At 38.8% G+C, this 144,179-nt stretch overlaps 10 protein-coding genes and 3 pseudogenes across 10 annotated transcripts; 2 read left to right on the forward strand and 11 right to left on the reverse strand.

Moving 5' to 3' along the window:
* Positions 1 to 1,307: 1,307 nt before the first annotated feature.
* Positions 1,308 to 2,339, reverse strand: LOC139184847 (trace amine-associated receptor 7a-like). Its single transcript, XM_070795640.1, has one exon. The coding sequence runs from the start codon at positions 2,337 to 2,339 to the stop codon at positions 1,308 to 1,310; it is 1,032 nt and encodes a 343-aa protein (XP_070651741.1).
* An 8,872-nt stretch (positions 2,340 to 11,211) lies between these two features.
* On the reverse strand, positions 11,212 to 12,237 carry LOC139184836 (trace amine-associated receptor 8-like). Its single transcript, XM_070795630.1, has one exon. The coding sequence runs from the start codon at positions 12,235 to 12,237 to the stop codon at positions 11,212 to 11,214; it is 1,026 nt and encodes a 341-aa protein (XP_070651731.1).
* A 21,267-nt stretch (positions 12,238 to 33,504) lies between these two features.
* LOC139184837 (trace amine-associated receptor 8-like) lies at positions 33,505 to 34,440 on the forward strand (annotated as a pseudogene).
* Positions 34,441 to 40,957: 6,517 nt separating this feature from the next.
* Positions 40,958 to 55,302, forward strand: LOC139184848 (trace amine-associated receptor 7a-like). Its single transcript, XM_070795641.1, has 5 exons — positions 40,958 to 41,997; positions 48,891 to 48,984; positions 52,148 to 52,274; positions 52,742 to 52,851; positions 55,231 to 55,302. Exons 1-5 carry the CDS (start codon positions 40,970 to 40,972, stop codon positions 55,300 to 55,302), a joined length of 1,431 nt encoding a protein of 476 aa, XP_070651742.1. The 5' UTR covers positions 40,958 to 40,969.
* A 1,156-nt stretch (positions 55,303 to 56,458) lies between these two features.
* On the reverse strand, positions 56,459 to 57,493 carry LOC139184838 (trace amine-associated receptor 6-like). The gene has a single exon (XM_070795631.1). The coding sequence runs from the start codon at positions 57,485 to 57,487 to the stop codon at positions 56,459 to 56,461; it is 1,029 nt and encodes a 342-aa protein (XP_070651732.1). The 5' UTR covers positions 57,488 to 57,493.
* Positions 57,494 to 69,786: 12,293 nt separating this feature from the next.
* On the reverse strand, positions 69,787 to 70,818 carry LOC109563548 (trace amine-associated receptor 7a-like). The gene has a single exon (XM_070795642.1). It carries the CDS (start codon positions 70,816 to 70,818, stop codon positions 69,787 to 69,789), a length of 1,032 nt encoding a protein of 343 aa, XP_070651743.1.
* Positions 70,819 to 78,243: 7,425 nt separating this feature from the next.
* On the reverse strand, positions 78,244 to 79,281 carry LOC109563657 (trace amine-associated receptor 6-like). The gene has a single exon (XM_019966992.2). It carries the CDS (start codon positions 79,279 to 79,281, stop codon positions 78,244 to 78,246), a length of 1,038 nt encoding a protein of 345 aa, XP_019822551.2.
* Positions 79,282 to 84,501: 5,220 nt separating this feature from the next.
* On the reverse strand, positions 84,502 to 85,532 carry LOC109563658 (trace amine-associated receptor 7a-like; annotated as a pseudogene).
* Positions 85,533 to 89,873: 4,341 nt separating this feature from the next.
* Positions 89,874 to 91,198, reverse strand: LOC109563549 (trace amine-associated receptor 6-like; annotated as a pseudogene).
* Positions 91,199 to 99,850: 8,652 nt separating this feature from the next.
* On the reverse strand, positions 99,851 to 100,864 carry TAAR5 (trace amine associated receptor 5). The gene has a single exon (XM_019966993.2). The coding sequence runs from the start codon at positions 100,862 to 100,864 to the stop codon at positions 99,851 to 99,853; it is 1,014 nt and encodes a 337-aa protein (XP_019822552.2).
* Positions 100,865 to 110,141: 9,277 nt separating this feature from the next.
* LOC109563550 (trace amine-associated receptor 4) lies at positions 110,142 to 111,185 on the reverse strand. Its single transcript, XM_019966930.2, has one exon. The coding sequence runs from the start codon at positions 111,183 to 111,185 to the stop codon at positions 110,142 to 110,144; it is 1,044 nt and encodes a 347-aa protein (XP_019822489.2).
* A 9,003-nt stretch (positions 111,186 to 120,188) lies between these two features.
* On the reverse strand, positions 120,189 to 121,214 carry LOC109563660 (trace amine-associated receptor 3). Its single transcript, XM_019966994.2, has one exon. The coding sequence runs from the start codon at positions 121,212 to 121,214 to the stop codon at positions 120,189 to 120,191; it is 1,026 nt and encodes a 341-aa protein (XP_019822553.2).
* Positions 121,215 to 131,836: 10,622 nt separating this feature from the next.
* On the reverse strand, positions 131,837 to 132,757 carry LOC109563661 (trace amine-associated receptor 2). The gene has a single exon (XM_019966995.2). The coding sequence runs from the start codon at positions 132,755 to 132,757 to the stop codon at positions 131,837 to 131,839; it is 921 nt and encodes a 306-aa protein (XP_019822554.2).
* Positions 132,758 to 144,179: the final 11,422 nt, after the last annotated feature.

Consider the following 144,179-nt stretch of genomic DNA (forward strand, 5'->3'; position numbering starts at 1 on the left):
TATAATCAGAAATAATTCACTATCTCAGGAAAAGTTTACCAATCTGAAGCATTTGTTTAACAATAGAAATGATGTGCTAATATAAGACTGATTTACAGGAAGCAAGAAATTACAGAAAAATAACAAGAATATATTGATGTGTATTTACTCCTGCTACAAAGATGTGACACTGACTTTTTAAATCTTGACGTCTGATGACAACAAAGCAAACTTAGAATAGAATTAAGCAATTTATTTAAAAATTTAAAAAATTTATTTAAAAAAAAGATATACAACATCCTCCAATCTCAGTACCAAGAACAAGTCTGCATGTCTGAAAAGCTGGCTAAGTTGTATCCAACGTGAGTTGCTTAACTTATTCAGTTTCAAATCTGTGGATCACATAGAATGCATTTATCGGCCTCTGTCTGCCATCCTTTACACTCTTCACTTCAGTTTTCTATTCTTTTGGACACATTTTTAATTTGAGCTTTTGTTTGAATCCTTGAAAACTCTTATAAGTAATTTTTGGAATAATGCAAAAGTGAGGAAATAGTAAGTTAATTTAAGATAAAGTACAATAATGAATGACAATCTTAGAAACCAATGCATGCAATAAACATAAGTTAACTGGTAAAATTTCTAAACACAGCTGAAATGTTATGAGCAGATAATCACCAAGTAGAAGCTCATTCAACAAATGAAAGTTATTTATGACACCAATTACCTTTCCCATAGTAAATAATTCAACTGATAGGGTAGTAAAGAACTCTGTCTCTGGATTGATTTTACCTGACTCTGATCATCATATCCCTGACTCAGAAATCTGAAAACCTGACAGTGCAGATTCAATACTTTGCCCTCCCTAGACCAGGACCTCTGGATCTTCCAGCTCCTTTGCATTTTAATAGAAAAATATTACAAAGGAATAAAGAAAACTCTTAACCAGGGATTGAACTATCATAAAGTAGTAAAAGGGAGGATTTAGAATAACAAAAATATACTAGATCCTTGTCATGCATTCTTCTAAATTTTTTAAAGGATGCTACAAAGGGGAGATTATTAACTAGAGAAACACAGTGAAGTTCAGAGAGAAGTAGCAGCCCCAGATAGGTGTTAAAGGTTTCTGGCTCCAAGGTCATGCTGTTTCCATAACAACCAGGTTTTTATGTTATATTGACCAAAGAATGGTGAAACTGAATTTAAGTGTTTAGGTCATATCAGAAGCATTCTGCATTAGAAGATCTTGCACATATATGATTAAATTTTCTACCCAATGCTGTGTTCACTGTGAATCTATTTTCAATTCCTCCATCTTAACAGTGAACTTACCCAGAAAATAAATTTACTGTCGAGGAATTCACTCTCAAGACTTTGCCAGTGACAATGAGTTTGATGGCTTTTCGAAACCAAGGATAAAAGAAAGCATAAATCAAGGGGTTCATAGCTGAGTTATAATAAGCAATCCAAACCAGTATTTCATAAACATATGTGGGAGTGATGAAACCTAGGAAGGCATCAGTGATGGCATCCAGGAAGTAAGGCAGCCAGGAGACCAGAAATGCTAGCACTGTGATGCCCAGTGTTCTTGCTGCCTTTCTCTCCCTCTTGGCCACTCTGTCTTGGTAGCTTTCTGAGCATCTCCCAGTCTTAATGTTCAGATTCTCAATCTTTCTAGCCTGTTGTTCAGCAATGAGGAAAATCTTGGAGTAAAGAACTATCATCACAAGGGTGGGGATGAAAAATAATAGAAAATTCACCAATACCCAACTTTGATTTATTGCAATTTGACAGCCTCCCACACAGGTGAGAGCACTTACTAGATCCTCCAGTCCAACTGCATTTGCTCCTGTGCCAAGAAGGGAAAAAGAATAAATAATTGAAAAGAGCCAGGAGAAAGCAATACACATGCCAGAAACAGACACAGTGAACCTGATTGGATAGACCAGGGGGTCAGAGACGGCAATGTACCTGTCCAGAGAGATAAAGCACAAGTGGTAGATGGAGGCGTAACAGAATGACAAGTCAAAACAGGAATGAAATTGACAGTAACTCTCCCCAAAATACCAGCAGCTCTCCACAGACCTCACTATGCTGAAGGGCATCACAGTCACTCCCACCATGAAGTCCGCACAAGCCAGGGAAGCAATCAAAAAATTGGTTGGAGAATGCAGCTGCTTGAAGTGGAGAATGGAAATCATTACCAAGAGATTTCCAAATACAGTCAGCACAGCTCCAAAACCAAACACTGTGTACAGGATCAGGCGGGGACCTAGTGAGTAGGGGGTTTTCACACAGGATCTGCTCAGGTGCTCGTAGCAGAGCTGCACAGCTGCAACGCTGGGTGAGCTGCTGTTCATGCTGCTGCTGTCAGTAGCTTGTAAACATTTGGAGAAGTTCTGTCCCTTTTCAGTCACACAAAATAGAGCAGTTTTCTATTTCCTGGTGGGAAAGACAAGATCTCATTGCACTGATTACCTTTGTTATAGTTACCAAACATTATCCCCATCACCCGTCATATATCCATATCAATCTGTGAATGTATGAAATAATAATATATTCCATTCAAATGTCCATAAATCTTAGCTATTATTTTTCTTATAATTTAGAATTTAATTTAAAACAATATTCTAAATCAAATTAGAATTTAACAGAAAATAAATATTTCAAATAGTCTTTGCCACAAAAGATTTCTTGCTTTACAATTAATCAGCATTCGTTTATTACCTGATCTATATATGGGGAATATTCCTCTTTGCCAAAGGTAGTAAATGTGTATGATTTGTTACTCATTGGTTACCTTTTACTACTCAACCACCCTCCCCAGACTGACTAAAAAGTTAATGACAAAACCCCCAGGAAGCACAGTCAAATCCCATGTCCAAAATTATCCACAGTGGAGTCCCTATACTGCAAGGTGTGAAAAAGAAGAAACTTACACTTAATAATCTCTGGTTAAAATGTATTGTTTCATGCATGGATACAAGAAAAACTCAAGAAAAACAAAGGAACACTCTCACGCAAAAACAAAGATGCAAACTAAACAAACTGAAGTCAAATACATATTAAAAGATGATACATCTTGATTAGAGTGTATTCAGAGAATGGAAGTTTGCTTTAACAATTCTATAATTCACCATTTTAACAGATTAGAATTCTATGACCATCCAATGAAATGCAAAAATGCATTTGATAAATTTTAACTTTTATTAACTGCTAAAAGAAAAAATTCTTAGCCAACTAAAAATACAAGAGATCTTTTGTATCTGAAGAGGTCTGTACTAAAAGGATCTATCGCATATGATATACCCAGCAGTGGAATTTGAGAGAATTCTCTTTAATATGAGTCAAAAAGCAAAGATGCTTCAGTGGGAGAAGATTTATAGGGTGTAAGTCCTTGCAAGACATCCATGAATTCACCTGCATTCCATTCATTCATGTAGGCAACATTTATATATGTTTATCTATTTAGAATTTATTTGGGCCAAGAGTCTTAAAGATAGGAGAGTACACAAGAAACATCTCCTGCCCTTTAAGGGTATCTTCATGTAACATGAGAGACAGACAGAAAATAGCAAGAATAATGTGCTTCAAGCTAAAATTAACACATATGAAAGATGTGAAGTGATGAGAAAAAGAACAAAGCTGGAAGTATCATGTTCCTTGACTTCAAATGATACTATGAAGCTAAAGTGACACAAAAACAGATGCACAGATCGATTGCCTCTGAATACAGAGCCCCAAGATAAGCTCACACTTATGGTCAGCTCATCTGTGACAGAACAGGCAATCTGTGACACAAATGGGGAAAGGACAGTCTCTTCAGTAAGTGGTGTTGGGAAAACTTTCACTTCTCAGAGAAATGGATTCTTAAGCTATGCTTGTACATATGGGGCCATGGGACACTTGGGGATTTCTAGGACCTGTCATGACTGCGTGCTACTCTCAGCAGCTCAGGAATCTTTTACTGTCCCTGTGCTGTGGCAGAGTGGTGAGATGATCTGTCAGGCTACATCTGTAGACAGCCTAGGTGACCATTTCCGCCCCATGGTCTCCATTCTTATTGACTTCTGTCCAGAAAATGGAGAATGAGCTCCCCCTACGCTTGGATCTTCTCCCTTCAAACATACTTGACTCTTATCAGTTTTCTGTCACTGCTTCAAGAAATCACCACAAACTTGATAGCTTGAAACAACAGAAAGGTATTCCCTGATAGTTCTAGAGGCCAAAATTATAGAATCCCAAATCAAGGTGTTACCAGGACCAAGCTTCTTCTGGAGGGTCTAGGAAAGAATCCATCCCCAGCCTCCTTTAGTTTCTGCTGACTTCCAGCCTTCTTTGGCTTGTGGCCTCATCACTCTAATCTCTGCTCCTGTTATCACATCACCTTTTTCTCTCTGTGGGTAATCTCCTAGTGCCTCTTCCTTAGATGAACATGCAGGGTAATGCCTTTAGTACTCACTCAAATAATCCAGGATAATTTTTCCATTTAAAAGTTCTTAATCACATCTTCAAGAGCTTTCTTTTTTCAAATAAGATTAGCATTGATGGGTTCTAGGGTTTAACATGTGGATCTCCATATAGGGCTTCTATAACCAATTACACGAGCTTATCATTTATTATCACTCAACTCAGACCATATTCAGAGAGATGGGTTACCCTTCCCAATAGACCTTCACTATTTTCTTACTAATTTCTGGTCTCTGATTATCCTTCCTACTCTTACTCCTGGATGCAAGGAAGTTTTGCTATTGTCCAGAACTACCTCAAATCTGTTGAACACCATTTCCTCCTGTCCCAACAGACTCTGGCCTTGCAAGTCTGAAGTGTTAGGAAAATAATCCTACTTATTCCTCATTTCAACCAAAGCAATCAAAATAGAATAGATGTTCTAAAGAGGTATTTCAAGTTTCTCTTATTCACAACTTGATTTTTTATTATATGGAAATTTTAAATTTTGAAACATGATGTTAAGAGAAAAATAGGAAGAAGAAAATGAGCATTGAAAATAATAGGGAGGTGAGCATGAAGGGTGAAAATACAAAAAAATGTATTTACCAGAAGACTGGGAAATGGAAAAGTTAAAAATCTTAGCAGTAAGGAAAGATGACCAATGTGCTTTTGGAAACACATTTCTAGGAGATGGTTGAAGAAACTCAATTTAAACAATGTTTGTTTCATTGAGTTTGAGGAACAGCTTTTCTCAAATTTGAAATTATACCCAACACTATATAGTATGCCATTAAAAATGGAAATTTTTTTTTCTAATTTTATTTTATTTTTAAACTTTACATAATTGTATTAGTTTTGCCAAATATCAAAATGAATCCGCCACAGGTATACATGTGTTCCCCATCCCGAACCCTCCTCCCTCCTCCCTCCCCATACCATCCCTCTGGGCCGTCCCAGTGCACCAGCCCCAAGCATCCAGTATCATGCATCGAACCTGGACTGGCAACTCGTTTCCTACATGATATTTTACATGTTTCATTGCGATTCTCCCAAATCTTCCCACCCTCTCCCTCTCCCACAGAGTCCATAAGATTGTTCTATACATCAGTGTCTCTTTTGCTGTCTCGTACACCAGGTTATTGTTACCATCTTTCTAAATTCCATATATATGCGTTAGTATACTGTATTTATGTTTTTCCTTCTGGCTTACTTCACTCTGTATAATAGGCTCCAGTTTCATCCACCTCATTAGAACTGATTCAAATGTATTCTTTTTAATGGCTGAGTACTACTCCATTGTGTATATGTACCACTGCTTTCTTATCCATTCATCTGCTGATGGACATCTAGGTTGCTTCCATGTCTTGGCTATTATAAACAGTGCTGCGATGAACATTGGGGTACACGTGTCTCTTTCCCTTCTGGTTTCCTCAGTGTGTATGCCCAGCAGTGGGATTGCTGGATCATAAGGCAGTTCTATTTCCAGTTTTTTAAGGAATCTCCACACTGTTCTCCATAGTGGCTGTACTAGTTTGCATTCCCACCAACAGTGTAAGAGGGTTCCCTTTTCTCCACACCCTCTCCAGCATTTATTATTCGTAGACTTTTGGATCGCAGCCATTCTGACTGATGTGAAATGGTACCTCATAGTGGTTTTGATTTGCATTTCTCTGATAATGAGTGATGTTGAGCATCTTTTCATGTGTTTGTTAGCCATCTGTATGTCTTCTTTGGAGAAATGTCTATTTAGTTCTTTGGCCCATTTTTTGATTGGTTCATTTATTTTTCTGGAGTTGAGCTGTAGGAGTTGCTTGTATATTTTTGAGATTAGTTGTTTGTCAGTTGCTTCATTTGCTATTATTTTCTCCCATTCTGAAGGCTGTCTTTTCACCTTGCTAATAGTTTCCTTTGATGTACAGAAGCTTTTAAGGTTAATTAGGTCCCATTTGTTTATTTTTGCTTTTATTTCCAATATTCTGGGAGGTGGGTCATAGAGGATCCTGCTGTGATGTGTCAGAGAGTGTGATGCCCAACATCACTCATTATCAGAGAAATGCAAATCAAAACCACTATGAGGTACCATTTCACATCAGTCAGAATGGCTGCGATCCAAAAGTCTACAAGTAATAAATGCTGGAGAGGGTGTGGAGAAAAGGGAACCCTCTTACACTGTTGGTGGGAATGCAAACTAGTACAGCCACTATGGAGAACAGTGTGGAGATTCCTTAAAAAACTGGAAATAGAACTGCCTTATGATCCAGAAATTCCACTGCTGGGCATACACACTGAGGAAACCAGAAGGGAAAGAGACACGTGTACCCCAATGTTCATCACAGCACTGTTTATAATAGCCAGGACATGGAAGCAACCTAGATGTCCATCAGCAGATGAATGGATAAGAAAGCAGTGGTACATATACACAATGGAGTAGTACTCAGCCATTAAAAAGAATACATTTGAATCAGTTCTAATGAGGTGGATGAAACTGGAGCCTATTATACAGAGCGAAGTAAGCCAGAAGAAAAAACATAAATACAGTATACTAACACATATATATGGAATTTAGAAAGATGGTAACAATAACCCGGTGTATGAGACAGCAAGAGAGACACCGATGTATAGAACAGTCTTATGGACTCTGTGGGAGAGGGAGAGGGTGGCATGATTTGGGAGAATGGCATTGAAACATGTAAAATATCATGTATGAAACGAGTTGCCAGTCCAGGTTCAATGCATGATACTGGATGCTTGGGGCTAGTGCACTGGGACGACCCAGAGGGATGGTATGGGGAGGGAGGAGGGAGGAGGGTTCAGGATGGGGAACACATGTATACCTGTGGCGGATTCATTTTGATATTTGGCAAAACTAATGCAATTTTGTAAAGTTTAAAAATAAAAAAAAAAATAAAAAGAATTTGCTTTAGTTTCTTTGTGTGTGATGGTGTGCTGGCAATGAACACTCGCTTTTTTTCAACTAAAAAATATTTTTATTTTATGTTCCCTTCAGCTTTGAAGGAGAAGGCAATGGCACCCCACTCCAGTACTCTTGCCTGGAAAATCCCATGGATGGAGGAACCTGGAAGGCTGCAGTCCATGGGGTCGCTAAGACTCGATATGACTGAGCGACTTCACTTTCACTTTTCACTTTCATGCATTGGAGAAGGAAATGGCAACCCACTCCAGTGTTCTTGCCTGGAGAATCCCAGGGACGGGGGAGCCTGGTGGGCTGCCGTTCATGGAGTCGCACAGAGTCGGACACGACTGAAGTGACTTAGCAGCAGCAGCAGCAGCTTTGAAAGGTGTGTCTGATACTACCTCCAGAATTCAAAGTCATCAGTCATTTTATATGATGTGAGCTGGAAGCAGACATCTTTCTTATAGAATTTTTTTTTTTTTTTTTGGCTGTGTCACTCCCCATGAAAGATTTCCCCCTATCAGGGATCAGACCCATGCTCCTTGCAGTGGAAACTCAGAACCTTAACCACTGGACTGCCAGTGAAGCCCTTGTGTAGGATTTTTAAAAAACATAACAGGAAAGTTTTCTTAGGGGACATATATGGTATAATTCAAAGTCACGGAGTGCTTTTCCACTTCAAGTAAATTAAACAATTGTGGGAAATATATGTCTATAATCTCTATTTGTATGGCAAGTGAAGGCATTTGGTGCCCACAACATGTTTCTCAATAATATCAAGGCAGACTTAAATTTTTTTAGTCACACTATCTGCAAATGATGATACACTAATTTTTAATTTTTGAATTTCCATGTCTATTTATATGGCTTGTCTAATTGTATTAACTAGTACTTACAGCATTTATAAAATGTGATAACATTGGACCATTTTGTCTTTATCTGAACCTTAAAAATTGTGCTCCTAAAATTTTACCTCTGAGTATGTGTTGAATTTCAGTGATAGATATATTTCTAACATGTTAACATGGAAACAATGAGCAATCAAACCTTTGCATAGAACTTAGGGAAGATCCAGGAACTTCATTCAAATGCTCAGTATTAACATGGCCTGTGTCTTTGTTCTTTCTTTCTTGGGTATAATATAATAGACAATATAATAGATTCATCCCTACCTACTGAAGAATTTTTCTGGAATCATGTTGCCAACTCTAATTTAGTCATCTAAGACCCAGGAGGTTATAATGTGGTGTCAATACCATCAAGGCATTGTAAGTTTTTATTAGAAAGCCATGATGGGCATATCTGGGATAGTCATATTGAGAAAAGACTATCATGAATTGTATGATAGAATCGTCTCTCTTATTTTCTTTTGTTGTATTCCACATACTCACTTCATGTTCAAGTGCATTTCATATTTAGAATTACATTAAGATTTTGGTGTCATTTGTTACAATATAATATTTTGCTTACCCATAGGATAAACTTTAAAAAGTTTAATTTTCCTTTGGCCTTGTCATATACATTATCTATAATTTAATTTAGTAACAGTGCAATTTTCTGTGACATTTATTGAATGAAACTATCAGTTCAGTTCAGTTGCTCAGTTGTGTCCAACTCTGTGACCCCATGAACTGCAGCACGCCAGGCCTCCCTGTCCATCACCAACTCCCGGAGTCCACCCAAACCCATGTCCATTGAGTCGGTGATGCCATCCAACCATCTCATCCTCTGTCGTCCCCTTCTCCTCTGAACTATAATGTGATCCAACTCTTCCACTTAATTTTTTCTGTGTCCTCTATACTCTAAAAATAGGGAACTTAATGTCTTTTCTTAAAAATCTGCTACAGATAATCTAATTTATTAAGGATAGGAAGTGATAGCATTAAAATGTATTTATTGTTACAAGGCCACTCATCTATTCTTTGTAGATTGTCTTTCTCTTGTGAATTACACTTTACCTTCAAGTGAGAAAAATTGGTGCAGAAATTGTCACTGTTAGTGATAATTGCTTTCACATGCAGATTTTACATTAGCTAATGATGGTGATTGCAGCCATGAAATTAAAAGACACTTACTCCTTGGAAGGAAAGTTATGACCAGCCTAGATAGCATATTCAAAAGCAGAGACATTACTTTGCCAACAAAGGTCCGTCTAGTCAAGGCTATGGTTTTTCCAGTGGTCATGTATGGATGTGAGAGCTGGACTGTGAAGAAAGCTGAGCACCGAAGAATTGATGCTTTTGAACTGTGGTGTTGGAGAAGACTCTTGAGAGTCCCTTGGACTGCAAGGAGATCCAACCAGTCCATCCTAAAGAAGATCAGTCCTGGGTGTTCATTGGAAGGACTGATGCTGAAGCTGAAACTCCGATACTTTGGCCACCTCATGTGAAAAGTTGACTCATTGGAAGAGACTCTGATGCTGGGAGGGATTGGGGGCAGGAGGAGAAGGGGATGACAGAGGATGAGATGGCTGGATGGCATCACTGACTCGATGGACATGAGTTTGAGTGAACTCTGGGAGTTGGTGATGAACAGGAAGGCTTGGCGTGCTGTAATTCATGGGATCACAGAGAGTCGGACACGACTGAGCGACTGAACTGAACTGAATGATCATTATGCCAGTCTTTATGTGGTACAATTTTTACACAATTTTCCACTTCTGCATAATGTCTGTAAATTATATCTGATTCCAAAGCAGAATTACTGTTTCCACAATACTGCAAGTCAAAATTTCAAGATTCTGCCCAGCCATTAAGCAGGAGAGGCTTACCTGCTGCTCCAAAAGCTCCAGGAAGGTACAGAGGACATAGAGGTACAGACCCTTGTGTGTGTGTGTTAAGTCCCTTAAATTGTGTCCCACTCTTTGATACCCTAAGAATTGTAGCCCGCCTGTGGGGCTCCGCTGTCCATGGGATTTCCCAGCAAGAATACTGGAGTGAGTTGCCATGCCCTTCTCCAGGGGATCTTCCAAACCAAGGAACTGAACCTGCGTCTTACATCTCCTGCACTGCAGGTGGGTTCTTTATCATTAGCGCCATCTAGGAAGCCTTATGTAATATTATTGAGCCTGGACTGTCTGATATGGACTGAATCAGGTCCCCTCACCCCTAATTCACATGTTGAAGTCCTAATTCCCAGTATTAAGCAGTATAACTGTATTTGGAGACAAGATCTTTGAAAAGGTAATTAAGTTAAAATGAGTTCTTAAGCATGAGCCCTAATCCAACATGACTGGTATTCTTAGAAAAGGAGATTAGGATGCAGACTGTCACGTAGCAAGGACCATGAGAGAACACAGAGAGAAGACAGCCATCTGCAATCCAAGGAGAGGGGTCCTCATAAGAAACAAACTGCTGACACATTGATCTTGGAATTCTAACCTCTAAAACTAGGAGAAAATAATTTCTGTTGATTAAACCACTCCATGTGTTGATACTTTGTCATGACAACCCTAGTAACATAATACAATGTTGCAAAAGACTGAGAAAAAAGAACCATTGAAAGCTATATGAAAGTTGAGCATAAATGAGAAAATTATTACAGATTTGACAATGAAAAATGAGATTCAGGATTCAATGAAATGGAAAGAGACAAGTGCATGTGGTAAGAGCATGTGCAGAGTGTTGAGACAGGTGACACAGGTAAAGCACTTTATCATTTATTATTTAGTGCAATAAATATCTCTACAATGTAAATATCTTTACATCTTATGATTAAAACACCTGCCTGCAACTTTGTTCCTGGCTAACTTGAAAAAAATAAATATTTCCCCAATTTTGAAAGACTTTATTCATTTTTTGTGTCTAATTTCACCATAAATTCATAATTTTAAAAATAATCCTAAAATTTCAACTTAGTGCTCTCATTCATTCTGAAAATAAACTAATGGTTGATGAACTATCATTAAAAAGTCCCCCAGTTAAAACGACTTTCATGGCTTTCCTAAACCAAGGGTAAAATAAAGCATAAATCAAAGGGTTCATGGCTGAGTTATAGTAGGCACCCCAACAGCAAATCTCATAAATATAGGCAGGAGTTATGAAACCCATAAAGGCATCAATTAATATATCAATTGTATATGGTAACCATGAAATCATAAATGCTACTACTGTGACCCCCAGTGTTTTAGCCGCTTTTCTCTCTCTCTTGGCCACTCTCAATTTGTAACTCTCTGATTCTGCTTTGCTGCCAGTATTTTCAATTTTTAGAGCTTGTTGTTTAGCTACAATAAAAATCTTACCATAAAGAATTACCATAATGAGGGAAGGTATAAAAAATATCAGAACACTTATCAAAACCCATTCTTGATTTACAACAATTTGACAACCGCCTATACAGTTGAGAGCACTTACTAATTCCTCCATCCCATCGTCACTGACACCTGTGTAGAACACAGCTCCGCTGTACACAATGGGCAGGATCCAGGAGATGCAGATGCATACTCCTGACACAGACACCGTGAACTTGGTGGGATAGACCAGGGGGTCAGTAACAGCAACGTACCTGTCAATGGAGATGAAGCACAAGTGGAAGAGAGAAGAGTAACAAAATGCCACATCACAGGAACTGTGAAGGGCACAAAATCTGGCTCCAAAGTACCAGCAGCTCTCCACGGACCTGACCATGCTGAAGGGCATCACGGTCACTCCCACCAGAAAGTCTGCACAGGCCAGAGAGGCGATCAAGAAATTGGCTGGCGAATGCAGCTGCTTGAAGTGAAGAACTGAAATCATCACCAAGAAGTTTCCAAAGATAGCCAATAAAGACCCAAAGCCAAACACTGTGTACAGAATCACCCGAGATGCAGGTGAGTAGGAAGATTTAATACAAGATCTGTTCACATTCTCATAGCAGAACTGCACGGTATCAGGTTGGGAAAGATTGCTGGTCATGGTTCTGCAGTTGGATGCTTGCTTTTTTTCTGCCCTTCGGAAAAAATGGTTCAATTCTGAAAATTAAATAAATAAAACTGCATACTTGAATAATGCTTTTAAAACTTCCTCATATTATATCTATTTTCCATTTTGTTAGGTAAAGAAATTAAAAGAATTTTTAAAATTCTGAAATTTATTCCTTCTGTGTTTATATAATTATTTCTCTTTATCTAGATCTCATAAGTAGTTAACTTTAAGCAAATCTACTATGGTTATTCAGAAATCACATTATCTGAATAATTGAAGAAATTTAATTTAGATACCTGGCCCTTTACACCTGTGAACTTCTTCCTTGCAAAGGATAATCACATGCAACAATTGCACATTTAAAAAGTCACCTCTCAATGGACCTCAGCCTTCATGTTGTCTGAAACGTTAACACCTAGGGTGCTTTAGAAAGCCAGCCAATAAACTTTGCCCATTATAAATTCCTCACAAGCAATCCCTGTAGTGTAAGGTGTGACTGATGAAAAGAAACTTACCTTTGTTGATTATAATTAAAAAGTTTTTCTGCAAAACATATTTCTCTGTGCCCTTTTACTTTATCAGAACACGATTTTAACATCCAAGAAATCGATTTTAATTCAACGGTTCCAAAATAGCCTCATTCTGTATTTGGCAATAATGTTACCTATTCCCTATTTATAAGACTGGCTACACAATTTGCAGGATCTGGGACAAAATAACAATCTGGAGATCTTTGTTCAAAAATATGAAAAATAGTGCCCTCACATTCACAAGTTTTTTCCCCTTCTCTGCAGTTTCTCTCGACTTGCCAAGATATTTGATTTTTGCTGTGGAATGCCTCGCTCTCTTGGACGTGGAGATATTAGCAGGTCAAGTGCAGGTCCTTATAGGTGCCTGGAGACCCTGTTCTGCAACTCAGTGGCCCCCCCACTGCCAGGCTCCCCCTTCCACCAACCACTGAAACAATAGTCCAGGCTCTGTTTGGGGTGAGGAAGCTGAGCCAGGCATCTACCCTTCTCCTGGGCCTGCCGCCTCAACCAAAGACAGACAGACAACCCCCTGGGACTGCAGCCTCCACATCAGGACCCACACCGTGCATGAATTGGGGTAGGTGAGGGGCTTGGCCCGCTGAGTCTCTACTGGAATGTGCTGTGGCCCTACCAACCTGAGATGGGATGACACTTGCCATGCATGCCTACAGTGAGACTGCTGGAGTGCGCACCTCACCACAGCCTCCCCAACGTCACGTCCGGTCCTCGCACAGGGTGGAAAAGGAATGGCAGTGCTAGTAGGTCAGAGTAAGGAAGGAGACCCTGGACTGGGCCCAGAGAGCCAAGGGGTGAGGAGCAGGTAGATGAAAACCCCTCCCAGGGAGAAAGGGATATAATGGGAGACAATCATAGGTAATGTGATTCCAGGTTCCAAGACCCCGCACATGCTCCATGGTCCCTTCCGACTTCACATACAAAATACAATTCAAAGATAAAATTATTACAAATTCCAAAATTGCAGCAACAGACCTCAAAGCCCAATAGCAGGGTTCAGTGCTGCTGGACTAGTGGCAACCCATGGAAGGGCCCTGTCTGATTCGCTTCTGAAACTAAATTATCTCTTTGTAACAGCAACTAAATGAAGCAAAGAATGTCAAGGGGAGGCAACTGTCTAACTATCTGATAGGACAATTGGGAGCTGAGGGCCAGGCAGTTCTGATGGTAATATACTTTCTGGACACAGAATTTTGCCCTTCGGGTATCAACAGGAAATGAGAGAATTACAGAGGCAGACTAAAGACTGTAAAGTGTTAATCACTCAGTCTTGTCCAACTTTTTGGGACTCCATGGACTGTAGCCCACCAGGCTCCTTCATCCATGGAATTCTCCAGGCAAGAATACTGGAGCGGCTGTGATACTGTATTAACATACTTTTCAAGGTACTGTATTGTAAGATTAAAGATGTTTTCTTTATTTTTTGTGCTTGTGTTTGTTTGCCTTCTTTGTATTATTTCTGTGGAAAGTATTATAAACCTATTACATTACAGTACTATATAACGATTGTGTTAGTTGGGTACCTAGGCTAACTTCATTGGACTTAAACAAATTGGATTTATGAATATGCTCTTAGAACAGAACTTGTTTCTATGTAGGAGATTTATTGTAATTGTATCCCTCATCTAAAATAAAAAGGAAAAATGATGTGTTTGTCTACAGAAAGAAAAAAAAAAAAGAATACTTGGTGGGTAGCCATTCCCTTTTCTAGGGGATCTTCCTGACCCAGGAATTGAACCCCAGTCTCTTGCATTGCAGGCAGATTCTTTACCACCTGAGTGGTACCATTCTGAGTGCCATTCTGAGCCACCCCATTAAAGTATTTCAAGTCTGAGGAAAAAAGTTACCTTTGATCCTTTAAAGCAAATAGGAAGCAACCCTACAAAACAAATAAGTGATGAAGAATTTTTTCCTTCACATTATGTTTAATACTTAAAAATTAAAGCATAATCTACCATTAAGGATAAAAATAGCTTGATATAAAAATGAAACAGATATTAAAGATGTGCCTGAAAACAATTACTCAGTTAATTGTCAACCGAATTCTTCTGGGTAGTGCTACCTTTTCTTCACTCTCAATTCTCAAACCTGTTTTCACCCCACTTTACTCAGTAAACTTGCCTCCCTATTTTCTGACAATATAACATATAGAATTTAAAGACTGAGAGGATGGAAAGATTTGGAGTGCATAATGGAAGCAGGAATCAAGGATGATTCCCAGGTGTTTAGCTTGCCAAAAAGATACAGTATGTAGCACAAAAAGTACATTTGAGGGGATGATTATGGATTAAGTTGGGGTTGGGTAGAAGAACATAAAACTGAGGTTGTTCAGTGAGTAGGTTAACCTGCATACTTTTAGCTCAGGAAAAAAATTGTGCCTGATATGATCATGTGGGATTCCTCAGCATACTGGTGTTTTTATGGGCATAGGAGTATATGTGACAGCCTGTTATACACCTGCCATAAAGCTTAGGATATATCTGCTACTCAGTAAGCATACAAAAAAGATCTCACAACCCAGATAATCAGGACGGTGTGATCATTCACCTAGAGCCAGACATCCTGGAATGCAAAGTCAAGTGGGCTTTATAAAGCATCACTATGAACGAATCTAGTGGAGGTGGTGGAATTCCAGTTGAGCTACTTCAAATCCTAAAAGATGATGCTGTTCAAGTGCTGCACTCAATATGCCAGCAAATTTGGAAAACTCAGCAGTGGCCACAGGACTGGAAAAGGTCACTTTTCATTCCAGTCCCAAAAAAAGCAATGCCGAAGAATGCTCAAACTATCACACAATTGCACTCATCTCACACACTAGTAAACTAATGCTCAAAATTCTCCAAGCCAGATTTCAACATATGTGAACCAAAGTTCCAGATGTTCAAGCTGGTTTTACAAAAGGCAGAGGAATCAGAGATCAAATTGCCAACATCTGTTGGAAATCATTGAAAAAGCAAGAGAGTTCCAGAAACATCTACTTCTTCTTTATTGACTACACCAAAGCCTTTGACTATGTGGATCAAAACAAATTGTGAAAAATTCTTCGAGAGATGGGAATACCAGATCACCTGATCTGCCTCATGAGAAATCTGTGTGCAGGTCAACAAGCAACAGTAAGAACTGGACATGGAACAGCAGACTGGTTCCAAATTGGGAAAAGAGTATATCAAGGCTGTATATTGTCACCTTGCTTATTTAACTTATATGCAGAGTACAGTTAAGTTCAGTTCAGTCGGTCAGTCGTGTCCGACTCTTTGCGACACTATGAATCGCACCACGCCAGGTATCCCTGTCCATCACCAACTCCCGGAGTTCACTCAAACTCACGTCCATCAAGTCGGTGATGCTGTCCAGCCATCTCATCCTCTGTCATCCCCTTCTCCTACTGCCCCCAATCCCGCCCAGCATCAGAGTCTTTTCCAATGAGTCAACTCTTCACATGAGGTGGCCAAAGTACTGGAGTTTCAGCATTAGCATCATTCCTTCCAAAGAACACCCAGGGCTGATCTCCTATAGAATGGACTGGTTGGATCATCTTGCAGTCCAAGGGACTCTCAAGAGTCTTCTCAAACACTACAGTTCAAAAGCATCAATTCTTCTGCGCTCAGTTTTATTCACAGTCCAACTCTCACATCCATGCATGACCACTAGAAAAACCATAGCCTTGACTAGACAGACCTTTGTTGGCAAAGTAATGTCTCTGCTTTTGAACATGCTATCTAGGTTGGTCATAGCTTTTCTTCCAAGGAGTAAGCGTCTTTTAATTTCATGGTGCAGTCACTATCTGCAGTGATTTTGGAGCCTCAAAAAATAAAGTCTGACATTGTTTCCACTGTTCCCCATCTATTTCCCATGAAGTGATGGGACAGGATGCCATGATCTTAGTTATCTGAATGTTGAGCTTTAAGCCAACTTTTTCACTCTCCTCTTTCACTTTCATCAAGAGGCTTTTGAGTTCCTCTTCACTTTCTGCCAAAAGGGTGGTGTTATCTGCATATCTGAGGTGATTGATATTCCTCCTGGCAATCTTGATTCCAGCTTCTGCTTCCTCCAGCCCAGTGTTTCTCATGATGTACTCTGCATATAAATTAAATAAGCATGGTGACAATATATACCTTGACATACTCTTTTTCCTATTTGGAACCAGTCTATTGTTCCATGTCCAGTTCTAACTGTTGCTTCTTGACCTGCATATAGGTTTCTCAAGAGGCAGGTCAGGTGGTCTGGTATTCCCATCTCTTGAAGAATTTTCCACCATTTATTGTGATCCACACAGTCAAAGGCTTTGACATATGACCTAAATCAAATCCCTTATGATTATACAGTGGAAGTGAGAAATAGATTTAAGGGACTAGATCTGATAGATATAGTGCCTGGTGAACTATGGAATGAGGTTCGTGACATTGTACAGGAGACAGGGATCAAGACCATCCCCATGGAAAAGAAATGCAAAAAAGCAAAATGGTTGTCTGGGGAGGCCTTACAAATAGCTGTGAAAAGAAAAGTGAAAAGCAAAGGAGAAAAGGAAAGATATAAGCATCTGAATGCAGAGTTCCAAAGAATAGCAAGAAGAGATAAGAAAGTCTTCCTCAGTGATCAATGCAAAGAAATAGAGGAAAACTACAGAATGGGAAAGACTAGAGATCTCTTCAATAAAGTTAGAGATACCAAGGGAACATTTCATGCAAAGATGGGCTCGATAAAGGACAGAAATGGTATGCACATAACAGAAGCAGATGATATCAAGAAGAGGTGGCAAGAATACACAGAAGAACTGTACAAAAAAGATCGTCATGACCCAGATAATCACGATGGTGTGATCACTGACCTAGAGCCAGACATCCTGGAATGTGAAGTCAAGTGGGCCTGGAAAGCATCACTACAAACAAAGCTAGTGGAGGTGATAGAATTCCAGTTGAGCTATTTCAAATCCTGAAAGATGGTGCTGTGAAAGTGCTGCACTCAATATGTCAACAAATTTGGAAAACTCAGCAGTGGCTACAGGACTGGAAAAGGTCAGTTTTCATTCCAATCCCAAAGAAAGGCAATGCCAAAGAATGCTCAAACTACTGCACAATTGCACTCATCTCAAACGCTAGTAAAGTAATGCTCAAAATTCTCCAAGCCAGGCTTCTGCAATGTGAACTGTGAACTTCCTGATGTTCAAGCTGGTTTTAGAAAACACAGAGGAACCAGAGATCAAATTGCCAACATCTGCTGGATCATGGAAAAAGCAAGAGAGTTCCAGAAAAACATCTATTTCTGCCTTCTTGACTATGCCAAGCCTTTGACTGTGTGGATCACAATAAACTGTGGGAAATTCTGAAAGAGATGGGAATACCAGACCACCTGACCTGCCTCTTGAGAAACCTGTATGCAGGTCAGGAAGCAACAGTTAGAACTGGACATGGAACAACAGACTGGTTCCAAATAGGAAAAGAAGTACGTCAAGGCTGTATATTGTCACCCTGCTTATTTAATTTATATGCAGAGGACATCATGAGAAACGCTGGCCTGGAAGAAACACAAGCTGGAATCAAGATTGCTGGGAGAAATATCAATAACCTCAGATATGCAGATGTCACCACCCTTATGGCAGAAAGTGAAGAGGAACTCAAAAGCCCCTTGATGAAAGTGAAAGAGGAGAGTGAAAAAGTTGGCTTAAAGCTCAACACTCAGAAAACGAAGATCATGGCATTCTGTCCCATCACTTCATGGGAAATAGATGGGGAAGCAGTGTCAGACTTTATTTTTTGGGGGCTCCAAAATCACTACAGATAGTGACTGCACCATGAAATTAAGAGACGCTTACTCCTTGGAAGGAAAGTTATGAGCAACCTACATAGCATATTAAAAAGCAGACATTACTTTGCCAACAAAGGTCTGACTAGTCAAGGCTATGGTTTTTCCAGTGGTCATGTATGGATGTGAGAGTTGGACTGTGAAGAAGGCTGAGTGCCAAAGAATTTATGCTTTTGAACTGTGGTGTTGGAGAAGACTCTTGAGAGTCCCTTGGACTGCAAGGACATCCAACCAGTCCATTCTGAAGGAGATCAGCCCTGGGATTTCTTTGGAAGGAATGATGCTAAAGCTGAAACTCCAGTACTTTGGCCACCTCATGCGAAGAGTTGACTCATTGGAAAAGACTCTGATGCTGGGAGGGATTGCGGACAGGAGAAGGAGAAGACAGAGGATGAGATGGCTGGATGGCATCACAGACTCGATGGACGTGAGTCTGAGTGAACTCCAGGAGTTGGTGATGGACGGGGAGGCCTGGTGTGCTGTGATTCATGGGGTTGCAAAGACTCAGACACGACTGAGCGACTGAAATGATAGTCAATAAAGCAAAATAGATATTTTTCTGGTATTCTCTTGAAGAGGAACCAGAGGTCAAATTGCCAACATATGCAGAGTACATCATGAGAAATGCTGTGCTGGCTGAAGCACAAGCCAGAATCAAGATTGCTGGGAGAAATATCAATAACCTCAGATGTGCGGGTGACACTACTCTTATGCCTGAAAATGAAGAAGAACTAAAGAGCCTCTTGATATAAGTGAAAGAGGAGAGTGAAAAAGTTGGCTTAAAGCTCAGCATTCAGAAAACTAAGATCATGGCATCTGGTCCCATCATTTCATGGGAAACAGATGGGGAAATAGTGGGAAAAGTGGCAGACTTTGTTTTGAGGGGCTCCAAAATGACTGCAGATGGTGACTGCAAACATGAAATTAAAAGACGTTTGCTCCTTGGAAGAAATTATGACCAACCTAGACAGCATATTAAAAAGCAGAGACATTACTTTTCCAACAAAGCTTTGTCTAGTCAAAGCTATGGTTTTTCCAGTAGTCATGTACAGATGTGAGAGTTGGACTATAAAGAAAGTTGAATGCCAAAGAATTGATGCTTTTGAATTGTGGTGTTGGAAAAGACTCTTGAGAGTCCCTTGGACTGCAAGGAGATCCAACCAGTCCATTCTAAACGAAATGAGTCCTGAATCTTCATTGGAAGGACTGATGCTGAGGTTTAAACTCCAATACTTTGGCCATCCGATGCAAAGAACTGACTCAATGGAAAAGACCCTGATGCTGGGAGGGATTGGGAACAGGAGGAGAAGAGGATGACAGAGGACAAGATGGTTGGATGGCATCAGGGACTCGATGGACATGAGTTTGAGTGAACTCCGGAAGTTGGTGATGGACAGGGAGGCCCGGCCTGCTGCAGTCCAAGGGGTCACAAAGTGTTGGACACAACTGAGCCACAGAATTGAACTCAACTTACCTCTGCTATTGTAAGTTCTTCCTCTCCTCCTATGAGACACAAATTATTTTAGTAGCCTCTTGTCTATTTTGCCACCCACAACTGTGTTTCTTAAGTACTTGACAACCATCCCTTGAAATGTTCACATCAGTTCCCCATTTCCCATTTCAGTTCACTTCAGTTCAGTTGCTCAGTCCTTTTTGACTCTTGGCAACCCCATGGACTGCAGCACTTGCAATCCCATGGACTGTAGCATGCCAGGCCTCCCTGTCCACCACCACCTCCTGGAGTTTGCTCAAACTCATGTCTATTAAGTCAGTGATGCCATCCAACCATCTCATCCTCTGTTGTCCCCTTCTCCTCTTGCCTTCAATCTTTCCCAGCATCAGGGTCTTTTCCAACGAGTCAGTTCTTCACATCAGGTGGCCAAAGTTTTGGCAGTTCAGCTTCAGCACCAGTCCTTCCAATGAACATTCAGTACTGATTTCTTTTTTTTTTTAATTTTATTTTATTTTTAAACTTTACAATATTGTATGGTTTTGCCAAATATCAAAATGAATCTGCCACAGGTATACATGTGTTCCCCATCCTGAACCCTCCTCCCTCCTGCCTCCCCATACCATCCCTCTGGGTTGTCCCATTGCACCAGCCCCAAGCATCAGGTATCGTGCATCGAACGTGGACTGGCGACTCGTTTCACACATGATATTATACATGTTTCAATGATTTCTTTTAGGATTTCTTTTAGGATTCTTTTAGGATTGATTTCTTGCAGTTCAAGTGACACTCAAGAGTCTTCTCCAACATCACTGTTCATGTTGAGGTTTGAAATCGAAAAAGCGGTACAAATGAACCTATTTACAAAACAGAAATAAAGTCACAGATACGGAAAACAAACTTATGGTTACCAAGGGGGAAATTATGCGTGCGCGCATGTGTGTGCTCAGTGGTGTTCACTCTGCAACCCCATGGACTCTAGCCCACCAGGCTGCAACTGTCCATGGAATGTTCCAGGGAAGGAATACTGGAGCAGGTTGCTGTTTCCTACTCCAGGGGATCTTCCCAAACCAGAGATCAAACCCGCATCTCTGCATTTCCTGCATTGGCAGGTGGAGTCTCTACCACTAGTGCCACCTGGGAAGCCAAGGGGAAAAGGGGGGAGGGATTAATTGGAAGACTGGGATTGATATATACACACAACTGTATGTAAAATAGGTAACTAATAAGAACCTACTGTAGAGCACAGGGGACTCTACTCAATACTTTGTAATAACCTATATGGGAATAGAATCTTTAAAAAAAGTATATATATATATATATATATATATACACACATATGTGAGTGTGTATTACTGCTCACTTTGCTAAACAGCAGAAACCAATTGTACATCAACTATACTCCAATAAAATTGATTTAAAAAATAAAATAAAATTGACATAAAAACTAAAAAAAAAAAGAAAAATTCTGTAAAGCAATTATCCTTCAATAAAAGATAAATTAATTTTTTTAAAAAAGCATCAATTTTTCGACACTCGGCTTTCTTTATGGTCCAACTCTCACATCCGTACATGACTACTGGGAAAACTATTTAATACTTGGGCCAGGTGGGCAACAATATTTAGCCAGCAGACTCAGGCTAGTATGTGGATAGAAAAAAAAGCTGGACAGCAGGTTCCTTATAAGACTTGCTCAACATTGATTTTGCATGGAAATGGAGAAGGAACTCTTCTCAATAAGAGGACCTTTAATTTGGACTAACTGAGGCACACCAGGAAGTTTTCCCAACTGAATAAATCTTCCCTTCTTGAAATGTCACTCTTAGCCCTTTATCCTTTTTACAAAGTACTTGTCTCTGGATGCCCCCTAAAATTTCTCTTGTGCCTTCAACCACTGCCACCTCACAGGGGAAGCTGTGTGAGAATGGTATGTTTCATTTTCATGCTTTCATTCAGCAGTAGTTACTGTTTAGCAGCTCATAGGAAGGAGACGGGGTCCCTAGGAGACGGTAGGACGTAAAGACAGGGCAAATGGGAGACTCCAAAGTAGATTTTACCTGCCTCATAAATTAACAAAGATGAGTCATAGCAGAGACCTTATCTATTCTTCTCTTTAAAATTGTCTATTCTGCTTAGCTTTGAATCGCCCTTAGAACCTGATGAAAGATCACCCTTTGCCATTAGATATAATTGAGTACATACCTTGAAACTGTTGTGTCTGTGGACAGAATAAAATATAAATATCAGTTGCTATGTAATACCTGGGAATATAGTCTACACATTTTTATTTCTGAGAAATGCTATTGGTTTTTTGAAATTTATTATAAGACATTATGTTATTTCCCATCACTGTATACAATAGCCAAGAAGTCTTTTTGGTTAAAATGCTTGATTGTATGACTTTAGCTAATCAATCTTACAAAGGCATGTTCTGAAAGTGTCTCAAATAAAACATCCTAATACAATTCTTTCCACGGATAAAATTTATAAAATTGAAACAACAATTCCAATGCAATAGTAGTTTGTGTACTGGCTCTTTGATCTCCAACACCTACAGATTTGTTTAAATCATCTTAATTTTTACACAAGACCTCAATGAGAACACCTATTATCATTTTCATTTTATAGGTAAGCAACTAAGATATACAAAAGGGTAGTGACTTAACCAAGGTTGAAGCTAGGAAATGGTAGGGATGGGTTTCAAACCAGAGAACCTGGTTTTAAAATCTCACTCTGGACTCTGTAGTATGTGTAGATTTTACAGATAAAAGAAGGCACATGTTTCTAAAAACTACTAGACATTCATAATCCAGATAATAAATCTCTGAGATATCACCCCTTGAATGTCCATTTCCACTCTGTATTATAGAAGTTTGTGTGTTCTAGCATTTTTCTCATTAAATATAAAATTTTGGGATTAGACAAACACTATCAATAGCCTAATCTGGATTTTTCCCAAATATTGATTACTAATAATCTTCTACTTTAGAAAACCAAATTTAAAAGGAGACAGATTTTTTAATTTTTTTATTGAAGGATAATTGCTTTACAGAATTTTGTTTTCTGTCAAACCTCAACATTAATCAGCCATAGGTGTACCCTTTTGAACCTCCCTCCCTTCTCCAGCCCCATCCCACCCCTCTAGATTGATACAGAGCCAGTATTTAAGTTTCCTGAGCCATACAGCAATTTCCCATTGGCTATCTATTTTGCATATGGTAATGTAAGTTTCCATGTTACTCTTTCCATACATCTTACCCTCTCATCCCCTCTCCCCATGTCCACAAGTTTATTCTCTATGTCTATTTCAAAAGGAGGCAGATTTTTAATGCAAAAAAGCAGTACACAATTATTTGGTGGATGAAAATAAAGTCATTATTTGCTTAAAAATAGCCTCAGGTGCTTACAAAGAGCAAGGAACTGTACTAGGTATTGAAATAAGGTGAAAAAATAACAAGTAAAAAGTACACAGCTATTTAATATTGTTAGTAAACATCAGATTACTTGATATACAAAGTATAATAAATCTGTCTAAAGCCTGAAAATATCTAAAAAGTATTGCTAAGGTTCTGTGATAAACAAGTTTAAAATATAGCAATCAAAATAAATTTCTTGCATGTCAAAGGACAGCTGTCTTTAAAACTCACTTTTGACTTTTTAATTACTATGACTAGTGTGTTTCTGCTTTTTTTTTTTCAAGTGCAGATGTAATACTGAAGAGTCATTCTCCAAGACTGATACTTAAATAGGTTGGAATGTGTCAAAAATGAAGAGTAAAAACATAAATGAAGAGCATTAGAGCTGAAGAAAAATCAACAGCAGCTTCAAAGGTTGTAAACATGGGGATCTGTGAAATCCAGGTAAGCATCAATTACATCAGTAACAAAAGAAGAAATGTTGTTACAGTGGTGACCAATGAGTGACACTGACAGTTCTGCAAGAGAACCTATATATTAATGATGGTCTTGTTTGTCTTTGCAATGTGTTATTGATGGATTATTCACAGCCTTGATGCCAACTGATAAATTTGCTCTAATCTCAACCAACACTGAGGCAAATGACAGCAATTGTTCTATAACTTTCTTTTTTTTAATTAGTTTATTTTAATTGGAGGCTAATTACTTTACAATACTGTAGTGGTTTTTTGTTTTATAACTTTCTATTTCTGAACACTCCATTTCAATAATTTTTTAATATACAATTTTTTAAAAAGTAGCGCTATACTTTTAGTATCAACCGATTAAGAAAAATACATGTTGGACAAAAACAATTATGAATTCAATAATGCTTTTACATAAATGCATATTTTATTAATAAAAATAAGCGTGCACTTTAATAATAATACATATATGTGAGGGACATAGTATTTATGAAATCGACAACCTGAGGCCTAAGTGGATTAATTACATCTTTGCAATAACTGCCTACTTCCATCTTCAGGGTGTCTTGTTCCAAATACATCCAAGGCTCTGCAGCAATTTTGTATGCAGCTAGCCAAGAAGTTAATCTATTACTTGTATAAATAAATTAGATGTAGAAGAAAGGAGTGGTGCTGAGGTCATCATCACTATTAGTCATTGGGGAGAGAGTTTATTGAATGGATTTTTAAGAATGCCCTGAGAGTTTCAAAATCTGCAAATAGGGACTGAAAACTTTGGATAATGCAAGATAACCAAAATTTGCCTCCAAATTCTGTCCTTGGTATTAGAAGGATAGAATGAGAAATATGATTACTGCCTCTGAGAAATATGATTATTGTTTAATCTTATCTTTATTTGAGGCAGATCACTTTCTCAAGATGTGTGAGCATAAAAGGAAGAGTCAGATAGTGCAAGAATTTTAGAGGGTTCAGGAAGAGCCTCCAATTTTTACCTCATCTCAGCACAAGGCTAGTTGTCCTTAATTGGCCAAACATGAGAGCAGCAAATAACCTGGGTTCCTCTAATAAGTTTTGAAGGTAGCAAAAAAGAAAACGTAGAAAAATGCAAGACGACTCTTTTCTTTTCATAGCAGACATTAGATATTGCTTTTTCTATGTGGTTGATTTCTTGGACATGTACGTCTATTGGAAGAAATTTTACTATTTTAAATATTTGGTATTGATCAGAGGATGCCCTGGTTTATTTTAAGGCTCTAAAAGGCTTACCTGCTAAAATACCACCTTTGCTATTGAGAAGACTAATGGTTCCTGGAAACTTGGGTTTCAGAAACAATAAAATTGGTGAAAAAATCCAAGGAAACCACAAATGCTTGCCAAAGAATAACTTTGCCAGCTAAGGACTTCACAAACAGCAGCAGCAGCTGCAGGGACAATTTTATGTTTTGGCAAAATTTCATAAAAGAGAAGTATGGTTTTTTTTTAACTCAGTCATGAATGACTCTTTTGATTCTATAGACTGTAACCTGCTAGGTTACTCTTTCCATGGAATTCTCCAGGCAAGAATCCTGGAGTGGGTTGCCATTTTCTTCTCCAGGGGATCTTCCCGACCCAGAGATCGAACCTGGGTCTCCTGCATTGTAGGTGAATTCTTTACCATGTTTTGATATTAATACTATAGGAAACACATCGTTTAAAAATAAATGGCAGTTCTATAAATTGAACAAACAATATGAGACACACATCTCTTTGCTCTTATTTTTCTCCTTTTCCTCTGATTGATGAGGAGTTGGCCGTAGATCAGCACTGATTCCCAGACTGGCTTTTCAATATAACTGAATTAAGATTAAAAGTCAACATTGAAATGAATAAATATTGAGAAATAACTTTACAAACATGTTTTCTTCTATGTAGGTTCTCTGCACCATTTAGGAACCTGGTTGTCACCTGAGGACTTTGCTTTCCAGTAGCAGAGCCATGAGGGGGCTTCCTGCATGTTCCTCGTGGTGGCGGAGCATTCATACTCCATCTTCCCTCAAACCCTCAAGGTCATCAGATTGTACCAGTCTTGCCTCTCTCCAATACTGTCAACTGGCACAGGGTCCTTCTTCCTTCTTGCATCTTAATGTTAATACCCAGCACTCTGTCATTCTCTCCACAACTACTCTCAACATATATAGATCTTAAACATTTTAAGTGTAAACACGTGCTAGTTAAGCACTATATCATGTGCTTTAGAATTAGTAACCCCAACAGTTGTCATAATAACCTTCTTTGAAGGGAATATTATTATCCCCATTTCACAGCTGAAAAATCGAGTCCTCGGTCAGTTACAAAGTTGGGGAGAGCCTGGATTCAACCCTAGGCAACTGGATCCAGAGTCCATGCCTTTTTAAAAACATAGTTTTATTTATCTATTTATTTTAGGCTCTGCTGGGTCTTCCCTGCTGTGTGGGCTTGTCTCTAGTTGTAGCAAGCGGGGCTACTCTCCTGTGGTTCGAGGGCCTCTCATTGCGGTGTGTCTTCTGTTGTTAAGGAACACGGGCTTTAGATTCGGGAGCCTCAGTAGTTGCAGAGCAGGAGCTCAGTAGCTGTAGTTCCCACGGTCTAGAGCACAAGCTCAATAGTGTGGCACACGGGCTCAGTGGCTCCTAGGTTTGTGGGATCTTCCTGGATCAGGGATGGAAACTGCATCCCCTGCACTGGCAGGCAAATTCCTCACACTGAACAATCACTGGAAGACCCCAGAGTCCACGCTCTTGACCAAGTGCTAATCTGCCTCTAACAGTTTCTAGAAATTCTCTCCTTCTAGGATATCACCTGCAATCTGCCTCTGTCCTTACTTAGGACTTGTCATTTACCAGCTACAATCTTTTATCTAAAACTCCCAGGATTTGTAAGTAATCAATTTTTTTTTTCTTTTCCATTTAAATTCACATCCATTAAATATTTGGAGTAAACCAATGAAGTGTGTGAAGCATTTGTCATCAACATATTATTTCTGCCCCAATAATCAGATATTCAACACAATACTGATATATCTGCATGAATATTCAGATAAACTGATTAAAAAATAAACATTAGAAATAGCCTTATGTCAGTGTTTGTCACCAAATTAATTTGACATAAACTTACAGTGTTATCAATTTAAAAATTTTTAGAATGTGGACTTTTACTAAAACCTGAAATCCCTCCAGTTTAGTTATATCATCACTAACACCAGCCTTTCAGGCTCACTTGCTCTAGAATACCAAATGCAAGTCACCTTTCACGTCTTGCTTGCTGGAATTCATTACTATTCTCCTCACCCACCTTAAATGTCAGCACCATCATTCTACTCAGTCCTTAGAAGTGAAGTTGTTAATTGGAAGTAAAGATCCCACACTTGTTTTATTATTTTTGTTAATGCTTACTCCTTGGAAGGAATGTTATGTCCAACCTAGATAGCATATTCAAAAGCAGAGACATTACTTTGCCAACAAAGTTCCAACTAGTCAAGGCTATAGTTTTTCCTGTGGTCATGTATGGATGTGAGAGTTGGACTGTGAAGATGGCTGAGCACCGAAGAATTGATGCTTTTGAACTGTGGTGTTTGAGAAGACTCTTGAGAGTCCCTTGGACTGCAAGGAGTTCCAACCAGTCCATTCTGGAGGAGATTAGCCCTGGGATTTCTTTGGAAGGAATGATGCTAAAGCTGAAACTCCTGTACTTTGGCCACCTCATGAGAAGAGTTGACTCATTGGAAAAGACTCTGATGCTGGGAGGGATTGGGGGCAGGAGGAGAAGGGGACGACAGAGGATGAGATGGCTGGATGGCATCACTGACTCGATGGATGTGAGTCTGAGTGAACTCCGGGAGTTGGTAATGGACAGGGAGGCCTGGCGTGCTTCAATTCATGGTATCACAGAGTCGGACACGACTGACCGACTGAACTGAACTGAACTGAATGCTTATTATATTTCTAACCCTTGTATACTATACTAACCTGTACTATTCTATGTTATTGGTAATATAACATAGTAATTCAGTTTAAGCATAAGTTAAATACTTTCCTACCTTACCTCTAGTCACACAACTCTTTATGGTGGATATTGTTACTCCCAAGTCAGAGCTGAGCAATCTGATGCCAGGAGAGTTCAGGTAAATTTTCCAAAATCGCATATTCAGGCATTTTCTGATTCAAAGCTCTTTACAATCATTCTCTAGGGACACTGTCTTTCTGGCTTAGAAGATGGTTTCCCCATATAGCTTATACCAAACACATGTATTGTAGCTCTTACTTTTTAGAAATGACAAAAAAATAGAAGTCAAACACAATGAGAGAAGAATTACAGAAGTTCTCTTCAAATAATAATGCAATTGATAATAAAGCTCTCCACAGTATAAGAAGCTGTACTCACTGGTCTCATCTTAAACAGCTGTCCACTCTAAGTTCCTCATCACCTCTCTGGCCTTAGTTGACTTATTGGTGGAGGTGGTTCTGACATTCAGCATAGTGAGGAGAATGAAACGAGCACGGGGTTTGGACTGAACCTGAATTCCTCTTTCATCTCTGTCACTGAAATTAACTTGTCTAGTTTCAAAATTGGCTGGATATTGAAGTGGGGGAGGATGTGCTTCCATGGGGGTAGGCTGCACAGGGGAAATTTCTGTACCTTCCGCACAATTTTGTTTTGAACCTGAAACTTAAGTGAAAGGGAAATTCGCTCAGTTGTGTCAGACTCTGCATCCCCATGGACTGTAGCCCGCCAGGCTCCTCTGTCCATGGAATTCTCCAAGCAAGAATACTGGCGTGAGTAGCCGTTCCATTCTCCAGGGGATCTTCCCAACCCAGGGATCAAACCCAGGTCTCCCGCATTGCAGGCAGATTCTTTACCATCTGAGCCACCAGGGAAAGCCCAAGAATACTGGAGTAAGCCTATCCCTTCTCCAAGAGATCTTCCCAACCCAGGGATAGAATCATGGTCTCCTGCGTTGCAGGCAGGTTCTTTGCCAGCTGAGCTACCAGGGAAGCTCCATGGATTGAACCTAGAACTCTTCTTTTTTTTATTTTTACCAGTTTAATTAATTCCTTTTATTAAATTCTCTGTTAAAACAACTATGGCGATCAACTTCTTTTTTTTTTAATTTTTAAAAAATTTTTATTTTATTTAATTTTACAATATTGTATTGGTTTTGCCATATATCACTATGAATCTGCCACAGGTACACATGTGTTCCCCATCTGGAACCCTCCTCCCTCCTCCCTCCCCATAACATCCCTCTGGGTCTTCCCAGTGCACCAGCCCCAAGCATCCAGTACCGTGCATCAAACCTGGACTGGTGACTCATTTCAAATATGATATTATACATATTTCAATGCCATTCTCCCAAATCATCCCACCCTCTCCCTCTCCCACAGAGTCCAAAAGACTGTTCTATACATCAGTGTCTCTTTTGCTGTTTCGTATACAGGGTTATTAATGTACTTTATTTTTTTTTTTCTCCAATTTTATTTTATTTTTAAAACTTTACTGTACTTTATTTTTAAAATGAATTAAATTATACCTACAATATAAGGTTGACGACTGCTAAATGGCTGATGATAGAAGCTCACATGATTTACAATTTGCTTTCAAAGCTCTGAAATCTGTTTTTTTTGAACGATTGTGTTGATATTCATTCCTTGATTTTTTGCTGAAATTTCTTCTTCACCAACCATTCTACCACTGAAATGGAAAGTACCCAGGAGAGTGTTTTCTTTTCTAGGACTGCTGTAACAAATGCCCACAATCTTGCTGGCTTTATTCTCTCACAGAAATGTATTCTCTCATAGTCCTGTAGACTAGAGGTCTGAAATCAAAACCTCTGATTTTAGAGGTCTTGACAGAGCACTGACAGGGCCATGCTCCCCTCCCACGGCTCTGGGTAGAGTCATTCTCTGTCTCTTCCGGCTTCTGATGGCTCCAAGCATTCCTTGACTTGTAGCAGCATCGTCCCAATCTCTGGTTCCATCTTCACAAAGCCATCTTCTCTCTTCTATTTCTCAACTTTTGTCTAAGGACACTGCTCTTGGATTTAGTGCCCATTCATGTAGTACAGGATGATCTCATCTTATTAAACCCATGAAGGCATCTTTTCCAAAGAAGATCTGGCTCTGGGGGTTAGAACATGGGCATATTCTTTGTGGGGGTGGGGTACAGCATTGAGCCCACTACAGATGGGAATGTGAAGTTTTCTGTCTGTGAGAATCTCACAGCAGCAGTATTCAGAGGATTTACACCCATTTCTCACGTGGATGGAGAGACACTGCACTCTTCTCCCAGTGACAATATCCTGAGAAGAGAATGATCTTTTCTCTACCAGCACTGATAGTTGTAGAAGCTCAGAAAGGAGGGTGTGTCTAAATACCATGGCATTTTTAATGCTTTCCTGTAATGTAATTCATCCTTTTCCAGTTGCTCTAATGTGTGTTTCATTTTCTGTTTGTTGGTATCCAGTCAGATACAAAGATGATTCTTAACTGAAGAAAAAAAAGCCAAGGATTGATTCTCACTGCTTGTAACCTGTCATATCTTTGTAACAAAAATCTAGTAATGTGGCCACAGCAGGACTGTGAATAGAGAAAAAGCTCAAGTCTAAGAAGAAAAAAAGTCTTTCACCAAATAAACATAATGATAATCTAACTTAATGTGAAGATTGTTTTGTAGAATAACTCTCTTAGTAATCACTGTTGAAAATAACCTTCCAAGTTCACATCTTGCACTACAGGGATATCATCAATGGATTTTTAATGGATTAATGCTAATCTTCAGAACCTGTGGATGTCAGCTTTTGCAGTTGCTTCCACTTGACTTGACTTCATCACTTATTTGCTGTTGCAAAGTGATAGCTTACTCTCTGAAGTGAACTGGACAAGGCCCTTACGTGGCTAAGTGGACTTTGTAGATGTGGTTAAGGATTTTGAGATGGCAAGATGATTTTTGACTATCCAGCTGAGCTTAATGTAATCACAAGGGTCATTAAAAATGAAAAAGGGAGATGAGGGAAGAGTCAGAGTCAGAGATTTGAAGATGCTATTCTGTTTGACGGAGAAGGCAATGGCACCCACTCCAGTCCTCTTGCCTGGAAAATCCCATGGATGGAGTAGCCTGATAGGCTCATGGTGTCTTTGTCTTCCCTACTCATTCCCATTAATTCTCAATCCACTGCAATTTGGAGTCTATCTCTAATATTCCACCAGAAGAGGTAGAATCATGTTCATCATGATCCAGTTTTTAATGACAACAAACAATTCTCAGTTTTTATTTAACCTGACCCGTCACTAACCTTTGACACTCCTGGTATTCTCTCCTTCACGAACCACTTTCATCCCATGGGAATCTGTGGGACCACTTTTTCATCTTTTCTCATCTGTATTTGTTTGTAGGCATAACTTTGAAGTTGGTGCACATCCAGTTTCTTCTGCTTTCACTATATACCTTCCAAACTGGTCAACAAATGTTTATTGAGTATCAGATATATATCCTAGGCTTTATGACAGGTGTATAGCAGGCAATCACATTTACTTCTCAAAACACGAGGATGCTGAAGAATTTCATGTGATCATATCAGGCAGTTTCTTTTCTGAGCTAAAAATTTACAGACTAAACCACTCACTAAAGAACCTCAGTTTTATGTCCCTCTGACCACTCCCAACTTAACCCATCATCTTTCTCCCTAGTGTACTCTTTCGCCTATTGCATCTTTCTTGTTGGCAAGCTAAAAGCCTGGAATCATCCTTGATTCTTCCTTCCATTATGCACCCCAAACCTCTCCACCCTCTCAGTCTTTAAATTCTGTATGTTATATTATCAAAAAAGGGGGAGGCAAGGTTACTAAATAAGAGTGGGAAGAAATCAAGTTATATTTGAAAATTGAAAGAAAAGAAATGATAGTACTCCCCAGAAGAATTTGGTAGATGATTAACTGAATAATTGTTTTCATGGGAAGGATTCTCATCCACCTGATCCCCTACCCCTGGCTCTTTGGGCCCAGTTCAGCCTTTCCTTCCTCACCCAGACTTACTAGCACTGCCACTCCCCTCTCCGTCCTATATGAGGACTGGATATGATGCGGGGAAGGTTGTGGTTTGGTGTGCATTGAGCAATCTCAGGGCAAGCATGACAAATGTCATCCCATCTCAGGCTGGTAGGGCACAGCATGTTACTTAAGAGATTCAGGGAGTCCAAGCCCCTCCTTCACCAGTTTAGGTACTGCGTGGTTCCTGATGTGGAGGCTGCCATCTCAGGGGGTTGTCTATCTGCCTTTGGTTGAGGTGGCAGGCCCAGGAGAAGGGCAGATACCTGGCTCAGCTTCCTCACTCCAACCTGAGCCTGGACTATTATTTCAGCGGTTGGTGAGAGGGGGAGCCTGGTAGTGGTTGGATCACTGAGTCACAGGGGAGGATCTCCAGGCACCTTTGAGGACCTGCACTTGCCCTGTTAATATCTCCATGTCCGAGAGAGAGGCATTCCATAGCAAAAATCAAACATCTTGGTAGGTGAGAGAAACTGCAGAGAAGGGGAAAAGCTTGATACTTTGAGGGCACTATTTTTCATGTTTTTGAATAAAATCTCCACATTTTTCTTTTGCCCAACCCTGCAAATTGCACAACCAGTCTTATAAATAGTGAATAGGTAACATTATTGTCAAATACAGGATAAGGCTATTTCAGAACAGTTGAATTAAAAGAAATTTCTCTGTTGTGAAAATTGTAAGGATTTTGATAAGGTAACAGGGCTTAGAAAAATGTGTTCTGTAGAACTTTTAAATTATAATGACCTAAAGTAAGTCTCCTTTCATGAGTCGTACCTTACACTACAGGGGTTGCTTGTGAGGAATTTATCATGGACCAAGTTTATTGGCTGGCTTCTTAAAGCATCCTGGGTGTTAACTTCTCAGATGTGAAGGTGGAAGTCTATCAAGATGTGACTTTCTAAACATGCAATTGTTGCATGTGATTATCCTTTATAAGGGGGCTTCCCAGGTGGCTCACTGGTGAAGAATCTGCCTGCCAATGCTGGAGATGAAGGAGACATGAGTTCATTCCCTGGGTCAAGAAGATCCCTTGGAGTAGGAAATTGCAACTCATTCCAGTATTTTTGCCTGAAAAATGCCATGGTTGGAGGAGCCTGGTGGGCTACAGGACATGAGGTCATTAAGAGTTGACACAATTGATTGACTGAGCAACTAAGCATGCACACATATCCTTTGTAAGGAAGAAATCCACAGGTATAAAGGACCAAGTAATTAAATTTCTTCAATTATGAGGCAATGTGTTTTCTGGACTGATGTAAAATCATAGTAGATTTGCTTAGGGTTAACTATCTAGGAGATTTAGATATAGAAATATTATGTAAACATAGAAAGAATGTATTTCTGAGTTTTAAAAATTCTTTTAGTTTCTCTTCATAACAAAATGGGAAAAGGATGAAATATGAGACAGTTTTTAAAAGTAGTACTCAAGTATGCAGTTTTATTTTATTTTATTTTTTAAAATTTTCAGAATTGAAGACCATTTTTCTGAAAAGCAGAAACAAAGCAAGCATCCAACTGCAGAACCATGGTCAGCAATCTTTCCCAATCTGAAACCGTGCAGCTCTGCCATGAGAATGTGAACAGATCTTGTATTAAATCTCCTTTGGGTCTTTATTGGCTATCTTTGGAAACTTGTTGGTGATTACTTCAGTTCTTCACTTCAAGCAGTTACATTCTCTAGCCAATTTCTTGATCACCTCTCTGGCCTGTGCAGAGTGACCGTGATGCCCTTCAGCATGGTCAGGTCCGTGGAGAGGTGCTGGTACTTTGGAGCCAGATTTTGTGTGCTTCACAATTCCTGTGAAGTGGTATTTTGTTACTCCTCTCTCTTCCACCTGTCCTTCATCTTCATTGACAGTACATTGCTGTTACTGACCCCCTGGTCTATCCCACCAAGTTCAAGGTGTCTGTGTCAGGGGTATGCATCAGCATCTCCTGGATTCTGCCCCTTGTGTACAGCGGAGCTGTGTCCTACACAGGTGTCAGTGACGATAGGATGGAGGAATTAGTAAGTGCTCTCAACTGTGTATGGGTTTTGATAAGTGTTTTGTTATTTTTTATACCTACCATTGTTATGATTCTTTATGGCAAGATTCTTTAAATAGCTAAACAACAAGCTCTAAAAATTGAAAATACTGGTAGCAAAGCAGAATCAGAGAGTTACAAATCCAGAGTGCCCAAGAGAGAGAGAAAAGCAGCTAAAACATTGGGGATCACACTAGTAGCATTTATGATTTCATGGTTACCATATACAGTTGATATATTAATTGGTGCCTTTATGGGTTTCATAAACCCTCCCTATATTTATGAGATTTGCTGTTGGGGTTCCTATTATAACTCAGCCATGAACACTTTGATTTATACTTTATTTTACTCTTGGTTTAGGAAAACCTTGAAAGCTATTTTAAGTGGGGGACTTTTTAAGGATAGTTCATCAACCACTAGCTTATTTCCAGAGTAAATTAAAGCACTAAGTTGAAAAATTTAGGACTATTTTTTTTCTAATTTTATTTTATTTTTAAACTTTACATAATTGTATTAGTTTTGCCAAATATCAAAATGAATCCGCCACAGGTATACATGTGTTCCCCATCCCGAACCCTCCTCCCTCCTCCCTCCCCATACCATCCCTCTGGGCCATCCCAGTGCACCAGCCCCAAGCATCCAGCATCGTGCATCGAACCTGGACTGGTTTTAATATTATGAATTTATGATGAAATTAGATACAAAAAATGAATAAAGCCTTTCAAAATTGGGGAAATATATATATATTTCAAATTAGCCAGGAGCAAAGTCACAGACAGGTACCTTCATCATATAATAAAGATATTTATTGCACTAAGTAATAAAGGCATGGCCTTGAGGAGGGCCTGGCAGCCCACTCCAGTATTCTTGCCTGGAGAATTCCATGGACAGAGGAGCCTGGGGGGCTACAGTTTATAGGCTCAGCAAGAGTTGGACACAACTGAAGCGATTTAACAAAGTAACAAATGATTAAGTGGTTTACTTGTATCATCTGTCTTGATGCTTTGTACACATCCTTACTATACGTACTTGTTATACTATATGTATATGTATACTATATGTACCATATATCCATTTCTGTGAATCCTGAATCTCATTTTTCGTTCTCAAATCTGTAATCATTTTCTCATTTAGGCTCAACTTTCATTTATCTTTCAATGGTCCTTCTTTCTCAGTCTTCTGCAACATTATTTCATTTTCTAGGGCTGTCATAGCAAAGTATCACAGGTGGGGTGGCTCAGTCGACAGAAATCATTTCTCCTACTTAGAAATGTAGAGGTTAGACTTCCAAGATCAATGTGTCAGCAAGAGTTTGTTTGCTCAGAGGACCGCTCTCCTTGGATTGCAGATGCCTGTCTTCTCTCTGTGTCCTCTTATGGTCCTTTTTACATGTGAGTCTGCATCCTAATCTACTCTTCTAAGAATACCAGTCATATAGAACTAAAAACTCATTTTAGCTTAATTAACTTTTTAAAGATCTTGTCTCCAAATATAGTTATATTGCAAAATACTGAGAGTTAGGAATTCAACATATGAATTGGGAATGAGAGGACCTGATTCAGCCCATATCAGACAGTCCAGGCTTGAGGACATTATCTAAGGGTCTGTGTATTTACTGCTCTCTTGAGACTCTATATCCTCTGTATCTTCCTGGAGCTTTTGGAGCAGCAGGTAAGCCCCTCCTGCTTAACAGCTGGGAAGAATCTTAGAATGTTCACTTGTAGTATTGTGGAAACAGTAATTCTGCTTTGAAATCAGGTGTTAGTTACAGACATTATAAAGCAGTAGAAATTGCGGAAAAAATTTACCAAAAAAGCTGATACAATGATTGTTAGCTAATATAAGTTTGCATGTGAAAAAATTATCTATTATCTCTAGCAGGGACCATTTCTGCATCAATTTCTCTCACTTGAAAATGATGTGTAATTCACATTCTCATTTTTTCCTCAGCAGTTTCCTCACCTAAGTGTACTCTGTATTTACTTCTCCAGGATGTTGTAGGATCAAAAATTTTTTGCTTTTGCTGCAAAAAACCTAATATTAGAAAAAGCATAAACAATGTATAAATCTCCGACCCATGTCTCCTGTGTCTCCTGTATTGCAGGCAGAGTCTTTATCTGCTGAGCCATTGCGGAAGTCCAGTGTATTTTGTATAATGAAACCATTGTAGTATAAGTAGTGGTATGTAGGTCTTTTTCTTTGGATTTTTCTGTCTTGTCATTCATTTGAAGTAATTTTTTCTCATTGGTTTTCGTTGAGTCTTTTCACTGTTTTCAAACAAATACTGAACTTTAATTATATACAAGTAAGTGGCTTAGATGGTAAAGCATCTGTCTATAATGCGGTAGACCCGGGTTCAGTCCCCGTGTTGAGAAGATCCCCTGGAGAAGGAAATGGCAATCCACTCCAGGACTATTGCCTGGAAAATCCCATGGACAGAGGAGCCTGGTAGGCTGCAGTCCATGGGGTCACAAAGAGTAGGACACGACTGAGCGACTTCACTTCACTAAGTACCTGTACAAGGATAGCTAAGGATTAAAAATGTATTTTATCTAGTATTTTCCTCAAGGGAAATAATTTTGTGGGTAGTATGGACAATTCATTTTAAAATATATTTTTTGAGACTCAGAAGGATATCGCAGATCTAACTCCTGTGAGCAGAGGATGAGTTGCCATCACAAGGCTGGCACATGGTATTTGGTCATTCCTATAATATTGTCTTCTCACCCACATATGGTCCCATGGCCTGTGTATTTAAAAGTTGTTAAAACAACCTTATTTTTCAGTAGGAAGGACTTTTGAGGAACACCCAAGCATGTTTGGACTTGTGTAGGCAAAAGTAGGCAAATAGAAGGGTAGATTAGTTTGGGACTGTTGGATTAATTTCCATAAATGGAAGACTGGGCTTGGAAAAGAGGGAATCAAGTAGAGCAGTAGCATGATAAAAATAAGTACATTTTCATGTTATCACTTACTATCCTCAATACATCAGATTAACTGAAGCAGATTTTAAAAAAGGACATCTTCCTATTTTTAGAGCATAGAGAACATTGAAAAAATTAATGAAAGAGTCAGATAATAGTTACATTCAATAAATGTCACACAGAATTACACTGTTACTAAATTAAATTATAGATAGTCAGATCAAAGGAAAATTAAAGATTTTTAAAATACTTCCGGGTAGGAAAAATATTCTATTATTATGTATGATACCAAAATCTCTAGTGCAATTCTGAATATGAAATTTCTTTTGAGCATGTAGTGAGTATGTGGAACTCAACAAAAGAAAAAGAAAACAAAAGAGCAGATTCTTACATTCACTCCAGGATAGCAGTAGCAGTGTTATTTGCTCAGTCATGTCTGACTCTTTGCAACCCCATGAACTGTAGCCTGCCAGGCTCCTCTGTCCATGGGATTCTCCAGGCAAGAACACTGAAGTGGATTGCCATTCCCTTCTCCAGACCATCTTCCTGACCTGGGGATCGAACCCAGGTCTCCTGCATTGTAGGCAGATTCTTTACCAACTGAGCCACAGGGAAGATCACTCCAAGAGACTCTTTCCTAAATATGACTGCCCAGGTTGGCTGATCAAGGCTTTCCAATTACACAAGCATGTAATGCTTTTCTTGGTACTGTATTATAACCTCCTTAGCCTTAGATGACTGAATTAGAGTTGGCAAAATGATTCCAGGAAAACTCATTAGTAGGTAGGCTGCTAAGTCGCTTCAGTCGTGTCTGACTCTGTGCGACCCCAGAGACGGCAGCCCACCAGGCTCCCCCATCCCTGGGATTCTCCAGGTAAGAACACTGGAGTGGGTTGCCATTTCCTTCTCCATAAGTAGGTAGGAGTGAATCTATCATATTATTACTCAAGAGAAAAGTAACAAAGACACCAGGTCATGTTAATACTAAGTATGAGAATGAAGCTCTTTGATCTTGCCTGAGTTCTATTCAAAGTTTTGATTGCTCATTGTTTCCTTCTTTAAAGTGATAAAAATATATCTATCACTGAAATTCAGCACACACTGAGAGATGAAAATTTAGAAGCAATCTCTTTGGAGTCCAGTAAAAGACAAAATGGTCCAATATTATCACATTTTATAAACATTGTTTTATTGCTGTTGTAATTCAGTCACTAAGTCATGTCCAACTGTTTGTGACCCCCATGGAGAGTGGTTCACCAGGCTTCCCTGTCCCTCACTGTCTCCCTGAGTTTGCTCAAACTCTTGTCCATTGAGTTGGTGGTCTTATCTAACCATCTCATCCTCTTATCGCCCCCTTCTCCTCCTGCCCTCAATTTTTCCCAGCATCAGGGTCTTTTCCAATGAGTCAGCTCTTTGCATCAGGAGCCAAAATATTGGAGCTTTAGCATTAGTCCTTTCAATGAATATTCAGGATTGATTTCCTTTAGGGTATACTGGTTTGATCTTCTTGCTGTGCAAGGGATTCTCAAGATTCTTCTCCAGCACCACAATTTGAAAATATAAATTCTTCAGGCTCAGCTTTCTTTATGGTCCAACTCTCACATCCATACATGACTACTGGAAAAACCATAGCTTTGACTATATGGACCTTTGTTGGCAAGTAATATCTCTGCTTTTAATATGCTAAGTTTGTCATAGCTTTTCTTCCTAGGAATAAGCATTTTTAAATTTCATGGCTGCAGACATCATCCATAGTGATTCTGAAGCCAAAGAAAATCAAGTCTGTCACTGTTTCCATTTTTTCCCCTCTATTTGCCATGAAGTGATGGGACTAGAGGCCATGAACTTAGTCTTTTGAATGTTGAATTGTAAGCCAGATATTTTACTCTCGTCTTTCACCTTTCACCTCCTCTTCACTTTCTGCCCCTAGGGTGGTGTCATCTGCATATCTGAAGTTATTGCTATTTCTCCTGGCAATCTTGATTCCAGCTTGCGCTTTATCCAGCCCAGCATTTTGCATGATATATTCTGCATAGAAGTTAAGTAAGCAGGGTGACAATATACAGCCTTAATGTAATGTTTTCCCAGTTTTGCACCAGTCCATTGTTTCATGCCTAGTTGTAATTGTTGCTTCTTGAAGGAGGGCTTCTCATACAGCACTTCTCAGGAGGTGGGTAAGGTGATCTGGTATTTCCATCTCTTCAACAATTTCCCACAGTTCGTTGTGATCCACACAATCAAATGCTTTAGCAAAGTCAATGAAGCAGATGTTTTTCTGAAATTCTTTTGCTTTTTCTCTGATCCAATGGATTATGGCAATTTGATCTCTAGTTCCTCTGCCTTTTCTAAATCCCGCTTGTGCTTCTGGAAGCTCTCAGTTCACGTTGAAGCCTAGCTTGGAGAGCTTTGAGCATTACCTTACTAGCATGTGAAATAAGCACAATTGTGAAGTAGTTTAAACCTTTTTGGGTTGTCCTTCTTTGGGACTGGAATGTAAACTGACCTTTTCCAGTCCTGTGGCCACTGTTGAGTTTTCCAAATTTCCTGGCCTATTGAGTATAGCACTTTCACAGCATTATCTTTTAAGATATGAAATAGCTCAGCTAGAATTCCATACCTCCACTAGCTTTGTTCATAGTAATGCTTCCTAAGGCCCATCTGACTTCACACTCCAGGATGTGTGGCTCTAGATGAATGACCACACCATCATGGTTATCTTTGCCTCTAAGACCTTTTTTGTGTAGTTCTGTGTATTCTTGCCACCTCTTCTTAATTTCTTTTGCTTCTATTAGGTCATTACCATTTCTGTCCTTTACTGTGTCCATCTTTGCATGAACTATTCCCTTGATAACTCTCATTTTCTTGACAAGGTCTAAACAATAAATAAGCAAATATAAATGTAATATACATGAATGACTGAAATGCATTTGAATTTACAGATATCTTGCATGCCTTACAGCTCATAAATTTTCTGCTACTGAAGTGTTTCTGAGTTTTTATTAATCTTAAAGAGAATTTCTTAAATATCTCTCTGCAGTATATCCTGTGCAATAGGTCCTTTTTGTGTAGACCTCTTCAGATAAAAAGATCTCATATTTTACTTAGCTAAGACTTTTTCCCTTTAGCAATGAATAAATTTTGAAATAGATGGAATTTTGTATTTCATTGGATGATCATACAATTTAAATTTCTTAAAATGGTGAATTATAGTAATAGATTTTCAATTGTTAAAGCAAACTTCCATTCTTGGCATAGACTCTAATCAAGATGTATCATCTCTTTATATGCTGTTAATTTGTTTATTTTCTGCTTCATTATGAGTGAGAGTGTTCATTCTTTTTCCTTGGGTTTTGTATCCATGCTATTCTACATCAAATAATAAATTTTAATTGGAGATTAAAAGTGTAAATTTCTTCTTCTTCACACCTTGCACCATAGGGACTCCACTGTAGATTATTTTGGGTATGGGATTTGGCTGTGCTTCCTGGGGGGATTTGGCATTAACTTGTTAGATAGTTTGGAGGTGAGTAGTAAAAGGTAATCTGCATCTTTTGCATCTCCTGCATTGGCAGGCAGGAGTTTTACCACTGGCATTATATAGGCTTCCCTAAAATGTAATGAATGAATAACAAATCAATACGCATCATGCTAACTTTGACAAAGAGGAATACCCACCCAAACATCAGCCAGGTAATAAGAGATTTTTGTTAAATTGTAAGGTAAGACATCTTTTGTGGGAAAAGAAAATTTGCAACAGATTTATTTGAAGTTAAATTATTATTCAATTTAGAATATTATTTCAGAGTACATTTTAAGTATAAAAATAATACCTTATATTCTAAAATTAAAATAAATTCAAATTCAATATACAGTTATTTAATATGTTCAGAAATTAAAACTAACATAAATACATGACAGGTCACACGATAATGTTTGGTAATTATAACAGAAATAAGTGGTTCAAAGATCTTTGTTCTATCTTATTTGATTGAAAGAGGGAGGACCTTCTCTGGATGTTTACCTGCTATCTACAGCAGCACCATGAACAGCAGCTCATCCACTGTTGCAACTGTGCAGCTCTGCTACGAGCACCTGAATGGATCCTGTGTGAAAACCCCCTACTCACCAGCTCCCTGCCTCATCCTGTACACAGTGTTCAGCTTTGGAGCTGTGCTGGCTGTATTTGGAAACCTCTTGGTAATGATTTCCATTCTTCACTTCAAGCAGCTGCATTCTCCAACCAATTTCTTGATTGCCTCCTTGGCCTGTGCTGACTTCTTGGTGGGAGTGACTGTGATGCCCTTCAGCACAGTGAGGTCCGTAGAGAGCTGCTGGTACTTTGGGGAAAGTTACTGTAAATTTCACACTTGTTTTGATGGGTCATTCTGTTACGCTTCCATCTACCACTTGTGCTTTATCTCTCTGGACAGGTATATTGCGATCACTGACCCCCTGGTCTATCCAACTAGGTTCACTATGTCTGTTTCTGGCATGTGTGTTGCCTTCTCCTGGCTCTTTTCGATTATTTATTCTTTTTCCCTTCTTGGCACAGGAGCGAATGCAGCTGGACTGGAGGATCTAATAAGTGCTCTCACCTGTGTGGGAGGCTGTCAAGTTGCAGTGAATCAAAGTTGGGTATTAGTGAATTTCATTTTATTCTTCATTCCCACCCTTGTGATGATAGTTCTTTACTCCAATGTTTTCCTCATTGCTAAACAGCAGGCTAGAAAAATTGAGAATCTGAGGAGTAAGACTGGGCGATGCTCAAACAGATACCAAGACAGAGTGGCCAAGAGGGAGAGAAAGGCTGCAAAAACACTGGGCATTGCAGTGCTAGCGTTTCTGATCTCCTGGCTGCCTTTCTTTCTGGATTCCATCATTGATGCCTTCCTAGGTTTCATCACTCCCACATATATTTATGAAATATTGGTTTGGATTGCTTATTATAACTCAGCTATGAACCCCTTGATTTATGCTTTCTTTTATCCTTGGTTTCGAAAAGCCATCAAACTCATTGTCACAGGCAAAGTCTTGAGAGAGAATTCCTCAACAGTAAATTTATTTTCTGGGTAAGTCTACATTTTAGATGGAGGAATTGACAGTAGATTCACAGTGAACACACTCTGGGATTGCTTATTATAACTCAGCTATGAACCCCTTGATTTATGCATTCTTTTATCCTTGGTTTCAAAAAGCCATCAAACTCATTGTCACAGGCAAAGTCTTGAGAGAGAATTCCTCAACAGTAAATTTATTTTCTGGGTAAGTCTACATTTTAGATGGAGGAATTGACAGTAGATTCACAGTGAACACACTCTGGGTAGAAAATTATGCTTCAAATTTGACCCAAACACTTAAATTCAGATTCATCATTCTTTGGTAAATATAACATAAAACCCTGTATGTAATGGAAACATGACCTTGGAGCCAGGAACATGGCAATTTAACACCAAACTTGGGCTGCTTCCACTCCCTGAACTTCACTGTATGTGTCTAGTTAATAACCTCTCCTTTGTAGCATTCTTGAGAAAATTTAAAAGAATGTATAAAGAAAGTGAAAGTTGTTTGGTCATGTCTGACTCTTTGCCACCCCATGGACTATACAGTCCATGGAACTCTCCAGGTCAAAATACTGGAGTGGGTAGCCTTTCCCTTCTTCAGGAGATCTTCCCAACCCAGGGATTGAACCCAGGTCTCCTGCATTGGAGATTCTTTACCACCTGAGCTATCAGAGAAGCCGAAAAGTATGTGTAGAAAAAAAAAAAAAACTATGTTTTTATTATTCTAAATCTCCCCTTTTTATTGCTTTATAATAGTTCAGCCTTGGTTATTACTTCTCTTTATATTTTCGTGATTGTAATATTTCTCTATTAAAATGTACATGCAGCTGGGGAATGCTCAGAGACATCCTGGCTCAGGGAGGGCAAAGTAGTGACTCCACACTGTCAGGTGTTCAGATTTGGGGTCCAGAAATATGATCTCAGAGTCGGGTAAGATCAACCCAGAGAGAAAGAGTGACTATAACATCCATTTAAGTCTTTACTATGGGAAAGGTGATTGGTGTCATTAATAGTATTTGATTATTCAGTAAGCTTCTTTGTACTGATTAATTCTACTCCTACAGTTTCATTTTGGTTCAGAAATTTTACCAGTTAACATACGTTTAGAACATGGGTTTTAAGACTATCACTCATTACTGTACTCTATCTTAATTTAATATCTGTTCACTTTTGCATTGTACCAAAAACATTATTTTTAAACATTTATTGTATTAAAGTATAGTGATTAAATGTACCAAAATTATTTATAAGGGCTTTCAATGATTCACATGAAATGTCCAAATTAAAAAACACCCAAAAGAATAGAAAAGTGAAATGAAGGAGATAAATGATGATAGACAGGCTGGTAAATGCATTGTGTGACCCACAGAGTTGAAACTGAATTAATTTAAGCAACTCACATTGGGTAAGTTAAGCTATTTACTTTGTATAACATTCACCAGCTTTTCAGACATGAAGACTTGTTCTGGGTCTTAAGATTGGAGGGTGCTGTGCGTCCCATGCACTGAGTGAGTTAACTGATTGATTCTCTTATAACTTTTAGTTTGTTGTAATCAGACATCAAAATTAAAAATCAGAGCATCATATCTTTGGGGCAAGAGTGAATAAATATTTAAAATATTCTTGTTATTTTTCTTTAATTTCTTGATTGATATAAATCAGAAATATATTAGCACATCATTTCTATTATTAAAGAAATGCTTTAAGCTGGTAACCTTTCCTGAGACAGTGAACTTTTTATGAATATACTATGCTTGAATGAAACTCTCTCATCTTCATTTTATGAGTAAAGATGATACAGATAATTTAAAGGCACCCTAGACTGCTTAGTATTAGTTTATACACAACTCTTCCAACGCTGACAATCATCAATTTATTTTGATTTAGTGCTTTCAATGTAGTAACTTTCTCTAATCCTGTGCCACAAGCTATAGAGAAATCATACTGACCATTTTAAAAATAGAAAAAGCTACAAAGTGCTTACAAAATCTGCTGAATATCTTAGCAGATTTTGGATTCATATCTAAGCTTCTGGATTCAAATAAGCACTTCTAACATCTAGTTTAGTACTTTTACACTTGTCTTTCTGTTTTTTAAGTCCCTTTTCACATATATTTAACAAATGATTTAATTTTGCTCCTTTCTTCCCCAGATCAACATATCATTGTATTTTGGTGAATATTTAATATCTTTCTTTCTAGAAGCACAAACTTCTTCTCATTTATGTGCCTGAGTATATAAAAGAAATAATTCTTTATGCATCATAGTGGTTATGTGATATGCAAATTACAGACACTTCACACTTATTTTGTGGTTATTGGGATGTACCTCTGGAAAGAGTATCCCTCTCTGTCACACATTTGGAGATGAAATCAGAGACAGAAAAATTCACACACCAAGAACAGCAAGCTGGTCACAGTTTCTTGGCCATTCAATTGTTAGTCTGCTGTGATAAATGTACAAAATAATAAAACTGAAGGTGACTTTGAGATGGTCTATTCTGAACCATCCCTTTAAAATAATTAATTAAGTAATTTAAAATTTTTCTTGGCTGCACTACATGGCTTACAGAATCTCAGTTAGCCCATCCGGTTTTGAACCCAAGCCATGGAAGTGAAAGCATTGAATCCTAACCACTGGACCACCAGGGAACTCCCCATATTTAAATTTTTTAACAGAGAAGCTCATAATTAAATATTTTTCATAATGGACATATAAATTGAACATATTTAAACTATACGATTTGATAAGTTTTGACATTTGTAGATACCTGTAAAATCATCACCAAAATCAAGACTGAACATACCTATCTCCTCAAAGTTTCTTCATGTTCTTTGTAATGTCCTTCCTGCTCATCCCTACACATTCAACCCTCTTCCATCCCCACGCAGCCACTGATCAGCTTTATGTCACTCTATACTAGTTTGTACCTCTAGCATTTTATATAAATACAGCTATATGTTATATATACTTATTTCTGTCTGAATTATTTCACTCTGTATAGTAATTTGGAGAATAATCCATGTCAAAGCATGAAGCGGGGGTGGGGGGATGATTTGGGAGAATGGCATTGAAACATGTATAATATCATACAAGAAATGAATCGCCAGTCCAGGTTCAATGCAGGATACAGGAAGCTTGGGGCTGATGCACTGGGGTGACCCAGAGGGATGGTATGGGGAGGGAGGTGGGAGGGGGGTTCAGGATGGGGAAAACACGTACACCCATGGCAGATGCATGTTGATGTATGACAAAACCAATACAATATTGTAAAATAAAAAATATAATAATAATAATAAACAAGTTAAAAATATATATTTTAGTCTTTTTTCTTTGTGATGGAGTAGCATTTCACTGTGGAGAAGGCAATGGCAGCCCACTTCAGTACTCATGCCTGGAAAATCCCATGGACGGAGGAGCCTGGTAGGCTGCAGTCCATGGGGTCGCTAAGAGTCGGACACGACTGAGCGACTTCACTTTCAGTTTTCACATTCATGCATTGGAGAAGGAGATGACAACCCACTCCAGTATTCTTGCCTGGAGAATCCCAGAGATGGGGGAGCCTGGTGGGCTGCCGTCTATGGGATCGCACAGAGTCGGACACGACTGAAGCGACTTAGCAGCAGCAGCAGCATTTCACTATATGAACTGAGCACAATTTGTTTATTCATCTCACCTGTTGACTGACGTTTGGTTTGAACCAACCCTTTCTAGATGCAGGTCATAACTTAAGTACTTGAGCGAGATAGCCAAAGTCTCATGAATTCACAGAAGGGGGCTTGGCCACCCTCCAGGAGGTGTCTGGCTGGACTGGGCCTTGCTGAGAAGTGTAAAAATCTACTTTCATCCTCTCCTCCCCCTAGTCTTGGCACAAGGTCTCCTTTCTAAGAATTGCCTCACCTCTACTCACTTAGATGTGGCTGGCCTGGTTCTAATGATCCATGACCATCTGTTTCTTGCTCTATTTTATTTTAATGCAAATTTTATTTATAAATTTATGTTATATAATCATGTTTATTAATTATAATTTAATATAATAAAACATTTGTTATATTGTGTAAAGTGAAAATGTTAGTCAGTCAGTTGTGTCTGACTACGCAATCCCAATGACTGTAACCCACCAGGCTCCTCTGCCCATGCAATTCTACAGGCAAGAATACAGGAGTGGGTAGCCATTTCCATCTCCAGGGGATATTCCTGACCCAGGGATTGAACCTGGGTCTCCTGCATTGATAGTAGATTCTTTACCATCTGAGCCACCATATTGTATATTATAGTATATAGAAATGTATACTATATATAATTATCCATTATATATTACTTCTTATTTGAGGCAGAAGGAGAAGAGGGTGACAGGAGATGAGATGGTTGGATGGCATCACCAATTCATTGGACATGAACTTGGGCAAACTCTGGGAAACAATGAGGGACAGAGAAGTCTGGCGTGCTCCAGTCCCTGGGGTCATGAAGAGTCGGGCAAGACTTGGCAATTGAACAGCAACAATTCCAAAAAGTTTTTTAAAATTTTATAGGATTTCAATTATAGTTTTAATTTTCACAAGAGTTATATTTCCAAAAATAAATTATCTTGCAACTTCAAAAACATAACTCCATTGTCTTCTTGGACCTAGTGTACTGATGAGAAGCTTGGTCCCAGTATGGTGTTCATTCCATTTTCATAGACTAGTTCTCTCTGGCCTTTGTTCCTAGGAACTTTTAAGAACTTCTCTTTATATTTGTTTATATTTAGCGCCTCTATTTTTTGTTTTGTTTTGTCTCTTTGTAGTTGGTAGGCATTTACATTTGGAGTTTAGATTCTTTAGCCCAGAGAAAACTTTCTCTAGGATCATTTTTATTATTTTCCTGTGCTCATTCTTCAGCTGATTTTTTCTGGGATTAAGAATTTCTCCCAGGTCCTATGGAAAGAATATTTCTCTTACCCATCTGAGAAACTTTCACTGTGTTTAATGTGGGTTATTTTCTGTACCTAGGGTTTTCCATCTGTTTGATCCTATCTCATTTTTATCTTTCAGAGATACACTTTAGGGCATCTAACTGGAATTTCAGAAGTAAGTAAATTATCAGCTCACTTATCTTGACAGGGCTAATCTTCAGATGGTATGTACCAATTCAACCATTCCATTGTGAAAATGATGAAATGCTTAACTGCTGGTTGGTAAATATCTGTCAACCTGAGCCTCCTAAACCTCTCAAGCCTTGACATGATCCAACAAGGAAAGATCAATGGAAAGCAAAGGTGGGCATCTCCACAGATTAACTATCTCTCAAAAGAGCATCCTTTCTGACCAGTCATTGCTCATGTCTTAGCAGATTGATTTTTTCACATTTTGAAATGTCAGCCCTAAATACTGACCCAGAAATCAAATGGTCACTTTTTGACGAGCACTTCATCAACAGTAAATTTACTTCTGATGATGAAAACTTAAATAGGGGGAAATTAAGAATGTACTCAGAAGTACCGAGTGATTGTTTAAATAATTATTATTCACTTTCTAAGAAATAAATGAGATTTCTGAAAATCTATAATGAGATGATGGGAAGAAGTTTTCAAATTATTCAGGAAAAGCATTCCTTCTAGTCTGATTAGGAAGTCTGGCCCATCGAATATGTCACTAGATTTGGGACAGTCTGAACTTGGTGCATCTCAAACATAAAACAGCTTTACCATTTATCTCCTAGAGCAGGCAAATCTACTCTACTGATTCTCCCTTCCCCACATGTTAAGAACATTCTGGGAAGGTATTACTATTTTCCATTCAATTTCCAAAATTTATAAAGTCATGATAAGGTCTTTATAATTCAGAGTAAAGCTTTAAAATCACATCCAGTTAAGTAATCTTATCTTTCCTACCCCAGTCAGTGCCATCCAGGCTTAGGCCTCTTCCTTTCACTCCCAGTTTCTGCTTGGAGCCCCAACCACCCTTCAGGATGGAACAAGAATAAAAAGAGTATTAATAAAGAGATGAAAGCTGTGTTCTCATGCCTTGTAGTGGCATGGTATTAATGACCTATGTCTTGATTGTGGCAGAAGCCCAACTGTAGGCTCAGTGATGAGGTATACATGTAACTTCTTTGGGGGGAATCCACCCACTGTTCAATTCCCTAATATGGGGTGAACTCCCCACCCAACTGACCTCTCTTGACTTCTCCTTAGAATCTCTCCAGACAGACTTTTCTTCTGGGGTCCTTTGTTCAGGAAACTACTCCAATGAAGAAGGTACTGGCAAGATGATTCAATCTTTTTTTTTTTTTTTTTTTTTCTTCCAATTTTATTTTATTTTTAAACTTTACATAATTGTATTAGTTTTGCCAAATATCAAAATGAATCCTCCACAGGTATACATGCGCTCCCCATCCCGAACCCTCCTCCCTCCTCCCTCCCCATACCATCCCTCTGGGCCGTCCCAGTGCACCAGCCAATTGCCTCTTTAAATCTGCTTCTTCAATTGCTTGCTGACCTGCTCTATGTTTGTGTTAAGCAGTGCGTGCACGCTAAGTCGCCTCAGTCGTGTCCAACTCTTTGCGACCCTATAGACTGTAGCCCACCAGTCTCGTCTGTCCGTGGGATTCTCCAGGTAAGAATATTGGAGTGGGTTGCCATGCCCTCCTCCAAGGATTCTTTCCCACCCAGGGATTGAACCTAAGTCTCTTACATCTCCTGCATTGGCAGGTGGATTCTTTACCACTAGCATCACCTGGGAAGCCATGTTAAGCAGAGGAAAGTAGAAATGGAGAGAGATGGCTGGGAGGAGAAATGAGCCAGTGGGGAGAGAAGGCCATACTGTTAATGATTCTGGTGCCAGAGATGCATTAGTTTCATGAGGTCTGGAGACCAGTGGAAGTCAGTCTGGTTTGGCCCTTCCTCAGCCCTCCCACTTCAGGGTGTGTCAGGCAACTGTGACACATCCCGAAGGACTTGAGGAGGATGCTGAAAAAGGCCAAACCAGCACTGATCACAAGGACGAGGGACCCGGGGTGGGAATGCCTCCTGCAGGGATGCCTGCAGCCCCCAGATATGCAATGCAGGAGTGGGGTGCTGTTAGAAGGCTCATACACAGAAGTTGTGACTACTAAATGAAGGTTACAAGGAACCAAATTGGGCACAGAATGATTGTGCTCTTTTTCTTCTACTCTCTTCTTCTCTTTATGGGATAGAGCATAAAAGGAGGGTGGGATAAGGAATAAATGATCAGACATGCTGTTTCCCTAAAATCCAGTTTTAAACTTAGGCTTGGCTAGTCTGGGTTCAGTGAGAATGCAGATACTCGATTTGATAGAGATTATGGTTTTAAATTAGTGTAGATCAAAATGGAAATTTTTAACACTCAGAGTGACTGGACAGCTCTGGGGTCTGCCTGAAATCTCATGAAGGGATAAAAAGGAAGATATGTCTGGGCTGTGATGGGAGAGAATGTAATTTTGTACTATTTCTCACCCCCAAAATATTCCATAAGCAGTTATACACATTCCTAAGAAATACTTGTTAAATACAAATGGATTGTATGGTGAATCTAGGTAAGAACTGATTCAGTTAGGCACCAACTTGAAGAATGCTTAGACTGTAAATTAGATACTTTGATCAAAGTGGCCAATGCCAAGGGCTGTTTATTTATAGTTTAACACTCTGACCCTGCTTTATGTTTGGTTACCTCTTGACTCTAATCCAAAGAGACAAGAGTACAGAATATGTCTCGCCCCTCTCATTAGCAAGCTTCTGAGTTTGGGCACTGGAAAGACCACAGAGCATCATTAACACATCTTTCTCCCACTTTCATCATAACTGAGGAATACCTCACATTCTTAGTCACTGGGGAATTTATTAAACAGACTTTAAGTTGAGGAATGTCTTAGAGAAGTTCAAAGCCTGTAAACAAAGGTCCAATGTAGATATGAGACTGAAAACTGTAGATGATGCAAGACAACCAAAGCTTGACTCCAAATGCTGCCTAGTGTTCTCTAACCCCTTGAGAAATGTGACTGCTGCCTAATCTTGATCTTTATCTGATGCAAATGCATTTACTTAAGATGGTCTTATGAAGGCCTTAGGAAGAGCCTCCAATTTATTTATTTATTTTTTAAATATAAATTTATTTATTTTAATTGGAGGTTAATTACTTTACACTATTGTATTGGTTTTGCCATATATCAACAACAATCTGCCATGGGTGTACACATGTTCCCCATCCTGAACCCCCCTCCCACCTCCCTCCCCATACCATCCCTCTGGGTCATACCAGTGCACCAGCCCTAAGCATCCTGTGTCATACATGGAACCTGGACTGGCTATTCGTTTCATATATGATATACATGTTTCAATGCCATTCTCCCAAATCATCCCACTCTCTCCCTCTCCCACAGAGTCTAAAAGACTGTTATATACATCTGTGTCTCTTATGCTGTCTCACATACAGGGTTATTGTTACTATCTTTCTAAATTCCATATATATGCATTAGTACACTGTATTGGTGTTTTTCTTTCTGGCTTACTTCACTCTGTATAATAGGCTCCAGTTTCATCCACCTCATTAGAACTGATTCGAATGTATTCTTTTTAATGGCTGAGTAATACTCCATTGTGTGTATGTACCACAGCTTTCTTATCCATTCGTCTGCTGATGGACATCTAGGTTGCTTAGAGCCTCCAATTTACATTTCATCTCAACATGACACGAGTTCTCTTTTGGGACTAACCTAAAAGAACCTAGATTCCTGTAATATACTTCAGTTCAGTCGCTCAGTCATGTCTGACTCTGTGACCCCATGAACCACAGCACGCCAGGCCTCCCTGTCCATCACCAACTCCCAGAGTTCACCCAAACCCATGTCCATTGTATCGGTGATGCTATCCAACCATCTCATCCTCTATCATCCCCTTGTCCTCCTGCCCTCAGTCTTTCCCAGCATCAGGGTCTTCAAATGAGTCAGCTCTCCGCATGAGGTGGCCAAAGTATCAGAGTTTCAGCTTCAACATCAGTCCTTCCAATGAACACCCAGGACTGATCGCCTTTAGGATGGACTGGTTGGATATCCTTGCAGTCCAAGGGACTCTCAAGAGTCTTCTCCAACAAGCACAGTTCAAAGCATCAATTCTTCTGCACTCAGCTTTCTTTATAGTCCAACTCTGACATCCATACATGACTACTGGAAAAACCATAGCCTTGACTAGTCAGACCTTTGCTGGCAAAGTAATGTCTGCTTTTTAATATGCTGTCTAGGTTGGTCATAACTTTCCTTCCAAGGAGTAAGCGTCTTTTAGTTTCATGGCTACAATAACCATCCGCAGTGATTTTGGAGCCCAGAAAAATAAAGTCAGCCACTGTTTCCCCATCTATTTGCCATGAAGTGATGGGACCTGATGCCATGATCTTAGTTTTCTGAATATTGAGCTTTAAGTCAACTTTTTCACTCTCTTCTTTCACTTTCAGAGTTGTAGCAAAAAAAAAAAAAAGGCGGAAAAATGCAGGACAATTCTTCCCTTTTTATAGTAGATGTTTCACATTGCTTCTTCTATGCAGCTGGTTTCTTGGACTTCTCCTTCCCTTGGATCATGTCAAGTTTATTACCACTCATTGTTACTTCACTGAGTGTAATGTTTGGAATTGACCAGTGTTGCCCTGGTTTGTCAGAGAGGCATAATAAAAGACTTACCTGCTGAAAATACCACCTTTTCTATTAAAAATACTAATGTTATGAAACTGGTTGCTGGAAACTTGGGCTTCAGAAATAAAAAAAAATTGATAAAAATTAAGGGAACCAATAGATAATTATCCAAGTTTAACTTGCCAAATAAAGATAAATAGCAATAATAACTGTGGGAACAATGTTCATGCCCTTTCCCATAATTTTATAAAAGTGTTTTAATACCAAAATTTAGGAACAACATAATCTAAGAAGAAACAACAGTCTTGTAAATTGAATAAATTTTCCATTATGAGACACGTGCCTCATTGTTCTTTTTTTTTTTTTCTCATTTTTTCCTTCTGACCAATGAAAAGTTTGCTGTAGTTCAGCACTGATTCCCAGACTGGCATTTCAACATAACTGAATTCAGACTAAAAGACAGTATTACAAAGAGTAAATACCGAGATATAACTTTACAAATATATTTCCTTCTGTGCAGGTTCTCTGTAACTTTTAGGAACCTGGTCTTCACCTGAGGACTCTGCTGTCTGGTGTCAGAGCAAATGAAGTGGCATCCTCTGTATTCCTCATGGTGGTGGAGCATTCGCCCTCCATCACCCCAGTCCCCCCAAGGTCATTACACCGTACCAGTCTCGCCTCTCTCCAATACTGTCAACACATCCTTCTTTCTATTTTTGCTCCTTAATTTTAATCCCCAGCACTCTGTCATTCTCTCTAGTTCTACTCTCAGTATTTATTATATTTTAAACATAAACACTTGCTATATTAAGTACTAAACCATGTGCTTTAGAAGTGTTTACCTCAATAGTCATCACAGTAAGCCTCCAATGAAGCTAGTATTATTATCCCCATTTCACAGCTGAGAATACTAAGGCCTAGGAGGTTACAAAGTTGGGGAGAGTCTGGAGACAGTCTTAGGCAGACTGAGTGGACTCTGTTCTGTCCATATGCTAAAGCTGCCTCCATAAAATCCTTTCCTTTCAGGATATCACCACCACCCTACCGCAGTTGTAACCTAGGACTTGTAATCTACAAACTACAATCTTATCTGAAACGCTTGGGACTTCTGGAAATTGGAAATTTGTTTTAGGTGAAAAAGGCACTTCTGTTAAATATTTTGAATGTACTAGTGAAGTATATGAAGCATTTGTCATCAGCGCTATTATCTCTGCACCAAAGCATGAACCTTCAGAAGGGCTGGTCAGAAATAAACATTAGAAATAACTTCATGTCAGTGTTTGTCACCAAATTAATCAGACACTAACTTCCAATATTTTTACTTTTGGAATTTCAGGATGTAGACTTGTGCCAAAACCTGAAATCTCTCCAGCTTGGGTATATGATCTGTGATACCTGCCTTTCAGTCTCACTAGCTCTAGAAAGCCAGCTACTAGTCATTTTACCTCTCACTTCCTCTCACTTTACTTTCATCACTTGCTTCCTCATCCACCTTAAATATCAGCAACCATCATTCTAATCATTCCTTAAAAGTTGAATTTGGAAGAAAAGATTCTGCACTTGTTTTATTTTGTTAATGATTATCAATCAATTACTTTACCATACTATGTTATTGGTTACTATATAGTAACTCAGCTCCAACTATAAGTTGAGTCCTTTTCCCACCTTATCTAACTCATACAGCTCTATATGGAGGTAATATTATTCTTATATTAAGGGTGAAAAATCTGCAGCTGGAAGAGGTTATGGAAGTTGTCCAACGTCACAAAGCCAGGATTTGTCCTCAGCACTTTCTGATTCAAACTCCTGTGCAATGATTCTCTAGAGACTCTGCCTTCCTGTATTAGAAGATGAGATCTCTCCCATCTTATACCCAATACATCTACTATTACTGTTTATCACTTTTCAAGAATTGACATATAGCGCAGAAATGAAACACAAATAGAAGAATGACTCTTGGTAGAGTCCACAGCTTCTGAATACAGCTTCTGATTAATGTTAAAGAGGAAGAGTTGTAGGATCTTAAAGTACCGCTACAAAAAAAAAAAAATGTTTTAAGCACTTCAACAACACTGAGATATAACTCCTAAAATATTTACATCACTTTAAAATATGGTCTCTTAACTCTTCCCATGCAGCTACTATTTAATTTCATTCAGTAAGAAGATAGTATATCAGAGATTCATACTGAAAACAGTCACCTAAAATGAAAGAAATAAACACATAAACCCAACCCAAATGCATTGATAAGAATAGAGAAGTGTACGGTAATATCGATTTTAATATATTTATTTCATCACAAATATTGAAACTATAGAGATAAATTATAAATTAGATCCCCTGTACACACAAACTGTCCATTATATATAAAGTTAAACCTTGTACAAGCATATAGAGGTATATATAAAATATATATGGGGGGCATATTGCATATGCTGTTTTATAATCTAGGTCACAGTTTTCTGGTTTTGAGTCAAAAAATAAATTGTAGTTGCCTTTTTATGAGAATTGATACAGAACTTATTAGTGCTTTTTATTGGCTTTGTAACATTCTATTGCATAGATGGACCATATTTACTTAATTTATCCCGCACTGATCTACATTTTTCTCCGGTTAGTAATTGAGAGGTATACAATGAATATCCTTATCATGTTTGGTTACTGGCCTGACTCTTTTCTAGGATTACTTGCCAGGAACAGAATTATAGAGTCAAGTGACATACAAAATTTGAAATTTTACATAAATATCTTAATCCTTCTCACAAAGAAAATACTAAATTATATTTCCCTTAAATGTATCTAAGCATGCTCAGTTCTCATGAGAGTGCTCATTTCCCACACTCTAATTATTAATAGATATTATTGAGTCATATAAAGTTTGCCATTTTGCAATCTGAAACTCTGTTACATTTTTTAGCATTATTTGATTATTTGCACACTTGACCTTTTAATGTATTCATTAGCCACATCTCTGTAAAATTGCATATTTATTTGTTTAGTGGGATGTTTGTCTCTCTCTCTCTGTTTTGTAAAGGGCTTTTACATTTTTTTTTAACTTCCCAGACCAGAAATTGATCCCCTACATTGGAAGCATGGAGTCTTAACCACCGGACCACCAGAGAAATCCAAGCTTTTACATTTTCAAGTTACTAACACTTTCTTCATCATGTGTGCACCAATGGCTTCTAAGTTTGTCTTTTTTTCTTTGTCATGGCTCTATTTTTTTTTGAAGTTAAAAAATGTAGAGCATATTTTCTGTTCTGAGTCCACCAATCCAAACTATAAAAACTATGTTATCTTCTAGACTTTTAACATCTGGAAGAAAACAGTTTTGGTTTTGTGAACTACATGAGGCAAAATATTTAAGACTTTTCCAATAAATTTTATACCACATCAACATTTCTAAATTATCCATTTTTCCTAATAACATAAACAACAGTGTCGTTTTTATCACGGACAATGTACAAACTCGAAAGAGTTTAAGGAAATAAATGACCGGAAATTGCCCTCTGTCAACACTGGAAGTTAAAACAAAAAACCTCATGGAATAAGAAAACTATTACATAAAATGATAACTACTATTACAGTAATTTCACCATTTGTTTGTAGTTTTTCCCACAGTTACAAAATATCCTACTAAATGTAAAATACGAGCGTCGCATTGAGTTTGAGATGGCTGATGTGCGGGGCTAGAGGCCTTTAGGACGTCCAGAAATACCAGAGTTCAAGGAAAAAGCTGCTCACAGTGAAAGTAAACTGAGTCCAGAGAAAGACAAGGAATACACGGCGTTAACAGGAAACATGGAACAAGGAAACGTTTGAAAGCGAAGAAAAGGTAAGCTTTTTAGAAAAGGCATGACAGGTAATCAAGGCCTGAAGAGAGAAATAATTAACTGACAGAACAGGTGGTACTCAGATTTTAGGAAACTAGAAGATATGACCACTGTGTCAACCATTAGTTAAGAAATATATTTCTCTCAGATGCTCAAGGATGTTCACATCAGCAAGAAGGTAAAGTGTAAAGGTGATGCTACTGAAACTGAGGTACCGTTTCTCTTCCCCAATTTAATAAGCCACTTTCAAGCACTGCATTTCATGTCATAGTTATTGGCAAACTCCCAATATGTCACCAAATTAATTTCAAAAATTTCAAATTATCAATATGAAATTTATGATTATTTACATATAAATTTTTATGTTTGATGAACTCTTCTTTAATATTGGCCAATTTGATAAGTTATATTGCAAAAAAAAAAAAAAAAAACCCACAATAGCCCAGTGAAAGTCATCATAGAGAAGTTTTTGACAAGTTGGAAGTGAGTGAAAGTCTTTGTAAGGAAAAGAGGAAATCAAGAAAAAGACGTTTTCAGGTTACAAAGGAAAGAGTCAATGGAATAAAAAGAAAACAGAAAGAGGAATGTGTCAACTACATTCCACCTTTCACCTCTTGCTTGCAGGCATTCATTACTCACTCACCTTCAGTGTCAGCACCATCCTACTCAGGCCTTAGAAGTGAAGTTATAAACTGGAAGGAAAGATCCTGTACTTGTTTTATTGTTTTTGCTAATGGTTATTATATCTCTAACTGTAATATGCTATACTAACCTATACTATTCTATATTATTGGGGTACAGAGTGAGCTCCACTGTAGATAACAAATAGGGATTTAACATTTATGAGTCAAATAAATATTTTGGAGAAGCAACAGGAAGTGAGCATCCTAGCAAGACTGAAACATACTGACTTATCCTGCTTTCTCTTCAGTAACAGTCTTATTTGATTTTTAAAAATTCATTTCATTTGGAAAATGTAAAGATATCTTCAACTTCCTCAATCCTATGGCTTACATTTATTCAGAGGACAAATTCATGCTTGCTGAACTATTCTTGAAAACCCGACCACTCACAATGACTTTGATGGCTTTCCTAAACCAAGGGTAAAATAAAGCATAGATCAAGGGGTTCATGGCTGAGTTGTAATAAGCACACCAACAGCAAATCTCATAAATATAGGCTGGGGTTATGAAGCCCATAAAGGCATCAATTAATGAGTCAATACTGTATGGTAACCATGAGATCATGAATGCTATGACTGTGATACCAAGGGTTTTAGCTGCTTTTCTCTCTCTCTTGGCTACTCTGGATTTGTAACTGTCTGATGATGAATCTGTTTTGCTACCGGTATTTTCAATCCTTTTAGCCTGTTGTCTGGCCACAAGAAAAATATTACAGTAGAGAATGATCATGACAAGGGTAGGTATAAAGAAGGACAGAAAATCTATCAATACCCAGTTTTGATTTACAACTGTCTGACAGCCTCCTACACAGTTGAGGGCACTAGACAATTCCTCTAGCCCTTTCTCATTGGCACCCGTGTAGAACACGGAACCACTGTAAGTAATGGGTAGGATCCAGGAGATGCTGATGCATATGCATGACACAGACACTGTGAACTTGGTGGGATAGACCAGAGGGTCAGTAACAGCAATGTACCTGTCGATGGAGATGAAGCACAAGTGGAAGAGAGAAGAGTAACAAAATGCTGTGTCAAAGCATGTGTGAAAAGTGCAGAAAGTTCGCCCAAAGTACCAGCAGCTCTCCACAGACTTGACCATGCTGAAGGGCATCACAGTCACTCCCACTAGAAAGTCTGCACAGGCCAGAGAGGCAATGAGAAAATTGGTTGCTGAGTGCAGCTGCTTGAAATGAAGGATGGCAGTCATCACCAGGAGGTTTCCAAACACGGCCAGGACAGCCCCAAAGCCATACACCATGTACAGAATCACGCAGGATGCGAGTGAGTAGGGGGTCTTCACACAGGATCCGTTCAGGTGCTCATAGCAGAGCTGCACAGCTGCAGTGGGGGATGAGTTGCTCATGATCTGCCCTTTACATTCAGAGAATTCTGTCCTCGATTTCCAGACTTTCAATGCTTCTGAGGGAAAAACATACAGTAGGATGCCTGAGGAAATTATCACATATTAGTACTATTGTTTTTCAATTTTCCGTTTTTTTTTTACTATAAATCTTAATTGTGTTCAATAGCAAAATAAAATACAAAAAATTACATTGGCCAAGATCACTAGGAGTTAGTTTTGACTAATGCTTAGTTTCCTTGATTTGGTAAAGTCCTAAATATTTTTAGGTATTTTACCTCCAGAGTTCCTCTTTTTAACAGGGTGTGATATGAGAAGTAATTGTAGACGGAAAGCATCATCTCCTGTTAGGTTTATCTGCATTACTGCCTAAAGCACACAGTCCTTGCAGATAAATGAATGCCATCTATAGAAAAATCCCTAGATGGAATCCCTGTAGAGCAACGTGTGAAATTGGAAGATTGTTTTCAAGAGTGATTATTAAGACGGTTATTCTACAAAATGACTCCTCACATTGTTAGGTTACTCATTACATTTCTACAAAAAAAAAAAAAAAAGCCAAAGACTTTTTTTTCTTCTTAGACTTGAAAATTTCCCCTATTCTCACTTCTGTTGTGGACCCTTTCTTGCATTTTTATTACAAAGATAAAAGAGGGTATGAGCAGTGACAGTGAATACTTGGCTTTTTTCTCCAGTTAAGAATCAGCTTTGCATCTTCACTGGACACCAACAAACAGAAAAAGGAACACACACTGTGAGCAACTTGCAATGAAAGCACTGAAAGCTCCATTTGTTGTATTTAGACACATCTTGCTTTCTGAGCTTCTGTTACAGTTAGCGCTGGTAGAGAGAAGATCATTGTGTTCTTAGGGTATTGTCACTGAAAGCAGATTGCAATGTCTCTCCATCCATGTGAGAAATGGGTGTAAACCCCCCAAGTCCTGCTTCTGTGAGATACTCACAAACAGAAGACTTCCCATTCCCCTCTGCAGTGGGTTCCATGCTATCCCTGCCCCAACCTTTGCAAAAGATATGTCCTTGTTCTAACCCCCCAAATCAGATCTTCTTTGAAAAAGAGGTCTTCATGAATTTAATAAAGAGATCACCCTGTACTATGAAGAAGGGCATTAAATCCAAGAGCAGTGTCCTTCTAAGGGACAGAACTTGAGAAACAGGGAGAAGAGAGAAGATGGCTCTGTGAAAATGGAGGCAGAGAATGGAATGGTGCCACCAGAAACCAAGGAATGCTTGGAGGATCAGAAGCTGGAAGAGGTAGAGAATGACTCTCCCCAGAGCTGTGGGAGGGGAGCATGGCTTGTCAATGCCTTGATTTCAGACTTTTGGTTGCAGGACTGTGAGAGAATACATTTCTGGAGAGAATAGTGCCGGCAAGATTGTGGTTGTTTGTTATGGCAGCCTGGGAAAGTAAGACACTCTCCTGGATGATTTTCATTAGATGGTTGGCAAGGAAGAAAATGTAGCAAAGTATCAAAGGGTGAAAATCAACACAAGTCATTCAACAAGCTGGATTTCACAGCTTTGAAGGCAAGTTGCAAACAATGAGAGTGTCTGTTGTCAGACAATTAGCAGTCATAACCTGATACTGTAGGTATAATTATGTTCATTTTAAACAAAATATTTTTAGAGGAGTTTTAGGTTCAAAACAAAATTGTGTGGAAGGTACAGAAAATTTTAAATCCAGCTTGTACGTCTGGAAGTTTTCGATTCATGTACTGTTGAAGCCTAGCTTGAAGGATTTTGAGCTTTACCTTTATAGCATGTGAAATGAGCGAATTTGTGTATATGCACCACATCTTCCTTATCCATTCATTTATAGATAGACAGTAATCTTGCTTCCATGTCCTGGCATTGGAAGCATGTAGTACTAACCATTGGACCACCAGGGTCTCCTTTCATTCTCCTCACTGTGCTGAGTGTCAGAACCACCACCCACCAAAAAGTCAGCCAAGGTCAGAGAGGTGATGAGGAACTGAGCTGGAGAGGACAGCTGTTTGCAATGAGGCCAGTGAGTAGAGCTGCTGGTACTTCAGAGAGCTTTATTATCAACTGCACTATTATTTTGAAGAGATCTTTTGTTATTCTGCTAACTGTCATTGAGTTTGATTTCTACTCTTTATGTCATTTCTGAAAAAGTGATGAGCTACAATACACGAGTTTGGCATAAGCTATAGGGGGAGCCTACCTTCTAAGCTGGGAAGGCAATGTCCCTGGAGAATGATTGTACAGGGGTTTGAATCAGAAAGTACCAAGGGTAAATCCTGGATATGTAATCTTGGACAGCTTACTTGAACTCTCCTGGCATCAGATTGCTCAGCTCTGATTTGGGAGTAATAATACCCACCATAAAGGGCTGTCGAATAGAGGTAAGGTAGGAAAAGACACAACTTATGCTTAAGTCCAATTAATTACTATATTACATTACCAATAATATAGAATAGTACAGGTTAGTATAGCATAGTAGAGTTAGAGATATAATAACCATTAGTAAAAATAATAAAACAAGTACAGGATCTTTCCTTTCAGTTTATAACTTCACTTCTAAGGACTGAGTAGAATGACGGTGCTGACACTGAAGGTGGGTAAGTGATGAACGCCTGTAAGCAAGAGGTGAAGGCTAGAATGCAGTTGGCTTCCTAGAGCAAGTGAGCTGGAAAGCCTGGTGTCAGTGATTAGATACCCAAATTGCAGGGATTTCAAGTACAGGTCCATATTCTAAAATTCTAAAATCTATAACATTGAAAGGTTGTTTCTAATTAATTTGTTGACAAACACTTGCACGAGGCTATTTCTAGTGTTAATTTCTTATCAGTCTATCTGAATATTCATGCAGATACATTAATATTGTTTTGACTATCTGAGTATTGATGCGGAAATAATGCATTGATGACAAGTGCTTCACAATATCCACTGGTATATTCCAAATATTTAATGGATAGGCCTTTTAAATGAAAAAGTAAAAGAGTCTGAATTCTACAAGTCTTACGGGTTTCAGATAAAAGATTGTGTCTAGTAAACTACAAGTCCTAAGTAAGGACAGAGGCAGGGTGGAGGTGATATTCTAGAAGGAGAGAATTTCTAGGAACTATAAGGCACATTAGTGCATGGTCAAGAGCACAGACTCTAGATCCAGTTGTCCTAGGATTGAATTTAGGCTTTCCCCAACTTCATAACTGGCCCAGGTCTCAGTATTTTCAGCTGTGAAATGGGGACGATAATTTTACCTTCAACAAAGAGTTAGTACGATGATTATTATTAAATTGAAGAAAGTAGGGAAAACCACTAGACCATTCAGGTATGACCTAAATCAAATCCCTTATGATTACACAGTGGAAGTAAGAAATAGATTTAAGGGCCTAGATCTGATAGACAGAGTGCCTGATAAACTATGGAATGAGGTTCGTGACATTGTACAGGACAGGGATCAAAACAATTCCCATAGAAAAGAAATGCAAAAAAAGCAAAATGGCTGTCTGGGGAGGCCTTACAAATAGCTGTGAAAAGAAGAGAAGGGAAAAGCAAAGGAGAAAAGGAAAGATATAAACATCTGAATGCAGAGTTCCAAAGAATAGCAAGAAGAGGTAAGAAAGCCTTCTTTAGCGATCAGTGCAAAGAAATAGAGGAAAACAACAGAATGGGAAAGACTAGGGATCTCTTCAAGAAAATCAGAGATACCAAAGGAACATTTCATGCAAAGATGGGCTCGATAAAGGACAGAAATGGTATGGACCTAACAGTAGCAGAAGATATTAAGAAGAGGTGGCAAGAATACCCAGAAGAACGGTACAAAAAAGGTCTTCACGACCCAGATAATTACAATGGTGTGATCACTGACCTAGAGCCAGACATCTTGGAATGTGAAGTCAAGTGGGCCTTAGAAAGCATCACTACGAACAAAGCTAATGGAGGTGATGGAATTCCAGTTGAGCTATTTCAAATCCTGAAAGATGATGCTGTGAAAGTGCTGCACTCAACATGCCAGCAAATTTGGAAAACTCAGCAGTGGCCACAGGACTGCAAAAGGTCAGTTTTCATTCCAATCCCTAAGAAAGGCAATGCCGAAGAATGCTCAAACTACCACACAATTGCACTCATCTCACACGCTAGTAAAGTAATGCTCAAAATTCTCCAAGCCAGGCTTCAGCAATATGTGAACTGTGAACTTCCTGATATTCAAGTTGGTTTTAGAAAAGGCAGAGGAACCGGAGATGAAATTGCCAACATCCTCTGGATCATGGAAAAAGCAAGAGAGTTCCAGAAAAACATTTATTTCTGCTTTATTGACTATGCCAAAGCCTTTGACTGTGTGGATCACAATAAACGGTGGAAAATTCTGAAAGAGATGGAAATACCAGACCACCTGATCTGCCTCTTGAGAAATTTGTATGCAGGTCAGGAAGCAACAGTTAGAACTGGACATGGAACAACAGACTGGTTCCAAATAGGAAAAGCAGTTCATCAAGGCTGTATATTGCCACCCTGCTTATTTAACTTATATGCAGAGTACATCATGAGAAACGCTGGACTGGAAGAAACACAAGCTGGAATCAAGATTGCCGGGAGAAATATCAATCACCTCAGATATGCAGATGACACCACCCTTATGGCAGAAAGTGAAGAGGAACTCAAAAGCCTCTTGATGAAAGTAAAAGTGGAGAGTGAAAAAGTTGGCTTAAAGCTCAACATTCAGAAAACGAAGATCATGGCATCCGGTCCCACCACTTCATGGGAAATAGATGGGGAAACAGTGGAAACAGTGTCAGACTTTATTTTTCTGGGCTCCAAAATCACTACAGATGGTGACTGCAGCCATGAAATTAAAAGACACTTACTCCTTGGAAGGAAAGTTATGACCAACCTAGATAGCATATTCAAAAGCAGAGACATTACTTTGCCAACAAAGGTCCGTCTAGTCAAGGCTATGGTTTATCCTGTGGTCATGTATGGATGTGAGAGTTGGACTGTGAAGAAGGCTTAGCACCAAAGAATTGATGCTTTTGAACTGTGGTGTTAGAGAAGACTCTTGAGAGTCCCTTGGACTGCAAGGAGATCCAACCAGTCCATTCTGAAGGAGATCAGCCCTGGGATTTCTTTGGAAGGAATGATGCTAAAGCTGAAACTCCAGTACTTTCGCCACCTCAGTGGAAGGGTTGACTCATTGGAAAAGACTCTGATGCTGGGAGGGATTGGGGGCAGGAGGAGAAGGGGACAACAGAGGATGAGATGGCTGGATGGCATCACTGACTCGATGGACGTGAGTCTCAGTGACCTCCGGGAGTTGGTGATGGACAGGGAGGCCTGGCGTCCTGCGATTCATGGGGTCGCAAAGAGTCGGACACGACTGAGCGACAGATCTGATCTGATCTGATTGCTAAAGCACATGATTCAGTATTTAACAGAGCAAGTGTTCATAACTTTAAATGTTTTATATACATATATGTATATGTATAGATATATGTATTATAGTTGTGGAGAGAATGACGGAGTGCTCAGAATTAACATAAAGATGCAAAAAGGAAGAAGGACCCTGTGCCCATGTTGACAATATTGGAGAGAGGCAAGACTGGTACAGTCTGATGACCTTAGGGGTTTCTGGGAGGTTGCAAGGTGAATGCTCCACCACCATGAAGAATAATGCAAAGGATGCCCCCTCATTGCTCTGCTGTGAAAGAGCAGAGACTTCAGATGAAGACCAGTTTCCTAAAAGGTGCACAGAACTGACACAGAAGAAAACATGTTTGTAAAGTTAAATCTCAGTATTTATTTTTTGTAATGTCTTTCAATCTTAATTCATTTATGTTGAAATGCCAGTCTGGGGATCAGTACCAGTCTGGGGGTCAGGGGAGAATGAGAACAATAAAATGCATGTCTCATATTGTTTGTTCAATTTACAGAACTGCCCTTTATTCTTAAATAATCTATTTCTTATATATTGATATTAAAACATACTTTTTTTCTCTGATGCTGCTGCTGCTAAGTCACTTCAGTCATGTCTGATTCTGTGCGACCCCATAGACAGCAGCCCACCAGGCTCCGCCATCCCCGGGATTCTCCAGGCAAGAATAATGGAGTGGGTTGCCATTTCCTTCTCCAATGCACGAAAGTGAAAAGTGAAAGTGAAGTCGTTCAGTCGTGTCCAACTCCTAGCGACCCCATGGACTGCAGCCTATCAGGCTCCTCCGTCCATGGGACTTTCCAGGCAAGAGTACTGGAGTGGGGTGCCATTGCCTTCTCCTTTCTTCTGTGAAATTCAGCCAAAACATAAAGCTGTCCCTGCTACTGTTGCTGCTGCTGTCTATGATGTCCTGAGTTGGCAAAGTTTATATTTGGCAAGTATCTGTTGGTTCCTTGAATTTTTTTTTTTTTTTTTTACAAATTTTGTTATTTCTGAAACCCAAGTTTCTAAGAACTACCATCCTGAGACATTAGTCTTTTTAATAACAAAGGTTGTATTTTTGCATAGAATAACCCTAAAAATAAACCAGGGCAGCCTCTGGTCAATTCCAAACTTTTGAGACAGTGAAATATCTTCCAATAGAAGCAGATATATGAGAAATTAATCACATATATTAAAAATAAATAAATAAAATGCAAAAAAAAAAGAAAAAGCAATATCTAACATCGACTATGAAAAGAGTTGTGCTGAGTCTTTCTATATTGTTTTTGCTACTCATCAAAACTTATTAGAGGAATCTATGCTATTTGCTACTCTAGTGTTTGACTCTCTCCTATATTCCACATATAGTGGGAGGTCCATCTTAGAGGTATTCATATGAAGAGCTGGTTATCATCCTCTGAGGAGCACACATTTGGGGAGAGAGGGGGACACAATATACCAAACAGATCATCAGAAAGCAGAAAGCAGTGTAATAGACAAATGAACAAAGTGGTTCCTGAGAAGGCAGGGGCTATGTAGATATACATTTACAACCTCTATTGTTCTCGCTTTTCATTCATGAAAAAATGAAGACACACGTTACCAGGTATTGCTGGGACTTCCCTAGTTGTCCAGTGGCTAAGACTCTCCATTCCCAATTCAGGGAGCCTGCTTTCAGTTCCTGGTTGGGGAATTAGATCCCACATGCTGCAACTAAGACCCGGTACAGTCAAATAAAATAAAATAAAATAAAAATAAAATTATAAAGTACTGTTAATATATGAGCTATTAAAGGAGCACATGATTTGCAAATACAATCATTCTTTATCATAATAATATATGATATTCATGAAAAAATTGTATGCAATTTGCAAATTTGTAACACTCAGGTGCCTTGAAATGTTTTGAAAGTAGAAGTCTTGCTGTGGAGAAGCAGCTCAAAGGAACCAAATAGTTATTAATAGAAACAATAAGATTGTTTGTATTTGCTTGATGTGCTGACCAATCCTGCTATAGAAATTACAATGTAATTTATCTAAATGATGCTCCCTTCACCCTTAGAGGGGGAAACCTTATACAGTAAAATATATAATGAAGAGGTCTAGGTTGAACTGATATGTCACAGGAAATCAATTATTCCCACCAGTGTCCCCATATCTCCAAAGACTTTTGTCTAACCTTTCCTTTATGATGACAGGATTTTTCCTTTGAAATAATTAGTACAAAGCGTGTTTTCATATTGTTCCCAGAAACTTGATGGCAGTGGCTGGGCCACAACAGGGGAGAAAATTTACTTACTGGTTATTTCACTTAATTTCTGACTTCCTGGATGTGAATACTGGCTGTGTGTGTGTGTGTGTGTGTGTGTGTGAACACTCAGCCACATTTCACTCTTTGCGGCCCCATGGAATGTAGGCTGGCAGGTTCCTCTGTTCATGTAATTTTCCAGAATACCTGACTGGGTTGTCAGTCCTTACTCCAGGGGAGCTTCCTAACCCAGGGATCGAACCTGCATCTCTCGTGTCTCCTGCACTGGCAGGCAGATTTTTTACCACTAGCACCACCTGGAAAGCCAGAATACTGGCTCTATTCTTTAGCGGATATGCCACCTTGGGCATGAGACTCACTTCTTTATGCCCTAGGTTCCTCATTTATGATGTAAAGTAATAATAATATAGTAACAATATTCCCTTGTACATGGAGTTGTTGTGAAGACTGAGTGGGGGAGGTAAGGTGGTCCCAAGTGCTGAATGAAAGATCCATAATTTAGACAGCACTCTTAGGGTTAGATGGTTTTTATCGTTGTACCCTGCCAGTTCCAAAGCTCATGTGTTACATACCAGAAACACTTAATCAGTGTTCACTGACACAAAGGCCAGTAGACTAGCTCGCATACAGCCAGAGTAAATTAAGAAGAGAAATGAGGGCAAGTGCTTGTTGTTTTCTTAATAAGAAAGTTCTAAAATATTTATAATTATAGACAGAATTGAATGTTGACCTAGGAAAGGAAGTGGTAAAACTAAATGTTTTGTCTAATATATGTGCAAGTCTACTAAAACAAAAGGAAGACAAGTATAAATGCATTAAACTAGATGTTAGAGTGCTTATTTGAATCCAGAAGCTTTATGACATTCAGCAGACTTTTAAACTTTGATTTTAGCTTTTTCATTTTTAAAACGAGGAAGAATGATTTCTCTATATCTTGTGGCACAGGATTAGAGAAAGTTACTGCACTGAAGAAGGCAAAGTGGTTGTCTGAGGAGGTTTCACAAATAGCTGATGAAAGAAGAGAAGTGAAGAGCAAAGGACAAAGGGAAGGATATACCCAACTGAATGAAGACTTCCAGGAATAGCAAAGAGAGATAGGAAGACCTTTTAAAATGAACAATGCAAAGAAATAGAGGAAAACAACAGACTGGGAAAGACTAGAGTTCTCTTCAAGAAAACAGGAGATATCGAGGGAACATTTCACCCAAGGATGGGCATGATAATGGACAGAAATGGTAAGGACCTAACAGAAGCAGAAGATATTAAGAAGAGGTGGCAAGAATACACAGAATAACTATATATAAAAGGTCTTAATGACTCGCATTAACCACGATGGTGTGGTCAGTCACCTAGAGCTAGACATCCTGCAGTGAGAAGTCAACTGGGCCTTAGGAAGCATTACAAGGAACAAAGCTAGTGGAGGCAATGGAATTCCAGCTGAGCTATTTTAAATCCTTAAATCTGATGCTGTGAATGTGCTGCACTCAATATGCCAGCAAATTTGGAAAACTTAGCAGTGGCCACAGGACTGGAAAAGGTCAGTTTTCAAACCAATTCCAAAAAATGGCAATGCCAGAGAATGTTCACCCGAGAATTGTACTACCATACAATTGTGTTCATTTAACATGCTAGTAAGGTTATGCTCAAAATCCTTCAAGCTAGGCTTCAACAGTGAACCGAGAACTTCTGGATATAAAAACTGGGTTTAGAAAAGGCAGAAGAACCAGAGATCAAATTGCCAAAATTTTTTGGATCACAGAGAAAGCAAGGAGAGTCCAGAAAAATATCTACTTCTCCTTCATTGATTTCATGAAAGCCTTTGACTGTATGGTTCAACAAATTGTGGGAAATTATTCAAGAGATGGTAATACCTTATCACCTTACCTGTCTCCTGAAAAACCTGTGTGCAGGACAAGAAGCAACAGTTAGAACCGGACATGGAACAAAGGACTGGTTCAAAATTGGGAAAGCAGAAAGACAAAGCTGTATATTGTTACTCTGCTTATTAAACTTATAATCAGAGTACATCTGAATGTCCTGGCATGTGTACATCTGGCATATGTAAACCTGGCATGTGAAATGCCAGAATGGATGAATTGCAAACTGGAATCAAGATTGCCAAGAAAAATGTCAATAACCTCAGATATGCAATAATACCACTCTAATGGCAGAAAGTAAAGAGGAACTACAGAGCCTGTGAATGAGGGTGAAAGAGAAGAGTGAAAAGCTGGCTTACAACTCAGCATTCAGAAAACTAAAATCATGGCATCTGGTTCCATCACTTCATGGCAAATAGAATAGGAAAAAAGCCGAAGCAGTGACAGATTTTATTTCTGGCGGCGGGGGTCGGAGGGGGCGGGGCTCCAAAATCACTGCTGACAGTAACTGCAGCCATGAAATTAAAAGACGCTTGCTCCTTGGAAGGAAAGCTATGATAAACCTAGACAGCATAATAAAAAGCAAAGACATCATTTTGCTGACAAAGGTTCATAGGGTCAAAGCTATGGTTTTCCAGTAGTCGTGTATGGATGTGACAGTTGGACCATAAAGAAGGTTGAGCACCAAAGAACTGATGCTTTCAAATCGTGGTGCTGGAGAAGACTCTTGAGAGTTCCTTGGACAGCAAGGAGATTAAACCAGTCAATCCTAAAGGAAATCAACCCTGAATATTCATTGGAAGGAACTGATGTCAAAGCTGAAGCACCAATACTCTGGTCACTTGATGTGAAGTGAAAGTCGCTCAGTCGTGTCTGACTCTTTGCAACCTCATGGACTATAGAGTCGAGGAATTCTCTAGGCCAGAACACTGGAGTGGGTAGACTTTCCCTTCTCCAGGGGATCTTCCCAATTCAGGGATCGAACCCAGGTCTCCCACATTGCAGGCAGATTCTTATCCAGCTGAGCCACACCTGATGACAAGAGCCAATTCATCAGAAAAAACCCGGATGCTAGGAGAGATTAAGGGCAGGAGGAGAAGGGGGTGACAGAGACAGAGGATGAGATGGTTAGATAGCATCATAGACTCAATGAACATGAATTTGAGCAAACTCTGGAAGATAGTGAAGGACAGAAAAGACTGGTATGCTGCAGTCCATGGGGTTGCGACAAATCAAACATGACTTAGTGACTGAGCAACAACAAAGATTGTATTTTTGAAAGCAGTAAATCAAAATAAGTTGATGATTTTCACTGTCAGAACTAAAGAGTTGAGGGTAAACTAATGCTAAGCAGTCTAGGGTGCCTTTAAATCATTTGTTTCATCTTTAACCATCAAGTAAAGATGGGAGAGAGTTTCTCACAAGTACATTAAATCAGAAATAATACACAATCTCAGGAAAGGTTTACCAACTGATAGCATTTGTTTAATAATAATCAGAAATGATAACCCTAATATATGATTGATTTACATTAAATGAGAAATTAGAGAAATAAACAAGGATATTTTGATATATATTCATCCCTGTCCAATGATATGATGCTCTGATTTTTCAAACTTGATATCTGATTGCTACAAAGTAAAATTAGAATAGAATCAAGAAATTTATTTTAAAAATTATTTAAAAATACAGAAATATACATTCTCTAGTCTTGGTACCAAAAACAAGTCTCCATGTCTGAAAAGTTGACCGGCTTCTATACAATGTGAATTGCTTAACTTGTTCAGTTTCAAATTTGTGGGTTATATAAAATGCATTTATCAGCCTCTGTCATCTTTTTATATCCTTCATTTCAGTTCTGTATTTTTTAGAACATATCTGTAATTTGAGCTTTCATGTATATCATTGAAAATCCTTATAACTAATCTTTGGAGCACTGCAAAAGTGAACAAAACAGAAAGCTAATTTGACATAAAGTACAATAAAAAATGACAATGTTAAAAACTCGTGTGTGCTCTAAACATATGTTAATCGGCAAAATTTATAAAGTCAGCCAAAATTTTATGAGCAGACAATCACCAGGAAATAGCCCACTCAACAAATGAATGCTATTTATAACATCAATTACCTTTCCCAGGGCAAATAATTCGACAGATATTATAGTCAATACTTTTATCTCTGGGTTTATTTTACCTGACTCTGAGATCATATTTCTGGACTCACAAATCTGAACACCTGACAAGGCAGAGTCACTACATTGCCCTCCCTGAGCCAGAATATCTCTAAGTATTCCCCAGCTACATTTACACTGTAATAGTAATTTAAAAAACATTTCAAAGGAATAAAGAGAAACTATAACCAGGGATTAAACTATTATAAAGTAATAAAAGGGAGGATTTAGAATAACAAAACATTGCAGTTTCTGTCTATACATTCTTTTACATTTTCTCAAGAATGTTACAAGGAAGGGATTAATAACTAGAGATGTACAGTGAAGATCAGAGACAAGTAGCAACCCAAGATCAATGTTAAAATGTCACGTTTCTGGCTCTAAGGTCATGCTGTTTCCATAACAACCAGGTTTTTATGTTATATTGACCAAAGAATGATGAAACTGAATTTAAGTCTTCAGGTCATAATTTATTATGAAGCATAATTTATTCTTTTACTTTATAAGATCTTGCATGTATATGATTACATTTTCTACCCAATGATGTGTTTACTGTGAATCTATATTCAATTCCTCCATCTAAAATGTGGGCTTACCCAGAAAATAAATTTACTGTTGAGGAATTCTCTCTCAAGACTTTGCCTGTGACAATGAGTTTGATGGCTTTTCGAAACCAAGGATAAAAGAAAGCATAAATCAAGGGGTTCATAGCTGAGTTATAATAAGCAATCCAAACCAATATTTCATAAACATATGTGGGAGTGATGAAACCTAGGAAGGCATCAATGATGGAATCCAGAAAGTAAGGCAGCCAGGAGACCAGAAACGCTAGCACTGCAATGCCCAGTGTTCTTGCTGCCTTTCTCTCCCTCTTGGCCACTCTGTCTTGGTAGCTGTTTGAGCATCGCCCAGTCTTACTCCTCAGATTCTCAATTTTTCTAGCCTGCTGTTTAGCAATGAGGAAAATTTTGGAGTAAAGAACTATCATCGCAAGGGTGGGGATGAAAAATAATAGAAAATTCACCAATACCCAACTCTGATTCACTGCAATTTGACAACCTCCCACACAGGTGAGAGCACTTACTAGATCCTCCAGTCCAGCTGCATTCACTCCTGTGCCAAGAAGGGAAAAAGTATAAATAATGGGAAAGAGCCAAGAGAAGACAATACACATGCCAGAAACAGATACAGTGAACTTTGTTGGATAGACCAGGGGGTCAGTGACGGCAATGTACCTGTCCAGAGAGATAAAGCACAAGTGGTAGATGGAAGCGTAACAGAATGACCCATTAAAACAAGAGTGGAGTTGACAGTAACTCTCCCCAAAGTACCAGCAGCTCTCCACGGACCTCACTGTGCTGAAGGGCATCACAGTCACTCCCACCAAGAAGTCTGCACAGGCCAGGGAGGTGATCAAGAAATTGGCTGGAGAATGCAGCTGCTTGAAGTGGAGAATGGAAATCATTACCAAGAGGTTTCCAAATACAGTCAGCACAGCTCCAAAGATGAACACTGTGTACAGGATGAGGCGGGGGCCTGGTGAGTAGGGGGTTTTCACACAGGATCCGTTCAGGTGCTCGTAGCAGAGCTGCACAGCTGCAGCAGAAGGAGACGCACTGCTCATGATTCTTTGATTTGATACCTGGAAACCTGTCACCCTCTGTGGCCCAGGATGTCATTCCAGTTTTCAAAATGTCCTTAAAGAAAAGATAAATACAATGTCAGCACTTGCCAGTGTATTCTGTCTTTAATTCCTTGTAAGTGCAAATCTTCACTTGCATGTTTAGAAAGTGATTCATATCCTCATGTAAAATGATCACTTCCAAATGAATAAGAAGTTAATTTTCAACATTACATAAAATGCTGTTGATTTAAATTTTGAAAAATCTTCCCTAGTTTTTCATATTAAAGGAGAGGTTGTCTTCAAGAAGCTTTTACAGGATACATGTTCGAATGCCACATTTTATTAGCATTATTTTCCTAATTTATCAGAACAATGATAATGACCCATACACTCCCTCCCCTCAGGAATGTAACTAAACAATTTCAATCCCCAAAGCCCTTAAGATTGAATCCCCATAAGTTCAAGGTGCTTAGAAAGAAAAAACTAAATAACAATTATGTTTATGCTAAAATAAGTTTATGCCCTACTAATTTCCTGATGACACTTTAGCTTTGCATGGAATCGAATAGTGCCTATCCTTTAAAACCTTTGAGTGGAATTTGAAAGTCATATTATTTGCTATTATTAAATACTGCCTTTTCACTTTTTTTAGAACCTTTTATGTATATGATTTCTGTGTTGAATGTCACTAGAACTCTTTCAAATAAACTCTTTATCCCTACCAGTGTTGATTTGTGTTAAAAAAGTAAATGTGTGGGCTCAGTTGCTCAGTCACTCAGTCTTGTCTGACTCTTTGTGACCACATGGGTTATAGCCCACCAAGCTCCTCTGTCTCGCCTTTTCCAGGCCAGAACACTGGAGTGGGTTGTCAATTCCTTCACCAGGGGATCTTCCCAACCCAGGGATCTAAATGTGTGTTTTATGTCTCCTGTATTGGCAGTTGGATTCTTTACCACACCACACACTGAAAAGTTCAAAGTTAAAGAATCATATGTTAAATACTTGAATGCTTCAGGTTTGCTTTTAAAAATTCTGACCTGGGAAAGTGGGGTAGCAGAATACAAGGTGTTTGCCTCAGGGAACAACAAAGGAAGTGTAAGTACAAATAAAACATCGTTTCTGCTCCTGTTGTTGGAGTTGTAGTGGGAGCAGCGTGGAAGATACATAAAAAATAAAATAAAATGAAAGGACTTTTGGAATGTGGATATTCCTATTATATACGCTGGATTATACCACTGACAAATTTCCTTTTTCTCTCAGCATTCTAGAACAGATCTCACCTTAGTTTTTCAAAAAGTGTTTTTTGCGGCTTCCCTGATGGTTCTGTGATAAAGAATTTGCCTACCAGTGCAGGAGACACAGGTTCAATCCCTGATCGGGGAAGATCCCATACGCCATGGAGCAACTGAGTCCCTGCACCACAACTACTGAGCCTGTGCTCTAGAGCCCGGGAGCCGCAACCACTGAGGCCATGTGCTGCAGCTACTGCAGCGCACGCACCACGTGCTCACAGCAAGAGAAGCCGCGGTAATGAGAAGGCTGTGCACTGCAGCTAGAGAACAGCCCCTGCTGCTGCTGCTGCTAAGTCACTTCAGTCGTGGGCTGCCATCTATGAGTCACACAGAGTCGGACACGACTGAAGCGACTAGGCGGCAGCAGCAGCAACTGGAGAAAAGCCTGCGCAGCAACGAAGACCCAGCACAGCCATAAACTGAACAAATAAAATTATTATTTTTTTGTGGGTACCATTTTTAATTTTTTAATTTTTTTTTTACTTTACAATATTGTATTGGTTCTGCCAAACATCAATATGAATCCGCCACGGGTGTACACATGTTCCCCATCCTGAACCCCCCTCCCACCTCGCTCCCTGTACCATCCTTCCAAGTCATCCCAGTTCACCAGCCCCAAGCATCTTGTATTGAACCTGGACTGGTGATTTGTTTCTTATATGATATTATACATGTTTCTGTGCCATTCCCCCAAATCGTCCCACCCTCTCCCTCTCCCACAGAGTCCATAAGACTGTTCTATACATCAGTGTCTCTTTTGCTGTCTCGTACACCGGGTTATTGTTACCATCTTTCTAAATTCCATATATATGCGTTAGTATACTGTATTGGTGTTTTTCTTTCTGGCTTACTTCACTCTGTATAATAGGCTCCGGTTTCATCCACCTCATTAGAACTGATTCAAATGTATTCTTTTAATGGCTGAGTAATACTCCATTGTGTATGTGTACCACAGCTTTCTTATCCATTCATCTGCTGATGGGCATCTAGGTTGCTTCCATGTCCTGGCTATTATAAACAGTGCTGCGATGAACATTGGGGTACACGTGTTTCTTTCAATTCTGGTTTCCTTGGTGTGTATGCCCAGCGGTATTTAAAAAGTGTTTTCTGAGGAATGACTTCTATGTTTAAAAATCATTTTTTTCATATTGAGGCATAAAATAAATTTGAAAAGTTTACATTTTCAGCACACACAGACTGATGACATGATAAATGTATCCACCCTTATATTCAGCACCACAACCAAGGTAGAAAGCAACACCCTGGCAATTCTCCTCAGGCCCTTTTATAGTTAATCTCACCCCACATTTCCTAGGGAAAACGCTGATCTCCATTCTATGGCTAGAGATTAATTTTCAAGGCCTAAAAATCTTTTATGAAAAGCGTCACAATGTTTGTCCTCTTTGATGTCTGGCTTATTTCACTCAGGTCAATGTCTGTGAGTTTCATCCATGTCTGAGTACATTTTCAGGTCATTCCTTATCGTTGCTAAATGTAATTCCATTGTCTGAATATACCACAATTATTTTATCCATATTTTGTTGTTGTCCAGTAAATATTCAGACTGTTCAGCTTGGGGTTGTCATATTGGGAAGTGTAGGTTTAACTCTGCAAGAAAGTATACACTTTCTTCTAAAGTAACTGGACCATTTTATACTCCCACCAGCAACCTATGAGTGTTCCAGTTTGCTCCAAATCTTTCTTTCCTCCTGGTGGATTGTCTATCGACTTAAAAGATGTTGGAATAAATCAAAGCTTATCCATCATATTTTATCTTACTTCTCTAACTCCACGTGAGAGGCCAACCTGTGAACAAGTAATGACAACTCAATGTGGTGACGGCTCGGATACACAGAGTGCAGTGGAGGTCACCGCAATGAAGCAAGGGAACCGTATCCACAGGCAAAGTTACCAAGCAGGTAACTATAAAGATAGGTTGAGAGGGTCAAGGAGATATTTAAGGTAAAAACAGAGAAGGGTTTCCCAGGGCAAGAGGGCAGTGTGTTTTGAGGCTCCGAGATGGGGGTTGGACACATTCGCAGGGCTCAGAGCGGCTGTAGCGCAGGCGCAGTGTGGGGAGCGGCATGAGCTCAAGGAGACCTGCGCACAACCTGACCCCACCCCCCTCATTTTGCCAAGTTGTTTGGATTTCTGTGGAGGTCAGAGGTTAGGAGGGGAGAGGACATGAAATACCTGTGGTAACAGATACAAATCTTCGTTTCACCTGCTCAGGGATGCTAGATAGGATTTATTTTTCTGCAGTACTCTTAAATCTACTTAGAGTCTCACATTGCACCAGATACAAGAATAATACCTCAGTAAGTATAGGGATTGTGCCCTTTATCCCCACAGTGTCATCCGTCTTCAGAGAGCTTGGTCTCACATTAGTATCTGTGGGTGTTCTTTGAGGTCTGTCTTCTGAGGAATGCATTTTCCTGACCTAAGGGACAGACTTATAATCTTTCCTGGTGGCTCTGTCCATGGAATTTTCCAGGCAAGAGTACTGGAGTGGGTTGCCATTTCCTTCTCCAGGGGATCTTCCTGACCCAGGGATCGAACCCGGGTCTCCCGCATTGCAGGCAGACGCTTTACCAAAGAATTCGCCTGCCAATGCAAGGGATGCGGGTTGATCCCTGGGTCAGGAAGATTCCTTGGAGAAGGAAATGGTAACCCACGCCAGTATTCTTGCCTGGGAAATCCCAGGTACTCTAGCCCGCCATGCTCCTCTGTCCACAGGGTCACAAAAGAAAAGACAAGACTTAGTGACTAACAACAAGGGGCAGACCGGGCAACATTCCCCTTCTAGAGGGGAAATGCTCCTTCCAGCCTCGCTGGGAGGTGAAGTCTCTTCTTAGAATATGTGCGTCTACTCAACACATCTACTGTTTATCACTTTTCAAGAAATGACCTGAAGAGTAGAAATAAAGCACAAGTGGAACGTTTAACCATGACTCTTGATAGCTTCCATCGCTCCTAAAGACAGCACATAATTAATATAGACCAGAAGAGTTGGAGCATGTTAAAGATCTGCTGAAAGAAAACCATAAAAATACTTAAAAATATTAAGATATAATTCCTTAGATATTTATCTATATAAGGTGCAGTTTCTAAAATATACTAATGTATCTATGTCATAGTTTCATTAGATAAGACAAAAATATACCAAAGATATATTCTTAAAAGATATTCTTCCCCTGCCAAATAAAACAAGCAAGCACACAGATAAAGCTAATGATGCTTAGATAAAAATAAAGGTGGTATTATTAATATCAATTTTAACCTATGTATTTCAATCACAAACATTAAAATGGTAAAGCTAAATTACAAAGTAAGTCCCCCTCCCCAAACACAGACACAGTCTTTTATACATAAAATTACATTTTGTAAAAGTGTAATATGGGGACCTAGTCCATATATTGTTTTACAATCTAGGTCAGATTTTTTTGCTTCTGTTTTCTTTTGATTTTAGTGAAAAAAATATATTGTGGTTGTCTTACCTTGTTAACTGTTACAAGGCATTTGTTCTTTTAAATGGTTTTATAATGTTCCATTTCAAAAGTAGAACATAATTGATTTAATTTACACCATATCAATCCTAGTTTATTTCCATCTATAATTGAGAGATATACAATGAATGTCCTTGTCATGTTTCCTTCCTTGCCTGACTCTATCTTCTTAGGCTTGCTTGGCAGAAATGGAACTACAGAGTCAAGTGATATGTGATTTGAAATTTTATATAAATGTCTTCATTTTCCTCTAAGACAAGAGATATTAAATTGTGTTTTTCCTATATGAACATGCCCAACTCTCAGCAGTGTGCTCAACTTCTCAGAATCTAATTAATCTGATATTAATGATCCTTTCAATGCTGTCCTTCCAATTTGAGATATGAAACTTTATTACATTTTAACTAACTTTTAAAATTATTTGTACATTGGACATTTTAATGTATTTATTACCATATCTCTGTAAAATTTCCTGTTTATTTGTTTAGTGGGACATTTGTCTCTGTCTTTCTATTGTGTAAATTGCTTTTACATTTTAAAATCTACTAATTCTTCATCCTGCATGCTACCAATAGTTTTTCTAAGTTTGTCTGTTTTCCTTAACATGGTGTTGTTTTTCTTTGAAGTTTAAAAATTAAGTGCCTGAATCCATATGGATTTTCTGTCATGATTCCACCAATAAAGTTAAAAAAATATATATGTTTTCTTCTGGTTTTTTAACATCGGGAAGAAATCAGTTTTGATTTTGTGAAATACATGAAGCAAGATCCTTAAGAATCTTTAAAAAAGTTTTATACAACAACATTTCTAAATTACACATTTTTCCAATAACATATATAATACTGGTATTTTTTTTTATCATAAACAGTATATAAGCTCCAAATAGTACCTATAGAAGGAAAAATAACCAACAATTGCTCTCCATCATCAGCTGGAAGGTAAAACAACAAACTTCATGAGATGAGAAAACGGTTACATAAAGGGATGCAACTATGATAGAAACTGGGCTTCCATTTGGCTAACAGTTATTCCTACATTTACAAAATGTCTCCTAAAAAAATAAAACATGAATCTCATCCTGAGTCTGAAATGGCTGATGGATACATCTCAGAGACCTTTAGGAGCTCTAGAAGACTGGGCCCCAAGAATCAATTTGCTCAAAATAAATGCAAACAGAGTCCACAGAACAACCTGACATTAACAGGGAACAGAGAAGGAAGAAATGTGAAAATGAAAAAAAGTTAGGTGGTAGGAAAGGTAAAACAGCAACAGGTTTGAAAGAAGAAAATAACAACTGACAGAGCAGGATGGTGTAAAGATTTGAGGAAACTAGAAATTATGGCCACTGTGTTGACCACTACTAGATAACAGGGTTCTATCAAATGCTCAAAGGATGCTAACTTTTCAAAATATGTAAATGTATAAAAGTGAAGCTGCCAAAGTCGAGGTACCATGTCTCCTCCTCAACTGAATGATCTTTGTCAAGTCTATATTTCATGCAATAATCACTACAGAAATTTCCAATATATCACCAGATCAACTTAAAATTTTTCAAATCATAGATACATAATTTAGGCTTTAGAAGTTAGTTTTATAATTCATAAACTGTCTTTTAATATTGCCAGTTTAATAAACTGATGGTAAATGAAGCATAAATCGAATGATTTAGGGCAATTTGCAATAACTGAACCAACAAAGTATCTCATAAGCATATGAAGTGTGATAAAACTTAAAGAAGAATCAATGAATGAATCAGATACATCGAGTAATCATGAGACCAAAAGTGCTACATTGTGAAGCCCAGGGTTTTAACTGCTTTTCTCTGTCTCTTAGCCACTCTGATCTTGTGAGTCCCTGGTAACAGATTTATTTTCTAGTAATATTTTCCATCTTTTTAGTCTGCTTTCTAACCATAAGAACAATATTTCTGTACAGTAGGATCTTAACAAAGCCAGGTGTGAAAAATAATAGAAATCCTATCAATATCCAAAACTGATTTAAACAGGTTGAAAATCACTTATTATGCAGAGAGCACTTACTAATCCCTCCATCCCATCATCTCTGACATCTGTGTACAGCTTGGCACCACTGTACGCCAGGGGCAGGATGGAGAAGATGCTGAAGCCAATTCCTGACACAGACACCATGCAGACTTAAACATAATACTTTTAACTGCATCCCCAAAAAAATTCCCTGGGAAAATAATCAAAGCAAGAAAAGCAGCAAACTGGAGAAAGTTAATCACAGAGAAATTTTTGATAAATTGGGAAAGAGTAGATCAGTTTGTAAGGAAAAAAAGAAAGAAAATAAAAGGCAACAGACGTGTTTACAGGTTACAAAGGGAAGAGTCAATGGAATAAGAGAGAAAAGGTGGGGAATGACTGCAGGGAACAGGAAATGGTGCGTTCTACAGCAGTTAACAATAATGGGCTTAACATTTATTAGTCAAATAAATAATTTTGAAGAAGCAAAAGGGAAATGCACATCCTAATAGACTGAGACATTGATTTATCCAATTAAACTGGAAAAGCAATTTGTTTTCTCTGTAGTAACAATCTTACTTGATTTTTTAAAATTCATTCATTTTTAAAATGTGAAGATACCTTCAACTTCCTCAACCCAATGGCTTACATTTGTTCAGAGAATAAATTCATGCTTGCAGAACCATTCTTGAAAACCCCACCACTCACAATGACTTTGATGGCTTTCCTAAACCAAGGGTAAAATAAAGCATAGATCAAGGGGTTCATGGCTGAGTTATAATAAGTACACCAACAGCAAATCTCATAAATATAGGCCGGGGTTATGAAGCCCATAAAGGCATCAATTAATGAGTCAATACTGTATGGTAACCACGAAATCATAAATGCTATGACTGTGATACCCAGGGTTTTAGCTGCTTTCCTCTCTCTCTTGGCTACTCTGGATTTATAACTGTCTGATGATGACTCTCTTTTACTACTGATATTTTCAATCTTTTTAGCCTGTTGTCTGGCCACTAGGAAAATATTACAATAGAGAATTAGCATAACAAAGGTAGGTATAAAGAAGGATAGAAAATGTACCAACACCCAGTTTTGATTTATAACTATCTGACAGCCTCCTACACAGTTGAGGGCACTAGACAATTCCTCTAGCCCATTCTCATTGGCACCTGTGTAGAACACGGCACCACTGTAAGTAATGGGTAGGATCCAGGAGATGCTGATGCATATGCATGACACAGACACTGTGAACTTGGTGGGATAGACCAGAGGGTCAGTAACAGCAATGTACCTGTCGATGGAGATGAAGGACAGGTGGAAGAGAGAAGAGTAACAAAATGCCACATCACAGCATGTGTGCAAAGCACAGAAACTTTGCCCAAAGTACCAGCAGCTCTCCACAGACCTGACCATGCTGAAGGGCATCACAGTCACTCCTACTAGAAAGTCTGTACAGGCCAGAGAGGCGATGAGAAAATTGGTTGGTGAGTGCAGCTGCTTGAAATGAAGGATGGCAGTCATCACCAGGAGGTTTCCTAACACGGCCAGGACAGCCCCAAAGCCATACACCGTGTACAGAATCACCTGGGATGTGGGCAAGAAGGGGGTTTTCACACAGGATCCATTCAGGTGCTCATAGCAGAGCTGCACAGCTGCATTGGGGGATGAGTTGCTGCTCATGATCTGTCCTTTACATTCAGAGAATTCTGTCCTTCTTGATTTCCACGGACTTTCAATGCTTCTGGAGGAAATCATACATACAGTAGGATTATTATCAGACATTAGTAGTATTATTTTTTCAATTTTCCTTTTTTATCATAAATCTTAAATAAGTTCAGTAACAGAATAAAATGCAAAAAAATTTACATTGGACAAAGTCACTGGGAATGAATTTCAACTAACTAAAGCTTAGATCCTTGAATTTGATGAAATTCCCTTTTGGTCCTAAATATCTTAAAAAATTTTTTACCTTCAGAGTTCCTCTTTGCAACAGGCACTGATATGGGAAGTAATTATAACATTACCTCCTGTTAGGTTTATCTGCCTTACCGCCTAAAGCATACAGCCCTTCCAGATATATAAATGCCATCAATAGGAAAATCCCTAGCTGGAATCCCTGTAGTGCAAGGTGTGAACTTAGAAGTTTATTTTCAGTAGTGAGTGTTAAGAAAGCTATTGTACAAACAACTGTTTTAATTAGGTCATTATGTTTCTTGAACTCAAGATTTTTTTTCTTCTCACCCTTGGGACTTTTCCCCTATTTTTAGTCCTGCTGTGAGCACCTTATTGGATTTTTGTTACAGAGGTATCATAAGGTACAGGCACTGCGAGTCGACTTAGCCTTGCTCTCCCAATAAGGATTAATTTTTGCCTGTGCACTGGCTACTAACAAACAGAAAAGGTAGCATACAGCGTGAGCAACTTGACTTGGATGAATTACATTTCGGGAAAACATTAAAAAACACACCAGGGTATTTAGACATATCCACATTTCTGAACTACTACGACTGTCAGTGCTCTTAGAGAAAAGATGTGTTCTCTTCTCAAGACATCATTGGAAGTAGATCTGTAACGTCTCCTCATCCATGTGAGAAGTCCACCCATGAACCCTCCGAATGATTCACATTCGTTTGTGAATCCAAGTGATTTCTGTCCCTTGTGCTAAAAAATGTCAACTAAGGAATAATGAACAGAAAACGGAAACATAGCAATACATTTCTTGGTAATTTCCCACCCTTGGAATGTCGGGACAGAGCAGAGCAAAAGAAAGTATTATCCAGCCTTCTTCAAGCAGGATTCCAGACTGGATCATATGATACTTTTTTTTCCCCCTAGAATCATGGTTCTAAGTAAGGCAGATCCACTGATATATTTGGTTCAGACAGTAAAGAATCCATACGCAATGTGGGAGACCCGGGTTCAGTCCCAGGGTTGGGAAGATCCCCTGGAGAAGGAAATGGCTACCCACTCCAGTATTCTGGCCTGGAGAATTCCATGGACAGAGGAGCCACTGATTTTGAAGATATATCTGGACTGTAGGGCCACTGATTTTGAATATATATCTGGACTTGTTCTTTTGAATTGTGCCATAGAAATTATTATTAATTCATCTGGCCATCTGACTCCTAATCACACACACACACAAAATATTCTTAATGATCTCTTAGATTCTTCCTAATGTATTCTGAGAGTTTGATTTTGTAAAATAATCAACTACTTAAATTGACAAGGGTGTAGGCTAGGCTTTCTCATGGAGAAGGCAATGGCAACCCACTCCAGTACTCTTGCCTGGAAATACCACGGACGGAGGAGCCTGGTAGGCTGTAGTCCATGGGGTCGCAAAGAGTCGGACATGACTGAGTGACTTCACTTTCACTTTTAACCTTCATGCATTGGAGAAGGCAATGGCAACCCACTCCAGTTCTCTTACTTGGAAAATGCCAAGGACAGCGGAGCCTGGTGGGCTGCTGTCTCTGGGGTCGCACAGAGTCAGCCACGACTGAAGTGACTTAGCAGCAGCAGCAGCAGCAGCAGCAGCAGCAGGCTTTCTCAGCTTCAGCACTATTGACATTTGAGTTCTGATAAGTTTTGATGTGGGATCTGTCCTGTACATCGAAGGACATCTAGCAGCATCCCTGTTACTAGATGCCAGTAAAATCCCCTTAATTGTGAAAGCCAAAAATATCTCCAGACACTGAGAAGTGTCCTCTGAGGGGCAAATGTATCAGAGAGGGAATGAGTGAAATGAGCACAGTCGTGTCTGACTCTTGGCAACACCATGGACACCTCTGTCCATGCCAGGCTCCTCTGTCCATGGAATTCTCCAGGCCAGAATACTGGAGTGGGTAGCCGTTTCCTTCTCCAGGGGATCTTCCCAACCCTGGGATTGAACCCAGTTCTTCCTCATTGCAGATGGATTCTTTACTGTCTGAACCCAATATATCAGTGGATCTGCCTTACTTAGAACCATGATTCTAGGCAAAAAAAAAAGTATCATATGATCACAAGTATTACAAGTATCATTTGTCATTTGGGGTCCAGAAATAACTTTATCTCCCTCAATTATTTTAAATTTATTCAATAATTAATTCTTTAATCCAAGGCATATTTACTGAGTGCCAAGAGCTGGGTACAAAGAAATGAACAAAACAAATATAACCCCTTTCTTTATGACACTTTCTGTCTTAAAAGGAGGATAAACCTTCAACAAGTAAGCAGATAAATGGATGTATGAATAAAAATTGTGAGAAGTATTACAAAGGTGAAAGACAGTATTGTGTGAGAGAGTAGTGACCACCTAGACAGGCAGGTGGAGACAGTAAAGTTCCTACCAACAGAGTAAACCCAAAATGCTGCTGCAATATTATAGACTTTTAATGTAATATATGGGCTTCCTTGGTGGCTCAGTGGAAAAGAATCTGCCTGCTAATGCAGGAGATGCGGGTTCTATCTCTGGGATAGGAAGATCCCCTGGAGAAAGAATTGGCAATCCGCTCCAGTGTTCTTACCTGAGAAATCCCTTAGACAGAGGAGCCTGGTGGGCTATAGTGCATGCGGTTGTAAAAGTATCAGACATGACTTACAACCAAAAACAACAACAGCAAGTAGAATATATACGCAGAGAAAGAAAATAGGAAATGAGTGAAACTATAGTTGGAGATTTCAGACCTTTTTTTAGCATAGAGAAACTTAATGAGAGATATTACACCAAAGGTATAGAAAGAGGGAAAGAGGGAGAGAGAGAAGTCTGGCTGTGGTCAGAAGCAGGATGGGGTGGGAGACCTGAAGTTTCTTCTGTGTAAAACCTGGACAGACCCCTAGATCTCCATAAAGTGAGGAGCTAGATTCCTCTCAAAGTAAAGCACACTTTTCTTTTATGAAATTATTGCAAAGTATATATGATTGTCCTTGCTGCTGTTGTGGCTTTTTGCGATGTCCTTGGTTGGCAGGGTTAACACTCAGAAATTATCTGTGGGTTCCTTGAATTTTTCACCATCTTTATTATTTCTGAACCCCATGTTTCTAAGAACCACTATCCTGATACATTAGTGTTTTTAATAGTAAACATGGTATTTTATAAAGTTACAGACACAGAAAACAACTTATAATACCAGGGTATAAGTGGTGGAGGGATAAACTGAGACTGACATACACACAATTTCTATATATAAAATGGACTTCCCAGATGGCTCCATGGTAAAGAATCTGCCTGCCAATGTGACTGAACAACAAAACGGGCAGAGAGTATGTTACGCTTAAATTTTCTTCTCCTGCCTTGAAACATAAACTGCATTCCACCAGTAGCTTGCAAAACAAGATTATATAGGAAAATTACTATATTGAAACCACAGAAATCAAAATAAATTCATTACACTGTGTTAGAACTGAAAAATTGTGTATAAACTGATACCATGCAGGCTAGGGTGCCTTTAATTATCTGTAAAATCAGATAGAAATGGTATGCTCAGTCACTAAGTCATGTCCAACCCTTTGTGACCCCAAGGAGCCCGCCAGGGTCCTCTGTCCATGGTATTTCCTAGGCAAGAATACTGGAGTGGGTTGCCATCTCCTTCTCCAGAAACAGTATAATTAGGAATAATACACTATTTCTAGAAATGTTTACCAATTCAAAGTATTTGTGTAATGGTAGTCAGAAATAATGTGCTAATAGGTAATGTTGATTTACATCAAGCTAGAAATTTTTAAAATAGAGCAAGAATACTTTGATGTATATTCTCTCCTGCCCCAAAGATATCATAATCTGATTTTAAAGTCTTGATGTCTAATTGACACACAGAACCCTCCAGTCTTAGTATCAAGAATAATTCTCTGAAATAATTGGCTTGATTTATCCACTGTTAATTGCAGAACTAATTCATTTCTTTTTTTTTTTTTTGCCTTAGAACTGAGTTTGTGGGACATAAAAAAATGCCTTTCACAGCCTCTGTCTTGGCTTCATTCTATGCCCTTCACTTCAGTTTTCTTTCTTCTTTTGAGCACACTTTTAAGCTATGCTTTCAAGTGTATCCTCAAAATCCACTGTAAGTTACTTTTAGAACACTGTACAACTAAATGAATATGGAATAAATTAATCCAAAAATAAAATAACATAATGAATGACAGTCTTAAAACCCTGCTTTAAACATCTGCTAACTGGCTCTAAACTCTAATATAATTTTATGAGCAGACTTAATAATAAGGAAGAAGCTCACTGAATAAATAAATGCTATGATGCAAATTATCTTTCCCATTGTGCACAACTGAGTTGATGTTATAGTTAACAGAGTGATCACTTGATTTGTATTCCCTGATCTGAAACCACAGTGTGGGAATCACAAATCTCAACACCGAACAGTGCAAACACACTGCTTTGCCCTCCCCGAGCAAGGAGGCGCCCCTTCACTAAGTGGTTGTATTTACATTTTAATAGAAAAACTATACAAAGGAAGAAACAGAAGATTTAGGCAGAGATTGAACTAATACAAGGTAATTGAAAGAAGGATTTATATTAACAAATGTATATTAGGTCCTTCACTTGTATTCTCCTAAATTTGGTCATGACTACTACAACGGAGAGGTTATTCTCCAGAGAAATACTATGAATTTCAGAAAGAGCCAAGCCACCCAAGATCACCTAAGATCACCCAAGTGTTCAACAGCAGAATGAAAATTGCCATCCAGGCATTTCTGGCTCCAAAGCTGTGCTGTCCCCATTACAAATAGGTTTTGATGTTATATTTACCAAAGAATTATGAACTTAAATTTAAGCATTTGGGTCAGGGTTGAACTACAGTTAAGTTATTTTACATAACAAAAATTGCACTTTTACAATCAACTTTTTCTCCTCATTATCTGTCTAATGTGAGTCTATTTTCAGTTTTCCCAAACTAAGACCAGAACCTACTCAGAAAACAAATGTATTGTTGAGGAATTCTCTCTCAAGACTTTGCCTGTGACAATGAGTTTGATGGCTTTTCGAAACCAAGGATAAAAGAAAGCATAAATCAAGGGGTTCATAGCTGAGTTATAATAAGCAATCCAAACCAGTATTTCATAAACATATGTGGGAGTGATGAAACCCAGGAAGGCATCAATGATGGAATCCAGGAAGTAAGGCAGCCAGGATACCAGAAACGCTAGCACTGCCATGCCCAGTGTTCTTGCTGCCTTTCTCTCCCTCTTGGCCACTCTGTCTTGGTAGCTTTCTGAGCATCGCCCAGGCTTATTGCTCAGACTCTCAATTTTTCTAGCCTGTTGTTTAGCAATGAGGAAATTTTGGAGTAAAGAACTATCATCGCAAGGGTGGGGATGAAAAATAATAGAAAATTCACCAATACCCAACTCTGATTCACTGCAATTTGACAGCCTCCCACACAGGTGAGAGCACTTACTAGATCCTCCAGTCCAGCTGCATTCACTCCTGTGCCAAGAAGGGAAAAAGTATAAATAATGGGAAAGAGCCAAGAGAAGACAATACACATGCCAGAAACAGACACAGTGAACTTTGTTGGATAAACCAGGGGATCAGTGACGGCAATGTACCTGTCCAGAGAGATAAAGCACAAGTGGTAGATGGAAGCGTAACAGAATGAACCTTCAAAACAAGTGTGAAATTTACAGTAACTTTCCCCAGAGTACCAGCAGCTCTCCATGGACCTCACTGTGCTGAAGGGCGTCACAGTCACTCCCACCAAGAAGTCTGCACAGGCCAGGGAGGTGATCAAGAAATTGGCTGGAGAATGCAGCTGCTTGAAGTGGAGAATGGAAATCATTACCAAGAGGTTTCCAAATACAGTCAGCACAGCTCCAAAGATGAACACTGTGTACAGAATGAGGCGGGGACCTGGTGAGTAGGGGGTTTTCACACAGGATCCGTTCAGGTGCTCGTAGCAGAGCTGCACAACTGCAGCAGAAGGAGACGCACTGCTCATGATTCTTTGATTTGATACTTGGAAACCTGTCACCCTCTGTGGCTCAGGATGTCACTCCAGTTTTCAAAGTCCTTAAAAAAAATAAATACATACAATATGTTAGTAATTGCCAGCATATTCTGTCTCCATTTCTTTGTAAGTGCCAATCTTTATTTTCTTTTTTAAAAATATATTTGTTTGCTGTGTTGCATCTTAGTTGCATCATGTGGGATCTTTCGTTGCATGGCAGGGACTCTCTAGTTGCTGCTTGTGGACTCAGTACTTACAGTGTGTGGGTTTAGTTGCCCTGCAGCATGTGGGATCTTAATTCTCCCACCAGGGATCAAACCCGTATTGCCTGCATTGCAAGGCAGATTTTTAAACACTGGACCACTAGGGAAGTCCCCAAATCCTTACTTTCGTGTTTAGAAAGTGATTCATATCTTGTAAAATAATTCACTTACAAATGCATTAACAGTTAACTTAAATCATTAAATTATTTAAGTTAAAAAAATGTATTCCTTTGCACTATCTGGTACTTCATGTCTGAGAAGTGCTGGTCTTCAAGAAGCTGTTATATGATGCTTGTTCAAGTGCTACATTTTATAGGACCCTTTTCCTAATTTATCAGAGCAATGATAATGCCCCAAACACTCTATCCCCTCAGGAAAGGAGCCAAATGATTCCAATACCCAAACACTTAAGATTGTATCCCCATAGTGGAAGGTGTGGAAAGAAAAGAAATTTTAAATCATGATTGTGTTTATGCTAAAAATAATTTTATGCCCTACTAATTTTCTGATGACATTTGACCTTTTCATGAAATAGAAATGGGAATACTCTCCTTTAAAACTTGCTCAAGATTTGAAAGCCATATTGTTTATTCTTACTAATTATGGTGACTCAATTTTCATTTTGTAAGGACCACTGGTTGTTGATTCCCGTTTGTCACTAGAAGTCTTTCAGAGAAGTTGTTAAGCTCTTACAGTTCTAGTTTGGGTGAAGAGATTAAATACAGAATTATATTAAAATCTAGACTGTTTCAGGTTTAGTTTTAATAATCCTGATTTGGAAAACTGAACGTGGAGAATCCAAAACATTTCCTCATAGAAATACATGAAGGAAGAGTAAGTACATCTTAAAAGCAGTTCATGCAAAGGTTTTTATTTTGGAGAGGGAGGAATTTTGTTCTTTCTAAATGGGAACTGTTGGGAATATATTAAAGAAAATAATATTAAAAATGTATTTTTGGAATGTGAATATTCCTATATTATACTATGAATTTTACCATTGACAAATTCTCCTCTTAGAGCTCTAGAACAGAACTCAACTTAGACTTGAAAAAAATTTTTTCTGATGAGTGGCTTCTGGTCATTTTACAAAATCAGCTTTCTAAATCTGAGGTGTAGTTTATATTTGAAATTTTCACACTTTTAAAGTGAACAGGTTGTGGAATTATGGTAACTGTATCCACCCATGTAACCACCCCTGCAATCAAGGTATAGAATAGACTGTTTCCAACACCTCAGTTCAGTGTCTGTGCAATATTCATCCATTTATTTGGTATATAAGGAATGCATTCCCAATTATTTGCTAAGCAGTGATCTATTGTAGGAACATACCACAATTGTTTTATTTGTATATATTTTGATATTCATTTGGACTCTTGTTCACATTAGGGTTATTAGGTGTTGCTAAGAACACTCATATATAATTGTCTGCATAGACATGTGTTTCGTTTCTTTTGGGTAAATTGCTGGCCCTAATGGAAAATATATGTTTAACTGTACAAGAAAATACAAACTATCTTCTAAAGTAACTGTAGCATTTTATACTCCCACCAGCAATTTATGAGTGTTCTAAATGCTTCAAGTCTTCTTCAACACTTGCTATTTACATGTTTTTAAATTTAACCATTCTAGATGATGTATAGTCACATCTCATGCTTTTAATCTAATGAATGGTGGTATTGAAAACCTGTTCATGTTATTATTGACCATTAATGTATCCACTTTTGGTGACATGTCCATTAAAAATTTTGCCCATTTTTTACTTGAGTTCTAAAATTTCTTATTATTGAGTTTACTGGGTACGAGTTCCTTTGGCATATATCTTCTGAATATTTGACTGAATATTTGACTTTAGTTTCCTGAATAGTTTCCTGAGAATGTCTTTTAAAGAATAAAAGGTTTTATTTTCAATGAAGTCCAACTTACTATTTTTCTAATGGCTAGTGTTTTTTTTTTTCCCTTGCCTAAGAAAATTATCTAACGCAGTCACAACTATTTTCTTCTATGCTTCTTCTAGAATTTTTATAACTTTACTGCTAGTGTTTTATGACTCACATGATATTAATTTTAATATGTTATGAGGAGGGGTCTGAGGTTTATTAGGAGAATGAGTAGTACTATAAGGATATTTAGTAATTCCAGCAGCGTTTCTTGAAATCACTATCTTTCTCCAGTGATCCATGTTCGTTCATATCAAAAATCAATCAATCATATGTGTGTGGATTTATTTCTAGATTCTCTTCTATTCTGTTGATCTCTATTTCTATATTTAGGTCAATACCCTTTTGTCTTGCCTGAAACTTTACCTTAAGTCTTAAAGCCAAGTTGTGTAAACCTTTTACTTTTTTGTCTTTTCCAAAATTGTTTTGGCCATCTAATGTCTTTATTTTTTTATAAAATTTAAAACCACCTTGTCAAAAAAGAAAAAAACAAAACAAAACCCAGCAGTGTTCATTGTTATAAAATTGAGTCTTTAAAACAATTATGAAGAGGGGCACTGGAATATTTGATCGGGACAGTAAATTTTCTCATTTCCCCATTTAATTACATCATGTATGGTTTTCTAACTCATTGGAAAAGATCCTGATGCTGGAAAAGATTGAGGGCAGGAGGAAAGGGGATGATAGAGGATGATATGGTTGGATGGCATCACTGACTCCATGGATCATAGGTTTGAGCAAACTCCAGAAGATGGTGAAGGACAGGGAAGCCTGGTATTCTGAGTCCATGGGGTTGCAAAGAGTTGGACATGACTTAGTGACTGAACAACAACCACAATGATTTATGAATTTAGATGCTTTGCAAATAGCTGCAAAGCCTCTAAATTTTAAATTGGTATAGTTTCCTAACATTGAAGGATTGTACATCTTAATAATATTGAGCCTACCTAGCCAAATGCGTATTTTGTCTTTCCATGGTTAAGAAGCCAAAAGAGGAAAAAAACCAAACTAAAAGTATTATTTTAGCAAAATTAAAAAAAAAAAAGAAAGAAACAATAGAGAAACAAAATATAATGAGAAGCAAGTATCAAGAGAATAGAATCAGGTCAAATATGGAAAAACATCAGAGGTCAAATACGGAAAGACAATCACTGTTGCAGAAATAGCACCACCTGTTCATGGCTATTCCCACATTTACAGAAATCCCAAAATTATATAAGTTCAGCCCTGAGTCCGAAATGGCTGATGTATATGACTCAGGGAGCTCTTCAGTTCCCTGACTTGACTCAAGGACCACAAAATCTTTTTCTAAGATACAAGCCTCTGCAAATGAGAACAAAGTTAACTGAGTTCAGAAAAAAAGACAGGGAATACAAGACGTTCATGGGACAGGAAATAAGAAACTTTTGAAAATGAAGGAAGAAAAATACCAATACAGTATACTAATGCATATATGTGGAATTTAGAAAGATGGTAATGACAACCCTGTATGCAAGACAGCAAAAGAGACACAGATGTATAGAACAGTCTTTTGGACTCTGTGGGAGAGGAAGGGGGGGATGATTTGGGAGAATGGCATTAAAACATTTATAATATCATATAAGAAACAAATCGCCAGTCCAGGTTCGATGCAGGATACAGGAACCTTGGGGCTGGTGCCCTGGGATGACCCAGAGGGATGGTATGGGGAGGGAGGTGGGAGGGGAGTTCAGGATGGGGAACACGTGTACACCTGTGGTGGATGTATGTTGATGTATGGCAAAACCAATACAATATTTTAAAGTAAAAAATTAATTAATTAATTAATTAATTAATTAAAAAAGAAAGTGAGGGAAAGATCAGCCTGAAAGAGAGGCCCAGAAAAGGAAAATCATTAACAACAAAGCAAGGAAGCATGCAGATTTGAGGAAACTAGAAAATATCAACTTGTGTCAAACATTTTTATTGAATATATTTCTGTCAAATGATTTAAAATGTTCACTCATCAAAAAAGTAAGAGCATGAAGGTGATGCTGCAGAAACTGAGGTATCGTTTCTCCTCCCCAGCTGAATGGAACAATTTTATGCAATGTATTGCATGCCACAGTTACTGAGAAATTCCAAATAAATCATTAAATTCCTAGGTTTGAAAATTAGCTCTCTTTAGAAAATAAGTTTATGGTTGATGAGCTGTCTGTTAACACTTGGCCTGTTATGATAACTTTTATTGCTTTCCTAAAACAAGAGTAAAATAAAGTATAAATCAAAGGATTTAGAGCAGAATTATAATAACCAAACCAGCAAAATAGCTCATAAACATATGAAGGTGTTATAAACCCCCCCAAAAAATCAATAAATGAATCAATCATATACGGTAACCATGAGATCAAAAATGCTATCACCAAAAATGCTATACTTGGAGTTTTAGCAGCTTTTCTCTCTCTCTTAGTCACTCTGGTTTTGTATATGCCTGATAATCCTTCTACTTTGCTAGGAATATGTTCAATCTTTATAGCCTGTTGTCTAGCCACAAGAAATATATTACTACACAGAATTATTATAACCAAAGTAGATATAAAAATAATAGTCTATCAAAATCCAAAATTGATTTATAACAAGCTGACAACTTCCAGTGCAGCTGAGGGCACTTACTAATTCCTTTATCCCATTCTTGTGAACACCTGTGAAGAACACAGCTCCGCTGTACCCAGTGGGCAGGATCCAGGAGATGCTGACACATTCCCCTGACACAGACACCGTGAACTTGGTGGGATAGACCAGGGGGTCAGTAACAGCAACGTACCTGTCAATGGAGATGAAGCACAAGTGGAAGAGAGAAGAGTAACAAAATGCCACATCACAGGAACTGTGAAGGGCACAAAATCTGGCTCCAAAGTACTAACAGCTCTCCACAGACCTGACCATGCTGAAGGCATCACAGTCACTCCCACTAGAAAGTCTGCATAGGCCAGAGAGGTGATGAGAAAACTGGTTGGTGAGTGAAGCTGCTTGAAATGAAGGATGGCAGTCATTACCAGGAGGTTTTCAAACATGGCCAGGACAGCCCAAAGCCAAACAACAAGTAGAGAATCACCCGGGATGCAGGTGAGTAGGGGGTTTTCGGAGAAGGCAATGGCAACCCACTCCAGTACTCTCGCCTGGCAAATCCCATGGACAGAGGAGCCCGGTAGGCTGCAGTCCATGGGGTCACAAAGAGTCAGACACGACTGAACGACTTCACTTTCACTTTTCACTTTCATGATTGGAGAAGGAAATGGCAACCCACTCCAATATTTTTGCCTGGAGAATCCCAGGGACAGAAGACCCTGTTGGGCTGCCGTCTATGGGGTTGTACAGAGTCGGACATGACTGACACAACTTAGCAGCAGAAGCAGCAGCAGGAGGTTTTCACACAGGATCCGTTCAGGTGCTTGTAGCAGGGCTGCACAGCTGCAGGGGTGGATGAACTGCTATTCATGATGGTGCTGTTAATAGCATGTAAACACCTGGAGATGTTCTGCCCTTTTCAATCACATAAAATAGAGCAGTTTTCTATCTTCTGAAGAGAGAGGAGTCTCTTAACTAAATACCCATGTTACAGCTATCAGGTATTATCATAATGCCCTGTCATATATCTGTTTTAATTTTAAGCTCAGAACATATATAATAATAATTTATGCAAGTTAAGTTCTCAATAAATACTACTATTAATAATTACTATTTTATTTTTATTCTTTAGAATATAGTTGAAAACAACTTTCCATATCCAATAAGAATTTAAGCAAATCTGTGGCAAATTTGCTTTTGCCACAATAAATGTCTTGCCTTGTAATTTATGAAAAAATTTTTTACCTGGACTGGATATTGGATTTATTCCTCATTGTCAAAGTTAGTGAGATACATGTGATTTGTTATTTATTAGTTACCTTTACTACCCCCACCCCCTCAAGAATGTCTGAGGAGTTAATGACAAAAACCCCCAGGAAATACCTAAGTTCAGTTCAGTTCAGTCACTCAGTCGAGTCTGACTCTTTGCGACCCCATGAATCGCAGCACACCAGGCCTCCCTGTCCATCACCAACTCCCGGAGTTCACTCAAACTCATGTCCATCGAGTCGGTGATGCCATCCAGCCATCTCATCTTCTGTCGTCCCCTTCTCCTCCTGCCCTCAATCCCTCCCAGCATCAGCATCTTTTCCAATGAGTCAACTCTTCACATGAAGTGGTCATAGTATTGGAGTTTCAGCTTCAACATCAGTCCTTCCAAAGAACATCCAGGGCTGATCTCCTTCAGAATGGACTGGTTGGATATCCTTGCACTCCAAGGGACTCTCAAGAGTCTTCTCTAACACCACAGTTCAAAAGCATCAATTTTTCAGCGCTCAGCTTTCTTCACAGTCCAACTCTCACATCCATACGTGACCACTGGAAAAACCATAGCCTTGACTAGATGGACCTTTGTTGATAAGTAATGTCTCTGCTTTTTAGTATGGTATCTAGGTTGGTTATAACTTTCCTTCCAAGGAGTAAGTGTCTTTTAATTTCATGGCTGCAATCACCATCTGCAGTGATTTTGGAGCCCCCCAAAATAAAGTCTGACACTGTTTCCAACGTTTCCCTATCTATTTGCCATGAAGTGATGGGACCAGATGCCATGATCTTAGTTTTCTGAATATTGAGCTTTAAGCCAACTTTTTCACTCTCCTCTTTCACTTTCATCAAGAGGCTTCTTAGTTCCTCTTCACTTTCTGCCATATGGGTGGTGTCATCTGCATATCTGAGGTTATTGATATTTCTCCTGGCAATCTTGATTCCAGCTTGTGCTTCTTCCAGCCCAGCGTTTCTCATGATGTATTCTGCATAGAAGTTAAATAAGCAGAGTGACAACATACAGCCTTGATGTACTCCTTTTCCTATTTGGAACCAGTCTGTTGTTCCATGTCCAGATCTAACTGTTGCTTCCTGACCTGCATATAGGTTTCTCAAGAGGCAGATCAGGTGGTCTGGTATTCCCATCACTTTCAGAATTTTCCACAGTTTATTGTGATCCACATGGTCAAAGGCTTTGGTGTAGTCAATAAAGCACCCAAAGCCCATATCAAAATATCTACAGTGGAGTCCCTGTAGTGCAAGGTGTGAACAGAGAGAAGAAACTTATATTTAATAATCTCCAGTTATAAGGCATTGTGTGATGTAGAATGACCTCACACCAGGGATCACATGAAAAATGAAAATGAGAGGATATCTCACTCATATACAAAGATGCAAGTATTCTAAACAGATGTTTGTAAACCAAATGTATCAATATATAAAAAGATGATACATTTGATTCAATCAATGCCAAGAGTGGAAATTGTGTTAACATTCAGTTCAGTTCAGTTCAGTTCAGTCACTCAGTCATGTCTGACTCTTTGAGACCCCATGAATCGCAGCATGCCAGGCTTCCCTGTCCATCACCAACTCCCAGAGTCCACCCAAACTCATGTCCTTTAAGTTGGTGATGCCATCCAGCCATCTCATCTTCTGTCATCCCCTTCTCCTCCTGCCCCCAATCCCTCCCAGCACCAGGGTCTTTTGCAGTGAGTCAACTCTTCGCATGAGGTGGCCAAAGTATTGGAGTCAGCTTCAGCATCAGTCCTTCCAAAGAACACCCAGGACTGATCTCCTTTAGAATGGACTGGTTGAATCTCCTTGCTGTCCAAGGGACTCTCAAGAGTCTTCTCCAACACCACAGTTCAAAAGCTACCGGGCTCCAGCCCTGGTTGGATCCAGGGATTCCTTCAGGAGGACAGCATTGGCGATTAAAAGGATAGATAAAAGGAGAAAGATCAGAGGTTCAATATAACTGGTTTATGTGGAAAGCCAATAAAACCTGTAACACCAGGTTTGCACTAACCGTGGAGGCTGCAGGTACCCTCTTGAATAGCGGAAGGTGCCCCACTTAGGCACCTTCTCTAGTGGGTCTTAGAAGCCTGGGCAAATAAGTAGTCTCAGAGGGCCCCCGTGCTCCAATTATTTGTCCTGAAGGAAGAACAGAGAAGAAAAGGTGAGAAAAGGAAGCAAGAAAGAATGACATGGGGAGACCAAGCTTTGAGCAAGGCCCATAGCTTTCTTTTCTTTTTCTTTTTTTTTTTTTTGCTTTAATTATATATATATTTTTTTTATTTTTTAAATTTTATTTTATTTTTAAACTTTACATAATTGTATTAGTTTTGCCAAATATCAAAATGAATCTGCCACAGGTATACATGTGTTCCCCATCCTGAACCCTCCTCCCTCCTCCCTCCCTGTACCATCCCTCTGGGTTGTCCCAGTGCACTAGCCCCAAGCATCCAGTATCGTGCATCGAACCTGGACTGGGAATGACACGGGGAGACGGAGCTTTGAGCAAGGCCCGTAGCTTTATTTTCAAAGGGAGCTTATATACCTTAAGTTGTGCATAGAGGATAATAGGAGGTGTAAAATCATGCAAAGTCAGCAGTATTTTATCCTTATCGAGACCAGGCTTTCTTTTCTGCAAACTTACCGAATACTCTTACCGTAGACAAATGGTTTAGGTGATTTACATCATCTTCTGGCCAGAAGGCCTGTTAACATTTTATGACTCTGATAAAGTTTTGTCAACCATGAGACTTATTTTCTCTAAGAGTAATTATTTTAAAGTTTGGTGCCATCCTCTGACGGTGTTAGATAAAGTTGCATTCCTATAGGGCAGAGGTGCAGTGGGTTTACAACAAGGAAAGAATTTATTACCTTAAGGGTCTAAAGTTGTTAGCACCAAGGCCACTACTTATTTTTTCTATATACCAACTATATTAATTAATATATTCCCAAGGACATAATACAGGGGATTTGGAAACTTGGCAGCAAGCATTGGCTCAACAATGAAATCTTCTACTAGTTTTATTCTAACAATTTCTAACTCTCTGAGAGGCTCTATACTCTTTGAATATCTTAAGCTTCCCATGCCTCTCGAGGTTGGGAGGCTGTAAACAATCGTATGCATAGCTGTAGGAGTCCAGGTAAACCTGTCAGGCAAGTGAGAGAGCCATCTGAGGGGTTTGCATTGAAACACTCCTAATATGCCCAGGAGGCTAATTAACTAGAGCTCTAAGTTGATTTCCTTCAGAGAAAGTTGATCAGGGATAGCCCCCCCCCCCCACCCCGTTAATGTCAGAGGAGTTGGTGAAAGTCGTAAAGTAGTAAAACACAGATTGTGGTTTTGGGGTAGATGCTCAGGCAGATCCAGGCGGTCCCTCGAGTCCTGACTCGCCTTTGCATGTCAGGCCTCTCCACATGACCTTTGTCATGGGTGGGAACTCCCGTGCTGGCTCCCGGCAAAAAGCATCAATTCTTCTGCGCTCAGCCTTCCTCACAGTCCAACTCTCACATCCATACATGACCACTGGAAAAACCATAGCCTTGACTAGACGGACCTCTGTTGACAAAGTAATGTCTCTGCTTTTGAATATGCTATCTAGTTTGGTCATAACTTTCCTTCCAAGGAGAAAGCGTCTTTTAATTTCATGGCTGCAGTCACCATCTGCAGTGATTTTGGAGCCCCCAAACATAAAGTCTGACACTGTTTCCACTGTTTCTCCATCTAATCAATTAATATAATTCACCATATTATCAAGTTAGAATTTTGTGATTATTTTATTAAATGCAACAATAGCACTCATTTTCCCCCCACTCTTTTTCTCGCATAATTGCATCAGCATTCCAGGATGCTAAGCAGATGACCTGGTTTCCATGTGAGCACATTGGGATGTCTTTGTATATTCTATCTGGTGAGAGATGGACATTTCTCATAATGGGAAAAAAAATGTTCACATTACCCTAAGCTTGAATCCACTTGAGATCTGTGAATCTGGTGACCCTCTCTCTATGTGCTTCAGACCATCCATGTGTGGCTCATGATGTAGTATGCTGCTTTGGCTTTTTTAGATTTCAGAGCTAAGGTACCATAATCAGTTTTCCCTCTATCTGTGGGAAAATGTTCCACTTTTAAAGAAATTATAGACTTATCAGGGGGTCTAGTTCTCCTATTGAAACCCCTTCCTTTTTAGTGTCTTCAGCCAGGACTCCAAGATTTTAGTTATGTCAGAGTACTCGGTCAGTTTTCTGTTTTTTTAATCTTCCTTCTTCCATCTCTCCTTCTCTCTTAGTCTCTTGATAATTACCCTGTGCATGTCCAGAAATGTGGAAATATTCTGAAGTTCTTTTTCAAATTCTCTCATCACTGTCACTTGTAATTTCTGAACTGAATATAACTTCAGAAAGCCTACTGTACATCTATCTTCACACCAGTTTTGTTGGAATTTGAGTCACAGCCCTTGGCTTACAACTTTTAATCAGTAGGCATACAGATGTGTGCATCCTAAAACATGATAGATATTCCAGACACACCCACAAGTATCTTCTGTGATTCACAGAGAATAGATTAAGGTGAGCAAGACATGTTACTTTAATGCAGCCATCATTATAATGGTAGCAAGCAGCAAACAGTATATATAAGTGGTTTTGTTTACATGTATTAAGTCATAATATGGTTATGTGCAAAAAAAATGAAGTCAGAAGTATTATTATCCTTATTTTAAAAATGAAAAAACTGATAAACTGAGAAGCTAATAACTTGCCTAAGATTACACTTCTAGTAAATGATGACCTTGGGCATTTGTATCTAAGCCATTTAGCTCCAGATTCTATGTTCTGAGCCTCCATGCTCTGAGCTTCTATTCCTATCCCCTCATTACCCCAGCAGGATGCCTCAGGGCCTTAGCACAGACTCTCATCTGCCTGCATCACTCTTTCCTCGGATTTTCACAGGTTCTTTCTCATTCTTCAGGCCTCAGCTTTAAAATGACTTCCTCAGAAAAATCACTGTCTCAGCTAATTGGTACTGTCTCAGTTGGTACTGCTATTTTATTGTTTTATTTACCTGTTTTCTCATGTTCTTAAGTGTATGTATCAGAATTTGAACCCAATCAGTCCATCCAAAAGGAAATCAGTCCTGAATATTCATTGGAAGGACTGATGCTGAAGCTGAAACTCCAATACTTTGGCAACCTGATGTGAAGAACTGACTCATTTGAAAAGACCCTGATGTTGGGAAAGATTGAAGGCAGGAGGAGAAGGGGATGACAGAGGATAAGATGGTTGCATGGCATCACCGACTCTACGGACATAAGTTTGAGTAAGCTCTGGGAGTTGGTGATGGACAGGAAAAATTGGCATGCTGCAGTCCATGGGGTCGCAAATAGGCAGACATGACTGAGTGACTGAACTGAACTGAACACCACATTAACCCATATTTTAATTATCAGAACATGTATGGCCAAGCCTAACATCAGTGGACCTGGAACATTTGCTACTTCCCAGGGATTAGGGAACAGGGGAGACTGCAGTCAGAAAGAAGCATGAAATAGAGGCGGAAGTAGAGAAGACAAAGTCTCAGTGCCATCCTGTGATAGGTGCCAAGGGCCAAGACTGAGGATGATGTGTTCCTTGTCTTTGATTCTCAAATCCTTTCCCTACAATTCCAAATTTTCAGCCGTCAGAGTTGCAGAGGAAATCCATGCAAACTGTAAAGGTCTGTGGGGGAAGGACCAGCTGCTTTCACACACTTTGTAGGCCACTGTTTGTGTGACCTTTTGGTTCCCAATGCCTTCTGCAGAACTAACTTTACAGAACAGAGCTATTCAGAAGCAATACAAAGAATCTGACTGCAATGAGGGAGACCTGGGTTCGATCCCTGGGTTGGGAAGATTCCCTTTAGGAGGGCCCAGCAACCCACTCCAGTATTTTTGTCTGAAGAATTCAATAGATAGAAGAGCCTGGCAGGCTACAGTCCATGAGGTTGCAAATAAACGTGATTGAAGTGACTGAGCACATATACATTCATGTGTTTTCTATATTCTGAGATGCTACCTGCTGGGATGAGCTATAACCTGATTTGATTAAATTGTAAGAAAACAATGTAATTAAATTGAGAGATATTTAGAGGAAAAATAATGGTCAGGTTCATACAAAAGCAGAATCATTTCCTGCTGTGTGGATGTGATTGACTTGTAGAGTTCCACTTTGTGAAGCTGCTAAGTATTCTTACTTTCAGGACAGACAGCACCATACCTAATGGATTGGGAATGGGTATCGATGTATTCTAGGAAGGGAAGAGGAAAATGTGTTTTTAAAAATAATGACTGACATACTTTGCAAATTATATTTATTGTTACATCTAAGACACAGTGTTCCAAGCTCCTTAAAGTTTCAAAACTGTAGTACTAAGATAATTTGAATTTGTAATTCATTTGTAATTTATCTCATAATGCTTGAGTTAAATGCAAAAGAAAGAATAATTACTTTCAAAGAAGTATTAAGTGTTAAAAAATACATTGAATATAGCAGTGTGTACATGAACACTGCTATAGTTTAAATGGATAACCAACAAAAACCTATTGTATAGCACATGGAACTCTGTTCAATGTTATTTGCCAGCCTGGATGGGAAGGGGATTTCGGGGAGAATGGATACATGTATATGTATGGCTGAGTCTCTTCACTGTTCACCTGAAACTATCACAACATTGTTAATACAATGTTGTTAATACATTATTATTAATATTGTTAATACAATAATTGGCTATACCCCAATACAAAATGTTTTTGCTGTTAAAAAATAAAAGTAAAAACATTAAAAATATATTGGAAAATATTTTTACAACAAATGTATTTTTTAATTATGAAAGAGTGGGATCGGTAAGAGTTATCCTTCCATCAAAAATTAAAAGAAAGAAATCCACTTTAGCTAACTTCATTGCCAAAATATGACTTTTGCTTCTTTATTTATTGATTGCTATGTCTATGTCTGTATCTGCATCTATAATATCATCTATATATCTGTACACTAGACACTTAAAATTAATTTACAAATAGTTTTCCAAGTAAGTAATTATTAATCTGAAAAAGTCACTAAGATATATGGAATTAGACTGACTAGAGACCTTTAGGGAAATATTTAGGAAGAAAACAGAAACAATATGAACATAAAAGACACATCCTTCCTAATAATAGCTCCTGTAAAGAATGATTCAATTCTGAGCAAGCATGTGGCATAAATAACTTATTTTTCTGTAGAAAATACACATACCAGTGTCTCTGGAAAAATGGGTCTAACTTGTATGACTTTTTAAAAGGAGAAAATATTAAAATGGTGAGATGTGGAGCATCATCACTTTACAAATATACCAGACATTTTCATTTTTCAATTATTAAAGAAAAAAGAAGAAAACATTCCTTCAAGAATATAATACATTTACTCATTGAGCATTGGAACAGACATTGAAACAAACCTGGCTTATCATCAACCTGTTTAGCAACTCGGTTCCAAGGAGACAGCATTTTTAAAGGGACCATTTTTAAAAAGAGACAGTCTGAACATTTGACCATGATTATGAAAAGTGATGCAAAATTAGTATGCAAACAATCTTTCCCAAAGTTCAGTTATACAAAGCTCAATTATTTGAACTTAAGGACATCTTAGAGAGCAAAGAGTACAAACCCTTGATTTTTTCTGATGGAGAAATTCGTGAGGGGAGGGGTAAGATATTGTCAAAATAGCCTGACCTGGCGCTGCCAGGTTGCAGGATCAGGACAGGAGCTCAGAAAACTGCCCTCTGTATTTCTTTCCCTTCACTTCTGCATCTTAGTTGTCTCCAAGGAAGTAATAAATGAGGAGATTAATATTTGCACAGAGTTTTGAAATATCCAATAAACATTTAGAGGATGGCACTCTCTCCTTTCCATATATTCTATAGAAACATCGAAGGAGAGGAATGCTGTATCTCTTCCCAGAATAAGAAGTTTGTCTTTTTCCCCACTACTCAAACCATGCTGCCCTGGAAGCCTGCCCACACTCCCAACACCACACAGCTCACCTTCACCATTCCATTCGTGCTTTTTGCAAAACCCTTTCCCTAGATGGTTAGATAGCATCACTGATTCAATGGACATGAGTTTGAGCAAACTCTGAGAGATAGTAGAGGACAGGGAAGCCTGGGGTGCTGCAGTTCATGGGGTCACAAAGAGTCAGACATGACTTAGTGGCTGAAAAACAACAAGCCTGCATTCGGTCAATCTTGGTACAAATCAATTGTGGGAGTCCGTGGCGAGAAGATCTCCCGACTCAGGAGAAGTTTCAGCGCCTTCCTGAACCACCGGTAGGAAAAGACATAGATGATGGGGTTGCAGGCTGAGTTGAAGTAAGCAAGCCAGATAAACGTGTCGAAGACCAGCGGTGGTGTGATGAAGTTAAGGAGGCTGTCGATCATCGTATCGACAGTGAAGGGAAGCCAGCACAAAAGGTACACACCCACGGCGATGCCCAGGGTCTTGGCAGCTTTTCTTTCACGTTTGGCAGCTCCAGCCAGGCTTTTGCTTAAGTTGTTGATCTGCTGAGCCTGCCTGGTTGCAACCACAAAGATCTTCACATATAAGCTTATCATGATGAAGCACGGGAAAAAGAACACAGGGAAGTTTAGCCAGCCCCAAAACTTATTGAACAGCAACTGGCAACTGCCCACACAAGGCATCTCTTCCAGCCACAGGTGGAGCCCTCTCTCTGCCATGTCTGTGTAGAGCAAGAAGGCGGTGTAAGCTGCTGGCAGCCCCCAGCCTGCCAGGATATACCTGAGGGCCACCCTGACCGTGAACTTAGAGGGATAGAGTAGGGGCTCACAGATAGCACAGTGGCGGTCAATAGAAATGAAACAGAGATGGAAGATGGAGATGAGGCAGAAGAGGGTGTCCAGGTAGGTATGCAGGCGGCAGAGAGAGTCTCCAAAGAACCAGCAGCTCTCCACGGAGTGGATGGTACTGAGGGGCAGCACCAGCAGACCCAGAAACATGTCAGCCAGGGCCAGGGAAAGCAGCAAGAAGTTGGTGGGAGTGTGAAGTGCTTTAAAGTAGGACACAGCAAACACCACAAACAAATTTCCTAGGACTGTAATCAGCACACCTGCTGCACAGGACAGGTAGATGGCCAGCTGGATGCCCAGGGGATGGATTGTCCTGGGGCAAGACCCATTCACCTGGTAGCAGAAAGTCTCGGGGCGTTCTTCAGCATCTTGGTTGAGGACCACACTCATTTATGGTTTCTCCTCCTCTTCTCTTTCTGGGAAGAGTTGCCTGTCCCCAACAACAGCAACAACAACAAAATTTATCTGATAAACGACTAAAAAGTGAGATCTACAGGAAGAACCAAAGGAAGATTTGAATCAACTGTGCCTTGAAAATTAAATACAGCATGGGACTCAAGGTCCCAGAAGAGTTACTTCTGTTAGCCCTGGTTTGTCTGACTAAGCACTTTTAAAACTACCAGAGACAATATCCTTAAGTAAAGAGAAGAAGGATGTAAGTACATATTTCCTCAAATAAAAAGCTAATTATTTCACAGTAGGGAGTATAAAATTATTGAGAGGTGTCTCTTCCATTTTGAAAATGTACCTGCTGTCAAATGTAAAGCGAGATTAAAATGATGAGGGAGAATTGGATGAAAATAGTCAAAAAGATACAAACTTTCAGTTATAAGATGAATAAGTACCTGGGATATAAAATACAACATGATAAATGTAATTAACACTGCTGTATGTTATACATGGAAATTCTTAGGAGAGCAAATCCTAAGAGTTCTCCTCACAAGGAGAAATTTTAAATTATACAGTACTTCAACTTATACAGCACTGTAGGTCAATTATTTCTAAATAAAACTGGGTAAAAAATAAAATTATTTTTGAGTCTGAACCAGGGAAGAATTAATTCTTGCTAATAAATCATTAGTTGGGAAGATGTAACTTCTGGCTCCTCCTAAGAATTAAATAAACTGTCAATAAAATCAACTGAGTAAGCTGTTTTTAATTTATTTATTTATATTGAGGTATAATGACATATGGGACTTCCCTGGTTGCTCAGTCAGTAAAGAATCTCCTGCACTGCAGGAGACCCAGGTTTGATCCCCCTGGGTCAGGAAGATCCCTTGGAAAAGGAAATGACAAACTACTCCAGTGTCTTTGCCTGAAAATCCCATGGACAGAGGAGCCTGGTGGGCTGCAGTCCATGGGGTCACAAAGAGTCGGGCATGATTGAGCGACTAACACACACATAATGACAGGTAATCTTAACTTAGTTTCAAGAACAACATAATGTTTTGATATTTCTATATATTTATATTATGAAATGATTTGCACACTAAGTTTAGTTAGCATTCAACATTGCACATAGTTACAGAATTTTTCTTATGATGAAAACTTTTAAGATCTACTCTCTTAGCAACTTTCAAATATGCAGTACAGTAATATTAACTTCAGTCATCATCCCTATGACTTAATTATTTTATAAATGGATGTTTGAATGTTTTGACACCCTTCACCCATTCACTCAATCCCAGTCTCTGGCAACTTCCAATCTGTTCTCTGTATCTATGAGCTTGTTTTTTTAAATTCTACATATAAGTGAGATCACACAGTATTTATTTTTCTGTCTGATTTATTTCACTTAGCATAATGTCCTCAAGGTCCATCAATGTGGTCTCAGATTGCAAGACTGAATTTTTTATTACTAAAATATATTCCATTTATTATTTATTTTTTAATTGGAGGGTAATGGCTTTACAATTTTGCATTGGTTTCTGCTGTACAACACCGCAAATCAGTCATAACTATAACTCCCTCCCTCTTGAAGCTCCCTTATACCTCCCACCTTCCTGCCCCTCTAGGTCATCACAGAGCACCAGGCTGGGCTCCCTGTGGTATACAGCAACCTCCCACTGGTTATGATAGTGGATACATGTCAATGATACTTTCTCAGTTTGTTCCATCCTCACCATCCCCTGCTACATCCGCAAGTCTGTTCTCGACATCTGTGTCTCCATCCCTTCCCTGCAAAGAGTAAGCTTGCTGAATTACGTGGCAACTCTCCTCAGGAAAAGAATTCAGCATACAAATAATTAAATGAATAGAATTGCCCTATTTTAGCTCTGCGTGCTACACAAGTTCTAAAGATAACACAATGTTTACACATCCTGGGGGAACTGTCACAAATAAAAAAGCATTTTCCTATCTAGTCTAGTCACTGGTCTGTGAAATTCTAAACAAAGTCTAATAAAATTGTACTCTGAGCTGTTAAGCTACTTACAGAAGAGTCAGAATCACTTCATGGAAAGGAGGTCTTCTTTTAGCAGGTGACATAAGGTACATAGCACTCACTTCCTTTAGCAAAGATGGCAGATGTACAAGCAGGTAATGATTTTATACTCCAAATAGAAGCTGCTCCTCTACTTCGGCATGCGAAACAAATTAGTACTGAAGGAGTACCCAGGGACCTAGTTTGCACAGTTCACAAGTCTCAGTAGTTTAAGGCTCCTTCTCAATATAGGATCATTTATCCTGCTAATTAATTAGAGATGAAATTTAAAGACACTGGATTTACATTTTATTTTGCTTAGTTTTACTTTAAGTGTGTTCCGTATATCCCTTCTGCTTTAAGATTATGTATTTTTCTCCCAGCATGAGAAGTAATTGAGAATAATTGATCATAAGCCCTTTGGTTTGTGACTCCTACATTGGATTCATCATGGATTCTTTTTAAGCTCTCCATTTTGTGCTGGTTAAAGAAATCACAGAAGGTGAAACAGTTCACCTGGACATAGCAAAGTTAGATTCCCGTTCTGCCACTTTCTAGATCATCACTGATCCTCTTCCTCCCTTTGTTTCCCCATTGATAAGACTATCTACGATTAGACTCATATGTCTGTATATCACAGAGATAATATCGAGGAAAATGTTCAATCATACTCTGCTATTTCTGTTTCTTGGTACCAAATATCCAGAGGATGGAATGTCTCTTTGCAGCCTTGGAGAAATCATTCCACAGTGCAAATTAAACTGATGTCACAAAAATGATAGAATTCAGTGGATTATATCTAGCAGCAGGGCCTGTAGGACAAGGTGGGAAGTCCAAAAAGAAAGAAAGGAATTTGGCATGTACCTCCCCCTTCTCTGCAAAGTCAGTGTTGACTGTCAGAAACTTGCATTGTGTGTGGTTTTAAGGTGACGGACTAAGATGTAAAAGACAAGCACAAGAAAATGCACAATCCATTTGTCTTGCGAATTGGAGGTTCAACTATTAATATCATATGAATACACTCACCTCTAAAACAATGCATATTAGAAAAAAATAAGCTTTTCCTAGTCAATACAGATTTAGGGACAAGTATTTCCATGAAGTAGATCCTACAATTTCTCCTGAACCGAGACCACAAAACAGACTGTTCAGAAATACCAGCTCCTAGTTTTACATCTTTTCTTTCATCTCCTTCTTCTAAACAAGCCACATCTGGTATCCCAAAGGCCATTCAAGAGTCCACATGGATTATTTTGACTAGTGTGTAAAGAGAGACAGGAGCAGCTAACACAGCTTATATGTAACCACTTCCTAGCTCAGCAATAATCCTGGAAAGGTGGTATTATACATAATACTTATACTGAATTGTCTCTAATTTGCATCCTTTCATTCCTATGTATATTAAAACCAAAGCATAATATGATGGGGAGGAAACAGTTAAAATCTAGTATTGGAAATTTCAATCTATTTCAATGCCTCCCCCTCACCTAATGGGTGAAATTCAGCCTTTAATAGGCACAGAAGGTGCTCCCAGTTCACTCCCAACATCTCTGCAGTTTCGTCTCCCTACGTCACGTGGCCAAACTTGTTCTATTCTTACACAAATATCTGGCTGCTCTTTTCTTTCCCTTGTTTTAGTCCTTGTGATGAATTATGCTCTGCCAGCCTGAGAAATATGTTTCCCAGAATCTCTTTATGTATATGATTCCAAGTTAGAGGAACTTTGGGGAGATTTGGAAAGCAGAAATGAAGCTGCAGTCATTATTCTTCTGGTTTTTCCTGGAAGACACAGAGGATGAGATGTTTGGATGGCATCACCAGCTCAATGGACATGAGTCTGTTCAAACTCCGGGAGCTGGTGAAGGACAGGGCAGCCTGGTGTGCTGCAGTCCATGGGGTCACAAAGAGTCAGACATGACTTAGTGACTAAACAACGACAGTGGTGGACAGAGGTAACAGGTTCCAGCTCAGCCTCACTCCTGTCTGCTGGCACTGCTGACCAATGGTAGCCTCAGGTATCCCACCAAATTCCTGGAAGGATGCACCGAGGCAGCAGTCAGCCAGAGACAACAGCTAACCATTGACTTCTCTATAAGCTCAAACTTTGCAGTCCTGTGTCAGTGATTGGTGGAAAAGGAAATAGCAATCCACTCCAGCATTCTTGCCTGGAGAATCTCATGGACAGAGGAGCCTGGTGGGCTGCTGTCCATGGGGTTGCACAGAGTCGGACACGACTGAAGCAACTTAGCATGCATTCATGCATTGGAGAAGGAAATGGTAGCCCAGTCCAGTATTCTTGCCTGGAGAATCCCAGGGACAGAGGAGCCTGGTGGGCTGCCATCTATGGGGTCGCACAGAATTGGACATGACTGAAGCAACTTAGCAGCAGCAGCAGCAGCAGTCAGTGATTGGAAGTGAGTTCTTTAATGAGCCTGATGATAACAATCCTTTGGCCTAAAACTCAGGCTGCTGCTCCTGCTGCTAAGTCACTTCAGTCATGTCCAACTTTTTGTGACCCTATGGAATGTAGCCCAGAAGGCCCCTCTATCCATGAGATTCTCCAGGCAAGAATGCTGGAGTGGGTTGCCATTTCCTTTTCCAAAATGCAGGCAGTCTTCTCTAAATCCCAAACCTGGCTAAATTTTCCTCTTCCATACTTCCTCCGCTTCCTGCAGTATAATTGAGTGGTGACGGATCATAAGCTTCTTAAGGCCAGGATTTGTTTTATTCATCTCAGAACCACAAGCATTCAGAGCAGTGCTTGGCACATAGTAGATGGCCAATAAATGTTTAATGAACTGAGTGGTTTTTAATAAAGAGAGCAAAGTGTCCATGCAGTTACCATGCTCTTGAGAAAATGACTACTCTGTTCATCCTAGATAATACCTAGATAGAAGATCTATTTTGGATTAGGAATAAGGATGGGATGATTCACTTTTTATATGAACTGGCCTGAGAAAAGCATGTGAAGCTGTTTTGTGAAACAACTGAACTAACATTCATGGGACACCCTTTCAAAATTACAAAAGTCCTCCATTGAGGTAAGAAATGATTGTGACTACGGTAGAAGCTTCTACCTGCTCCTTCATTTCTTCTCTATTTAGCTTGGCTCCTAGTGGGCAAAAAAAAAAAAAAGCTAGGTGGTCTACAAAAAGGACCACCCCATGGCCTCAGACCCCAGTTTCTTGATGTTCAGTAACACATTTTATGTGATCTTAAGGAGAAAAGAAGTATGTGCTGAATGAATGGTTGCCCTTCCTATTCAGCCCCTTAGAATCAGCAACCCAAACATCTCTGCTAAATTCTCAAAGAGGAAAAGAGGCTTATCATGGGAAGCGGATTATAAAGTGCTCCTGTTATCATATAGTGGTCTATTGCCCATCAGGCCCTGGAAGGAGGTCTAACTTGGCCTGAAGTCTGAGTAACTATTCCTGTTCTTTTGATTTTCCAAAAGAAGTGCCTTACCCTCCAAATACTGCCTTCAGGATTATGGGTGGAGAAAATCTCCTCCTGAAGGACTACATTACTGCTCTTAGAAGAGAATAAACTAATTCTCTATTAAGCATCTTAATGTCTAGTTTTGATTTCATATATTGTACTGTGATAACAGTAATTTGCTGAAACATCTCAGTACTTAAATATGTTATATTCAAATTACTGAATTACAAGTACTAACTTTGGGAAGCTATGAATGTTCAATAGAACACATAGATCAAGAGGGTATTGGGGATCTCCAACTGAATAGAGATGTTGTTAAAGGTGTTTTAAAATAATGAGTAGTTTCCTCAGTAGATACACTGAAGCAAGGGTAGATTCAAAAAAAGAGTAAAAAGTTTCACAAAAGCCTTAGGATTTACCTATATGAATATTGGAAACTTTAGGATTAGCTGTACTGCATAGACGTGTGATGTCATTTTACCAGGTCAGAGAATGGGGGGGAGGGGATTGGTTAACCAAATATTCTGATATCACTGTAAGAATTGCTACAATCAAATACACATGTATTTGTAGCAAATACATACATGCTTAAGGTAACAAGTTTTCTCTTTGCAATTTGCCAGTGACTTTTGGTTATTGTTATGAAAAACAACCTTACTTTCTGCAAAAAAAAAAAAAAAAAAACACCTAAGGTTGGTGAATATGTTGCTCAAACTACATATGAACAGATTCTAAGTTTGTGACTATATTCCATTTAGGCTAGAAGAATGAGCCTATTAATGATTTACATTAAAAAAAAATCTCAGTCTGCTGTGGCTGATTCAAGTTGATGTATGGTAGAAACCAACACAATATAGTAAAGCAATTATCCTTCAATTAAAAATAAATAAATCTGAAAACCTCAATCTGTTAATACATAGAATAGTGAACAATATTTCTGTACAACCACACCTTTCTATAGAGCACTTGTACTACTGAGGCATTAGGAAAGGAGAGACTTAATGTCTATCCTCAGGAAGTTCACTGTATGAACATGAAAATTGTAGTCTGAATGTTGCAAGTGTTTCTGAGCTGGTCAGTCATTTTCCACCGTGTGCCTCTTCTGGCCTTGTCCTCAAGTTTCCCAGCACAACATTGTACACATATGACCAAAGCCCATAAGAGCATGTTTTAAATTCAGTTCAATTCCTTCTTTACAAGTGGACATTTTCCCCATCTTCCTTGCCAGGAGAAGGAGCCACCACTGTCCAATATCCTTTATCATTGTTTCTTTCTGTGAATTTGAGGAACTCCCTCCCATTTTCCTCAAAGTTTCTGTTTTGGTTATCCAATGAATGCATCCAAAGATATTTATTGGAAAGGAACTATACCAATCACTGTGGGATACAAAGATGAATAATATAAAGAGTCTTACACACAAGAAGCTCATAATCTACATGAACAACCAACACATATATGCATACTTAACTCCAGTACTGGTGGCTCAGATGGTAAAGAATCCACCTCTGGTGCAAGAGACCCAGGTTTGATCCCTGGGTCAAGAAGACCCCCAAGAGAAGGAAAAGGCTACCCTCTCCAGTACTCTTGCCTGGAAAACCCCGTGGACAGAGATGCATGGCAAGATATAGTCCATGGGGTCACAAAGAGTTGGACGTGACTGAATGAATTAAAAAGTAGAGACTTTGCCAACAAAGATCCATCTTGTCAAGGCTATGCTTTTTCCAGTAGTCATGTAAGGATATGAGAGTTGGACTATACAGAAAGCTGAGTGCCAAAGAATTGATGCTTTTGAACTGTGGTGTTGGAGAAGACTCTTGAGAGTCCCTTGGACTGTAAGGAGATCCAACTATTCCATCCTAAAGGAGATCAGTCCTGAGTGTTCATTGGAAGGACTGACGTCGAAGCTCCAATATTTTGGCCACCTGATGCGAAGAGCTGACTCATTTGAAAAGACCCTGATGCTGGAAAAGATTGAAGGCAAAAGAAGAAGGGGATGACAGAGGATGAGATGGTTGGATGGCATCACCGACTCAATGGAAATGAGTTTGGGTAAACTCCAGGAGTTGGTGATGGACAGAGAGGCCTGGTGTGCTGCAGTCCATGGGGCTGCAAAGAGTTAGACATGACTGAGTGACTTAACTGAACTGAACTGAATTGAATGACTAAGCATGCAACTCCAGTACAAAGCAGGAGCCAGAAGAGACAGTATTGGGGCAGGGAACATAGAAGGAAGATGTCAGCTACATTGAATTTAAAATCTTATTGGGGCACCCAAAAAGATCCTCCTCCGGTAGTAAGAAATAAGAAACTCAAATTTGAGGGAAATGATAAGACTGAAAATAAATATGTTAGAGAGAAATTCATGGAGAGATAGTAATTGAAGCTGTGAGGCTAAATAAGGTTAGAGCAGAATTTCTCAACCATGGCACTGTTGAAATTTGGGGCCAGATAATCCTTTGTTGTCAGGGAGGCTGTTTCATGCATTGTATGATTTTTGTCAGTATCCTTTACCTCTACCCTTAAAATGTCAGTAGAACTCCCTCACTGGCTATAACAACCCAAAATGTCTCTAGACTTTGCCAAATGCACTCAAGGGGAAGAATTGTCCCAGGCTAAGGACCACTGGGTGAGAGAGACAGAGTAATAGTGTGAAGGGTGAAAAGATCACAAAGGACACAACCTGATGAAATAAGTTTCTAGGGTAGGAGAAGGAGGAGAAAAGCAAAACATGGAGAAAAGACAATCATTGAGGTACATGATTAACCAAAAATATATAACCAAATATATTAAATATTAACAGTAAATATTATTGGCAGTAAATATTAACCAAAACACTGGGGGAGGGAAAGAACTTCAGTTTTGTGAATGAAGCTTAATCTTGGTGAATAAAATGTGCACACATAGCCAAAGAGATGTCCACAGCACTTGTATTTATACATGTAGGCCACGTGACTATATAGATCAAAAACATATGTTAGAGAAAGAATACATTCCTAAAATCCTTCTTTATCCATTCTGCTCATTTAATGAGACAGTCCAGTTTTATCAAACTATTGCAAAAGCCACTTGAAATCTTTTTTAAGAGATTAAATCAGAATCAGTAAAACTGGAAGCAACTGCAGCTGCTTCCTTCTCCTTTTCCATGTCCTCACATGCTCTGTACTTCAGCCTCACAGTGTTCTCAAGCTCTCCCCACTCTCCCAAAATGTAATAATCTCAAGAAAGACTTAGATAAACTCTACATGGCTATTAAAAGTGTGAAGTCCAACTGTCTCCTCTTTTGATGTTTACAGGATAAAAAGAAGATCCCCATCTGACATGCCAAAGGAGTGAAAATCTAAATCTCTAATTTTGTAAATTCGGGAGTCAACAAGTCTTGGGAGAGAGTGTCTTTTTACTGGAGGTCTCCCAGAACCCCAGAAATTGACCACTTTGGGAACTCTGGTATAACCAGAAGGCTAGATCTTTGCTTCTACCTAAGTGTCTATTACATCAGCTGGTGGCTCAGATGGTAAAGAATCCACTTGCAATGCAGTGTTTGATTCCTGGGTCAGGAAGATCTCCTAGAGAAGGGAATGGCAACCCACTCCAGTAACCTTGCCTGGAGAATTCCATGGACAGAGGAGCCTGGCAGGCTATAATCTATGGTGTCACAGAGTCTGACACAACTGAGTGACTAATACATGGGTGTCTATTACACCAAATGGAAGAATATCCTTGTCTAGTCAATCCACTCCCTTACCTCTAGGGAGAAAGAACATCCAGTTTCCTTAGTAGGAAAGAATTGTAGAAAATGGAGAGCATTACCTAAGCACATGCAGGAAATATGCTTAGGTTGGAAGAGTCAGGGTGGAAGATCATTCCTGAGACAATTGTCCTCAACGCCTTGCGAAACCAAGGATAAAACATACCATATATAATGGGATTGAAAGCAGAATTAAAATAGCCCAACCAGAGAAAGACGTTGTACAAATCTTCAGGCGTTGTAAAATTAATGAAAGGGTCTGTGATTGTCAAGACAAAAAAGGGCAGCCAACACAACACAAATACTCCCATGACAATGCTCAAAGTCTTGGTGGCCTTGCTTTCTGTTTTGGTTGATGCCTTCATTTTGCTTTCCGACCCAATGTGTTTCATCATAGAACCTGTGCCAATTTGCTTAGCATGCTTCCTGGCTACTGTGAAAATATGTATGTAAATTCCCACCATTACCGTCCCAGGGAGAAAGAAGGCTATAAAGGAGGCCAGCACCCCCCAGAGCTTGTTAAATATCAGCACACATAAACCTGTACAGTCAGTGGCTGCAACAAAGTCTTCTGCACCAATTATGTTTAATTCTGAGAATACCAGGCCAAAAGCAAAAAAGATGGGAATAGACCAACTGATGAGTAGAAAGACTCCTACGAGAGAGATGGTAATTTTGGTGACATAATGCAAAGGGTCACAAACAGCATAGTAGCGGTCCACTGAGATGAAGCAGAGGTGAAAAATGGAGGTGGTACAGAGCATGATGTCACAGCAGCTGTGGACTTTGCAAAAGAGATCACCAAAGTACCAGCAGGACTCAATGGACCGGATCATACTGAAGGGCATGACCACACAGCTCAGCAAGAAGTCAGTGGTGGCCATGGAGAGGATCAGGAAGTTGGTGGGGGAGTGGAGCTGCTTGAAGTGGGCAATGGAAATGATCACAACCAGGTTGCCCAGCATGGTCATTACTATGGCACCGATCATGACAACATACAAGGCACAGGCACTCAGCCCAGACCTCATGTTTCTAGGGCATGAATTGTTCACCAGAGCAAAGCAGAATTGTACTTCTGAAGGGTTCCAAAGGTCCAGTGAATTCATTGTCTTTGTCTTGTGGGTACTATGAGTCTTTTGCAGAAATACTGTTCCTCTCTTTCCTGTGAAAGAAAGAGGAAAAACAATAAAAATAGTGCATCTTTTCAGAGAGGTCCAACTAACTGCACTTTCAATCCTGGGATAAGCTCCCTACTGACCGTGAGTGCTGCTTCCAACTTTAATGTGCATATGAATCAGTTAGAGATCTTTTCAAAACACAGATTCTAGTTCTGGGGTGGGGACTAAGAATCTGCTTTTCTCACCAGCTCTTGGGAAATGCCAGTGCTATTAGTCTAAGGACCATTCCTTGATTAGAAAGGGACTAAATACAACTAAATGAATATTGTCACCCAACACCTAAATAACCCAGTTAAAACCACCTAAGTAATCCAGGTAAATGCATGTTCTGATTGTACCAATATGTTATCCTTATTCAGGATTCTGAAGACATGGGCAGATCAAGAATTTTTCCCTGTCCCACTTTTATTAATCAATTTGATTTACTGGATAATTCCCCTCAAGAATTACCAGGACCTCGGGAAGTATTCTTTAATGCTGAGTTTAAACAATAATTGTGATCTAAAGATTATGCATCTTCTTCTTCTTTTTTTAAAATTTCTCTTGTGAATATTTGCAAATGTTTTGGATCCTGCCATTTAATACATACTCTTCAATTAAGAAAATATTGTTCTCTTCAAATGTGGTCAATATAGATTTCAGAGTTTAGAACAATATACGTAACTAAAAATACTCTAAAGCCTACAAGATTATACAGAAATTGCCTCCAAAGAGGGGTGGGAAATATCTCAAATGATAGATTGTGAAATTCTCTGGGTTGTCTCCTTCCATTTGGCAGCCACATTCATTTATAAACTCACATTCAAGTTGACGTCATCTCGTCCACAGACTTTAAGTCTCACATTGGTAACAAATTTGACATATAGGGTGCTCATTGGTTTTACTTTATGTAATTTACACTATTGTACTTAAAATGTGAAAATAATGGGACTGACTCATCTGGAGTATGACAAGGGTTTGACTTGTTTTTCCAGAGCTAGGACTGGATGTGTAACTCTGATGACCAATGACAAGCATTCATAAGATCTAAGGTCAGGTTGGAGAATGGAGTTTAGCCTGAGAATAGATTAAGACTCACTGGTCCATTGGGAAAATGAACCCACCACCAAGTCCTTGCCAGATTTACTTGGAAAAGATACTAGTGAGAATACATGTAACTTTGAAGATAATATTTACATTTACAATACTTGCAACCATAGGTTAACAATTTTTTCCAATGTGCATTATTTGAAACCTTAACATTATGGCACATTTTATTTGCTCTGGGTATAGTGAATTAATTTCTTAGACTAGTATTTTTCTTAAGATATATTTTAACTAAACCATTCCAATATTATGCAACTGAGTTGAACTTGAGAAACCAAAATGTAGAGAGTAACATGTGAGAGACAAAGATTTATTCAACTGTTTTTTAAACTGCAGGGTATCCAGCACTAATTATTTGATTACTTATCATTTTGGTTCCTAAACTCTGATATTCATATAATAAAATCTTAAATACCTAATCACCTTCTTTAATAAATGAACTTTTAAAATTATTTTTATCCTTTTACTCTTGTGAATTAAAATTTTTTTTTAATTATTTTAAAAATTACTTTGAAAGATATCTAACAATTACCACAAAATAACTTATACATTTGTCACTAATAGGCTTCCCTACAGGTAAAGAATGGCAACTCATTCCAGTATTCTTGCCTGGAAAAGTCCGTGAACAACGGATTGATATAATTTAACCTCCTAGGTTTGTAAAGTGAATTTTGTTTGTTTTATTTTGGAAGACAAGTTATGAAACAGCTGCTAGAAATTAATAGTATTATTTCATGCTTCTGATGAATGGTTGTATATATTAGAGAAATATTTTAACATTTAAGTATCATATTAAGACAAAAGGATAGAATAAAACACGTTTATTTTAAAAGTTAATACATGGAAGATTTGTTAAGAGAATATCAAAGATAATTAAGCTTTTATCGTCTTAGTTAAAAGTTGCAAAATAAATAAGCAAATACAAGTATAACTACTAGTCTACTGCTTTGTTAAAAAAGAAAATAGTCCAGAAGAAAAAGAAGGAAATTATTAAGTGCACAGGATTTTATTTAAAAACTTAACAAAGTAAAGATTCCTTTTCACTGAAGATTCACCTCCAGGAAAGAATTTTTTAATAACAGTAATTTTTAAAAATGTAAAGTTAAATCCTCTATGGCATCTGACTTTTATCATGGGACATTGTTGTTACACCTATCTTTCTTTTTAATTACTGACATTTCAAAAAAGGATCAAATTAATGACAACACTACAAAGAATGGCCTAAGGAAAGTACAGAAAATTGTTAATTTTATCAGGAAGTGAAAAGAAATATTTACTAGCAGTTCTGGAGAGAAGCAAAAACTGTATTACTTTTTAGTTCAAATTTCATTCTTTCAGGGAAAAAATTACAGAATGGATAAACAGACTCAAGGACACTGAAATAATAATTTTGAAAAATGTAGAACTTTCTCAGAATTTCAAGGAAAATATGAAAAAGAAATTATATGATAATTTTCCTCAAGTATTAAATATTTAAAAGTCTATTAATATATATGTATTTTCCTCAAATAAGAAGGAAAATATCCAACAAGTTCAATAACATATCGCAAATGAAATGGAAGAAATAAGGAGAGAACTTATATTTGCTTTATCAGGAATGATTTTTCTCCTCTTACTGGTTATGAGGCTTAAACACTCCACCTCTGAGACTGTTTTTCTGAAAACAATGATTTTGTCTTGCTTTGCTCTATCTCACTCAAACAATAATTTCCTAGGTAAGACAGATTACTTGTGAATTAGATGTGAGAAATGACTGTTGTGGATCTTTAGAATTGCCTCTTTAGAATTCCAGTGATTTTTAAAAAATGATCCAAATCTATTTTTATAGATCTTATACTTTGTAGAATTTATAGATTAATATTTTAAGTTTGGTAATATTTATTTTACTTGAAATAAATAAACACACACATATAAACATAAATACATATATCTGATCTTTTCTTTCAAGATACTCTTGCTTATCAGAATTTGTTTGGCTAAGTTGGTAATTTGGAGCTAACGTGGTTGAAAAGTGATTTATTTGTTGTGCTAAGGTTTCTTACCATGCAAATGAGCCTTATACTTTACCACTCTCTTCCCTGATGATTTCCCCCCAGAAAATACACTTAGGCCCGAGATCTTATTGGTAGGCTCCTGGCAGTCTGTGTTGTCATCAGTATTTATACACAAAATATGCCTCCTGTGGCTGCATTACCTGGGTTGTGCTATTAACAGGAGTGTTTTTTTAACTTCAACATGTTGTCAGCAGAAATGCTATATCGAGTCACCAGAGAATTGGCTCTGGGAGAATAAAAGTTTTGTGCTATCATCTCCATGATTTCAAAGGGGCACCAAGAACCAGCCTCACACAAGGCAAAAGTGGAGAAGATTGAAAGGGGGAGAGGAAAGGTGGGAAGGAGGAACAAAGGAAGGAGTTAAAATCCAACAAATGCTCACTATACTTATTACCAAATGCTGCTGCTGCTGCTGCTAAGTCGCTTCAGTTGTGTCTGACTCTGTGCCACCTCATAGACGGCAGCCCACCAGGATGCCCCGTCCCTGGGATTCTCCAGGCCAGAACACTGGAGTGGGTTGCCATTTCCCTCTCCAGTGCATGAAAGTGAAAAGTGAAAGTGAAGTGGCTCAGTCGTGTCTGACTCTTAGCAACCTCATGGACTGCAGCCCACCAGGCTCCTCCATCCATGGGATTCTCCAGGCAAGAGTACTGGAGTGGGTTGCCATTGCCTTCTCCAAATGCTGCATGTTTTCAAATAGTGAGTTTTTTAATTCTTGAGAAAATTTGACTAATTTATATATCTTTCCCGTTTGCTGCCATGTACAAATCAGTGATACTCATTCACACTGCAGTGCTTTGTCTATAATTTCCTGAGCCCAAACAAAAGGCAATAAGAACCATGCTTCAAACCAACCAAAGGAAGAGGGGAAACTTCCATCATCATGTGGGTATTTTCATAGTCACTGGGAGACGGTGTATTCACTAGTGCACCATAGTTCAAATGGTGTGCTAAGCTTCAGGGAGTTTATGACAATAATTTTTTAAAATTTTATTTTATTATTTAAATTTACAATATTGTATTGGTTTTGCCATATATCAACATGAATCCACCACAGGTATACACATGTTCCCCATCCTGAACCCTCCTTCCTCCTCCCTCCCCATACCATCCCTCTGGGTCGTCCCAGTGTACCAGCCCCAAGCATCCAGTATCGAGCATCGAACCGGGACTGGCGACTCGTTTCATATATGATATTATACATATTTCAATGCCATTCTCCAGAATCATCCCACCCTCTCCCTCTCCCACGGAGTCCAAAGGACTATTCTATACATTAGTGACTCTTTTGCTATCTCGTATACAGGGTTATTGTTACGATCATTCTAAATTCCATATATATGCGTTAGTATACTGTATTGGTGTCCATCAAACCACAGAACTGTTATATTTTAAATAACCAATGTTTCATTTCAGATCAATTCAGTTCAGTTGCTCAGTCATGTCCGACTCTTTGTGACCCCATGAATTGCAGCACGCCAGGCCTCCCTGTCCATCACCAACTCCTGGAGTTCACCCAAACTCATGTCCATCGAGTTGGTGATGCCATCCCGCCATCTCATCCTCTGTCGTCCCCTTCTCTTCCTGCCCCCAATCCCTCCCAGCATCAGAGTCTTTTCCAATGAGTCTTTTTCAACTCTTTGCATGAGGTGGCCAAAGTTTTGGAGTTTCAGCCTCAGCATCAGTCCTTCCAATGAACACCCAGGACTAATCTCCTTTAGAATGCACTGGTTGGATCTCCTTGCAGTCCAAGGGACTCTCAAGAGTCTTCTGTAACACCACAGTTCAAAAGCATCAATTCTTCGGCGCTCAGCTTTCTTCACAGTCCAACTCTCAAATCCATACATGACCACTGGAAAAACCATAGCCTTGACTAGACAGACCTTTGTTGGCAAAGTAATGTCTCTGCTTTTGAATATGCTATCTAGGTTGGTCATAACTTTCCTTCCAAGGAGTAAGCGTCTTTTAATTTCATGGCTGCAGTCACCATCTGCAGTGATTTTGGAGCCCAAAATGTTTAGAGGGTATCAAAGTTTATTTATAAAAAATAGAATCAAATTATCCATGTTTAAATTAACTGGTCAAAATTAACTTTTACAGCTTCTAAGGATTTTCATCATAAAATGAATAGGAATGATAGGAAAATACTGTTTTCTTTGCACATTCATCTGGGTTTACAAAACTTCTCTTTAGAAATTTCTTCCCAGGTAGATGAAGCAAATCAACCACATAGTATTAATATAGTTTGTGCTCAGTTTAAAAGTAATCTTTGTACATTTGTCATTTTCAGTATTTGCAATGTTTAAGGGAATTTAGCATTTACTACAAAAGCTTTATGATTCCCACTTAAAAATACGTCATTAAATCATTGATTTAGCCATGATTTTTAAGTTGAGAGGAAGAAGTAAAGTTTGCTAAGTTTACTAAAGTTATTATAATTGTTAAGATTTTTAAATTTATCATATTTGTAAGTCATTACATTTGCAAGAGCTAGGTACTGGGGAATGTTTTATGTATATTTGACAATTAAATTTTCAAAAAGTGACCTTGAAATTTTAATTTGATAAATGTAAATAAAAATATTGAAGGAATTCAATTACCTAAGTCTCTAACTGCTTCTTAAAAGATGTTGTGAAAATTTACTAAGTGTAGAATAACTTATATTCTAAGTTAAATAAAGTTCAATAGAAATTATAAGTTAAATTTTAAAAGAAGAGCTAATTTCTTCAATATTATTTTCTGAATAAAATATTAATTCTTAAAGCCAAAATTATCTTACTCTTTTTTACACACAAAAAGACACCAGAAATCTCAGTATGATAACTGATCTTCAAAAGAAAAAGAAGTTTGCCAAGTGGAGGAGGGTGAATCGCCCTCAAGTAGGGCCAACAAAGGGGGGATGACTTATTAGGGGGCCAGTGATTCCTTAGAGGAGGGTAGACTTCAGAAGAGTGAGTAAGTACAGAAACTTAGTTTCTACACAAAGAGTGACTTTGTGTAGAAACACAAAGAAAGGCCAAGTCAGGCCTATACAGACCTGATGTCTTTGAGGAGAGTTTCAACATTTTATCTCAAAACAATGAAAAGCTACATTCGTTCTTGGTCCAGCAGGAAACAAATGGTGCAATCAACCTGTATGATTGAGGACAGTTTAATTAAAAAAAAAAAAAAGAAGAAAGAAAGAAACTATTTACAAAGATGTGGGCAGTGTTTAAGGAAACCAGCCAGAAAATTCTAGCACCCAGGGCAGCAATAGTAGGAAAATCCTATGGACAGAGGAGCCTCGTGGGCTATAGGCCATCAAGTCACAAAGAGGCAGACACGACTGAGCACAGGAGCATTACCTTGGCTGGAACTGACAGAAGCTGAGGATGGTACCAGGAGCACTAGAGGATGGCTGTATGGAAAAAGAGTCTGAATGGCCTTTCCTGAAGGAGTCAGCCAGCCCCAGGGTAACTTGGCAGGGAGGTGGCCTAAGCACGCTGATTGCCCCTCCTTCCATCCTGACATCTCCTGCCAGTGCTTCCTGTTGGTAAAATGCCATCCATTAGACACTCCAGGGCAAGAGACCTTGTACATCCTAATTCGAACCTGTGCTTTCTACACAGAGTTCGTGGAGAAGGCTTGGACAAGCAGAAGGGATTTAGCTTGGAAACCATGTAAGATATTTAAGAGGAAAGTGTCAACTTGAGATAATTGTGCAGAGTAGATTGCAAAGCTGTAAAATGGGAGGCAAGAACACTAGCTAACATGGTGAGAGAAGAGGCGTATGCTGAGAATCAATTCTAAGTAAATATTCTTATCCTTTACTGAGTATCCAATATCTATCTCAGTGAATGTAGACAATTTTCCTATAGCCTCTTGGCTATATATTTCATGAAACTAGCTAAGTCCATTCTAATAGATTGTCCCATTTATATTTATATAGATTTATATGTTCAGTCTAATAATCAGATGCTAATGTTGTACATACTAAAGCTGGCCATCCCTACACTGCTCCCTTCCCACTTGGAAAATTCCTAATCCTGCTTCCCTGAGAAGCACATGGGCATAAGCATACAGACACACACACACACACACAGGACAAAGACTCTCTCCTTTGATCAAATTTTAATCAAGCTCCTATGACTCCTCTGCTTGCCTAAGCCAAACTTGGACTTCCTTCTTTGCTGTGGTAGACTCTAGATTGAGCAAGAATCCTGCTAAGTCAGTTTAGCAAAAACTCCCCCACTCTTGGTATCTGACTAGCCTCACTATCTTATCACTCTGCCCTACGTTCAGCAAGAATTCTGATGAGTCAGTCTAGCAAGAACACTCCTTTATGTTTCCTCTTAATAATTTTCAATCCACTATTCACAACCCAGTCCCATGGGAACAAATCCCCACTGCACCTTGTTAGAGTTGAATTCGATCTCTCTACTTTACTACAAAAACCACCTGTGGCGGATTCATTTTGATATTTGGCAAAACTAATACAATTATGTAAAGTTTAAAAATAAAATTAGAAAAAAAAAAACCCTATTGTAGAAGCTTTCCTTGAATAGTCTGCCTTACAGTCTTTAACAAATATCATGAATAATTTCTTATCTCTAACACACAGAGCATGAAGTTTTTAAGAGTAAGGAAATTGTTCAAAAGTAGAGAAACAGATAAAAGTTCTAAAAGTTGAAGGAAGCCAAACAGAGCAGCCCAATCACTGGATGTGAAGTGTATCTACTACTGAAGGGATTCAAGTCTGTTTTAATGTCCTCATCTGTGAAGGGAGTGGCATAATAGGATCATGTCCATGGTCTTCTGAGACTCTCAGGAAGAAGGATCCTGGCCTTGCTCTCACAACCTAACATGTCTCTTCCTGGACAGAGCCTAAAATATTCACTTCAAGACCAGCAGTCAAATTGGGTTAATAAATACTCTTTGGTAAATATAAAAATATTCATTGGCTACCAATTATACATTTATTATGCACATTTGCTTTTCTACCAACAAATAGTTGCTCAGTGACTAAGTTGTGTCTGCTTCTTTGTGACCCCATGGACTGCAGCACACCAGGCTCCTCTGTCCTCCACTATCTCCCAGAGTTTGCTCAAATTCATGTCCGTTGCATCAGTGATGCTATCTGACCATCTCATCCTCTGCCAACCCTTCTCCTCCTGCCCCCTCAATATTTCCCAGCATCAGTGTCTTTTCTAATGAGTGCAATGAGTCAGCTCTTCACATCAGGCAGCCAAAGTATTGGAGATTCAGTTTCAGCACCAGTCCTTCTGATGAATATTCAGGATTGATTTCTTTTAGGATTGACTGGTTTGATCTGCTTGCAATCCAAGAGATTTTCAAGAGTCTTCTCCAACACCACAGTTCAAAAGCATCAATTCTTCGGCACTCAGCTTTCTTTATGATCCAATTCTCACATCCATACATGATTACTGGAAAAACCATAGCTTTGACTATACGGATTTTTGTCAGCAAAGCTATGTCTCTGCTTTTTAATATGCTCCCTAGGTTTGTCATAGCTTTCCTTCAAAGAGCAAATGTCTTAATTTCATGGTGCGTGTAACAAGTACAGGGAATAAAAACCGTAATGAATGAAGTAGTCCTTACTGAATATTATGCTTCAAGACACAATTTGAACCTATATATTTGAATTATATTATTAAATTATTCTTGGATCTAGAATTATTGAAATTTAATAAAATAATATTTGCAGTGACCTGGGGATGTAACGTACATGCTTCAGGTCAAAATTATAATAATCTCACTTTCAATACTCCATTCACTTGTAATGGCCTTTTTATTAATGTGCTTCAGGAAACAGATTTGCACTTTCTGAATGGGAGCTAAATATTTTTCCTGACACTATATATTTAAGAGCTTTCCGAAACCATGGATAAAAGAAGCCATGAATGAGAGGATTGCAAGTGGAGTTGAAGTACCCAAGCCACACTAAAAGATCAAGTACTATCATGGGAGTGGAGTAGCCTAGATATGGGTCAATCAAAACAGCAAGAAAACAAGGCAACCAGCAAGCTAGAAACACTCCCATTACTATACCCAGGGTCTTGGCTGCTTTGCGATCCTTTCTCTTGGATAAGTTTTTTCTCACTTCCCCCTTTGTGGGCATGTTGTCTATAACTCGAGCATGTCGTTTGGAAACAATAAAGATTTTGCCATAAATACCAACCATAATGGAGCCAGGAGTAAAAAAACATGTAGTGAACAATATTGTCCCCCAAAATTTGTTGAAAGCAAGTGCGCAGAAATTGAAGCAAGCAACAAGAATCTCATAGTTCTGCATACCAGAAACATTGGCCTTGGATAGAACTAAACCAAAAGAAAAAAGAGCAGGGGCTGACCAGCAAACTGCAAGCAGCCACTTTATCATGGAGATGGTCATTGTGGTTGTGTAGTGTAGAGGGTAACACACAGCATAAAATCTATCAATAGCAATGGAGCAGAGGTGGAAAATGGAGGCCAGACTTAGCATCATGTCAAAGCTTGTGTGGAATTTACAAAAGCCATCCCCAAAATACCAGCAGCTCTCTACTGATCGCACCATGCTATATGGCATAATGACCAAACCCAGCAGAAAGTCTGTGGTTGCCATGGAGAGGATCAGAAAATTTGTGGGAGAGTGAAGCTGCTTGAAATGTGATATGGAAATGATTATAACCAAGTTTCCAAAGATAGTGATGAACATGGCTCCGATCATAATTGAGTACATTATTACTCGAATATGAAAATGGCGGTTGGTGGGAGGACAGGATTTATTTCCAAATGTTGGACAACTGGATACATCTTCAGGAATATAAGTTAGATCCATGGTGCTTTATCTCTTTAAACTCCTTTTTTGGAAGGTAAGTCAATGTTTCTTCTCCTCTTAAAATGATCCCAGGAAATTTCAGCCCTGAAAGTACAATGAAGTCACCTGTCATTAATTCATTTCAATTATAATATATAAATATTTAAAATTATATAAATGGTGCTTACTTTCTGAGTTGTTTGCTGCATTTGAAAGTGAAAAACCTCAACTGCTCACTCTTTCCTGTTTTAGTCAATTTTACTCTATTTCATCCTTCTCTTTCATTTCATCCTTCTTTATTCACACTTTGGCCAATCAAATTTCGCATGACTCATATTGATCATAGGCATGCCTTTCTCTTATTCTACTGGGAGGCAAAGGACTAGTCTCTTGTTTTCCCTGAATTCTTGGTACTTAGGTTAATGCTTGTAGCAGGCACTAGATGCATATTTATGAATGAATAAGTATATACATAAATGTGAAATTATGGCTGTTTTAAAATACTTCCATTGTTCCAATAAAAGCAACTGTTTCAATACACTTATAACTTTGCTGAAAAGAATCGAATAATTTCAGGAGCTCACTTCATAAAGTATCTTTCTATATTAAATTGCTTCTAATACTGCTATAAAAGAATCACTCCCAGAGTAGCATTTAGAGAGGCAGACCTGAGAGATTTTCTCTAAACATATTTTACTGATCCTTTAGGCTAGTGAGATAAGACCTAAGGATTTTGAGTTCAGATATGGATATGAAGGTATTAGTAAAAGGAAAAAAAAAGAAAAAACTGCTGCAGGGGTTTCAGCTAAATGCCTTTGGGAGATGGTGGCAGTGGTGGCATAAGAACCCACTCAGTGCTCCATGACCCTGTTAGGATGGAGTTATGTGTTCTCAGTCATGTCCAACTCTTTGCAACCCTATGGACTGTAGCCCGCCAGGCTGCTCTGCCCATGGGATTTTCCAGGCAGGCATACTGGAGTGAATTGTCATTTCCTGCTCCAGGGGATCATCCCGACCCAAGGATTGAACTTACATCTTCTGTGTCTTCTGCGTTGCTGGTGGATTCCTTACCCGCTAAGTCATCAGGGAAGCCAGGATGGGGTTATACTGGCTTTAACGTCCCTTATGCATTGTTTGGTGCCTTACCTTTGCAGAGTTGGAAGTGTTCTTCCTGCTGATTCAGATACTCTGAAAAATTAAAGAAAATACTATGTGGGAGACTTACAACTTACAACTACACTTACATACTTCTAAGTCCATGAACATGCAGGCAAAGTACACTATTATCTAAATTTAGTTTTTCCTCCTTTTTATCTGTTGAAAAAAATCACATCAGATGGATTAGCAATGGAAAATAAACATTAATGTTGTTAGTTCTTTAATATACTAACTCAAATTAAATGTTTAATTTTTTATTTGTTTGAACTTAGATAAGGTTGATAAATAATGTGCTTTCACTTTCTCCTTTAAATTTTGATTGTAATGTGTTTCCTGGCATCTAAGGCTGAAGCCTAAAGTATTTCAGCTGTTAGGAAACTGCTTAAGAGAACTATATAACTTTTCAAATCCACGTCTCAAAATGTAGACTTTTCTGAATGTCTCTGTTTATATCTTTCAGTTAGGACAAAGAGACTTTTTATTGAAAGTAGGATCAATGCAAAGACCTGGAACTAACACCAATAATAACTGTTTCATTTCTCTCTCCATCAGTCAGAAAGTAATGTCAATTTTTATAATATCTATTAAAAAAAAATCTTAAACTCCAAGTCTCAAATATAAATTCTATTTTTTAAAGCTCCAAAATCATGCTTAGCCTAAACAGTAGATGCCATTCAAACAGCAGATTTGTGTTAATATTTTTATTAAATAAAGATAAAAGTATGATTTTATGAGTAATTTCAAAATTTGAGCAGTATCTATATTGCAACAGTGTAAATGGTACATGTAGTATAACAGGAAAGATAAGCAAAAGTTTAAAATTTGCAAAAATCCATGATGTTGGATCTTTTCTGTAAGTTCTCTAACATCTTACATAGACCATAATGATTATTTACATAATGATTATTACAATAACAGAACTGCTTGGAAACCATTCCAGGGATGACAATAAGTAGACTGCATTCAAATGCTGTGCTGAAAGCTAAGATAAAGAGAAGAAAAAATTTTTTTTCTGTGGCTGATTTCTATGACAAATGATTAATTTATTCCAAATAAATGGAATCACAGTCTGTAAGTAAGCTTCATAAAACCATATGGCAGTTCGCAATGGGCAGAGATAACACCTTGAAAACAATCTTCTTAAAAACATCTGGGAGCAGGAAAAATATTTTAACTGACAGTAAATACATACCAGAAACAGGCAGAGAGACCTCCATGTCAGAGAGCAGGGAGAGAAAGGAGAGTGAAAATTAAAACCATAGTAAATATCTTTCTCATAAATAGCCATAAACTATAGCATTCTTGAAAAACAAACAGAAGAGAAAAATCTTTACTACAACTATCAAAGAAGTATGAGGTCCAATGGAAATTGATCTAAATAAATGTTTTATCAAGTCTATGTGTACTTTTTTTGGTGGATACACGGAAAAGGTCTGGAAAAACATGCTTTGGCTAGAACATCGGAGCACTAGTTCGCCTGTGATAAATGATAAATCTTTTCCTCATCTGTTGGCATGGAAACCCCAGTTGTAACCCCTCCTCCCTTCAATCTACAATACTCCGCAACCTTTGGTCATGTAGTCTCTATATTCCCTGCAAACACCTGTGGTTTGGCCAGTCCCCTTTTCTCCACCTGACCCTTCAATCTCTTGAAAACCTGAAGGCTCAGCTCAAATATCATTGCCTTCTAGAAACCTTTTTTCACTCTCCCAGCTGGACTATTGGGATGACTAAAGATCTTAAAGTTATATTGTCTTCCCCATTTTACAGCTGACTTTGATTTCAAATGCCTTTTATTTTATCCTTTTCTTAGCACAACACTTTAAAAACATACATTACGTTAATTTACAATTCAATTTTTTGAGAAGTTTACAGTTAATGAGATAAAATGCCCTTAACTGTCTAAGCCTGGCAATGTTTAGTACGGATCTGCGTTCATCTCAGGTAAGCAGTAATGGCTTGCTGAATTAAATGGAAAGAAATTAATTTTAACACATTGAGAAATCTACATAATAGGCACTTTGTCTCATGGTATTAGAGACATTTGGTTTGAGAAAGATTAAATCATTAGGGAAACAGTAAATCTTGTTTATTTAAATATTTTTTAAAAAAATTTTATAATGTTGTGTTGGTTTCTGCCATACAACAGCTCAGATCAGCCATAATTATACATACATTCCCTTCCTCCCGAACACCCCCCACCCCACCATCCCTCCAGGTCGTCACAGAGCTGCAGGCTGGGCTCCACGTGCTACACAGCACATTCTCACCAGCTATCCATCTTACACCTTACAGTGTATACATAAAGTAGCTGATGCTACTTTCTGCATTCGCCCCACTCTCTCCCTCCTGCACTGTGTCCACAAGTCTAATCTCTATGTCTGCATCCAATCTCTACATCTGCATGTCCATTCCCTCCCTGCAAATAGGTTCATCAATATAATTTTTCTAGATTCCATATATATGCATTAATACACTGTATTTGTTTTTCTCCTTCTGATTTACTTCATCCACCTCACTAGAGCTTACTCAAATTTGTTCTTTTTTATGGCTTATTTAGAAAGTACCTAATAAATCCTCTCCCCATGGACAGAGGAGCCTGGTAGGCTACAGTCCATGGGGTCGCTGGGAGTCGGACATGACTGAGCGACTTCCCTTTCACTTTTCACTTTCATGATTGGAGAAGGAAATGGCAACCCACTCCAGTGTTCTTACCTGGAGAATCCCAGGGACAGGGGAGCCTGGTGGCCTGCCGTCTATGGGGTCACACAGAGTTGGACACGACTGAAGTGACTTAGCAGCAAACATACAATACTCCAAATGAAACTCAGCCAACAAAAATTTGGATATTTTAAAGTTTTTAAATTACTTAAAAGGCACATTTCCACTGCCTTCTCCCAACTTTTCAGGTATAGAATGTAACCAAGGTCTTGAGGGAGAAGTTGTTACTAAATGCTGTAACTAACATTGCAATCCAGGTCCTTTGGTTCCTGCTGCAATAAGCTTCCCACGATTGTTTACTCTCCAAGCATGGGAAATAATAATAATATCAATAAGAAAGTCTATGGCTTCATCTGTTCATATTTCTTTCATACGGTCCTTGCTAATTAAATTATGGCCTGTAATCAGCTATGGATGACCTCATCTCCTGGGAACATTTTTGGAAATGAAAAATCTCAGACCCCTCCCACCAATGCACATTTTGGCAGGATAATATGTTATTTACATGACTATTGAATTCTGGAAGAATGGTTCTAGACAATTAGGAAGCTGTATTTTTAGTCTGGACACTCTTTGCGTATGAAATGAGTGGATAATCTTGAGGAGTAAAGAGTGACAGACTAACTCAAGTAAATGTTGCTTGCAAGAGAAAAAAATATCAAAAGTGAGATGTGTAGTGTCTGGCAGTGAATTAAATAGTATATACCAAGAGTGTTTTTTTTTTTTTTTTTTTAGATATATTATCAAAGAGGAGAGTGCATTTTAACATTATTAAAACACATATGTAACTTACATTTACTATAAATCATGTCTTGCATAGTTCCTGTTATCTGCAAAAACATTTTTAAAATGCCCTACATAGAGACTTTAAACCTTGCCATTTTGATGTAAAATTTAAAAACTTTTTTCATAATAATTGTTTTGCAGTTGGAAAAAAATCCTGCCTTCTCTCTTGCATGCTATTTGTAACAATTTTGGGTTCTTTGTAAAATTTAGTTACTGTTATTCAGTTATTTTGGAGAAGAGAATAAATCAGATTTAAAAAAACTAGGATAGTACATTTCTAATTCTTTTTATTGACTCAGTACCTTCCCTCTCTTGATAAGTTAGTTGTGAATCATTGTGTCTCTTCTGGTGGCTTTGCAGGCATCAAGTCAGGATTGTAGACAGTGTAGTGTCAAGGACTGAGATATCTGACTCATAAAAGTTTATCTCTTCTCTCCAGAGGACTGGAGTGAAGAACACAGATTCAGGAGTTCCTAGAGGGAAACTAAGTGCACAGCCCCAGTGGAATTGCTCTTTTATCTCTCTTTCCTGAGGGATATTAACCTATTCTGTCTATTTTTAATATCCCAGATAGTTTTCAGTGCTTTTTTTTCCAAATAAAGGATGACAATTTCATATCAATTTCATGGTCATTTGGGCTTCATTCTGGTAAAATAGGGGAGTAAAATTTCTGTATCTTAAAAACATATAGACTTATGTAGCTAAACTAAATGTTGGCTGATATCCAAAGTAGAAATAATTGTCCAAATCATAAAAGGCCTCAGTTTACACTTTGATTCCTGGATGAAATGAGAAGATATTGGGATGGGAGAAAAGTATTTATCTTTGCTTCAGTGATTTGTTCCAGTTTAATAGAATCCTTAGTTAAAAAAACAAAAGTATACAATCCAATTAAATCTTGATAAAAACTAGTGTAGTAAATCAGGAGTCCAGAAAGCTAAGTTCTAGTTCTGCTTCTAAAGAAAATTGTATCAGTTCAGTTCCATTCATTTGCTCAGTCGTGTCCGACTCTTTGCGACCCCATGGACTGTAGCACGCCAGGCTTCCCTGTCCATCACCAACACCCATGCTGCTGCTACTGCTAAGTCACTTCAGTCGTGTCCGACTCTGTGCGACCCCATAGATGGCAGCCCACCAGGCTCCATCATCCCTGGGATTCTCCAGGCAAGAACACTGGAGTGGGTTGCCATTTCCTTCTCCAATGCATGAAAGTGAAAAGTGAAAGTGAAGTCATTCAGTCGTGTCCGACTCTAGCGACCCCATGGACTGCAGCCTACCAGGCTCCTCCATCCATGGGATTCTCCAGGCAAGAGTACTGGAGTGGGGTGCCATTGCCTTCTCCGACCAACACCCATAGCCTGCTCAAACCCATATCCATCAAGTCGGTGGTGCCATCCAACCATCTCATCCTCTGTCATCTCATCCTCCTCCTGCCTTCAATCTTCCCAGCATCAGAGTCTTTTCCAGTGAGTCAGTTCTTCGCATCAGGTGGCCAAAGCATTGGCGTTTCAGCTTCAATACAATAGAAAATTGTATAATCTGGGGCAAATCATTCAATCTCCCTTGGGTTCAGCTTTCTCATCTATAACGGCCTATAAAATTTTGAGTGTGAGGGGAAACAGTACTGACTTTGGGAATGAATGCAGGGTGAACCGTGGAAGGAGGAAAGCAGATAGGATGCTGGGTTACTACTGTATTTGAACTAGTGAACAAGCCAGGATGACCACATTCTGAAACTAAAAAGTGCCTCATAGAGACACAGACTTAGAAAACAAATGTATGGATACCAAGAGGGGAGGGAGAGGGTGGGATGAATTGGAAAATAGGGATTGACGTGTACACTGCTATGTATGAAGTAGATGGCTGGTGATATGATTCCACGTCTATGAGATACCTAGAAGATTCAAATCCATAGAGTCATAAAGTACTCTGGTAGCTGCCAAGGGTTGGGGAGTAGAGGGTAGTAAGGTGGGGAAGGGGGATGGGGAGTTTTTAATGGGAACAAAGTATGGTTGAAGAAGGTGAAAAATTTGAGAGATGGATGGTGGTGAGAGTTGCATAACAATGTGAATGTACTTAGTGCCTCTGAACTGTACAGTTAAATATGGTTAAAATAATTTTTTTAAGTGCAAAGAAAATTATGTTTCAGTGAAAGGGGAATAAATGAGTAGAATGTTTAGCTACCTGAATGATTTTTAAAATATGAGGAGGATTCTAATAGAAAGAAGCATCATGAGAAACTTTTGGACCAGATAGGACTGACAAATTGTTATTTCATCCATAAACACCATAATAAACAACAACCACCATCACAAACACTATCATTCTGTAAAAAGAACACCATTTCAAAGAAGATGCACTGTTCCACCTCTACCTCATAGGCTATTGGGTGAGATCAACCTATCATTAGGACAGCAAGGATGGAAGGGACATACAAGGTCTGGAAAACACGGGTCAGCCCATCTTCAGGCAACCAGGCAAGACACCACTTAAGCTGACTTCTGGGTAGTCACTGTTTCATTGTCATCTGTGCAATGAACTAAGATCAAAGCACATTTGTGGGGCCTCTTGAGAAACCTATATGCAGGTCAGGAAGCAAGAGTTAGAACTGGACATGGAACATCAGACTGTTTCCAAATAGGAAAAGGAGTACCTCAAGGCTGTATATTGTCACCCTGCTTATTTAACTTATATGCAGAGTACATCATGAGAAACACTGGGCTGGAAGAAGCACAAGCTGGAATCAAGATTGCCGGGAGAAATATCAATAACCTCAGATATGCAGATGACACCACCCTTATGGCAGAAAGTGAAGAGGAACTCAAAAGCCTCTTGATGAAAGTGAAAGAGGAGAGTGAAAAAGTTGGCTTAAAACTCAACATTCAGAAAACTAAGATCATGGCATCTGGTCCCATCACTTCATGGGAAATAGATGGGGAAACAGTGGAAACAGTGTCAGACTTTATTTTGGGGGGTTCCAAAATCACTGCAGATGGTGATTGCAGCCATGAAATTAAAAGACACTTACTCCTTGGAAGGAAAGTTATGACCAACCTAAATGGCATATTCAACAGCAGAGACATTACTTTGCCAACAAAGGTCCGTCTAGTCAAGTCTATGGTTTTTCCAGTAGTCATGTATGGATGTGAGAGTTGGACTGTGAAGAAGGCTGAATGCCGAAGAATTTATGCTTTTGAACTGTGGTGTTGGAGAAGACTCTTGAGAGTCCCTTGGACTGCAAGGAGATCCAACCAGTGCATTCTAAAGGAGATCAGCCCTGGGTGTTCTTTGGAAGGAATGATGCTAAAGCTGAAACTCCAGTACTTTGGCCACCTCATGCGAAGAGTTGACTCACTGGAAAAGACTCTGATGCTGGGAGGGATTGGAGGCAGGAGGAGAAGGGGACGACAGAGGATGAGATGGCTGGATGGCATCACTGAGTCGATGGACGTGAGTCTGAGTGAACTCCGGGAGTTGGTGATGGACAGGGAGGCCTGGTATGCTGCAATTCTTGGGGTCGCAAAAAGTAGGACATGACTGAGTGACTGAACTGAACTGATGTAAACATTTCCAAAAAGAGAAAAAAAAATGCTCATTGAAATAATGTAATGGAAAAATTAAACAAAAAAAATTTCAGTGAAACACAGAGCCCGTACACACACACAAAATACATCCACAAACATACTTGTGTATATACATTTAAATGAAAACTTCATAAGGCAATCTTTACCCTGAATGCAAGTATATTCTGAAATTATCTACTTTCTTCTGTTCTGGTTTGCTTTTCATTAAAAACATTTTTTGCAGTCAGTGGTAAATTAGAACCTCTTATGTCCACGTGCAGGAATAGGTTAACTTTTGAGGAATTTTAGAACCTGTTGACATTACGTTCATAGCTTGAAATCAGCTCAATGAAAATAAAAAATCAAATTCTACAAATATGGGCTTTTTTCTTTCTTTTCAGAGCCAGATGTTAAACATTTTCTAGCACACCACTGGTTGCAGACTTCTAAGTGGATTTTACAAATTACTAATGGGTCACAACTTAAAGTTTAAAAGTCATTGATGAACATTGGGGTACACGTGTCTCTTTCCCTTCTGGTTTCCTCAGTGTGTATGCCCAGCAGTGGGGTTGCTGGATCATAAGGCAGTTCTATTTCCAGTTTTTTAAGGAATCTCCACACTGTTCTCCATAGTGGCTGTACTAGTTTGCATTCCCACCAACAGTGTAAAAGGGTTCCCTTTTCTCCACACCCTCTCCAGCATTTATTATTTGTAGACTTTTGGATTGCAGCCATTCTGACTGGTGAGAAATGGTACCTCATAGTGGTTTTGATTTGCATTTCTCTGATAATGAGTGATGTTGAGCATCTTTTCATGTGTTTGTTAGCCATCTGTATGTCTTTTTTGGAGAAATGTCTATTTAGTTCTTTGGCCCAGCACTGTTTATAATAGCCAAGACATGGAAGCAACCTAGATGTCCATCAGCAGATGAATGGATAAGAAAGCTGTGGTACATATACACAATGGAGTATTACTCAGCCATTAAAAAGAATACATTTGAATCAGTTCTGATGAGGTGGATAAAACTGGAGCCTATTATACAGAGTGAAGTAAGCCAGAAGGAAAAACATAAATACAGTATACTAACGCATATATATGGAATTTAGAAAGATGGTAACAATAACCCGGTGTACGAGACAGCAAAAGAGACACTGATGTATAGAACAGTCTTATGGACTCTGTGGGAGAGGGAGAGGGTGGGAAGATTTGCGAGAATGGCAATGAAACATGTAAAATATCATGTAGGAAACGAGTTGCCAGTCCAGGTTCGATGCATGATGCTGGATGCTTGGGGCTGGTGCACTGGGACGGCCCAGAGGGATGGTATGGGAAGGGAGGAGGGAGGAGGGTTCGGGATGGGGAACACATGTAAACCTGTGGTGGATTCATTTTGATATTTGGCAAAACTAATACAATTATGTAAAGTTTAAAAATAAAATAAAATTAGAGAAGAAAAAAAAAAAAAAAGTCATTGAATAGCACATGCTGTATAAAGCTTCTTGTACCCAGAAGCACCACCATAAATAGAAGCTTTCTTCTTTGCTTCTTCCTGCTGCTACTCTATTATTCAAAGATACATGTACACATTTTAAGCAAAAACGAGTGACTGAGTCAAAATGCAACCTTTTTTTGGTATGTACTTCACATTTATTAAAAATCAGAACACCAATAGTCATACAAAGTGTGAATGAGCCAGAGAAAGAAAGGAAGGCTCTGGCTGGAATTCCCTGGCTAGTAAAACAGAAAAATAGAAAAAAGAAAAAATGTCAATTGCATGATTAAGATGATACTCGGACGGAAATGCGGATGGTATCTGGGGCCTCAGTTACACAGTTTCCATTTCTTATTTTATTAAAAAAAAAAAGGTTCAATCTCACAACTGTAAAATCTAGTAAAGGCTGATTTTCAACTATCAAATGATTGATTCTTGACATCATATGACTTCTTGAAATTGTTTTTTCCATATTTACTTACCTATAATTTTTAGTGGTCGATGTTTCAAAATACCTCTGATCAGACTCTGAGGAAGACAACGTAAATAAAATATCACACAAAATGTGTGTGATAGTGAGAATGGGGAGAGCAATACTCAAGCTCAGCTTGTGTTTTGCTCCCTTCCAAATAGTACAAAATTTTGTGTGTGTTCCCTTCATCCCCTTCCTGGCTTTTTCTACCTTCTCTTCACCTTTCTGACTTTTTTCTTTCTTCTCTACCTATAAGCAGTAAGAACTATTCTGAAAAGACAGGATTTGGGGTTCAAAGAAAAAATTCTTTTTTCCTCTCAAGTTTTAGAAACCAAAAACTTTCCATGGTAGCCAAAGTCACACATACACACACACACCACACACAGAGTTTAAGTAACTTTGTTCTTCTAAATTCCAGTCCTTTGCTTCTTTCCACTCATACAAATAAGTCTATTCAGTTTCTTTTTCTTTAAACAAGTTAGTATTATGGAAATGTGAGCTGAAAATTTTACCCAGGAAAATGTACTTCAGGGCTCTGCGAAACCAGGGATAAAAGAAACCATATATTAAAGGATTACATGTGGAGTTAAAATAGCCAAACCATGTCAAAGCATCAAACAAAACTACAGGAGTAGAGAAGCTCAGAAAGGGATCCAATAAAATTGTGAAAAAGCAGGGAAACCAGCATAATAAAAAAACACCCATCACTATCCCTAAAGTCTTGGCTGCTTTCTTGTCTTTCCTCATTTGATTATTTTGATTTTCTGGTAAGTTGTTGATTGCACGAGCATGCTTTCTGGATACTGCAAAAATTTTGCCATAAATTCCAACCATCACAGACCCAGGAGCGAAGAAACCTGCCATGAACAAGGTGGTGCCCCATAGCTTGTTGAACATCACTGGGCAGGAACTAGAGCAAGCAACCAAGATGTCATAGCCTTCTATTCCATCAGCATAGGCCTCAGAGAAGACCACTCCGAAGGCGAATGTCCCGGGGACTGACCAGCAGAGAATCAGCAACTGCTTAATGGCTGGAATAGTCATTTTGATTGAATACTGTAAAGGGTAACAGATAGCATAAAATCTATCAATGGCCACCGAGCAAAGATGGAAAATGGATGTAATGCTGAGCATCAGATCAAAGCTATAATGAATCTTGCAAAATGTAAGCCCAAAATACCAGCAGTTCTCCACTGATCTTATCATACTGTATGGCATGATGGTGAATCCCAGCAGGAAATCAGTGACCGCCATGGAGAGGATGAGGAAGTTGGTTGGTGTGTGAAGCTGTTTGAAGTAGGAAATGGAAACGATCATGGCAAGATTACCAAACACTGTGATGAATATGGCTCCAGACATAAAGGAATACATGGCAGCTTGGACCCCTACCGGCCTTCCGTTTTCTGGGCAAGATCCACTTCCATATTCAGAGCAATTCAATAGTTTCTTAGGAAAAAGCAAGAACACATGGGATTGTGTCAGTTAATAGACAGTATATCACGTTTTTTATATACTTTCATAGAAAAATTTTAAAAAGACATAGAAGACTTAAGGAAGATAATTTATGATGAATTATTATAATTTTCTTATTTATCTTAATCTGTATTTAGTCTTAACCTGTAAATTTACAATTCATAGAATTCTAACCTAATGAGTTTAAGTGATCATAATTTACTTTACTCTTGCCTTTATTCAAATTAAGGCTTCCCTGATAGGTCAGTTGAAGAATCCACCTGCAACGCAGGAGACCCTGGTTCAATTCCTGGGTCGGGAAGATCTGCTGGAGAAGGAATAGTCTACCCACTCCAGTGTTCTTGGACTTCCCTTGTGGCTCAGCTGGTAAAGAATCTGCCTGCAATGCAGGAGACCTGGGTTCAATCCTTGAGTTGAGAAAATCCCCTGGAGAAGGAAAAGGCTACCCACGCTGACTTGGAGTATTCTGATCTGCAGAATTCCATGGACTGTATAGTCCACGGGGCTGCAAGGAGTCGGACATGACTGAGTGACTTTCACTTTTCACTTACTCAAATTATACCACTGACATTCAGTAAGCTCTTAATTTATGCCAGGGCCTGAAATTAGAAGGAGGAGGAGGAGGAGGGGAGTCAGGAAAAGACTGAGGGGAGGAAGAAAAGAGGAGGGGGTAGACGGAAAAGAAGGAGAAGAAGAAACTTTTGTTATTGAACTTAATATAATTGTTCTTCCCTGTGTACATAGGAAGAATAGATACTGATACTTATTAGACAATACATTCACTTCTTCCTCAAATGAGTCAGGAGCAGGTAACCAGACTTTGTTTGATTGGGGTCTATTGGCTATGGGACCAGGAGTTTACTAAGCGAAAAACAGATTCCTGCATATGTTCTATCACTCTCACTGTGCTTCTATCTTTTTCATGCTAAGCGCATTTGAAAGAGGAAGAATCACTTAAGGAAGTCTAACAGTCTGGAAGAATCATCCTCTTCAGCTGGTCATGGAACTTTGATAAGCATCTCACCCTCAGAGCAGCTAAATCAGAGGAGCGCAGAGGCCAAAGCCGACCACCCCCGCTTTGTGAAGAGTAAGGGCACCACTGCAGCACCTCTCCTCAAGCCCCGTGCAATGGTAACAGCCTGGCAAGTTTCAGTGTGCGGGTCACACAGAGAGCTAGGGGCTGGGCATTAGCGAGTTCTAGGAAAGAAAGCCAGTTCTAAGTAGCACATGCTCTCCATGCATTGACCCAGTGTCTTTATTTTGCATATAAAAATCAGCATGTTACCATTTACGTGTATACTAGGGGTGGAACATGTATATGAATTAGGATAACTTTTTTCTTTTTTCTAAAATATATTATTTTTATTTTGCTTTGCTGGATCTTAGTTGCAGCATGTGGAATCTAGTCCCCCATCAGGGATCCAACTTGGGCCCCCTGCATTGGACTTGTGGAGTCTCAGGCACTGAACCACCAGAGAAGTCTCAGGATAACTTTCTTTTTTAAATGTACATTAGGAGAAAAAATCACTATCTAAATACAAATACATGACCACAATCCATGAGACACAACGAAAGGAACGAGAAGGCATGAATGGTGGTAGAGAGTCTATAAAACAGCTAAAAAGACAAAACACATCAACACTTAAAACCCAGATGATTTTGGACCACAGATTAAAAGCAACTGTGGTGATGAACTGACCAAAGACAAGTCTAGGCAATATGTGCAGTCAAAGATCAAAAGTGGACAAGAGGCTTTCAGGCTGGGTCAACAAGAATGCCCCAGTGAGGATAAGACTTTTGCCTGGTTCTCACTGGGTGAGTAAGATTTGAACAGAAAAGCAAAAACTCTATTTTAAGCAGGAAGGGTGAAGAAATGGCATAAGGTTATTCAGAGACCTTTGAAAGTCATTCTCAGGGTCTCTGAAACATGACAGAGAAAATTGGGTGTGGAGGAGAGGTTGGAATGGAGAAGGGAGAATTTCTAGTGTCAAGTTCCCTCAAGCCACTGTTCTTAATCTGTATTCAGTCAAAGGAGCTTTCCCACTTGGTTCTCATATTTAAGCAGTTATGTCTGAACTGTCTTCTACTCAAGTGTTAAATTAAAAGTGATTGCTGCATTCCCTTAGAAAGTGATTAAGCTGTAGGAGCAGACCATAATAATAAAGAATTTTCTGATTGTTCTAATATGGTCTCATTTCTTTTTATCTTGTCATTAAATTTTTGTGCTTCCATTTTAAATATTCCACTGCTTTAGAACCCACTCTTTAAGGATTTTAAGAGGCTTTTAAAAGTACTTTGTTCTGATAATCATTCTTTCTACTTTCCTTGAATTATTTTGACCTTACCCAAGCAATTGGTTTCTTTCAGTTTCTTAATTTCTATCTGAAACTTCATAATGAATCTTAACATATTAAATAATACACATGAACAGTCATAGCACAATGCCTGATATATAAAGAACGCTATCAAAGGTGACTGCCCTCTTGTTCTTCCTCTTTTCCTTCCTTCCCTCTTTCCTGGTTGGGATGAACACCACATTCAACATTCAAGGATACATTTGACCAGAAAAGATGTCTCCCAAGAAAGCAAAAGATGGGACTGTATGTAAAAACCCAGGTAACAGCCTTAACCCTCTGCCTCACACAGGTGAACACTTACGGTAAATGATTTTCTCAGCAGCTTATAAGCAAATAACCCTTTCCCTAATTCTCAATCTTCTTCCTAGGAAACATGCTGCCCGGCCGAAAGGCAGCACATTTTCCTGTTAGCATATTTAAAAGCCTCTGCCTTTTATTACAAATTTATATTAAGTCCTGCATCTATAATCTTCTGCATTCCTACCTGTCTCTTTGTACTGGACCAAAATGCATAAAAAAAAAAAGAATCAATCTACCGGTAATACCACTGTATTACTAGAGTAACAGTTTGCTTCCTGAGAAAACCCAAGGAAAAGAAAGTGCAGATCCATCCTTCTCAATCTCCTCTCCACATACCTGTTGTACTGCAGAAGATGACATTGCTAATTAAACTCCTTATTAGAGGAACTGTTCTTCTTTGTTTCTCTTCCATCTAAGTGAATGCTTTTATGGAGCTGAACAACCTGAACTATGTACATTACGCTGTTCTGCAACTTAACAACTAGTCTCAAGGGAATTGGGTCTGAAAATCAAAAAAAAAAAAAAAAGCAAAGCAAAACCTTGCCTTTCTAAAGTTTAACAGCTAAATGAGCCTAAACCATTCCTTCATCCTCTCAGGACTCTGCTTTCCGAAGTTTTCATCACCTCCAACACTGACAGCTTTGAATCCACTATTATACAACAACTGTAAAAGTAACTCTAAACCCTCCAGTTACGGGTGACCCTAAGGACCCTGATTCGATTACGCATGAATGAGATTGGTAGTTCGAGAGAAGAATGGCATTATGTCCTCCATCTCTTTAGGAAAATCTGTCACAGTCCATGTGTGTCTCACATTTCAGTCACTAAGGGCTCTTAGCTCCTAACCATTTTTGTCTTTTTCCTTTGTTTAAATGTGACTAAAAGAGCAAGTCTCATCAACCCTCTTAGATCTGGAGGAATGGAGCATAATTATTACCTCTTTAAGGAACTCAAGTAATGATGCCAAAATCTCAGATGTTACCAACTTAAATCTATTCACACGTTGAAGAACTTACCTTTTTGTTTTGTTCTTGTAAAATGTGAAAACTCCTTTTGCATTGTTGGGGACAACTTTGGGAGGCAACACACTTCAGATGTAGAGAAACTATAATACTGGTCACTAAAAAGCATCAGGGTCTGTCAACAAGGACTTACTGTCTTTGTTGGAAGTCTGCTCAATGTTATGTGGCAGCCTGGATGAGAGCGGAGTTTGAGGGAGAATGGATACATATATTAATGTATGTATGGCTGAGTCCCTTTACTGTTCACCTGAAACTATCATGATATTGTTAATTGGCTATACCTCAATACAAAATAAAAACTTCAAAAGAAAACACACAAAAAAAATCAGGGTCTGCTTGCCTGAATTAAAATTATAGATATTCAGAAAATGAAGATCATGGCATCCGGTCCCACCACTTCATGGGAAATAGATGGAGAAACAGTGGAAACAGTGTCAGACTTTATTTTTCTGGGCTCCAAAATCACTACAGATGGTGATTGCAGCCATGAAATTAGAAGACGCTTACTCCTTGGAAGGAAAGTTATGACCAACCTAGATAGCATATTCAAAAGCAGAGACATTACTTTGCCAACAAAGGTTCATCTAGTCAAGGCTATGGTTTTTCCTGTGGTCATGTATGGATGTGAGAGTTGGACTGTGAAGAAGGCTGAGTGCTGAAGAACTGATGCTTTTGAACTGTGGTGTTGGAGAAGACTCTTGAGAGTCCCTTGGACTGCAAGGAGATCCAACCAGTCCATTCTGAAGGAGACCAGCCTTGGGATTTCTTTGGAAGGAATGATGCTAAAGCTGAAACTCCAGTACTTTGGCCACCTCATGTGAAGAGTTGACTCATTGGAAAAAGACTCTGATGCTGGGAGGGATTAGGGGCAGGAGGAGAAGGGGACGACAGAGGATGAGATGGCTGGATGGCATCATTGACTCGATGGACGTGAGTCTCAGTGAACTCCGGGAGTTGGTGATGGACAGGGAAGCCTGGCATGCTGCGATTCATGGGGTCGCAAAGAGTCAGACACGACTGAGCGACTGATCTGATCTGATCTGATCTGTGATTTGTCAGCTTGGCGTACGGCTGTTGCTTGGATATGCCGCTTGTGCAGTCACATGGGGTCACATGAAGTCCTGAGCTTCAAAGGGTCCACTCTTGGCTCAATGGCTCCGCTAATGCCCTCTTGAAATGCTTAATACATTTTAGGAAAGAGACTGCAGGGCTTCCCTGGTGGTCCAGTGGGTCAAGAATCTGCTTGCCAATGCAGTATTCTTGCCTGGAGAATCCCATGGACTGAGGAGCCTGGTGGGCTACGATCCATAGGATTGCAGAGTTGGACACGACTGAAGAGACTTAGCACGGCACAACGCAGGGGAGATGAGTTCAATCCCAGGTCCGGGAAGATTCCACATGTCATGCGGCAACTACGCCTGCACAGCAGAACTACGGAGCCTGTGCTCTAGAGCGTGCGTGCCACAATGACTGAGCCCCGGTCCTGCACCTACAGAGCCCACACGTCCAGAGCACATGCTCCACAAGAGAAGCCACTGCAATGAGAGGCCCGCACATCACAACTAGAGAGTATCCCTCCCTCCCTGAAAGTAGAGAAAGCCCACGTGCAGCATCAAAGACCTAGCACAACTAAAAATAAAGGAACAAATAAAAATTTTTTTAAAAAATGGCATTTTCGGTTTGCTGTGAGTTCCCTAAATTACATAGCTGGTCCTGCTCAATCTCTCTTGGGAGCTCTTCTTGAAGAAGAGAAATAAGAAAAAAAAAAAAACCTCTTATTTCAGAGCCTATTCATATTTATGACAGATGAGAAAATGTATATGAAGGTATTTTGTTAAGAAAACTTTATAAATATTAGCACAGTTGCTTGCCAAGAAGGTAGCACTTATTTTAAAAGCAAAAGGCATTACCACTCCAAAGTTGCCAGCAACTACTCTGTCTTCGGGGGGAAGTCAGTAAGTCATTTTAGATAGATCTTTTTGATTCTGTAAAGAATTAGTTAAACATTCTCTTTTAATTATATAGATGGGAGACATGTAGCAGAGGCAGGTTAGAATATAAATTGTTGCTTTTAAAGAGCTAAGGAGCAAAAGGAATGAGTTTTGTTCTCTTATGAGATGAGTGCAATTGTGACTGAACTGAACTGTGATAGATAGAATATATCTAATAAACTAAAGTATATCATCTTAATATACACTAGCTTAATAAACAAGCCTAATATACCAGCTGGCAAGAAAGAACATTAGGGCTTTCTTGAGCAGGACTGACCATGACAGAGGGCAGATAGACAACTGACCCTTGAAAACTCCCCTGAACCAGCCTCTTTAATCCCAATGAAAAGATTTGAAAGAGAACTCTTTGGTGAATGTAAGTGTAGCGAGTGTCAACTCAGTCCTCTCCTTTCTAAGCCCCTGGAATCTATACTGTCCCCTGGCAGCCCCATTATCTACATCATTGCAGATGGAATGACACCACACTGGCTCCCTAGTGATACTTGCTACAGTGACACCTTGTGGCAACTTGGGAGAACTGAATCTTCGGATTCAGTCCTTACAGAATGCATCAGAAGATCAGAAAGGATATAAGAAAGATGGTTAATTTAAGTAAAACAAAGCGATATGATCTTATTTTGTACCTCAAGCTGGATAAAATGGATGTATCACTAATATGTTCACATTTTTAATGAAACTCAGAAGTACAGAATTAATTACAATTAGTCATGCCACAGGGCTTCCCAGGTGGCGCTAATGGTAAAGAACTTGTCTGCCAGTGCAGCTTAGGCATAGGCGACACCTGTTTGATCCCTGGGTCCGGAAGATCCCCTGGAGAAGGGAATGGCTACCCACTCCAGTATTCTTGCCTGGAGAATCCCATAGACAGAGGAGCCTGGCGGGCTACAGCCCATGGGGTCGCACAGAGTCGGACACGACTGAGGGAACTTAGCACGACCCGGGTCACAATCATGCCATACATCTTACTTGCTTTATTGCTTTGTTTGTAACATAATGAACACCCATGACTGTGAACTAGCTTGACAATAGTGTCCTTATTTCTGTATTCTGCTTTCTACCACCTCAGATAATTACTACACTGAATTTTGTGTTTATCAGTTTTTATATTCCTTTAATAGATTTATCATGTTATGGTTCATGATTAAATCAAAGTATTGATGGGTTTTGTTTTTTGAATTTCTTATAAAATGGGTATCATGCAATTTGTTGTCTTTTAGAATTTGTTTTGCTCTTATTTTTTCACTTAATTTTATACTATATATAACTATAGTTCATTCATTTTTATTGTTATATAATAATCTTTTCTCCTATCAAAAGATATTTGAATTATTTATAGTTCTTTTGCTATTATGAATGGTGCTATTTTGAATATCCTTGTGTAAGTTTCTTGATACTAATAGTCAAAAGATTTTCTTGTAAATGTACATGAGAAAATAATTAAGGAGTGAAAGAATGTGAATATTCAGTTTCACAACACTAAACAAATTTTATTCCAAAGTGGCTGTACTACATTCTCACAATAAATATGTAGAAATTCTATTGACTTATAATACAGGCAGCACATGATATTAACACACTTAAATGTTCAACAATTTAATGAGTGAAGAGTTGTATTTTATTGTAGATTTGATTTGCATTTTCCTGATTTCCAATGAAGGACAGCATTTATTTGTGTGTTTATTGTTGTTTCCCTTCTGTGAAATCCTATTATTTCTTTTTATTTACATTTTCCTTTTCTTCTTGATTTATACAAGCTATTTTTATATCCTTAATAATAACCTTTATCAGTTATTATATATGTAGCAAATATATTTTCCCCATGGATAACTTGCCCTTTCCTTTTAGGTAGTTTTTTGATAAATGAAAATTCTTTCAAATAGCTAAATTTATCAATCATTTATGCTTTGTAACTTTATTTTAAAAAATCCTTCCCTAGTTCCGAGTCAGAAAAAATGCCATCTAAATTTTCTAGTGAAAATTTAAACATTTTGCTTTTAATATTCAAGTTTTTAATTCATCTGTAATTGTGTATGGTGTGAAGTAGGAAAAAAACTTATTTTTTTTCACATCTTTTTCCAGCTCCAGTTATTGAGTAGAATTTCCTTTCCCCAATGCAGATGTTGTATATCAAAGTCCACACATATCTCTGAGCTCTGCATACAATGCCATCCACTCATTCATTTAATACTGCACAAACACCACATTGGCTTAGTTATCATGGCTTGTAATGACTCTTGATGTTTAATAGAATAAGCCCTTTCCCCCTCCTCCTCCCCCCTCCTCCTCCTCCTTCTTCTTCCTTCCTTCAAAGATGTTAATTATCTTTCCAAGATCCATAAAAATTATGTTGGATTTTGAGGCAATAGCATTAATATCTCTTCACTATTATATCTCATCCATGAGATGGGCTAGATCCACATTTATTTGGTCTTCTGTAATGTTCTATTAAGTAAACTTTCCTAATACTTTACAAATGTGTCTTGCATACCTGCCGGGGTCCAGCCCCGGTGGATCCAGGGAATTCGAAGTGGGGACGGCGTCAGCGAACTGGATACAATAGCTTTAATTAAATATTAATTAGAGATATAAAGATTAATTGAATAAGGGTAGCTCAGCAGGAAAATTCAGTGGAGAAAAGAGGCGGAATAACTTGGTTTATGTGGAAAGCTAATAAAATTCCAAAATAAGGAATTTGCGTCACCTACGTAGGCCGCAGGTGTCCTCCCGTTCTCCTGAAGGAGAGGAGACACTAAGGCCTCCCTGGTCAGATCTTAGAAGCCCAGGCATAATTCGTAGGCTTGACGAGCCTCCATGCTACAGATGGGAATTCAGCCAGAAGGTGAGAGAAAGAATGACATGGGGAGACCAAGTTTCGGTGAACAAAGCCTGCACTTTATTTTCCAAAGTAGTTTTTATACCTTAAGTTGTGCATAGAGGATAATGAGGGAAGGGGTAGAGTCAGCAGTAAGCCAGGCTTTCTTCCTGCAAACTTATCATATGCAAAAGTTTAGGTGATTTACATCATCTTCTGGCCCGGAGGCCTGTCAACATTTTAAGATCCTTTTTTCAGAAAACTTATTTTTCTCTAAAGGTGATTATTCTAAAGTCAGGTGCCACCCTCCGAAAGCATTAGATAAAGTTGCATTCCTATAGGGCAAAGGTGTGGTGGGCTATAGCAAGAAAAGTATTAACTCAAGGGTCTAAGGTTACAAACATTAAAGCTACTACTTACATTCCTATATACCAATTATATTAATCAATCCACTGCCAGGGACACAGTAGGCAAGGGATATGGAAACTTAGCCACAAACATTGGCCCAACAAGTGAAAAACCCTTCACCAATACAATTTCTAATCAATCTTTTAACTGCTCAAAGGAATCTGTATTTAGACAGTTTAGAACATCTCATGCCTCTCACAGTTGGGAGGCTCTGAACAATCACGTGGCTGGAAGAACCTATAGGCAGGCTAGAGGACTTCCAAAGGAGTTTGTAGGTTGAAACACTCTTGTCACGCCCAGGAAGTTTATCAACTGGAGCTGTAAGTTAACTCTTTTTTAGAGAGAGGTAGTGGGGGACAGCCCCCCATAAAGTCAGTCAAAGTGAGAGCACAAAGCAGTAAAGTAGGCAGACTCTGGTTTTGGGGGTAGGTGCTCGAGAATTTCCAGGGGGACTCCTGAGGCTCCATCCCGCCTTTGCGTTTGCCGAACCTCCTTCCTCATGACCTTTGCCACAGGCGGAGTTCCTCACACTGGTTCCTGGCACATACCTTCTGATAATTTTATTCCTGAGTAACTCAATTTTACATTGGTGTATTTTTAAATCCACAGTTTTTTTTGTTGCTTATTACTGGTGCACACATTTAACTGAATTTTGTATTCAGGCAACTTGCTCAATTTTCCTATTATTTGAAAAATTTCTTTGTAGACTCTTGAATTTTCTATGTGGTTAATAATACTACCTGCAAATTATTATGGTTCTATTTCCTCCTCTAATTCTTGAGGCCTTCAATTTCTTGTCCTTAATATACTGTACTAAGATCTTTAGGACAATATTGATTGAGGCTTTATTATAAAATGACTAAGTCACTTTAAAAATGAAACAGTTGCTTCTTATGACATTTAAAAAGTTTATTAGGGACTTCCTTGGAAGTCCAGCCATTAAAACTCCGTGCTCCCATTACAGGGTGCTCGGGTTTGATTCATGGTAGGGGAGCTAAGATCCCATCTGCCTCACGGCCAAAAAAAAAAAAAAAATGTCTTTTAAAGATGACATAGCTCAAAATCTTTGGGGGCTCTTTTCTGCCAATTTTCAATTCAGCACACAAAACTTATCTTTTTATTGTAAGCTTATGTCCATTTTCTAGAGAAATAAGAACCATAGCTTATCACCCAGTCAAAACACTAAGATTTTGCTTGAAATGTTTCTTATTGTTTCTGAAAATTCAATTCACATTAAGAATCTTTTAAGCCACTTTAATCTGAAAAAAAAAATAGTACTGGTTCTACCTGAGTCTGATAATGACTGCTCATTCTGAATCACTAAGGCTTCCACGGTGGTGGCCCTCGTCACTCAGACGCTTCCCACTGAGATTTTCCGTTTACACTGCACTGCTATTACTCTGTTTCTACTTTGTGTTGACCCTATCCTCCCCCATCCCATGAAAAACCTCTATTTTAAGCAAGTAATTTTTGCACTACAAGAAAGAGAGAAACTAAGGAACGAAAGAAAGATGGGAGGGAGGAACACATGCATGATGATTTGCTGCATCGGCTAAACAGATAGAGTGATATAATGCTGTGATCTGAGCTTAAAATTGATAGTCTGGGATGTATTTTTAAATCTCATCTGTGCACCTATGAACCAGGTTGACAATGGCAATGTTAATTATAAGTAATAATAATTTGAATTTCTTGATCTTGTACTATCTCATTTTCAAAAACCTCATTTCGTTTCCATTAACATTTCAGAGAGGTTGAGAACATATTGATATTATTCAGGTCTCTATCCTTAGCATTTAGCTGACACAATGACAGGTATATATCAGGTGCTCAGTAAATTTGTTATGTGAATGAATAAATGACTTAATGAATGAGTAAGTCTTCACTACAACTCTGAAAGTTACATATTACCCATTTACAAATAAGGAAACTGAAATTTAAGATTTGGTTAATTGCTTTCTGCTGCCAAACATAGCTGAATAGCTACTAATAACCTGTTTGAGTATAAACTCAAGCCGATATATTTTCAGGATTCATCCCAGAAATTATTCTGGTTTCTTTTGTTTTTAGTTTTATCTGATGGTCGTTACAGGGGTAGGAAGAAGAAAATTTAGATGATTCAATTACCCGGGTAATGACTATCATTTTTCACTTCTTTGTTAATTAGAACAAACATTATTCTAGTTATACATATTCAAATTTAGCATTGTGATAATAGCCCCTCTAGTCTACTCATGTAAAGCAGATGTTAGTATGTTATTTTGTTGTGTTGTATTTTGTTTTATTGTTCTTGCAACATGAACCATGGAAGAAAAATCAATGGATTATCTGAGTGTTTTTCCTTATTCTGCCAACTTTTAATAATTTTATGCACTTGGGAGAATTATACAGACAAAATGTAAATGCTAG

The sequence above is a fragment of the Bos indicus genome, chromosome 9, assembly GCF_029378745.1.
Source record: "Bos indicus isolate NIAB-ARS_2022 breed Sahiwal x Tharparkar chromosome 9, NIAB-ARS_B.indTharparkar_mat_pri_1.0, whole genome shotgun sequence".
NCBI lineage: Eukaryota > Metazoa > Chordata > Mammalia > Artiodactyla > Bovidae > Bos > Bos indicus.

What these genes read in the sequence shown, in the direction of transcription:
- LOC139184847 (XM_070795640.1), bottom strand. Translation starts at nt 2,339, where the DNA reads ATGAACAGCAGCTCACCCAGCGTTGCAGCTGTGCAGCTCTGCTACGAG.
- LOC139184836 (XM_070795630.1), bottom strand. Translation starts at nt 12,237, where the DNA reads ATGACCAGCAATCTTTCCCAACCTGATACCGTGCAGTTCTGCTATGAG.
- LOC139184848 (XM_070795641.1), top strand. Translation starts at nt 40,970, where the DNA reads ATGAACAGCAGCTCATCCACTGTTGCAACTGTGCAGCTCTGCTACGAG. An exon ending in ACAGTAAATTTATTTTCTGG is followed by an intron (nt 41,998 to 48,890) that starts GTAAGTCTACAT and finishes CTCCCACTTCAG; the next exon opens with GGTGTGTCAGGCAACTGTGA. An exon ending in ATGAACCTTCAGAAGGGCTG is followed by an intron (nt 52,852 to 55,230) that starts GTCAGAAATAAA and finishes TTTTTCCCACAG; the next exon opens with TTACAAAATATCCTACTAAA.
- LOC139184838 (XM_070795631.1), bottom strand. Translation starts at nt 57,487, where the DNA reads ATGAGCAACTCATCCCCCACTGCAGCTGTGCAGCTCTGCTATGAGCAC.
- LOC109563548 (XM_070795642.1), bottom strand. Translation starts at nt 70,818, where the DNA reads ATGAGCAGTGCGTCTCCTTCTGCTGCAGCTGTGCAGCTCTGCTACGAG.
- LOC109563657 (XM_019966992.2), bottom strand. Translation starts at nt 79,281, where the DNA reads ATGAGCAGCAACTCATCCCCCAATGCAGCTGTGCAGCTCTGCTATGAG.
- TAAR5 (XM_019966993.2), bottom strand. Translation starts at nt 100,864, where the DNA reads ATGAGTGTGGTCCTCAACCAAGATGCTGAAGAACGCCCCGAGACTTTC.
- LOC109563550 (XM_019966930.2), bottom strand. Translation starts at nt 111,185, where the DNA reads ATGAATTCACTGGACCTTTGGAACCCTTCAGAAGTACAATTCTGCTTT.
- LOC109563660 (XM_019966994.2), bottom strand. Translation starts at nt 121,214, where the DNA reads ATGGATCTAACTTATATTCCTGAAGATGTATCCAGTTGTCCAACATTT.
- LOC109563661 (XM_019966995.2), bottom strand. Translation starts at nt 132,757, where the DNA reads ATGTATTCCTTTATGTCTGGAGCCATATTCATCACAGTGTTTGGTAAT.